The sequence below is a fragment of the Microplitis demolitor genome, chromosome 3, assembly GCF_026212275.2.
Source record: "Microplitis demolitor isolate Queensland-Clemson2020A chromosome 3, iyMicDemo2.1a, whole genome shotgun sequence".
NCBI classification, from domain to species: domain Eukaryota; kingdom Metazoa; phylum Arthropoda; class Insecta; order Hymenoptera; family Braconidae; genus Microplitis; species Microplitis demolitor.
Window position 1 is genome coordinate 3741309 of NC_068547.1, and position 115331 is coordinate 3856639.

Genomic DNA, 115331 nt, shown 5'->3' on the forward strand with positions numbered 1-115331 from the left:
TAAGAACGACACCGGAAAAAGATGATGGTAAGCGATGGAAACTGAGGACTTTCTTCCTGTCGACCCTATAATTTTATTACCGACTTTATTCGTTGAATTTACTTGCTGTTGAATAACGATTCAATGAAGACGATGCTGAGGAGGTAACGAGAGTACTGTATAAATTAACGGCAGTATAAGAAAAGAAAATAATAAAATAAAATTAAAGAGGGTAAGTTCTTGTTGGTAATGTGAAAATCACATTTTACTTGAATAGTAGTTGAATAACCGAGTAACTCGTGCTCGAGTAACTGCTTGCATTACAATGAGTTAATGAACATTCATATCTCGTAACTGCGTGGAATAATTATATATATTTTATTTTGTAAACAGATTTTTTTTTAATTTGTTCAATAATTTGATGAATTATTATTTTTCTTTTTTTCGATAATTTTAATTATTATTTATAATTTTTATTTTCAGCTTAATTATCTATTTATTAAAATATTTTTTATGTTTGAAGATTAGTTTATATTATTTAATAAACGTTGAAATAAAAAATTATTTTTTTTTTGCTCTTCTTTAAAAAAGTGTTCATACATTTTGTTATTTTTAACAAATAAATAGTTATTGTTAATGAGTGTGAATGTAGCAGACAGCAGACAAATTTAAAATCATTAATAAATAGAGTAAATAATTAATAAAATTAAATTTTTAAAAAATGCGCATTTAAAATAATTTTGATATTATTAAGCGCATTTTTCTTAAATTTTAGTTCATTCATTATTAACTCTGTTTATATTTATAATTTTAAATTTGTCTGATGTCTGCGACATTTACACTCATTTATAGTTGAATAATTTTTATAAATATTCATGACCAAAGATCTGGAGGTTATATTTTCAAAAAACTTAAGTTCGAGATATTATTTAAATCCAATGAAATAAATAATAATTAAGATTGATATAATCCTGAAGTTATGAGTGTGACTATAGCTGACAATTGAAATTTTTTAAAATTTTTGAATAATAAAATATAAGTAGAATAAAAATTAAAAGATACGTATTTAGAAAATTTTAAAACCAATTTTTGGATTTTTTAAATTTTATTATTCAAATCACTTAATTTATTTATTTAAAATTTATAAATTTCGCCTCATATATATTTGTTACATTCACACTAACCTGAAGTTAGTAGATAATTAACAATTTTCAGTTTTTTTCTTAACAAATTACCTACTAAAAATATGTACATGTAAAACATTAAAAAAACTATAAGTGAATTTTTTTGAATTATTGTTCTTTTTATAATTTATCGATCCTACGAAATTCAAAAAATTATGATATTGAACTTAGCTTACGTCTAATAATTTGTCAATTTTTTTAAAAATGATGAATTATAAAAATAAAAAATATTTTTAAAAATTGCATCTATAGTTTTTTTGTAGAAAATTCAAAAAACTATAAGTGTAATTTTTTTAAATATTTATTTTTTTATAATTTATTGTTTAAAAAGAATCTAAAAATGATTAAACGTCAGCTAACTTCAGTATTATTAATTTTAAAATCAAAAAATTACTAGATATCGACTAACTTCAGTATCATAAGAATGATGTGTACTAATCGAATCAATATTAATCGAATCGAATTAATATCGATAGAACCGACATTTTTTAAAAATAATTATATATATTTCTTAATTAAACGAAACAAAAGTAAGTTAATCATTTAAAAAAATATATTTTTGTCAGTAATCAATAATCGATAGTTTATCCGCGAGTCGCCATGACAGTTTTTGTTGCGACTTTATAAAGTTAACATATAATTTAACCTATCACACATTATTCAATAGTTTTTAATAATTAAATAATCATGATAACATGATCTTATTACTTAATTGTGATTTAAAAATTTCGGAAATCATTTTGAATTGTAAATCAATCGTAATATTATTTTGATTATTAAGAAAGTAAAGTTTTATATGCCATTAAAATTTTCTTCCGAGAAAAATAACGGATGTCGTCTAGACTTATAGGAATTATTAAAATAAAATGAAGTAAATTAATTATGATGCTTTTATATAACTCGTTTGTATAATCAATTATTGAATTTTTTTTCTGAGTTTGACAAGTATCAGGATAATAGAGATCTTCATAAATAATGAAGACAAGATTGAAGTATAATTACATTAAGTTGTCAAGACGGAATAATCTACTTTTGAATTTATTTATTTTTGGTAAAATCAAGCTGTCACATTAATTCTGTAAAAACACGATATCTTGTTCTCTAATAACTTTCAATATTAAATTACTGCTACTTAATAATTACTAACAATCCTTTATCTTTGCCTGTAAAATAATTATGAGTGCAAATGTAGCAGTCATGAGACAATTTATAGCTTTTAAATAAATAAATTAATCAATTAATTGAGATAATAAAATTTTAAAAAATTCGCGAACTGATTTTTCATTTATCTAAGTGCGCATTTTTTTATTTTTACTCTGCTTACATTTTATCCATTTTTTATAAAATTTTTAAAATTGCCAATTGTCAGCTACATTTACCTACATTTACTCTCATAAATAATTATATTATATATTTATTTATTCAATGCTATTCAAAAATATATACAGAAATTTTTGAAAGTCTTGTAATTGTATTTTTTTTTAATTATTTTTTACACAGAAAAAAAGAATTTTTTGGTACAACAAATTTTTACTCCGCCCAAGAAAACTTTTACTTGCCCTCAGAATTTTTTTGTATTATGAATTGAAAGAGAAGGGTTCCCATTAAGTCCATTTAATCACACCTGCGCTTTGATTTAATCCCGCTGATTATTTTCTGGAAAAAATGGAGATCAAAATTAAGTGAGTAAAAAATTTATATTATGGTACGATTTGATAAATAATATTAAAATAAATTTTATCAACAATTTACTAGATGATATATATTTTTTACAGTAAATAAAAATCTTGATATGTATGCATGCATTCATTTATTAATTTTTTTGTTTTTGATAAAAAAAAACCGTCTGAATAAAAAAATTTTAAATAAGTAAATACTATTTTATCAAAAGGTATGCATTCACTTTGTACACAATTTTACGGTTGCAAAACGTTAGGAAACATTTGTCAGGCGAAAAAGCCCGACTGTGAGTAATATTTCTTTTCTTGATCTTTGAGAGGCTTAAGCCTCTCGCTCTTTCTTTATATCTAAATACATACATTCACACATATACAACATAAATATATATCTAGAGCTTTTTAGAGAATGTATAACTCAAGTATTCACATATATACACCTAAAGATTTTTATGAAATGAAAAAAATATACACTAGAGTATCACCTTTTTACATTAATATATTATTTAAAGAACCATTACAGTAATATTTGTATTTAAAAAATACTTATAATAATGATAAATGTTAAATATCTATCTTTGCATAACGTGAGATATGAAATGTTTAAAATAACCATATGATTAAGTGGTTGAAGTGTTATACGAGAATTTTATTCATAAAATGCATCATTGAATATTATAAAATGGTAATAACAATAGCGCTTAGCACACGTGACATAAATTTATATCTGAGGATCTATCATTGGTATTTAATCTAGGTGCGACATCAGGAAATATAACAATACAAATGCTTATTATTTTGTAGGACCGGTAAGTAGAGGATAGGAGAAGAGGAATGCAGTTGAACTGCTGCCGCAGAAACGCCAAGATGAAGAAGCAATTATTATAATGGAGGCTCTTTTGGTGCGAGAGACTCTGCTGCAAGGGGAATTGGGAGATACGACGACTGAGACAAGTGAGGTAATCCATGAATAATTTTCTCATGCCCTTGGTATGCTTCGTTATATCTTATACCTGTTAATATTATGCTAAATTTAGTAATCCTTAAATGCTATTTCCACTACACTAAAATACATTGTCATAATCTATATATATATACATACGATTGTGAAAATTTGATTTTGAATATTTAAAAGTTCTCGTTCTATAATATTTAAAAAAGTTCATTGTGATAACTATAATTTATTTAAATCTAATTAATGTTTTAATTATTCGGTTTTCAGGTGACCGTCATTGCTTAAGAAAACGTCATAACTCAAGCTTTAATTCTCTGGTGGTAAGTTTTTAAATTTTTTTGTCCGTATTTTTTTTACTACAATTATGTATATAGATAAAATGTAAAAAAGATCCAAAGAGTAATGACAATGTCAGGGTGTTGGTGGTTTTAATGTAGAAATATTAGTGTAAAAGGTTGAAGGTAAGAAAAGAGTAGGAAAATATGAGGGTGAATGAGCTGGTGGTTTGTTGGTTGGTTGGGAAATGTAAAGAAGGAGGGTTGAAAAGAATTGAAGAGACGAGCAGTAGGTATGTATCGTATGATAACGCTGTGCGTCAACCGGCTGACGATGCACTTAGCAATATTAGTAAAACTACCACTGCCACTCATTGAAGGTACACACTCAGTATGCTCGGGTCACGGTTTTCACATTTTTATTCTATTTATTTACTATTTTTTTAACATCCTGGAATTTGTAGATCTGGTAATCGCTTTATTGACAGGTTGGATTTATTTTACAATTATTTGCTATTACTTTATAACATATTTTCATTTCATCCGTTGATATACATTGAAGAAAATGCTTTTTTATTTATTTTTACAAATTTTATCCTCGATTTGAGTTTTATTCCTACATGTAAACTTTGATGTATTTATTTGATCTTTGATAGAATTTATTCGCTATTCAGTTATCGAATATTTACCATATAGATGTATTTGAATCTAGTTCACTTGTATTTTTCCTCAGATATAGATATTTATATTGTGTTTTATTAATAATATTGTAAGTGCTTTTAAAAATAAGAATTTATGCATAGATATACGATGAAGAGGTTTTTTATTGTATTCAGAATTCCCGAAATGTTCATATGCATGAGTTTTATTATTTAAAATGTTGTAGGGAATTCAACTAAAGTATATTTAAAACATTTGATGTATGTCATTGATTTTTTAAAACTTTATATCGTAAAATTTATTACTCAAATACTTGAGATTGCTATTTTTATAAAACGTTATTTATTACAATAGACATCCGGATATTGTAATTTTTTTAAAATATGTTGGCACATTTTTTTTATTTACTTTTTTTTTACATTTATTGTACGATAATTGAGCGTTGATCGAGATACATTTATTTGTGTCACTTATATTGTTGAAGAGCATGTTACTGAAATTGATTCAGAACAAGCTGTCACTTGGTTAAATAATTTATTATTTATTTTTAACCCTCACCGGTCACACTTCCGGTGCGATTTATAACGGTCGTAAGGGATACAAGTGTCATAATCGGATGTAAAGATCAATATTATTACAAGGAAGTTTATTGAAATATTATTGAAACAGTTCCATATAAGCTAGTATTTATTTTCATCATAAATTTCTATTTTTAGTTATAAAAAAAAATAGTTATGAAAAAAACGAAATAAATGATTTTTGCATAAAAATAGTCATGACTTTGGTAGTTTGTAATTTCTTTGAATAAATCTTGTGGCAAAGTATTGAAAAATTATTGGACTTAGACGTAAAAATTATGAAAAAAGTTGAATCTTCAAAAAGTATATTTATTTTAGTAAATTGAGTGATAAATTTTCAACCGAATTTTTCAAAGTTATCAATAAAAAAAGTGTGATTGGTTTTTTAAAAATATCTCTGTAAATATTGAGTTACCCTACAAATGGTTAAAGACCTTTTTTGTAGCGCTTTAAATTCTCTATGAAAAAGATATCTTGTAATTTTCTGAAAAACTGAATATTTATCGAGATATTTTGAGTTTAAATTTCGAAGAACTACTCTCTTAAAATAGATCAGTGAAAAGTACTCTAATCAGTGAATATTCACTGATTTGCAGGAGTTTTCACTGATTTATTTCAAGGCAGTAACTATAAAAATTTTGAGTTTGAATTGTCTAGGGTCTTTTGAATCACTTGATTGTTAAAAAGTAACGGCAAATGGTTTTCGATTCAATTTGATTCGCTGATAAAGATTATAAACTTTAAATGGAGCGGTTTTAACGTCTTCTGAAACCTTAACTATCTCCAAGAACAGTCGTTTTTAAATTTTTATTTACTGTATTAGTGCAACCAAGATAGTTCTATTCATTTCTCTGAGTGCGAGAGAGGATGGGTGATATCTTACTTTCAGGCTTAATGTCTTAAAGTCATTGTATTAAAAAATCTTTCCCAATTAAATGCGAACTAAAAATTATGGCCTAAGTATAAAAAATTAAGCTTTGTCTACAAAAAAGATTAATTAATTTTTAAATATTTAACTGATAGTAATATGAAAACAAATTGAAATAAAAGTATTTAATTGGGAAAATTAAAGTAGGAGTTACAATAAAACGTAGTATGAAATTTAAGTAGAATGCCGCCTTTTTCGTGTAGTCGTAGAAATTCTGATATTCGTTTAAATTCTCTAGTATGTGCTTTCTTTCAGTGACAACTGCCTCGTCTGTTCTCTGACCACGTTCACTGTTGAAAGTTTTTTTTTACATTTAATTTTCTCTCTTGTTTTATTATCTTTTAATTAAATAAGTTTAAAGTTGTGAAATTACAATTCAGTACTGAATCGATCGTTAAACATTAAAGAAAAAAAAATAGTCATAATAATAATAATAATGATAAAATATAAAAGAATATAATAACAAAATGGATATTGAAAAATATGTACCGGGGTAGGAAAGATATTGGAATAAATGGAATAGAGTGTATCGAGCGTATTGGGTGATAGGAGGTGTCAGATTATAGGAATCGGTTTTCACAGTAGTTGTGGTTATTTTTTATTTTATTTTTTTTTTTATTTCCTGGGCCTTTTTTCATTCGTATTGTACATACTTCTTCGGAAACATTGATAGCCGTAGGGAAGATTGTGTGGCAAAGATTGAATTGCTCCTTTGGGATGTTAAGAGTGACTTCTTCGTATATAAGATTGCGGATGCGATGAAGGATGAATGCTTAAGATTTTTTTAAATTTTTACATCAGTTATAGGGAAGCCTGGGGCACAAAGCCCCCCTTAAAAAATTAGGTAAATTTTTTTTTTTTCTATTTTCCGTCAAGTTATGACCTTTATAATGTTTTTGTTATATTTTAAGTCAATACATAATATGAGGGGCAAAATGGACCACTCGAAAAAAAAATTGTAAAGAAAAAATTATTTTTTTTTATTTTACGTCAAATTAATTTTTTCGTGGCAATTTTTTTTTTTCAACTGGTCCATTTTACCCCACGATCACATATTGGCCTAAAATATGATAAAAACATGACAGAGCTCATAACTTAACGGGAAATAAAAAAAAAAATTTTTTTAATAATTTTTTGGAGAGGAGGCCTTCGTGCCCCAGAATAAGAAAATTTTTTTTTTTCGATTTTTTGCAAAATTTCAACTGATTCTTCCGATATCGACGGAAAATAAATGAATTTTATGGTTAAAAGCCACAAAAAGAAAAAACCGGCTTAAGGGGGCCTTCGTGCCTCAGGCTCCCCTATGTGCTAGGATGATTTCAGATGCCTTTTCTATAGCTTCCATAGAAAATACAGACTCAACACAGACTCAATACAGACTCGATGCTCGAAATTGGGAAAAAAAATTATTTTCTTTCATTTTTATGTGCTAGGATGAATTTAGATGTCTTTTCTATAGCTTCCGTAGAAAATACAGACTCAACACAGACTCAATACAGACTCGATGCTCGATATTGGGAAAAAAAATTATTTTCTTTCATTTTTATGTGCTAGGATGAATTTAGATGTCTTTTCTATAGCTTCCATAGAAAATACAGACTCAACACAGACTCAATACAGACTCGATGCTCGATATTGGGAAGAAAAATTATTTTCTTTCATTTTTATGTGCTAGGATGAATTTAAATGCCTTTTCTAAAAAAAAAAATTGTTTGGTTAAATTTTTCTTGTTGATTTTCAACACAGAAATCTGTTAATTCAACAGAAACCGTTTGTGTTATTTTATTTCAACATAATTTTTATGTTAAATGATTAGAAATTATGGAATGTAAGACATTTCTTGTGTTATTTGAAAATTAACACAAAATTCGTGTTGTTTAGCTAAACATTCCCGCGTGTTTCTTCATTACTATAATCAAACAAAGCATTGTAGCAGTATTTCCTGCAAGGAAACTTGGATTGTAATTGATTTACAATTAAATGTAATCATAGATAACTCTCATAATTTTAATGTCATCCTCAATGATTTTTTTATTCTCATTTTACGGGCGGATAATTCATAGCTCGGTTTTTTGAAAAAATCACAGAAAATCAAACAAATTGTTTGCTAAATTGACATAAGTTGTACTAAGGGTAGATCAGTATATTTGAGTTGATTATATTTAATAGTTAATTTTAACAAGAAAAGTTTGTTAAATTTACACAAATTTTCTGTCAAAATTTAACACAAAATTTCTAATTATGTAGGAAGCTATTGTGACTATTTTCAAATGGACGTCTGTCTGCTTGTGTGTGAACTTTTTTTTTGACGATATCTTTAGAACGAATTAACTGATTTGAATGTACTTGGCGGAATCGAAAGAGCTTATCAAAGATTAGAACTTAGTACTGATTAGATTTTGAAGTCGATCAGTCAAGTAGATCACAAGTTATACTAAAAATAGAAATTAAAAAATATTTTTTTTGGTTTTTATTCCATAACTCATCATTCGTTCGACTGATTTGTTTCTAAGTTTGGTCAAATCTAAGTCTCAACAAGCTCTTTCCATTGCCGCAATGTACATGCAAATCAGTCGGTTTATTCCAAAGATATCGCCAGAAAAAAATTCCCCGTTTTTTTTTAACGATATGTATATTTTTTGGTCCGACCGATTTTGAGCTCAAAAGTTTACTAATAATAACGTTTTTGAGCTCTCTGAGCTCACTAACGAAAACTATTTTTAAATAAGATCAAAGGGTGGGGCACGACGGCCTTCTTAAGCCGGTAATTATTTTTCATAACTTCTAATCTTCAGGTAAACTTTATTTGGTTCTATCTTGAGCAAATCTATCAAGATTTTACCAGAACTCGAAAAAAAAATTTTTTTTTTCTGGGGCACGACGCCCCCCCCCCCCCAAATCTTAAAAAAAAAATAATTTTTTTGTTTTTTGAAAAAAAAACAAAAAAGTTTATGCATAAATATACTATTTCCGTACTTTTGTAATTTCATAGACTTGGAATTTATTTAAAAAAAATGTTATTCGCTGATATAACCGGTTTTTCTCTCTCTACCCTGATACTGTTATTGTTTAAAAGAATTATTGTTAATTTTATTTAATATTATTGTTAAATTATTTTAAATAAATAATAACTGTTTTAATTTCAAAAACTGTGCTTTCAATTTTTTATTTCATTTTTCGTTAAATTTTTGGCTTTTATGGAATAATTTTCATAAATCAAGTTTTTTAGGTGGTCCATTGTGCCCCAGATATTGCAGATTAGCTTAAAACATCAGCGGTATCATAATTTGGCCGAAAATAAAAAAAAATTTTTGACCAAATTTTTAAGGAGGGCCGTCGTGCCCCAGGGGAGCCGTCGTGCCCCACCCTCCCCTACATTATAAATCCATTCAATCATTTAATTTTAATATAAAAAATGAACGCATTCATAAGTAGTAAGTAAGAATGAGGTTAATTTCATTTAAAAGTATACTTGAGTAAATTTAGAGATAAACTGTTTCAATCATACTGAAAAATAAATGAAGTCGAAATGGACTAAAATAGAAATAGTTAATAAAACATATTTTTGAATCCTGTGCTGTAAAGAATTTGCGGAGCGAATGGAAGCTGGATGATTTTTTATTGATTCACTCTCCTTCGGAGAATTCACTCCGTATCAAGATTTATTTCTGTATTTTCATATTGTCTATATAAAATTCATACTCTTACCTTTTTATCTTAAAGTGTAAAGTGAAATAATGAATTTCAATCTGGTAATAGTTGTCATTCTTTCTTACATAAAGTAACAGGTATTAATTCATTATATGATCGGGAATTCGAAATTGATAAAATCTTCGTTGGTTGTTTTATTTTTTATTAAAATTTTTTATCTTTAGTCAGGGTTCCCGGGTTAAAAAATTTACAAGAAAAATGATGTATATATATATATATATAAACTTTCTTACATAATTTTTTTTATACAAAATAAAAAAAAATCGGTTGTCAAAAATGTCGATTTATAAATGACGTAGAGTATGAAGAAAATTGTAGTAAGTGGCAAGTGACTATGACGAGTGACAGAAACAGAAAAAAGAAGAGGGTGTATAGTAGGGGTCAACATAAGAAAATATGAAAAAAAGATTTCGCTCCTTGTGGGACAGCTGAGAGTGTATATAACTTGGGGATAACGGATCGCAGTGTCGTGTGAAATCGATTGACACTGCGGAGGCAGTTTGAGAAACTGTAAGGACATAAAGAAGATTGGACGAGCCGGGATATCTACTTCCGTCCGTAGTACGGGTGAGGATACGACCAAAGAGCTTGCGTGTAAACTCCATACGGCCACGCTTTACTTTATAACCAGTAAGTTGGTAAAGTTTGATGTATCTCCTGGCGAACTCTCTATTGTATGTATACACTCGTCTATATATTCTTGTTACTTTCTATATTCCCGTCTGAATAATAACATCACCTACAATTTTTTTTTCTACCTCAGTCGTCATCCGACCGACTCCACTCACTCACCCTACTTCCTCACTACCACCATTACAAAGCCTCCCTCATCCGTAACGTAACAACTACCCTACCGCCAATTGTAAATTTTATTTTATGTCTTTTTTTTATTCTATTATACCATATACGTGTTCATTTTTACGGATATTTTTTTTTTAGTTACTAAAGCTTTGGTTGCTTTTAACATTGAAACAATATTTTTTTTTTTTAAAAACCTCTCAGCGTGGAAAACAATTTTTGGTATTTTATTTAGTTTTTTTAAAAAATATTTATTTTATTTGGATTAACAAAAATTTTTTTTAACGAAAATATGTAGACTATTAATTTTGTTACTGAAAACACTTGCATTAGAACGTATATATATATATACATATATATACATATATATATATATATATATACATTTATATATATATAGACTGTCTATATATATATACAGCAACCAAATTTCAAAACTCACAAAGAGATGATTATTTTTGTATTTTTGCATTATTAAGTCTTTCGCCGACAATTCCATATAAATGTATATATATACCCGTACCTATATATATTTATATATGTTCTAAATATGGGTATATATCGGTGCATGCATATGTTACAATTATTTTACTCTATCGGTATATATATATATATATATATATATATATATATATATATATATATATATATATATATATATATATATATATATATATATATATATATATATATATATTTTATATAAATGATTTTTTTTTTATTAAAAAATTTTTTATTTTTAAAATCTATAGTATCCGTATTTATTAATGTACACACTGTAAAAAATTTTTGGCGGGAACGCGGATTCAATTCGGAATGAATGTGGAGCGACTAAATATTTACTTAATCCCCTTGGAGTGAAATTCACTCCTAGAGAGTTTATTTTAATGCAGAAATTCCAAATTAGAGTGAATACGGATTTAAATAAAATTTCTTCCACTACAAATTCACTCCTGATTTTTTACAGCATAGTCTTCTAATGATGGTATAATTTTTTATCAAACCAGGCTATAAAAACAGTGCTAAATTTTTAATAAACTGAAAGATTGATCAACGAGTACGAGAAAAAATTAATCAGATAAAAATACATAAAATTTATCTACCTGTGAATTGAGGAGGGGTACAGAGAAATTGTATAGTAAGATTAGAACGTAATTGAGATAAATTTCTATGAGGTAAATTTGTTTGAATTGTCTGGATACCATTAATCGAAACAAATATATAGGATGTATCTCTTGTAGAAGATGTATAATATATATAACCCAATGATATTGCTCTCACAGCAGTACTTTTTTTTTCAGTGTATGAACAAATCTATATCTATTGTATATCTTCTCCTATCCTATGTATCCTATGTATCCATTTTCGTCTTTTGTAATCAATACTAAATTGTATTGATTTATTTTTATTTTAATAACTCAATTCTTTTTTGAAAATTTTTTTTTACAAAATAAATATAAAAAAATTACTGTAATTTTATTTTATTATAATACAATGTTTGTAGCGATGACTATTTAGATATGAATAATATTTACTGAGTAACATTGTACTCAAGCGATAGTCAGTGACGGATACGGTATCAACGGAAATAGCTGTGTGATATCCTGAACAGCCCATGCGTACGTAATACCATTTACAAATGGGGTGTATGTATATATATTCATATATATGAAGATATAATAGTAGGGTGACGGTAGTCGGTATTGGTATACAGACAATGTTATAAATTATGTAGGTAGTTCGTACGGATACACTTGTGAAACACTCACACTCTTCCTAAACCATTTCTCTTTGACCCTTTGCCCTGACAATACTCGAATAATCGCCCGGATATACTCCGTAAATCGTTGCACTTGTTCATAAGAAATATTATTTATGACTTCCGGTTTTCCTACAACACTATTCTATCTCCGTTTTACTTTCTATTCATACCAACCTTTTTTTTATTCATTCCTTTGTTAATTTATTTGTTTTCTTTTTTTTTATTGTTGTGTTAAATACTTAAATTTTATAGGGACTACCGGGGCAAAATGGCTCACCTGTAAGTGAATTATTTTTTTGTATTATTGAATACTAGGTATAATTTATTTTCATTTATTTAAAGGAATTTTAATTTTATTTTTCCATAATTTTTATTAAAAAACTTTTCATTTCCTGGGACGATGGCTCGGGCCGAAAACACAGAGGCAAAATATTTTTTACTGTGTAATTTTTATTTGTCGCTAGTAAATTTTATTTTGAATGCAGTAATTTTTATAATCAACAGAAATTTTTATTCTAAATAATATGTTGTAATTTTTACTTTGAGTTTTGTACAAGTTTTGATTTTTTTTAACGTTTCGAGATTATTTTTTAGATTATAATTTTTTTTCTAAATTTAGTAAAAATTACTTAATTTTTTCCTCTGTGATGAAAAGAGAGTCCGTAATTATTTCCGAACTTAATATAAATGTCAAAATTTTAAAGACCTAAGTTCACTATGTATTAGTAATTTTTTTTATAATTAATATATTTCGAAACTCCTTCAGAGTAAAATTCACTCTGAGAGAATTTAAAAAATAAAAAGTCATCCGCTCGCGTTCACTCTAAAAATTTTGTACACTGTATAATTTATTTTTATTGACTTTAATTATTTTTCATGTATGCTCGGTCTGGCCTATCAGTAACGAATTTAATTAAAAATAAATTTTTTAATGTTTAACTATATGTAATTTATTTAAGCAGGATTTAAACTTTTTGATCTTTTAGGTCAACTTGTTAGTAATTTTATCTCCTTTGCTGACAAATGTCGTTACTAATGCTTACTTTTACTACTTAAACTACCGTTTATTGAGAATGAAAAATGGAACAAGAATGAGAACGAAAAGAAGTTGTAGAAATAAAAATATAAAATTAAAAAGAGAAAAAGTAGGACTTTTTAACAGTAGCTCAGATGTTACTCGGTTTTCTCTATGGGCGTTTGGTTTGTCTGATGAGAACCGAGTAGATAGCTGAAAGGATAGGGGTGAAATGCGCCACAGACAACGATCTATGAACGCAAGCCCGCGGAATTTCATTAGCATTGAACGAACTCGGTGAGTTTGTGAGGTAGAAAATAGAGGCAGAGAAGTAAATGCTGAGATAGAGAGTAAGAGTAAAGTAGCTAGAGAAAATGATAGAATTTAAGAGAATGAGTGAAAAAGAGAGTTTTGTTTAAAGCCAACTGTCCAACTCTCTGTGCTTTTATTACCTGTTTCTTTACTCTCTTATCTACTCGAGGTGTTTCTATATATACATATATATATATATATATATCTGCACAGTGGTATTTTATAAATTACATTAGTCTAGTAAATTCAATAAAATAATTAAATTTAAAGTTTAAATGAGTTTTAATTTTAGTAAGAGATGAGTGGGCAAAATGGGACAGCTAAAATATAATTTTCGTGCATTTAACTACGCTGAATCTTCTTCTATGACTTCCATTTGAAGTAATTAAACTAGATTTTCAGTTGCCATGTTCCATATTTTTATCCAATTTCTAGGGTGTTCCGTTTTCCCCGCCTTTCCCCTATATATACAACTTATGTAATTTACATATAGAGGATAATTTATAACATTTGATATACTTAATTAATTAGATTAAGCATAAACGCTTTGGGTAAATAATATATCAAGTTATAGTTTGTGATGTATTGATGTATATTAATCAATTTATAATCAGGTTTTGAAGTTGTTTCAATAATCATAGTGTAGGTATGAGTTATATTGAGTTATTGGACTAATATTATTGCTTTGATAATGCTAATAAGCTTGATGATAGTGATACGATGAATGGATAGATGGGCAAAGGACTAATTGAAAGCCAGTTTATTAAATTACTATCCCTATGACATCTATATATTGTGGTATTAATATTCTTTGTTTGCTTCATGTATACATAACGATAAATTGATATGACCTGAGCTCATGTACATGTACAGCTGTACATGATAATTAAATTCAACTCAATCTTTGTTGAAATTTTATTATATTTCTCAAATAATTTTATTGATGAAAGACTTTTTTTTTCATTCTAAATTTTCTTTATTAATTTTTTACAATAAATAGTAAGCTGTACGCTACTATATAAATGACCTAACCTCATTATGTACTAGTAATTTTTTTATAATTAACATTTTCCAAAACTTTCCTTCGAAGTGAAATTCACTCTGATATGAAATAAATAAAAGATCATCCTCTTCGGAGTACATTTTACCCTGAAGGGGAGTGAATAAATAAGAGATCCACTCCGCAAATTTTTTACAGCTTAGGATCATGAGTATTTTAGTATAAAAATTTATGCAATTTAGAAAATTGGTATATATTGTTTATTCAATAAATAAATAAGTAGAAATTGGAAAATTTTTTAATAAAATTTTATTATTATTTTTTTAAACGGTAAAAATAGTTCTGAGTGATTTATATTTTTAGAATTGGTTTTTGATTTTATTTCAAAAAATTTTTCGAATTAGATGTTATTAACATACTATAATTTATAGAAAAAGCAAAACACTTTTAAGTTTAAATTTTCAATAAATATTTATTAAAATCAATAAGCAATAGTATATGCATAGTATTGCAATGAATTGAATGAAACCCTTATTGACTTGAGGGAATAAAATACTTTCTTATTATTTGTTTGACGCGTAAAGGAGTTTATTGGTTCCCTAGCGATTTCTCAAAGTTTACTCAAGCACAGGCTCGTTGGATCGCATCCTTCCCAACCTACCGCCAATCCACTTTTCATTCTTTCTTTAACTTTTCTTCTTATAGTCCATCTTCAATATCCTTACCCTTATCCCTCTACTACTACTACTGCTACTACTACTTCTACTATTACTATTACTGCTCCTACCTTTACTCCTTTTTCCTGCTCTTGCTATCCATTGGAATTCTCTTAGAAAACTTTCCGATATTCATATCTGCTTGCTAGTACATCAAAAATTCCAAGCTTGCTGCTACGCTCTTCTATCTCTTCCCTCTACTTTTCTCATCCCTTCTTCACTATTCGATTTTATAAAGAATTTCCAGCCACTTACAATATCAACGATCCTTTTTCCAACGTCCTCAATTTTTTATTTTCACTTACTAATTTTTATTTAACCGCTTTTTTTATTCTTTTAACGTAACCATCGATAAGTGAATACCACAAATATTTCAATTAAATTCCAACTTGGTAATTTTTCAGTATTTTTAATCCTTTCTCGTCCTTCAATCAATAATTTTATATTTTTAGTACCAATTTAAATACACAATTAAATACACTGGAAAAAAAAAATAACTTTTGCAAAAGCAATATTTTCTTGAATAATAAACTAGACAAAAATAAAAAAAGGTGTGGCGATGCATCTATCTCTATAAAAATACTTCAAATAAAAATAATCACATAGGTAATTTTTATAATAGAAAATAAAATTTTAATAAATATAATAAATTATAAATAATAGCTTGTATAAATGAGTAGATCAGACTTAATTAATTTACAGAAATGTTTTATACGCTGTAAAAAATTCGTGGAGTAAACGCGAATTAAATTCAGAGTGATTCCGAATTGGATGATTTTTCATTTATTTAGTCCTTTCAAAGTAAAATTTCCCGGGTTATAATATCTAGCCTCAACCTAGTTTCATCGAATTCAAGTAAGCCTCACAGAAAAAAAAGCGTTTTGAGCCTCAAATGATATTCAATAAGCCTCAATGAGCCTCAAATAATGTTCAGAGCCTCAGTGAGCCTCAAATGGTGATCAAAGAGGCTCATTTGAGGCTTTTTGAAAATTATTTGAGGCTCAAAATGCTTTTTTTACTCAGTGAGGCTGGATTATGGCTTACTTGGGTTCGATAAGGCTAGATTGAGGTTAAATATTATGACCCGGGTTACTTCGAAGTGTGTTTTATTTTAACATTAAAATTCCACAACGAAAATATTTTGTTGAAAAAAAAAAAACTCCTTATGTACTCTGTTCACGGAGTAATTTTTTTAAAAACTTCGGAACTCCGAATGACGAAGTGAGTTCGGATTTAAATAAAATCCCTATTCACTCAGAATTTGCTCCGGAGTTTTTCAGTGAAAGATGTAAACAAGTTGCAAATACTATATGTTAGTATGCAGTAAAAAAAAATAGTTGCCGAACTCAGGCGAAAAGAAATTTTTCAATCGTAAAGCACACTCTGATATTTCATGCTTCGCACCATGAGTCGTGCAATATGTTATTCTATTCTTATCTGAAAATGACGTGAATGAACTTAGTGCTTCAGTATCGGCTTTAAATAACTCATGATAAGACGTGAGATCGGAACTCGACGACGTTCGTGAGGGTAATTGAGATGTGACGTTGAATGATTTATAATTATATAATTTATTTAACCTGATCTGTGGATGCAGAACAGCCAGTCTGCTGCCACACATTTGAGGTAAATTTTAATGTTTCATTGCAAGAATATACTCGAATTTCGTATTATTCATTATTTAAATTTAAAACCCTCAATCAAAATGTAAAATTAAGAGGGTTCAACACTTACATCGCAGTAGAGGTCAATCGACTCTTCAATGATATCCCCACCTGGTTAAAAATATAGTTCATTGGATAAATTAAATACTATCATAATTTAGCCAGTATGTAACGAAATTTCGTGAACCAAATTTAGTTTTTTTTGATTATGGAAGTGATTTGGAAATGAATCATTGAATTCTTAAACTAGAAATAAATTAAAATTTTAAATAGAATATTTTCTTGTTAGAAGAAAATTCGATATATTTCTAAACGCTATTTGTTCTTTCAGTGTTCGAGCATTTATTTAATAAATTTACTTTTTTTATTTTGAATAGATTTCTCTTCACTCATGAGTGAAACAAATTAAAATGTCTAGACGTTATTAATTGATAGGTTTAAGTAAATTGTCAATATATCATTGATTCAAAAACAGAATTGCCACTTAACCATCGAGTTGAATTTGTTTTTCTTTCTATCAATACACTGTTCCTATTATTCGCTATGGATGTTTCGTATATTGACGTTTTAGTTTAATTCAAAGCTCATGTAACTCTCCATCTTGATTATTTCTATTAATTTCTTCCCAACAATATTGAATTTATTAAGCATACTCGTGAGCAAAACGAAAAATGTCATTATCTCTGGTAGAAATGATTCTGGGGACCTGACCAGGCTTTATATAACTTGCCCGCTTTTAAATAAGGGCCCGAGAAATCGCCTCGATTATTAGCCCGACTAGAATTTAATGCGTTTTGAGATGGCTCCGGTAAAAGAGCTCGGTCGAGCAAACAGTTAATCACCCGATCGGGTGTGTGTTCAGTTACATGATCGGGAAAGAATTTAAAAATCTGTTTAGGTTTTTTGAAAATAACCCAATCAATTACCCGACTAGAATATAAGATGCCGCGACCGGTTACCCTCGGACAAAATAACCCCGACAAAATAACTTGAAAAAATTATAAATATTCTGTCTTGTACTTGAAGGTTAATGTTGTTGAGGTTATCTAAGAAGAAAATTATTTTGGTCTGGGTTATTTTGTAACGAGGTTATTTTGTCTGAGGGGAATTTGTTACGGAACCGAATATAATGCTTTTTGAAAAGGCCCCGATAATATTATATCTTAGAAAGTTTTTGACGGATGATTTAAAATGATTTTGAATTTCTTAAATTTTTAAAATCGGTTGAGTATTTGGGAAAAGTTGTCAATTTAACTTTTCAAATTATTTTATTTCTGAGGGTTTTTAAGCTTGAAGTTCATTAAAAATGTCAATAAAAAATCATTTTTAATTCAATTTTATCTTGAAACTTTAAAATAAAGAAATAATGAGCTTTTTTGTTATGTATAGGTAAATATAAAAATATAAAACACGAAATACAAAGTTATAAAGTATAAAATATATCAAACTTACTTGTAAATGCTTGTCGTTATTAAAAGCTTGTAGGGTGATTTATCAATAGCGAATAACTCGCGGTGTAAACGTCACGTTCCTGAGGACGTGGAGAATAGTTCATTGAGATGAATAGTTGTTGTGGGTATGGCAACCTGTAGAGTACCCAAAACAATAGACCTCGTCGATTGTGCACATTTGATTGGGTGTCACTTTGTTATTATTAAGCCTCAGGATGCAGGCTTTTATATATTAAGTATTATAGTGATTAATTTTACAGGGAATATAACAAATAATTAAGATATATAAATAAAAGTAAATAGTTTTTTGTTTAATTCAATTGATCTTTATTAATTATTGAGATACGGTTTATCGTCGCAGTGTCGAGTTTAAACAATTATCGAATGCCATTTTTTTTTCTTCGATACATGCTTGATTTTATGGACACTATTACTATAGAAGATACAGCGAGTTTTTAATTTATATATTTTTCAATCAATTATTCATCACAATTTACTTTAACGCATTTCACATACATTTATACACTTGATATTAACTTATTTATTAATTTAACAATTTATTGATACTGAAAAAAAAAATGAATTTTTTATTTATCCATTTTTTTGTAAACTTGTTTACGTTATAGTTTTGAAATTTTTATTTATAAAAATTACAATACGTTCAATTTTTTTTTCTTTTCATTTTTTTTCTTTTTTTAAATAAAAAAACCTGGAAAGTATACTTGATATATTTATTTTATAACGTCACTGTCAACAATTTTTTTTATTTTTTTGTTATATTGATCAATTGTTCTCTTGATAATTGAAAAACATTTTCCCAATTATTGTCATTATCCAAGTGATAGTTTGTTGAAACGCAAAAAAAAAACTGAACAATTTTTATTGTGTCAAATAATAATCATAAAAAATATTGTAGCTGTTGAAAGTTAAAATATTTCATATTATTTTTACTGATAACGACTCAATCAATCATATATATATGTATATATTTTTCAATGTGCTTAAATTTATGAATCAGTTTATTAAATTCGATCATACAAATTCATATACTTTCTACAAATATTATATATATATATATAAATAAGATTTAAAATAAATATTTCTGTACATTAAACAATTCTACATATAAATATATCGATAGAGAGACAAAATGATTCATAATGCGAAACGATTTAATTTAAAAGTTTTTTCATATTATATCACCTGCACTTAAACTACAAGTTTGAATGCCTGTTTAACTCGTTGAAACAAGCCAATTTCAGTCCAATGTTATTTAGCGGGTTAAAAATAATTGGTTTCTCCCCTAGGGTAAAAAATCTTAAGTTTTTTTCCGCTAAATTAGTTTCTGACTTTATTTCAACTCAGTCGGGATCGCATTTGTTTATTGCAAACCTCAGATTAATCTTATGTTACTCAGACAGGTAATTATGAGAGCAAACTTTAACTTCATCTAAAGTCGTCTTAATTTATTCCTTAATGGTCGGCGACTTAACGTAAAGAAGCACGATTTTTCTCATGTGCTCTGTTAATCATATATAAATGTCAAAAAATCTGTCATTTTCGGATTTAAAACTGGTCACAACACTTTTCTTAAGAAAGTGACATTTAAATGCAGATAACTATAGAGTATTGCCAAATTTTGAAAACTTGGTGAAAGATAATTTATTGGAAATAAAATGGTCTACAAAAAAAGTCCTACGACATTTTGTGATGAAACTGATATTTTTGTCGGAAATGTTAAATAATAATGAAATTTACCATGAATTTAAATTTGATGTTGAATAACTTTTGAAAAAGTAAAATTATCGAAAAATGAGACCTTTTTTATAGAGCTTTTAATTTCCATCGGGAATGTGTTTTGATCTTTCCGGTACAGTAATTAACTGACGAGTTATAAAATTTCATATTCAAAAAAATTTTCCCATGTTATTAAAATGGAAAATAGAAAATTGCAATCAGAGAGTACTTTATATTAAGGGTTCAAATTTTAACAGGCGTCTTCTTTCATTCTACTGAAACTTTTCAGTGCATTCTTGACAAAAAAAAATATTACTTTTTTTGAATCGTTCTAATACATATATTCTCAATTTTTTCCGATTTGGTTTCAAAGCAATGAATGAAAGTAACAAAAACAGGACACCCCAGTCAGAAATTTTTTCTCTTCATTTGAAAGAAAATTATCAATTTTTAAAACTTGACCTTAAAATTTAAAAGAAATTCTCGATTTTATCACCCATTTTGCCTAACTATCGTCAATATTTTTTATTAATCATCTAAAACAATTAAAAATTTCATAAATTGATATTAAATAAATTATTTATCATTTTTACATTTCATCATCCATTCGATACAAGCTTATTAAATATTTATCGACGTGCATCTGTACAAACTGGACTTAAGTTAATATTTATCTGCAGTTTATTCAGTAGTATTTAATTTGTTGCCCTGTTAGCAGAAGCTAGCGTTCATTTTATTTGGATGGACCATAGTCAATATTTAACTTAGTAACAAATTTCATTACATTGTAACTATGATACATTTATGAATGATTTAATTTTATTTTGCTGCATGTACGCATAATTGCATGCATTTATCGATTTGTTTTAAATAAATAAATGGATAGAATTGACATATTGAAATTAACTATAACCAAAACAAACAATTTATATCCGTTAGCGAGTTTTAAATAACTTTAGATAATTTAAATACAGTTATTTCATTAAAATAACTTGCCACAGGCAATCTTCGTTATAGCTCAAGAAAAATATAACAGAGTTTATATACTTATTCTCGTTATAACTTTATCATAACTTTGTTTCAATCATCAATTCATTAACTGCTATATTTTCGAGTTTCGTTATCGTACCATATAATATTTTATTTTCATTTATATTTTTAAACTTGTAAAATAACTTTGATAATTTATTAACTTTTATATATATTTTGGCACGAAAAAACTTCTTATTAGAACGTATATAAAGTTTTTAATGGTTCAAATGGTGTTTCAAGTTTATTTATTATTTCGTTAAATCGATCATTATTATTACTACATATATATACAGAAAATAGGATACAACGGAATACCTAAAACAATATTTTTTTTACCCTCAATTTTTTATAAAATTTAGTTTTACTCAAACTTTCAGAATGATACTAAGTACTCGGGGTACAATGGGGCACTTTAAACATAAAGTAAAATTAAATTTTTTATTTGCAATTATTGTGAGCCTTAGAGTGATACAAAGTACTCACGGTAAAATGGGCTGACTAGAAAATTTTAAAAAATAAAAAAAAAATATTACTAAATCATTATAAATTCAATAAATATAACTAAAATCAAAGTATCTGCACTGTAAAAAATTTTGAAGTTAAAATGGGGCCCGAAAACTTCACCGGGCTGTGTAGTGTGAAATAACGGTGCAAAAAATCCTCTGTGTAAATTATCCATGGGTGTGATTTTAACATGGTGTAATCTACTTTTTTTACACCATTCCGTATTCTTCTTCATAATTTTAGAGTCATAGGGCAAGTATACGTTGTGGGTAAGTGTGCGCAACCCCATTCATTTCGGACTGAAATGCATGGGTTTGCGCACACTTACCTATTACGCACAGTTACCCCACATGACTCTACTTAATGACCAACTAAATAGTATTTTGAACATTTCAATATGCTTATAATTATTTTTTTTTTATACAAAATTATATATTTATATACCTGAAAATCGAAACGTTTTTTGCGGAACGAAAATAAAATAAAATGGAAAATAAAAAATCTACTGGATATAGATTTTTGAAATTTTTTGAATAGGCGCTAGTCTGTTAACCGAAAATTGCAGCCACCCTTAATTACCCCTCAAGTCAGCCTTAAGCAGTAGAATTTCATAAATTTTTTCATTTTCGTTGCGTGAAAAACGTTCCGATCTTCATGTACATCATAAATTACACATTTACACGCTTGATGATGTAAAAATTTTTAATTAACACCGTCTAAATTTAACCCGATATTTGGTGTAATTTTTACACCGAGTAATTTACACTACACCGAGTTCAAAAATATTTTACAGTGTAAAATAATTAAAACCAGTAAAAAAAATTACAAAGAAATTTTTTTTGTGTAGTTCCATATCTCAGAAGAAAATATTTTATTACAATTATTGTAAAATAATATATGAAAGATATGAAAGCAAAGAGCCATTATAATTGAGTATTCATTAAGGTATTCCATTGATTATCATTGCCTTTACATTATTAAAAAATGATTTAATGTCACAAACTCGATACGGATATAACGTTCAGATAAACCTCAAATATTCATTGATAATATTAAATCTAATAAATATTTACACAAATGATATTGTTTTCCAGTGCTTATATCGAACGTTAATATTTATATGTATGTCAACTGTTTATATTTTTTATTTTAAAAAGCCGTTTACTTTTATTAGCAAGTGTCCGTCGATTTTTATTTGTCTTATATAAGTATTATATTATATATATTTTGTTACCAAGCATTGAGATGAATAGACAATACTTTAATGGCTATTTATTTACACTTTACTTGATATCATATATTTTCTATTTTATTAAATACACATATATTTATATATCAAGTGGCACGTATTTGCGTGTATTAATTCAAATTATATTATATTAAATTGTATAAAGTTCTTTGATCTTCTTCAATTTATCTATGTATATGTTGATATATATAGTATTTTATTAATAATTATTTACAATCGTAATCAAGCTTGAGAAGAAAAAAAATTTGACATATATATATATATATATATATATATATATATATTTATATATATATAAACGAAACATTAAAAATGAAATTTTATTAATCACATTATTTTATGTCAAAACACGTCATATTATATTTTATTATTTGGCACTGTCGTTTTTTAATTAAATTAATTAATTGAGTATCAAATTATTAATTTTGCCAATAATGCTTTCACATAATGAAGCAAATACTGCCGGGAGCTTAATAACGTTAAGTTCTGTTTAATTTACACACACTCCATTGCAATTATTTAATGTTGAACACTTGTATAAAACACGTGAGCGTTTTACATGATAAATATATATATACATCTATATATATTTATAACTATAAATAGAATCTTAATTTAAATTATTAATAGTGTTTTTAATTGTAATTTACGTAATTATGGTATGGATAATATTTAGTGTACAGTGAATTATTAAAATAATATACAATTTTGGAAAACTTTTGATAATAGTTGTGGCTGCTGAAGTACCTTCCGTGTCAAGGGGCGTTCGCCGCGTTGAACCACTTTCCCTAAGGGATCCTTGATAAATGCGGTTCAGCCTGTGTCCATGATGCTCGCGTGACTCACTCGAATCGTCTTCATTCGGCACCTCGTTGTTTTTCCTCGAGTGCTCGGTTAAGTCCATATCTTTTTAACAAATTTAATTAAACTAATTAAATATAAGAGCTGTTTACGCAAACCCAATTAAAAATACATTTAACAACACAACAATTAAATGTTAATTATACTGGAATTTAAAAATTTTGCTATCAGCAATCACCTAGAAATAAGGATTTAAAGTATTGGTATTTTTTTTAAATATTTCATGGAATATAATTTTTATATTGTTTTAATTTTTTTATCTGGAGAGAAATAATTTAGGTCAGTATTATTTCGTCTCCCTAGTTGTCAAGAAACTAATGAATTTTAAAGAATCTATTTTTCAAACTAAAAAATTTACTCTAGTCAGTGAGACAGTAACGAGTATTTTTAATCTCAAGTATTTAATTATTTAATTCAAATTTCTAAGTATTTTTACATGATCAATAATTTCTGACATAAAAAAATAATCATTGACGTCATTGATTTAAATAAATCTTTATTGATTCATTTTGTGTTTGATTTTCTCTAATACAGTAGGACCTCGTTATAAGACTAGCTCGGGTTGTAGGGGAAAAAATTCTTGGAACTGGGGTACCCCCACTATTGTGCTTAACAGCTTTTGCGCCCAAACCTCGCTATAAAACTATCGCCGTTTTGCGTTTTATTTATGTAGTCGGTTCAACTCTACTTTAATATACGGTGAATCTATTTCATGTATAATTAAAAATAAACAGAATTTCGTCGTTCTCTTCTGTTAATTAATTATGTGATACCACGAGATGTTAAGAATTTTTTATGAAAATAAATTATTTAATCTAAAATCTTTATGTATTTACATTTTATCTCGATTTTAGTCGAACTGGTCGTTAGTCTTATAGCGAGGTTTCGGCGCAAAAGTTTTATTGAGTTGTTGGTAGGGGAAGCGTTCCGAGCGAGTTTTAACAAATTGAGGGGAAGAATCTTATAACGCGTAGTCTTATAACGAGGTCCTACTGTATTCGATACCCTACACGCAGATAATTTTTGAGTAGAAATTACCCATAAAGTTTGATATTGTAGAGACATCTAGCCAGTAACTAAATTTTTACTTTGTTGTTAGTAGAATATGCACTTCATTTACACGTTATCGAGTAGTATATTTTACAATGTGCATGAGAGAAATTTAGATATTTACCACATGTCCCACAGCATTAAACTTTTTGGGTAATTTTTACTAAAAAATTTTCTGCATTTTATATATGAAAAATCGGGAGTGAATTTGGAGTAATTATGAATTTTATTTAAATCCGAATTTACTCCGATTTAGAATTTTAACATTGAAATGAACTCCCCTTCGGACTGAAATTTACTTCAAAGGGAAGTAAAATTCACTCCGGATTTAATCCGCCTTGACTTCGCAAATGTTTTACAGTGTAATGTTTCTTCTATTAAAATCTATTATGACGTTAGAATAATTAAATTATTCCTCTGCTTCAGTATTGATGAATTGACTAAACTTTTAGTAGTATTGATCAACCACTGAAATCTAGTTGAATGAACATCGAAATAATTTAGTTTCAAAGATAGTTGTCGGTTGTCACAACTACGCTGGTCATTGAAAGGAATCCTTCATTCTGAAGATGACGTCTTTCAAAGAATCTGTCCGTTTTGTTAGATGTATTTTAATGACAGCTTTTCAACCAATGACAGTTTGGTTATATCAGCGCTAATTTACCTGCCAATACAATTTCTAAACGAATAACAAAAGATTTAAAATTTCATTTGTTCAAAGATTCTGATTTGTTTTAGAATTAAATTGTCATTTATGAGTGCAACGAATAAAGTTCCATTCATTTCTTCGAGTGTTAAAAAGTGGACTTTTTTTGGATTACTGACGTAAGACGTATAATTTATTTGCGTAGATAAATTTAGTAGGTAAATTGAGCTTAAAATTTGTGAGAGCATTAAAAAATAAAGATGTTGAAATGAAATGAACTGTTAACTTGTATGTATAGCTATCTAAATTTAATCTGATTACGTTTAGTGAGTTTGAATGCGTTGTATGCATGATTGAGCATTTGAATGGCTATTAAACCTTTTGAATAAATAATTTTTTTGTTCATACGAATTTCGCTAGTATTGATTTGTAATAATATTCAGGTCATTAATTTCGAATATTCTAAACTAAAATATCGTTTTCATGGATCTAATATTATACATTGACAAGACAAATAACTTGGTTTGGCTTAGCTACAGTATCAGAATAAATAGGAAGATTGGAATTATCGATTCTATTAAATGTTATTTGGACAAGAAATTACATTATATTTTATTATTTTCTTTCTTACAATTTATAAAATATGATACTGAAGTTAGTTGTCCGTACGGAAAAAGTATATATCCGTATATATTCGGGAAAATCTGTATATAGTTCGCATATATGAGACATATATTCAATTTTGCCCGTATATTTCCCGAATATATACTTTTTTCGTACGGGTGACGTCCAATAATTTTTGGGTTTTTTTAGAAAAGATAAATTATAAAAATAGATATTTTGAAAAATCGCGCCAATAATTTTTAAAATTTTCTACATATGCATATTTTTAGTTTTGTTTTTCTATCATTAATTTTTGAAAAAAAAAAAAATCTGAAAATTGTTAATTGCCTTCAAACTTTATCAGTGTCATTATAAAATTGTATATTTGAATTTTTTACTGAAAAAATAATAACTTTTTGGAAAAATGAAAAATTTTTTTTGAATTGTCAAATTGTCAATTATAATTGTAATTGTTTGACTTTTTGCTATGAAGATATAAAATACAAATTATTATTGATTTTTGTCGACTTTCAAAAATCAACTTTGAAACAATTAACATTTTGAGATACGGTAAAAGACCTAGTACTCGATAAGGGAACTAATACCTGATTAATCCATGTATTTGCATATCTACATTTAGAAATATAAGTATTCAAATACATGGAGTGATCGGGTACTAGTTCCCTATTCAGGTACTGGGTCTCTTAATTAGGACGTTACTGTTCGCCATTTGAAAGGTTTATCAAAATTTAAATTTGATAAAAATTTCGAAATTTTGGCACAATTATAATGAATTTCATTATTAGTATTGTGATTGTCCACAGAAAAAGAGGCTTTCTTCGTGCGAAAAATTTTTCAAGAAAATTTTTACTTGCACTCAGAAATTTTTTGGATTTTTAATTGAAAATAAAAATTTTTCGGGCAAGAAATCTTTTTTTTCTGTGTAGTTTTGATACTTTCCTGATCGCAAAAAGTAGTCGATGAAATTAAAATTATTAATTTCGTAGAAAATTACTCTTTGTATCATCTTCGAAAAAAGTAAAATTTTTTAATCTAAAATTTTCAACTCCGAAAAATCGTTATTTTGGATAAAGTAATTTTTCTTTTGGTCAATAAAATCTTTGTAATAAAAAGTTCATATTCGAATTCAAATTAAAAATTAAAATTTAAAAAGTTTTTTTTTTAAATTCTGATTTTAAATCGCCATTATTATTTTCTCATATTAAAAAATAATTATATCGGTCAAAAATATTATAAACTTTAATGTTAAACGATTGTTGTCATTAATGTAAATAACCGAATGATTAATATTTCCAAATGGTTATATTATCCTCTGTGATCATAAATACAAATTCTTAGTTACCAATGATTCAAATAAAATATTAACCAACTGTTAATCGATTTTATAATGCTCATAAATAATAATAAAACATAAATTGATAAATGAATTGAAAGTGAAATAATAATAAATGTATAAAGTTTATTTAGCTGTATTGAATTCTTATAATAAAATTATTAGTAGAAACTTAAATAATAAATCAAAGAAAATAAATATGAAATTTTCCGTGAACATATATTGACATCTAAAAGTTTCGTTTATTTTCATTTAATCAAATAATTTTATTTTATTTTCTTTATTACGTCAAAGTGTGAGTTTCATTTATTACATTCAATTTATCTTTTAATCCCGCAAAATTGGGCGATATTGAAGGGTGACAAGAGAGAATGCTCGGCAAAGAGTAAAAGAGATAAATAAATATAACAGAAAGAGTAGAAAAAGTTGAATATCGCAGTTTAGCAGTGATAACACTTGGTGGACTTTTATCGATCATGTCTGGCAACACATGGCTTACCCAATTTCAGTTTCTGTTTCAGCTTTCATCTGCCCAACTGATAAACGATAACTAATACGTTCAAGGATATTGTTTCTATTGGCAACTTTGTCCTAACACCTTTTGCACGTGACTAGCTTATTTTATATAGTTTTTTTTTTTTTTTCTAATTTTTTATTATTTTCCGTTATACATTTTAGATTGTTTCTTAGTTTAATCTGGATTTTTATCTACTGAACTCTTACATTAAACATTTTATTTCTTGTTACGTTTTTTTTATTTTTATCAAGACACTTTTTTCTTATTTAATCTTATTCGTGTTTCACGACGAGCTTAACACCTTCGACTTCACGGTTCAATAGTTAATCTCACTGGCTTATCTGATCGCGTGACTTTACGAGATGCAAACGCATTCTAAGATAAACGAGATATGCACGAGACAACGAGCTTTCTCTTGTGTTTACTCCGGAAAATTGCTAAGCTAATCTATTCTATTAAAAATAGAATAACATTATTAAAATCTTATTTTTTTTTATTTTAATAGAATTTTTTAAAATTAACAAACTTTATTTAGCCAATTAATAATTTTTGCAAATCAATGATTTTTTTGATGGGGTTTTATTTTAATTTTTTTTTTTTTTCATTTAATTTAGCATAAACTGAAATTTTCAGTTGATAATTTCAAGCTTGAAAATTTTTAAATTGAGACGATTTTCGCTTTGAATCTGATGGATCGAATTTTTTAAATTTAAAGTTTACTAATTTTGAACTTTATGTGAACAAAAAAAAAAAGAATTAAAAAATTGAAAATTAAAATATCTACTGGATCTAGGATTTTGAAATCTTCGCATTTCTTGTATGACATCCGAAAATTTTAGACCACTCCCAACTACCTCTTGAATAGTCAAATTCCATAAATTTTTTTCATTTTCGTTGCGTGAAAAACGTTTCGATCTTCGAGTGTATGTTAGCTTAGTTAAGTGCAAGTAAAAAAAATTATAGCAGTCAAAATCAAGTTAATGACGTCAAAAGCAAGTCAAATAAGTCAAAATCAAGTTATTTTTTCGACTCGGGTCAAAAGATTTCAAAAAAGTTAAAATTGTTAACTGAAAATTAAAAATTGTTTTAAGTTTTGAAGTTTTTCATGAGAAACATTTTGGAAATCATTTTTCTTCTTTACAAGAAAATTTTCGTTTTACAAAAAAAGTTTTGATGAAGTATAATTTTTCTGAAGTTTACTTACCGTAGAGCCGTATATTACTTTCAGCTTCTCCAATTGAATTTTTTGAAATACATTTGTAGCCACCTAAATCACTTTTCTGTAAATTACGTATAATTAACCGCATTTGCACACTGTAATCAGACATCCTTTCTTCGGACATTGTGTACTTGTGATTAGTTATTATCATTTCACCGGTTTCGCGAGTCCAATAGTTGATAGCCTTTGGAGAAGCTTCCACTTGACAAATTAGCGTGACGTTCGTTCCTGCAGGTGCACCCACTAACTGGTTTGGAACCTGAATCATCGGATGAACTAGAATTCAAACAGGAATATAAAAAAATATATAAGGATGCATATATTTCACTTTGTATTCTAACTAAGGTTTATGTTCAAAGAGAAGTTCTCTTAAATGAACATAAGCTACTTTTTGTTATAAATTATAAGATATAAATAAGCTTCTTATATCTTTTTGATTAAACTCGAAGTTTTCAGTGAATACACTGAAAGAAACAAATTATTAACAATTTTTCGTTTCCAGTCAATAGTATTAAATTCTCAAACGACAAATTGAATAACCTGGTTCGTTACTGTCGAACATAGAATTTAGTTGTTTTTTTTTTTTTTGGTATGAATAGTATAAAAAGTATTGTTTCTGTGGTTGGTAATTCAAATATCTTTGAAGATAATAGAAATATATAACAATGTATAATCATATTGTATAAATCACTTTGTCTAAATTTTAGTTTCCAAGGCAAATAGGAGAGAGTAAAACACAGCGAAATACCTAAGACTTCTCACAAAATTTGTTAGACATTCTGATGTATCCTGTTGACACTCAAATGGAGAAACTATTCATGCTTAAAGTTCTATGGAGTCATAGTAAATTCGGACCATGTTGGCTACCTGACGGAACTTTAAATAAACACTAGCAAAAAGTACTATGACAATAGGAAAATTTATTATGGCCATAGTAATTTTTGAACATGTTTCAATTTCTGCAGGTGGTGAACATGGTCCGGCTTTACTATGACACCATAGCATTTCGAACGAAGATAATTTCTCCGTGTACTTGGACTATTTGAAACCGGTACACGATTAAACATTGTTGGATAATCATTCCCGAGCTGTTTGGTAATTATTCGATACTAAGGTTATAAAATTTTCTGTAGATGGCGGTGTAATCACTGTGGAAAAAGTAATAGCATTAATCTAGCAAATTGAAACAACCCCAACAGTATGGAATTCATTTCCATGTTGTACACTCATTATCGTTAATGCCTTCCTCAAACCCGGCCCTGTGATTTCTAATTAGCCAGGCAGAAGACCAGGCATTAATGGAAACAAGTGTATAGTACTAATTACCAGAATCTTGAGTTTTTGAAATAACACAGTAATGATTACCAGAAAAAATGAAAAAAAATACAATGCTTATAGTACTCTTTACAAGAGTAATATTTACTGTACTTTCTTCTTCATATAATTCTACACGGAAAAAAAACACATTGGAATATTCACTATGTTAACATAGAAGTTATTACTATGTTGTAAATGAAAACTTCCCATGCCTCTATAGTAGTAGTTACTGTGTTAACCTAGAAAAAGTAACTGTTTTTTTCCGTGTACTTTACATATGTTTATAATAAAACAATTCAACAAACAATGTGCAAATTATTGGAAATAGTTTCCATAGAGAAACAGAACTTGTGAATGTAAATTTAGTTAACAAATAAAAATGTACTTCCGTAACCAATTAAAACTTTCTCATAGCTTTAGTTGTTTAGAAGCTAAACCAAAACGCGGCTATAAATCAATCGTTTGCTGTTGCTTGTGCGGATCGTCGATATAACCATCCCTCACGCAAAACATCCATGAAATGCAAACGATTCGCGGGTGCACATTGCGAATGTGGGCATTAAACCAAGCTCCCATTGTGAAGAGGATTTAACGACCAATTAATTGAGTGTGTATGGCTATTGATACTAGTTTCGATAGTTTAGATTTTAAATGGCTTGAATTTGAATTTATATATTATTTATACAATACAACACATTATATTTGTTTATTCATTTATTTTGTTAGTAATATCTAATATGTAAACAAACTAAATGAATAGATAATTGGTAGACAATTAAATGACGGGAATCCGGCCAAAGTTTTGGCTACTGCGAATTTGATCCGATCGTACTATAGAATAAGTATCTAATAGATAAACATTGTATAGTAGTGTTTCAGTATATATAAGGATCGGTAAGTTGTCTACTTGTGTGTGCACAGTTTGCGGTTTCATTGTTGGAAGCAACACAAGTAGATTTTGGTTAAGTTACATGTTGTTTCACTTTCTCTACGTTGTACTATTCTACTGCTGGCTGAACTACATAGAGATAGAGTTTTATACTTATAGAGAACGCTGAGTTAAGTGTATAGTGTACTATGTACAGAGGAGAAACCGTAGAAATGAAGGATGTGGCAAACAGAAACGCTCAGGAGAATATCGTTTTGAGATATACAGGGATACTTAGATATATAATGTTAAAGTAATAAGATAACGGGAGTTGGGAGACTCAACTCTACATTATTACCTACTTAAGAAGGCTTTAAAGGCCATATAAATTTATTTGTTCGTGATGCTGCGTTTATTAATATAAATTTTTATTAATAAGAAAAGCCCTGACTAAATGAAAAAGATAAAAAATGAGAGACTATATGGATTATGAATTTAAATTATGGTTTATGCATAGAAAGTTATTTAAAGTTATGGACACTGTGTTTTATAGAAATTATTATCGTAATGTTTTGGAACAAGGTAATAAAAATTATCGTTAAGGGAATCGTTACTCTATGTTATATTACAGTAGTTATTTCTGTGAAATATTTTAATACTTCCTAAAATATGGGTTTTATATTTTATTCCCATCTAAAAAGTGAAAATCATATATTATGGGAATGGATCACATGATCCCAAATAGTAATTCTTCGGCTGTAAAGGGACATCTTTCCCCATATTCACATAGATGTATGAACATACATTTTGCAACGAAAAAAAAAAAAAAAATAATTATTTGGTGAAGTTTTTTTGATATTTAGAATTTATTAGGAATTAAGGAGTAGAACAGAGTATTTGCACTAAAATAGGGTATCTGGAAAATAGGGATGGGCGATATTTAAAAAAAAATATCAATAACGTAATATCGATAGTTTTAGTTTTTTATCATCGAGTATCGATATATTTTGTCCGAAAAATATCGATAAAAAAACATCGATACTTTAGAAAAAAAACATCGATAGTTGAAATATCGATAGATATCGCCCATTCCTACTGGAAAATTTAAACAAAGAAAGTATGTTTTTTATGGAACAAAAATTTTATTTCATATTTTTTTTCGAAGAGATCGTGGCGCCCCAAAAAAAAATGTTCATACATCATTAAAAATTCATTTAATGTAAATAATATTGAAGTATGTACGGTAATTAAAATCAACAAACTGAATTTAAAAAAAAATTTTTTTTAAATAAATTATAACGTGACCCAAAAATAAACTTTAATTTTTTTAAAAATAATATCGAAACTGTGCAAAAAAAATCAAATCAATGTGCACCCGGTATTGACAAATCACAGACAATTTTTAGTCGTTTGGGTGGGCCGCCTTGCCCTATTGTCTCTTATAAAATAAACTTAATTTAATATTCGATTTAGAAATGAAATAATCAATCTTTTCAAAGATATTAAGATATTTTTTAAATAAAGTAAAAACGCATTGTAAATATAGTTTTCGCTTTCTTATTTTCTTTTTAATTTGGTTTCAAAGCTAGTGATGTGTTTAAAAAAATGTTTTTAGTTTGTGACTTTTGGAGTTGGAATAAAAGTATCTGTAGTATTGGGAATGCAGCAGTATACTCTGAGTAATAAAAAAGTAAGTTAAGTATGTTGGATGGAAGAGGAATGAATTGAAAGGTTTTTGGAGTTAAAAAGTTTTCAAGTATTTTTTTTTTATTTATTATTTTTTTTTTTTCAAAAGATTTTATGGATATAGTTTTTAAATGATGTAATTTATATATTGATTTTTGTATTAGTTGTCTGATGATGGAAATTTAGGCGTTTTGCCAAAATAATTCAAGTTAAAAACTGGCCTGATTTTCAAAGTTTCCGATTTATTATTTTTTTTATTCTCCTAATTTTCATCAAATACTTTATTAACAAATTATCTACATCCTTCAAAAATTCCTTTACCAAAATGAATAATATTTTTAATGAAAATCTAATGAATATTTAACCATAAATAACAAAAAAAAAAACAAATTAAATGAAACTAAACGTTTTCTTGATATATTTACCAAGGAAAAAGGAAAAAGAAAATTAATAACGGCTGTGTCAGCAGATCAGGGATATAAGTCTAGCGTGATCACGCGGTTATTCAATGAGGGTGAATTATCAGGATGGGTGAAGGCAAGTCGGACGTCGAGGTAGGGTTGGCGTGAGAGTACATCCAATTTCCGTGGAAGAATTACCTCAGGCGATATTGCTAGCCAGAGAGACACGAGACGTGAGCCTTGGCTTGCCTTGGGTATAACTTTAAGTAACCTGCCACATTTCCACCAGAACGCTTTTTCTAAAGTCATATACATAGTATATTTCACAAAGACTCATTCCCATTATGTATACATAGTTTTAAAATGTAATTTAATTATCTTTCTTCTTTAGTTATTTTTTCGTTTTGCTTAGTTCATTTCAATGCTAGTTTCTTTCTAAAACTTTTTTTCTCAGGGAAAATGCTCTAGCAACCCTTATAAACCAACTAACTACTCTGTATACCCACCAACCGAGTATACCAACTTTGTACTACAGCTATTCTCACTCTCATAAAACCCGTATTTTATATATTTTTTTTATTTTTATCAAAACTTTTTGTTTTAAACCTCAGTTGGCTGACTGGCTGGCCAATTTAAGCCGGGTATATTTGAGCACCAACGTCGAAATTATGCTAAGAGTAAGAGACTAACTATCTCAATGGTGTTTTTCTCTAGTTAACAAGTTAGTTGGGACACTGTTACACAAATTTTCTTGATACTGATGATCTTTTGATGATACTGTTACAATGTCAATTGTTATTGTTATTGTAGTTGTTGTTGAGGGATTTAAGTTCTATATAAATATTTGAAAATGTACTCAAAGGTGTTGAAGTCAAATACTACTGAGAGATTTTTGTTTACTTACAGTTGACATGCAACATCATCTGTTTACTGACCGATGGCGGCACTCCGTTACTTGCTATACACATGTAAGTCCCCATTTCACTTCTCGTTACCTTCGTTAGAATCAATATCTCACCTTGGACAGAAGTTTCTGTAAGTAAAATCATTTTTTTTTTTAAATTATTTAAATGTTTTATTGAGATTATTTTCAAATTAAAATTTGAAATTTTATTTATTAAATTGTTTCACTTTTATAACTAATTATTAATAACATTTAAATCCTTAATATTTTAATAAAATTTTAATGGAGTACATAACTTTCATTAAATGCAATTAATAATTAAAGATAATATTGAACAGTTGAAATAATTTTACTCCACAAACTAGAAATAGTTTAGACGTGTTAAATTAACAATTTATAACTTGCATTTTTAAATATGATAATAAGTCATAATTTATTTAATCAATTAATGCTTTTAGTACTAATTAAATTTTCATGCTTGGTACAAATAATTTTTAAATATCATAAAATATAACATATTACTGAATAAATTTTAATAAATCATGGATTTAATTTTCTCTGGTAATGTGTGCATAAAATTTAATAATTAAAGATATGGTAATTATTCATAATCACGGCTCCAATTATTTCTTAATATTTAAAAAAAAAATTGAAATGTGCATTTTTCTCTCCGTGTATGGCCAAAAATAGTAAATTGTGAAATATTCGAAATTTGGGAACTATCCAAAAAATCATGAAAAATTGGAAAATCAACATTTATATATATATATATATATATATATATATATATATATATATTGTTTTAATTGTTTATTTTTGAAGGAGTTTTACGAAAAAAAAATGAATGATAACCTAAAAAAATTTTTTTTACAAAATTTTCAAGAAAAACATAAAAAATATGTATTTTTACAATTTATAAGTTGAATTTACTCATGCAAAATTAGATTTTCATGAATTTATGAATTCATATCCTTAAATGCGCCAAAAAGTAGAATATTATAGAATTAAGAAAAAAAAATTTTTAAATATGCATTTTTGGATTTTTAATAGCCGAAAATAGGTGGAGCCGTGATTGTAAACAATTACCGTGAAATCTTTCTTAAGATAAAATTTTGAAAATTTATTGTTTGATAATTTTAATTTTTTTAAAGTTTTGTCTACTCCCAAAAAATAAATTAGTGAAATTCATTGCGAATTAGTGAATATGCACTTGGAATCAGCTATAAGTATACTTTTGATCAAATTAGTGGTATACTTATAGTTGTAGAAATAGCGACTATCCACTGATTTGCAATTAATTTCATTAATTTATTTTTAGAGAGTATGTAGATTTAAATAGATTAAAATTATTTCTTCGAGATATGTAAAATTACTTTAAAATAATGAATCTTAATTATTCATAAATGATAATTTCAGTTATATTATTATATTATATTATATCATTAAATTATAAATTTTCGGGCTTATTATGAAATATTGAAAATTATCTCAAATTATTATTCTCTAATTAAATTTTGAGTATAAAATATTTAAGGTTATAATTACGTCTCGTCTTAGTTCCGCCATTAATATCTCGGACGATAATATCACCGCGATCTTCTCGTCGCCATATTATTTCAGGCTTAGGGTAACCTCGAGCTTTACACGTCAGTTTAGCAGAACTGCCTTCAGGGACCATCATGTCACCGGACGTTTCTTCAGATATTATATCTGGTGGTATGACCACTTCCAAGAAAGCGCTCTGTCAATCACAATTTTGTTTAAATTAATCTTACCGTCTTAGAAATCTAATTAAATCTTTGAATTCGATACCTAAAGGAGAGCCGGGAAATATGAGAACTATGAAGAAACCATGGAATTATTCTATCGGGGAATTAAGTAAGTCTCAAATACTATGGGTATTTTATAGGGGTGTGCGAATCGGGTTCGAATCGAATCGAATAATTCAAAAGCTTTCTAATAATTCTAAACTTTTCTAAAATTTGAAACTTCGTATTATTCGTAACTTTTCGAATTATCCGAAAGTTTTTGAATTATTTGTCACTTTTGAAATTACTCGATTCAAATCGAAAAAATTCTGATCAGCTTATACTTTTGACAGAAATTTGAATTTACAAATAATTTTAAAAATTTCGAATAATTCAAAAAATTTAAATTATTCAAAAGTTCGAATTATTCGCACACCTATTAGTAGTTTATTGTTCGCTTACATTTAAATTAAAGACAAATTTTAAATTGTCATTAAAAAAAATTTCAAAGTTAGTGTTAAAAAAAAAAAAATATATCTCCTCATAGAATGCAGGATTTAGATTTCCATAGATCCAAATTAATTTTTCTTACGTTGCATAAAAGTAATGTTAAGATTTAACCCATTTTGTTAGAAAAAAAAACTGTTTTCATAAAAAATTTAAGATATCCTCTTTTAGCCGGCTCTCACCTCATAGATTAACATGAATAATAAAATAATATAAACAAAGTACCTGGCTTTTCATAGGATCAGTATTAACTTGGCACATGTAAAGTCCACGATCCTCTTGCTTAGCATTTTTTATATGCAGAGTCCACGTATTATAGTCATTGTGGGTGACAGATAGACGGGCATTATTTGTGATAACGTGCTCGTGGATTGCCAGTACTGCTTTTGAGTCCGCTTTTATCCAAGCTACCTGTCCTCAATAAAATAATCTGTATTGTCAGTCGTTTAATGTATTTTAAATTTTATTAATGTGTATATATTTTCATGTGTGCGTATATGGATCTAATATAAAGTACTACATAAAATTCAAGGGATGAAAAGGAAGCAATTTCAATTTTTTTTTTAAAAAGACCATTCAACTTTATAGTTGATTCCTTTCTATTTAATATTATCTGTAACAGTGTATCGTATATTTATATATTATGTATGTTCAGAGATCCGTTTTTACCCGTCGATTTGACGAAAATTCATTCAAGCACTAAACATTCTTCTAAAAGACGGACTTACTAACATCCAGCCCTCTTTATCCTCTTGAGGGTATTTGTACATCGATGCCGTTTGTCGTTTGTACAAAGGCATAAAAAAAAAAAAAATAAAATAAAATAAAAATCACGTCTCCAAAAAGTCTAACAGAATAAGTAGCATATAGCTGCATGCTATCATTTTACCTTTATCTATACCTATTTTCTTTTTTTTTACATTTTTTAAGTATTAAGTATCATATTCTTTTCCTTTGATCCCCATTCCAAATGAAAAGATTTCGAATTTTGTCTCATACCCTCCCCAATTTTTTTTTCGCCGCAAAAAAGCCCAATAATCTCTTTGACACGCACACTTGTAACGTTCGCTCGTTTTCGTCATTTTTTGTTTCATTTCTAACTTTTTTTATGCCTTTTTTCGAGGGATACTAAAAAAGCCGGTTAACCGTATCGTTCTGTAGTGATGATGGAGGAAAGAATAAAAAATTTTGTATCGTGATGGACTAAGAATTTTTTTTTCGTCTTATCGTGTGTGGCTGCCTCACGGGAATTTGAAACTCACCTAAGGTACAAAACCCTATGTCCTATATTACACAAGACTTTGAAAAGCTCCTCAGATATATGTATATGTATAATGTATAATATATATATGTCATAGTTATACGCACACAGTTGGTTATTTAAATAACCACCCCTATTTCTCTCTTTCTTTTTCTCTACATTCTATACTGCCGTGAGCGCTTTCATATGCAAAATAACTCGGTGCTCTATTGTGTGGTTCATTGTAGAACCAGACGCCTTCGTCCAGTCTACCACCTCGTTTATTTCCCTTAACAACATACAGGCCTTCATTTTTTTTCTTACTTCATTTTATTTATTTATTCTCTTTTTTCAAGGGCTACTCTATTACGCTTCCATTTTAAAACATTTTTTTCGTAATATTTATGCTAAGATATTACTGGTCTTTAGTGGATTTTTTTTTTTTTATTTATTTTTATTCTACAAAACTATGGCCAGAGTATGCATATACATGAATAAATTTATTAATTAAAACTTTTATAACTAGTTGTTGTATGGCTGAACGATAAACTCATTAGTGCTATCTAAATGAATGTGCCAAAACATTTTTAATTTATCTATATACATAATACTTTCGGTGATGTACAGTTTACTAGTATAATAAATTTTATTTGAGTATAACGCTCACAATTTACGAACATTTCAGCAAAAATAACTTTATCAGAGATAAAACTTGTTATCTATTTTATTTTATTCTATTTTGCTAATGAACGAAACGTGTAACAAGAAAACGCACTTTTGTTATGGCTGAATTACTTTTTGTATTAACAGGTTGTTCATTGTGTTATTCGGGTTGTACACAAATTTTTATTGTTTTTAATTATTTGTTATTTTATCTTTTAAAAAAAAAAAAAATATAATTTCAAACAATGAGAGCTTGCATTAATTTTGTTAGTGATCCATTAGACTCATTGTTTGAAAATTGTTAATTATTTAATGGTGCTCTTAAAACTTAATAACAGATACATGCTCATGCAGCCTTTGGTTTAATAATTGTTGTATTTATATTATATTGTAATCAACTTCATGCACTGTGACATGCCCTGAGGCTGTTATGTACAATATTAATTGCTCTATATCATTCTATTATACCAATATATATTTAAATAATAAATAAATGTTTGATTATAATTATAATAGAAAGAGATATCGTTTGCGGTTTATAATCAGAAAAGTAAATTTTGTCAAATAGAAGTACCTATTTAGGATAATTTATTATTGATAAATTAGAACGAACGATTTTACTAAATATGGACATTAATTAATTATTTTCCGTTTTCCATTATGGTATATATATATATATATATATATATATATATATATATATATATATATATATATATATATATATATATATATATGTATTTATAATATGATAAGTATATAAAGTTTTATTGAGAGTGAAAATTAAATATTAAATATAGGGGAGAGAGGGGCAAAACGGGTGGAAGGTGGAGAATGAGGTACCCTCAAAATTTTATAAAAAAAAATTGTTTTTTTAATATTCCAAAGTCACTTTTGTAAATTTAATTGAGTATTATTTTAAATTTTTTTTGTTGAAATTTTTTTAAAAATCGACTGTCAGTCGAAAAACATTAATGACTTGTTTTATGATAACAATAATTATGTCAGATTTAGGTTTTCTTCATGTAAATTACTTATTATAGAAAAATTGAAGTCAAACAAGTTTATTGGATTTCCAGAATTTTTTTTTCACCTTTTTTAGGGGGTAGTCCACTTTGGGCATTCTCAGACAGTGCCCCCTTACTTAAAAAAAATTATTCAATGACTTTGAACTGTCAACAGTATTAAAATTTCATTGATTAATTTCAAAAAAGTTAAATCATTAATTCAAAAAAGGATAACGCAGTTACAATTTCACTGAGATGTAGAGTTTTAAAAAAATTACTGACAGTCGTTATCTACTAGGAGTTGAACAAAATTTCTTAAATAAATTCTAGCCTAAAAAATTTGAAAATTCGAATTTTAAAATTAACATGAAAATTTTACTGAAATTTTTTTTACAAATTTTATTTCCGAATTGATATCAATCGTAAATAATTTTTTTTAAAAATCTGTCTCGGCGACAATTGTCCGTTTTTCAATTTATGCTTTTTTTTTTTTAATTTTTTTTTTAATTCATTTTTAAAATTTAAATACTGTCATTACAATTTTAAATCATTGAATATTTTTAAAAAATGGCGGGCACTGTATGAGAGTCACCTTAAACTAATCAAACATATTATATTTTTCTCACAATTAAATATTTATTTGGCCATATCCAAATATACGATATCTTGGGCTCAGATAAATATTTTTTTCAGTGCGAAAACTTACACGTACCCCGTTTTGCCCCTTCTTCCCCTATATTAGATATTTAATAAACATAAAAATTTCTAAAATAAAAATATTCCAACTGGTATGATTTTTATGAATAAATAATAAATAGTCATATATATATATATATATATATATATATATATATATATATATAATTTAAAAAGTTTAACATGTTAGACAGTTGCGTGACGCTTTTCTCAGCGGAATACTTAAAAAGGTTTCATCGATGTCGTCACGGCAGAGAAAACGTGTCTGCGACACATCGCGCTGAAAACTTTTTACTAACTGCAGCCGGCTTGTACGATGAAACTTTAAACCGTCTATACAAAACTCGCTATATCAAGATTGTCGCATCACGTACTACTAGACCAGCAGAGCCATCAGCTTTGTATCATATATGTATATACCTACACATACATATATATTATTTATATAAATATAAATATATAATATATCTCGAATACAGTATCGTAAGCGAACACGTGGATTACATTAATCCCGAATAGTGCAAAGCATGTTTAATTTATTTATTTTTACTTCATAATTGCGTCCAACAGAACATGACTAAACTCTATACAATATTAAGTTTTGGTATCAAGATCATAAATATATATGTATATAAATATCTATTACATCTGATAACAAAATTTATGCACGCAATATTGAGTACACAATTTATTTATGGTTTTAAATAATTTATATTTAAATAATCAGCATCAGGCATCACAGGCATGTGCATATTACGCGTATGCTCCATTTAATTGCTGTGAATAACAAATTTACGTGCGTCGTGCTTTATTCAAATTGTGATATATGATTTATGTATACTATATTATATTGGAATTATTCCATGTTTATTATTTATCATTTATTACTATGATTTATCCTTATATTATTATTATTATTATTGTTATATTAATAATTATTTATTGATTGAGGTGTGCATCGATGCAATGCTGGTGTAGAATGCAGGCACACTTATATATTTATATATATTACATGGTGCAGTCAGTAGACAATAAGGTCGTTTGCAGGTGCATCGCAGGCACGGACTTTAGTCTCTTTTTTGTCATCTCACGTAAATGTTGGTAAGATTATAGTTACCCGGGTGGTCTTGGCGCCACTGTGATCTCCACTGGTGTAGGAAGAAGGACTCACCCTGTATCCGCCTAGGTTGTTCACTACACAAGTGAATGTTGCGTCTCGACCCTGCGGGATCGTTACATTTTCCAGAGGATACAGGAAGTCTGGTTCAAGGCCCCTCACTACTGTAACATATAGATAATGCTCTGTTGTTTTATCATTGACCTCCATCAGCTAATAATCAACTGATTAATCATAACATAATATTTTCTTTGTAAGGAAAATTTATTAATACCCTTATGTTTATATATGTGGGTAGAGGTTTCAATGTATATACGTGTACACATATTCAAATAAGGGATCGCTGAGAGAAATACGGTGGTATTTCACCAAAGCAACATCACACTCCATGTTTTATGAGCGTATTTACATGAATTCTAAATTTTATAGGCTACTTAATGCGACATCACGTCCTCGTGTTCTGTTGTCTAACCGTCACCGATCTTATTATGAATCAACCGGCTTAGTTATACATATATATATATATATATATATATTTACATTTTGTGTAAATGTGTAACTAGAAGCTGTGAATGCTATGAATAAGATCCAGATATAAAAAATTTTTATTGCATACACTTCAGAATTTTTTTGTTTAATTTTTTATGGTCATGTGTAAAAATACCTGTAAAAAATAAATCATTTTTAATGTCTGCAAAAAATAACTTATATTCTAGAGACTAGAACTTTTGTTTAAATCACCGAATAAAAATGAAATTACTTTAGTTGTTAGGATGTCAACATTTTTTAACAGTTACATGTTAAAAAATAAGAAAAATAATTTGCTGACTTTTTTTTTTCATATTTTTTAACTACAAATTTTTGGAAAAAAATTGCCGCTTAAATTTGTGTACTATACTTGAAGGATAACCTTTTTCGGTTTAGAAAAAAAAATTATTGAGCTTTGTAGGATTTTTTTTTTTTACTGAGCTAGGATAATTATAGCCCGAGTTGTGCTCTTTGTTTAATCATACAATAAAATAACGCACATGCAAAGAAAATTATGGAAACGGTTCTCGAAATTTTGTGAAATTTTTTCCTATACTATCATAGGAATTACGACCATAAATTATGGGAAACATTCCTATAATTATAGGAATGTTTCCCATAATTATGGGAATAGTTCCTATGATATTATAGGAATAGTTTTCATACCATTATAGAAATGGTTCTCATATTGGTATGGGAACTGTTTCCATAAGGCATAGCAAAACTTCCCATAATTTTCTTTCCATGCAGAGAAACTATAAAAAAAAATTCAACTTTTAATAATGAGCCTTCAGTTAAAGTAATTAAAATAAAACTAAAAAAAAAAAATTCATAAATTTATTTTTATTAAATTCTCATTTTTTTTCCGCTGACGTTACAAAACTGCAATAATTTATGGGGACAAAAAATTTTTTGTATTTTTGGACTGATTTCCATTGGTCTTCGGATGACACGCAACGAGTCTCTGGGGACTGGTTGCGATATAACGCCCGTAGCTCTCGCGTTAGCTATCTATCGACCGTAGCGAGTCAGCGAGATAAAAAAAAATAAAAAAAATAGCTCGCCATCACCGTGTGTTCGTGTTACTTCGGTAAATGTCCTTAGAGACTAATAGTCCTCGGTCAAAGGTCGCTTGTCTTGGTATATAGCGCATCGTATTAGCGGGCGAATGCGACGGATGTTCATTAAAATTACCCGTACGTCCGTTTCCTTTTCCTGGGTCGGTTCATTTTGTCAAGTGTGTGTGCAATATAGTTGGATATACATGTATCACTACCACCAAAACCTCATATCATTGGGGTTAGCTGTAGAGAGTGAAGAGAGCGAAAATAGCTGATAGAAGGAAGGAAGGAGAGTGGCTAGTCCACCGGGGAATCAGACCCGACAGACAGAATTTCCACGGAAAACAAACTCCCACTGAGCCCTGCGGTAACTGTTGGTACAACGTTCTTCTCTCTTCCTCTCTCCCCCGACCTACCTTTTTCTCTCTTTATATATATATATGTATATTTATATGTAGGTACTGGATTGGGACAATGAAATAGAGCCAAGAGCTTTTCGTAACTATGTTCAATTGTTCTCTCTGTTATTCGTAAATAAACATAGACAGGATGATAAAAAATAAAACTCGTGGAAGAAAAAAATAAAAAGCTGAAAAAAAGATGAGGGTCGTCTTGAAGATCAAGTGCGTTCACATCAGGAAATTTTATTACCCAAAGCAATATTGAAGTTAATGTTGACATTTGTCCAGGATGTGTATTAGGAAAATCGTTTACGACCTTAACTTTTTTATTTTTTTATTTTATGGCTTCCGTAGTTTATTTTATTTTGTTGAATAAATCCCTGAAGAATCACTTGAGTTTTCTTTTCTCATCTCAATTACATTTATGTTTATATGTTACAAAAGTTTACCTCAAATATTTCATTCCACTTGTCTCTCTATTTTCTCAAGCAGTTGTTGTGGTAAGAATAGTGGTGGAACTTTTGGTGATGCTAGTGCCACAGGGTAAGGTATATAGCTGTACAAGGAAGTAATAACGGTGATTGTTTCGAGAAGTCGTCTAAGATGTACTCTGTACTGTCTTGAATAATGCTTGAGAGAGCACAAAGCTGTCGGTTGCTATTTTTAACATTTATTGGTCTACATGCTTGTCAGTTTATAGTTTATTCAAGCTTCTTCAGGATGAACATTTTTTTTTTTAATTTTCCCGACCACCGAAACTTAATTTAATTACAAATTTTTTTTCTTTTTTACTCGGGATGAGTTAATAACAAAATTTTATAAAGTCTTAATTTTTTCTTTTGAAAGTTTTGTTATGTACTCGGTGTTATATTGAGATTTTACGATTGATGGATACTATATCTATATGATAAAAATATACAAAGTTTTATAAATTTTTTGGAGATAAAAATTTTCAAAGAGATGACTATTTGATATTTTTGAAGGATTTCGCTACATCGTTCTTTAATGACATACTTTTTTTTTTTTTAAATGGTTTTTGATAAATTGAATGCACTGATTTTACGAGTATTAAAGTATAAATAGTATCAAAAGCATATGCTGTAAAATATCGAAGAATGTCTTGGTTACATATTTAACAGTATTCTAAAAATACAAGCGATGATGATTCAGTTAAATGCAATATAGTATACATATGCATAATATATAACAATCTAACTCAAATATATTTCACCTCAACTGCTTTACTATAAATGTGTTGGTCTCATTCCCATAGGATGCTATTGCCATATACCATTTTCTCGTTAATTTGACGGGAAACATCGACTCCCAACCGTATCTTGGTGAAAAGCGACTCGGTATATATATATATATATATACTATGTTGAAGTTGTGATAGAGAAATGGTATAGCTGAGAGTAGAGACGATTTGACATTTACTTGGATTTTAACGGCTGCTCTTGTCGTCTTGGGAATTTCGTCAAACACTTTCAACTAATTCCCAACCAATAAAAATATATATTAAAAAAAAAAAAGAAAAAAAAAGTTGAATGTAGTATAGAAACATATCAGGATTTGATAAAATTGGATTACCAATTATTTTTTATTGAAAAATAAATTTATAGTAAAGTTGAGAGAGTAAACTTTAAAAATTAAGCTGTAAATAAGAAAAAAATGAATTTATATAAAATTATGAGTACGGTATCAAGCTTTGGCGAAGACTTTGTTAGAATAGTGGGTCCAGGACTGTGGCAATATAAAAAGTAACGTGAAACAGTCGTGCATTATTCACAGCATGAATTATTGATGAGTTGAGTGTAAAATATGAACGACGTCGAGTCGTTATCAACGACTAGCAGCTTGCCATGGGCATGCAAGCTCCATTTCGGTTATACGTTGCCGTACACCGAACAAATGGGATGGGATAGACGACACCGCGCATATTGTATTACTTTTCTGTCTATACTATCCCCCGTTTCTTACACAAGACATTTATCGCTTTCCTGTGAACGTCTTATCGCAGGACTCTATAGTTTTTACTCCTTTTTTTTATCATTTTTTATATTTTTGTGCTTGATATATGACACATCCTATTCCATCGATCAATTTTTGGCTTCAAGATTGTTTAGGTTGTCATTTTACATTGGTTATGATTTTATCATTACGCCGGGAAAGCGTAAGAAAAACCATTGATTTAAAAAACAAACTGCTTTAGTTATTATATTTTCTTTGAGCAGTTTGATGGTTGGAAAGTTTTTTCAATTTAGTGAAATTTTTAGTAAAATCAATTGATAAATTTTGTCAACCGGCACCAGTCAAATACTTCAAGGACATGTAGGTATTAGTAAAGTACGAAGTTCCTGAAAGTGTGAGACCGCTGTGTCAATTGATTGAAAAAAAAAAAAAAAAAAAATTTTTTTTTTTAATAGGATTGGCTGCACGATTCGTCTGAAATTTTAAAATTTTTCAAGATTATAATAACTCTTTACAATAAAATAAAAAACTTTCATTAAACTATCGGCTCCTTTATAAAAAAAAAATCAACTTTTCTTAAGTTCAAGTTTTTTTTATTGCGGTAGAAATAAAAAATCACGTTAAATAATAAAATTTGAAAAAAAGTATTTTTTTTATTTTATGAATTCTGTAGTTATACTTATTTCTGTCATCAAGAGCTTTTCGATGTCGAATCACATTAAAATTTCACACAAATCGATGCAGCGAATCTTGATAAATAAATTATTTTACGTTTTTCAGTTTTTATTTATTTTCTTTCCAAACCAGTTGAGATAGAACATGGAGAAAAAAAATAGATACTTTTTTTATGTTCGTATAGGTATTTTTCCTATTTTTACATATGGATTATTTCCATGCTAAATAGAGATTTTTATTATGGCAACATAAGACTTTTTTTTATGTAAATATACGAAAAATACTCATTTTTTTTTCTCCTTGTATTTTTAAATTTTTCAAAATTTTGTGTTTCGTATTTCACTACTACCAATTAGGGTGGATGCTTTTAAATTCGATTTATCTACAAAGTTGGTCACCCGGAGGTTTTTTTTTGTAACTTTTCCGAATGAAAATTGAAAATTTTCCAAAAACGGGAAGACATTGGTTTCAGTCCGGTTTTCAAAAATTAAGTTTCCATCAGATGTCGAAGTTTTGCGGTCCTAGGAAGCTATTCTGACCATTTTCAGATCGATGTCCGGCCGTGTGTGTATGTATGTGCGGGTATAAATTTTTTTCGTCCTACAATATCTTTAACATAGATCAACCGATTTGAACGTACTTTGCGGCAATTGAAACGGCTCATCATGACTTGAGCTTATTACATTTTGGAGTTGATCGGTCGAGTAGTTTACAAGCTACAAAATGAAAATAAAAAAATTTTTGTAAGTTTTTATTGCATGACTCATAAATCGCTTGACCGATTTGTTTCTAAGTTTGATCAAATCAAAAATTACTTTTTTTCAGCAAAATGTATATATTTTTGGTCCAGCCGTTTTTTGAGTTAGAAGAGCTCAAAAATTTATCAATAATAACATTTTCAAACTGTCTAAGCTCGAAAAAAAATGAATTATTGAAATTCACTGTGATATAGTGAATATGTTCTAGAAACCAGCTATAAGCATACCAGTGGTTAAATTAGTAATATATGTATAGCTGGATGAATAATGACCATCCACTAATTTTCTGTGAATTTCACTAATTCATTTTTAAGGAGTAAATAAATGAAATTTTTAAAAATGATAGAACGATCATAGACAGCGGGTTAACATTTGTAGTAAATTAATTTGTGTGACAAGTCCAGCTGTATCGGTGTATAAACATCAGAAGCAGAAGTTTCAGCTAATACAACTGTTTGCAACTAGTATCTATATTATATTCCTACGTATACCTACAGTAAATACAATATATACATCCACGATCTCTCGACAAATGCCACGAGCTGCGAGTGACACTTCCACCCAAATTCAACCCAACAGCTGTCGGAATGTCCTCACAATCTATTTGATATCGCGGATGGCTGTTACTGATCAGCCAATCTTTCGTTTGGCGTTCATTTGATGGATTGTAAATTCAGAAAAATTCAAAATATTGAATGGCCATATTAATATTCGACATTTAATATTTTTTACAAAAAGATATCGACATTTTTATGTACATCAGTATATTTTTATTTTATTTATTTACTATTATTAAATCGTTATATCGCTTAAAAATAAATGAAAAAAAAGTATTATTTACCTATTGGTACACCTAAAACAGTCAGCAGGCTGACGAAGGTGCGATGGCAAAGCATTGTGAAGCACGGGTAACCAAAACGACTGACGCATCCGGCATCAGAGCGAAACTAGATGAAGAACGACGTCGATGAAATTTTATTCCACGATTTCTCTTGCCCTCCAGGCTACTCGTACTACTCGTCTTTCACCTCTTCTTTTATCTTCGAGCATCCCTGTAATTCATAACGTTCAAAATATTGTATTATGTTTACTAACTTGACATTTAACTATTTATTTCATTTCATATCTTCATATATTTAAATGTGGCATTAATATATATGTACTAGAATAGCTGAAAAAAAATTTGAATTTTTTTTTCCACTCTCACCCTTTGAAAAATTAGTGTATGATAAAAAAAATTCTCACCACGTTTGAGCTTAGACTTTAACAAGAAGTCACTCGGGAATTTTTAAATTTTTAAAACGTAAAAAAAATGGAGTGTTTTTTTTGCTGCCACGGCGGATGTTACTTCATAGAAAATAGATGATCTTCTGATAATTTTACCTTAAAATTTGAATTTTAAGAGAACGTGAAAAAATTTTGAAATTTTTTAAATTTTTGACTCACCTCAAAAATTCATATTTTAAGAAAAGCTATTTCAGATTTTGTATTGTATGAAACATCTTGTATATAGTTATTAAGGGTGTGCGAGTGATTCGAACTTATGAATTATTCGAATCATTCGAAACTTTCCGGATTATTAGTAAATTCTCTAATTATTCGAAAATTTACGGATTATTCCAAAATTTTCTTTTGAATGATTTAAAATTTTAATAGTTTTTCCAATAATTCAAATTTTTGTCAGCTGTAAATAGAGCTCAGACACGTATCTACGACAAAATTATTTTTGATTACTTTAAAAATTAAGCTTTCCATTGTACTCTCGATTCTAAATGAAAAATTTGAAAAGTTACAAATAATTCGAAAACTTTTGGATGATTCTAAAATTGACAAATAATACGAAAAGTTTCAAATTATTCGATTCAAAATTCGAATCAAATAATTGTATTTGATTTGAACCCAATTCGCACACTCCTAATAGTTATATTTGCTGTAACCAAAAAACAAAAATTCCAAAAATGGAACACGATTTCATTTATAATTAAAAATTGTTTTAAATTCTTCAGCAATCTCTTAAACTTAAATTTTTTAACTCAAATTTGGTAAAAAATTGTGTTTCTACCATACACTTATTTTTCGAAAAATAAGAGCGAAAAAAAAATCAAAATTTTTTTCGAGCCATCTTATATATTTATAAATATGTCATTTTGAAAAGAATTAACATCTTTTTTTTTCAAATATGAATGTACGCACTTTCATAATATAAATATATCCCACTTAGATTTAATTGAATGTCTGAATTAATTTTTCATTTAAAAATTATTCTACGCATTGAGTTGCGATAGTATTTATACTATCGTAATGTAAAGGATTTTGTAGATAAAGTGAACGGTGGCTAATACGCGTGCAAGCGACACTGAGGATATCGAGACTAAAAATAATCAACCGATAACGTTTATCCTTTTTTGCATTCTACTACCACGTAATCTTTCCTTTATATAAATAAAATATCTGGATGTATGGTTATTTGATGTTTGTTTCAATCGTCTATTTCAATTGATATACTATTTTTTTTTTTAAATAAATATTTTGATGAAAAATTTATCCTAGTAGAAAATATTTGAACAACAATATTTATCTTTGCATTCAAAGGCAGCTGATATTAGTTATAACAACATATATAACAAATATTTTTGTTACCTTTTTATATATTTATTCAAAATGAATTTTTAGCAATGATTAATCATAAAAGGATACTTATCAAATTGTAATTGGATACTTTTAATTATTTAATGACCTAGATTCGTCTTCGAGAATTAACGGAGCACATTACGTCAATCAAAGATACGATTTATTAAGATTTCATTCTCTCTAATTATATATGATGAATTTGAATTATATATGATAAAAACATCGGTTTACAATAACCAATAATCAATAATTATTGAATAACATCTACATTGACTTTACTGATTCTAATTTTCTTCATTAAAAATTATTTTTAAAATGTAATTTAATCATGAGCAACTCGTTAAAATTTAAACATAAATTGATTTACTGTAGAATACTCATAAATTGACTTAAATTTATTATTAGTAACCTAAATAATTATTACAAATAACATTATAAAATGATAATTCTCAATTATTTATAATAATTCTATAATACTTATTATTGAAAATCTATTCAGTATTTTTTTTCGATCTAATTTTATTTAGAACATTATCTGCAAAGAAAATTCAATGGCATATATATTAGACTGATTCAAAAAAGTCATTTTTTTTTCGTGAAACCTCCTATTAAATAGTTGCAGGGAGGTGAAATAAGATGCCTGTTAAAAGATGAGCTCTTAATATTAATATTTAGAGGTCGCTCATCTCAGTTTTCTATTTTCCATTTAATAACATGTCGATACTGCCATTCTAACATATCGTACCCCACAAAATTTGACATTTTCAGCTTATGGAAAAATTTTAGAGGTAAAATTGTTTATTTAGTATTTTTAAATAAATATTCTAATGTCGTATCCCACGCGCAGACTTTCGCGCATTCTAATATGTCGTATCCTACATTCGTATAGGTTTAGTCACGCTTAACATTTTTAATTTTAAGTTAATTTTAAGGAAGCAATTAACGACATGAGTAAGAAGATAATGATGCATAATTTTTGACTCTTCTAACAGTATATAATTCAAAAAAATTTACTCACTACAAATGCCTGTATTTTATGAAAACATGAAAATAAATTTGTAGGTTATACCAATGTAAGCATAATACAAATAATTTTTTTTGCCAACCGTAAAACGTTTTTATCGTCTCCTGAAAAATTTCCTAAATGTGGGATACGACATAATAGAATGGCAGTATAGATGTCAAACTTTTTTTTTCAAATCTAGAATTGTATACTGCGGTAATGGCTCATTATACAGATAATCTCAGGACATAATTTCGTATGGAATAAAGCACTCTATAAAAAAAGTCTCATCATTTTTGATAAATTCATCTGTTCAAAAGTTATTGAAGCTTGAAGTCAAATTTATAGTAAATTTTCAGATCTTTTTACTTTTCCGACGAAACTATTAGACTTATCACAAAATGTCGTAGAATTTAATTTATAGACAATTCTATTCTTTACAAATTATCTCTCATGAAGTTTTTTAAAACTCCGCATTGTTTTCTAGTTATTTCCATTTTAATGTCAAGCATTAAAAAAAAATAGTGTTCTGATCTCTGTTTATTTATGAATAACATTCAGTAATTATCGTATAAAAATATTATGTTTATACATATTAATTTTATAAGTTTGTATACCTGTATGTATATATAAGTGAGCATTTATAGTTATATATACATACATAGGATAGTATAATGGAATAATCGTCAATGGTCGCAAGCTCGTGTTGTTTCTCGATAGCACACACGTCATTTCTATTGTTATGGTACGTAACGAACGATTACCGTCAAGCCTGATTAATAACCAGACCATTTAAACGTCACCCTTTGAAATGCAACAACTTTGTATTATTCCTGTACTTGTCACCTGTCCGTGTGAAAATGGTTTTTTCTTTTTTTTTCTTTTCACATTAAACAACAAAAAAAAAAAAAAAAAAAAAACTATTAACGATTAATAGATAACGGTTAATGGTTTGAGTAAAAAAAATTGTTCGAAACATTTTTATAAACAAATACATGATATTATCTTGTAGTAAATTATTGTTGAATATATCAACATGTGAAAATTAATTGATTTTAGTAATTTGAAGATTTTCAAAAAAATTTTTAATTTTTTTAAATTCAATAGTAATAATATATGATTATTATTCGTCAACTACTCTAAATATTACAGGGCAAATGTTAAATATAGAATTGATAAAAATAGCTCATTGAAATACATATTTGAAGTGTATGACATTTAGTGATGATTTTTGGAAGCTGATATATTAAAATTTTAAATTACGAATAATTGAAATCACTTTAATTTCTTTACTTAATGCAAATTAATGTTTTTGAATATAAAAAATTGTAATTATAATTATTTTAACTCCTTTGTTATTATGACCATTATTGTTGTTATTCTTATGATTACTAGCTAACCTTATGTCGTTCAAAATAATATTTATTTTGTATTTATTAAAATTTTTTATACTTAATTTTTTGAGCACAATCTGATTCATTTTTCCCACCTTTCAAATCTAGTATTGCACATATATTTCGCGATCTTTAAAAATTTTAATTATTTGTTTATAAAAACCTGCCGTATTCTCTCTGTGCTTTTTGAGGATTATTTGATGCGGTCGACAGATGTCGTTGATGTCGCGCACCCAGCCAATGAGCGCCCATTATAACCCGCCTATCTAAGACTAGTTGACATTAAAGTTAAAAAGAGTTATTGACAAACAAGATTTGAATTTCTACACGGAGATAAATGTCAAGTAAACATGCCTATGCAGCACAGTAATAATAACATTACTCTATAGTTTGTGTATAAGAGCGGCAGGACACAAACTATAGAGTTTTACATCAAAAATTGAAGCACTTATTTATATAAATTTTTGTTTTGTTTTGTATACTTTTTTATAATATTTCATTGTTTGTAAATGAGTGCTTGAAAATCATTTTAATTAAAGGATAATTAGTTGAGTTTCTTAATTTTGTTAATTTTCGAATCAACATAATATATATTATTTTAAAAAATTAATTAAAACCAGTGGTCTGATAAAATTTGTCATTAAATATATGGGAAATTATTTTTTTTTGTCACTAAAAGTCCAATAATTGGATGATTAAAATTCTCTAGGTATTACCAATTAATTAAATTCAAGTGAATTTAACGTCAGCACAATGTAATTACGTAGTAAATTCAATAAAAACAGGATTAAAAAAAAACTAAAAAAAAATCTCGTGGTATACGATTCTAATTTCTAACATAGTCGTCTTTGGTTGTCGTCGTCGCGGTAGTTAAAGGATAAATTTAAAGCACAAAGTTTATTGAATAATCCAACTAAAAAAATTGATTGTCCCGTGGTCTTCCTATGGTTTAAGCTGTAAGACACAAGTCTGCCGGAGACAAAATCAATTATAGCAGCTCTAGAGAGACCCCGGTGAAATGTCAAAGACCGTCTTTCAGAGTCTCAAACTAAAACGAACAGGGCGTGGAGACGAATCTGGATTTTATAGAGGACAAAAAACAACAAAAAATATATAATAGAAAAGAGAGAACATAAAAAGATTAAGAAAAAAAAAATTTCCAGAGTCAAGTTGACTGAACGACAGCAGAAAGACCTGTCGATATCGCGACGGGACTCTTGCATTTTTTTTTTACCACCCACTCCATTAACATCTCATTATGAACACCTCACTGCTCTTACCATCTTCCAAGCATCACCGTTTCGTCTTTCGTTTGCCGGAAACACCCTACTACTTTTTTTTTTAACTTTCTCCTTAACTTTTTTCAACACCCTCTGTATCCTTACAGCTCTCATTTCTCATTCCGTGTACCGCAAAAATATCCCAAGTCCAAACTTCCATTAAAATATCTGCCAAGCAGAACAGCTTGCTTGTACTCTGCAATGTCATCTCTTTTATTATTCTTTTTTTTTTCATTTTTCTTGTTCTCAGATCTTAACATTTTATTTACTTCCTCAAATCCTGTTTACTTAAACACGACTTAACTATTTTCTGATAGTATAATTTAATTCAATATATTTTCACGAATGTACTCTGCCCAAAAACAAATTTAAGAAAATAAATAAATAAACAATTTAATGGAAAACAATTCACAGACGTTAACTAAAAAATCCATTAACCTTGCGACTATGATCCTAAAGTGTCAAAAAACCCATTGAACAATACAACTGATAAATCGAAATCAAAACGGTTTTTTTTTATCTCGGATTCGGTAGACACCCGAAGAATGAAAAATATAGAGAACTAAAGAAGTATCTGTACAATAAAGTTAAGTCTAAAAAATATAAAAAGAACGTTTACAATACACACGACATTCCATCCAACGGCAATTGGATTGTGTTGAGAAATAAAACAGAAACAATTTCCTTACGTCATATACAAGATATATATTTCCGGATTCACAAGAAAAGTACCATTTTTATCATCTTATATATCTATATACATATATACCGATTTTATGAAGATATAAACCATGGATTGTAGAAAAGTTTTCGTTTTTCAAGAAGATGAGTTATTTCTACCATTAATAATTCACAAGCAAATATATTTATAACTGTGGATAACATAATAAAAAATTTACAATAAATATGACAAAGACAGTAATGGAAAATATCAATGATATCAAAAACATTGAAAGTTTAAGAGTTATTTTCAACATATACGTGACTACTCTGACTCTTCGGAGTAACGAAATAAAAAAATAAATAACAAAATGAAATAAAAGTATAAAAAAGAAATAATAGAGAGAATGCGGAGTCGAGAAGCAAAGGGAAAGGAGTGAAGTGTATAAGAAGCCCTATTATTTTCTGCAGTGTCACGAAGGTGTAATGGAAATAACTATGGCGTACCGAGTGGAATAACAGTTTCGTGAGGAAATTGCAAAATCGCGGATGAGCTGGATTGTATAACTTTCAGTTTGTATTTGTATTTGTATGTATATGGATATACATATTAAGAAACACATTTCATATTCAACACACATATAAAAGATATGTCGAGCTCGTTGTCTCTTCGTGTATATCCATATAGTCAGCTGGGTCGGCAGGAATGAGCTGGAGGTTTGTTGAGTTTATGTACATATATACTGCTAGATGAGGGTAAGTTAGCTATCTATGTATCATACATACTATCTTATAGATATAATCCACATAAACGAATTAGTCAGGTGATGTACAACGGGTGTCGTGTACAGAGGACAATGACAGGACAATGTCTAATGTCTGGTGTCTAGTTTCTAATATCTTGTGACTTGCTCTTGGAAGCTTTACTTTAACATTCTCCTACTACAATAATTTTGTTTTATGTGTATATCTATTGCCGACACGACAAGCGCCTGTTGACACATCAACGCCACAAATTAATGTGCGATATTGTTCCATATAATTTATGTGTTGACGTCGTCGATTGATTTATGCACTTGGATTTAATTAAGCTATGATACAGTACTAATTACTTTAAATGTTTATAGCTAGTATTGTTATTTTCAGGTACTTAAGGAAATACTGTTTTCGAGGACTCAAATACGCTACGCAGTTAGAAATTTTGTGTTAAATTTTGACACAAAATTTATGTTAAATAATTGAACACATAAAATCTGTTATTTTGATAGAAAATTTGTGTAAATTTAACAGACTTCGTGTTAAAATTAAATAATAAATATAAGAACATAACCTAACTAACTCAAGTATACTGATCTAACCTTAGTACAACTTATGTCAATTTAGCAAACAATTTGTTCGATTTTCAGTGATTTTTATAAAAAACGCAGCTATGAATTATCCTCCCGTAAAATAAGAAGAAAAAAATCATTGAACCTGATCATAAAAATATTCAAGTTATCTATGGTTATATTTAATTGTAAATCAATTATAACCCAAGTTTCATTGCAGACAATACTGTTGCAATGCTTTGTTTGATTATAGTAATGAAGAAACGTACGGGAGTGTTTATTATTTAGGCCCTATTATTTTCTAGATGTTATGTTTTTGACTCAGATGGCCTTTTTATCCCTACAATGTAAAAGACATGAAAAATATGTGAAGCAAAACTATTCGTAACGTGATTAGCTGAGAGCTCAAAACAGTATGAAAATATACACGATTGTCATATCAATATACATATTCAAATAAGTGATGAAAGTGAAACATACATTTACGCTAGTCATTATTATTAAATTTCACTGGTGTATTTTTTTTTTTTTTTTTTTTTTCATTGGAAGCGATCAGAACATTTGTATTCTATTATAAGACAATTTGATAATTATTTTAATCATTTGCATAAAGCAACTTAGTGTATGCAGTAGAAAGGAACTAAGAAAAAAGTAATAGTGTTTTAACCCGAGAATTTATCACAGTTATAGTGATAATAATAATAATAATAATAATAATAATAATAATAATAATAATAATAATAATAATAATAATAATAATATAAAAAATAAGATGCTTGAAGGATACAAAATATTATTTTATTTTAATTAATTAAGATGATGTTATTTTACTTTTTTGCATCGGAAAAATGTTATGTTTGTGTTCATTGTATTATAACTGTATTAAACTTTTTCTGTACTGAAAGTCCTTTACTTGATTATTTTTTTACACGGCTGTTAATTAACGTTTAAATAAAAGTAGAGTGCTAATGAAAAGACGGAATATTATTTTTCCATGGTTTTATAATTTTATGTGTTGCTAATGGAACACTTCTAAGATCGATCAGACGTCCGATATTAATTTTCAGAAAAAAATTATATAATTCAAGGCATGGAAGTAAAATTAATTTTTCTAAAGCGCAAAATAATCACAACTTTTTATTGAAAAAAAATGATATATTCGGTATCATATGAAAACTTATAAAATGGATTTTCATAATGCACCCCCCCCCCCTCGGATATTCAAAATGAAAGGCTCGAAAAATCTGGCAAAATGTCAAGGTAACGGTTGTTTTCTATATTTATAACAAAAATTATTCAGAGTAGAGCATTGGTTTTTTCTTAAAAACAATTATTAGAAAAAAGTTTAATTAGACAAAAAAAGATAAAACATTAAATTAATGATGATAAAGTAAATATTAACAGAAAAAATTTAGGTTACATCGGAAAACTAGTTGAAGTTAATTTATAAATAGTTTAGGAAGAATTACAACGATTTAGTTTTAATTGAATCAATTAACATTCCATGAGTTTTTTCTGGTTCGAGTTTACTTATAATTTATTTAAACCTTAAAAAATTGATCAAATTTTTTGATAGCCATGTGGTTGTCACCGTAATTCACTGTTTTAATGTAAAACAAGCTTATATTCAAATACATATAGAAAAATTGTTAAAAAAATTTTTCTAAGGTAAAAATAAATATTAGTACATTACACTAATTTAGTTCTGTCAGTCGAATGTCAATTAGTTACATAGAATTTTAATTTTTTACTTGCTATTAAATATTTTGCTTATCTTTGTAAAAATGAAAAATTTTAGTTCTGAAAAAAAAAATAAAAAAATAAAAAATGAATATTGAACTAAAACTAATCATTAGTTAAGAAAAAAAAGAAAGAAAGAAAGAAAAGTATTTTTCCCTAGGGGTGAATGTGCACTGTTCTCAACTGGATTTCTCAAGCTCGTTAAAAAGTACCACCCAACCTACCGAAGTTACAAACTTACTGCTATCGAAGGTTACGCAATTATTCTAGTATAGTCTACAAAATGTTCAAGTAAATAAATGAGTAAAATAACTTTTTAAACTTTTCAAAATTTAATGTTCAAGCAACATCAACCATTAACTATTCTTTTTTACTTATTATGTAATATATATTTTATTATTAAGATAATTAACGGTTAGTATGCATGTTTATTTGTATAACATGAATAACAATATATACTTGTCTTATTAACCATAAAAGTCGAAACGTGATGAACATTGTTGTTTGTTATAATACTTGACGCGTATTTTAAACTTTGATAGTTAAGTAAAAAGTACAGCACAATGCTGCGATAATAAATTATTAATAAAGTTGTTCTATTGATTGTTGAATATAATAATAATAATAATAATGATACCGTTGGGTAAGGCTACTTAATAATAAATCATTAAAATTTATATCCAGCTACAAGAAGAGAAATGTCAAGTAAATATGCCCATGCAGCATAGTAAAGGTTTCATTACTCTATAATTTGTGTCACGTCGCTCTTCTGTGACTGCTTACACAAACTATAGAGTAATGTAACCATTACTATGCAGCATAGGCATATTTACTTGACATTTCTCTCCGTGTAGCTGGTTGCCTATTTTTTTTTTTTTTTTTATATTATCTTTGATATCTCAAGAATATTATTATTTAAAAATTGCAGTTTAGAAACTGTTAAATTTATTGTGATCAACTTGCATCATCTAATTTTAATACATAGAGAGATAATAATAGAATATATTGATAATTTGCACTTATGAGTAAATATTTTATTGTTACAGCTGTATACGTGGAGAGAATTTTATGGTTAAGATTACAATATTTTATGGAAATGGTTCTCAAATGTGTGATAACCGGTTTTTCAAAATATCTATTATAGAAATGGCACCCATACAAATTATGGTAATCATTCTCATTTATGTAGTTTTCATTCTATGCAACTATGGACACTCTATGGACACTTCAATAGAGTTTAATGTACTGATCAACATTTTCCATGAGACTAATACAGCGCAATTTTATTTGGACTTTGATGTTTACATAAATTCGTTCAAAGGTATTAATTGATTTAATTGTTGTTAATTAATTTTATTAGAATTTTGATGTATCTAAGAATTTATATATTTATATCTGTATATGTGACATGTGTTTTATAATCTTTAATGTTAATACTCCAAGCGGACGCAGTTTAACCAGCTTTTACACCGATATTACTCCGCGTTTACACCGGTTTAACACGTATTTTAACACCGCTGAATTACGCCTCCTACACCGGGTGGAGTTAAAATAAGTTTATTTTTATCACCACTCTTTTTACACTGAATACAACATGAAAATAGTTCTTATGTCATTGTGGTAATTGTTCCTAATTTATTATTTAAATATCATTCCTTTTTTTATCACGAAAAACTTGAATATTTTAAAATTTAAAAATTTAATACCTTTCTTACGATTACAGGAATATTTCTAATAATTTATAGAAACTGTTTATTTTATGGTAAAATATTTTATTAATATGAAATAAAATTTTTGAAAATAATTATATTTTCAAAAATATTTTTTATTAAGTTTCAATATCAATTGATAATGCAAATTAAATAAATAAATAAAATTAGTGTAAAGTATATGATGATATAGCTTGTCAATTCAGTCTACATATTTTTGATTCTTCACACGTGTAAGGTAGTTGCTACAAATTTATCCCAATGCCCGCTGGTTGTCGACGTGACTTTTCGCAATATAAACTTTTGGTATATCATATATGTGCCTGAAGAAAATTTTTTCCTGCTGAAAAGGTGAAACTACAGAATTTCATTTTCATTCACGTCAATTGATTCAGGAATTGAAGATGATGAAGGATAAAATTTATTCTTGCAAACGAGATGTTTTTTTTTGTCGAGTTATAGCAAGTAAAGGTATCATATAAAATTTTAATCATTACCTACATGTATATATGTAGTGTATTGATATAGGTATGGGTCTGTGTGCATATATGTATATACATATATTTATTTGGAGTTTTGGGTACAAAAGAAGAGCCGCAGGGTTGTAGAATCGATTTCCGTAACGTAAATTCTTGACATCAACATACAGTGTGACATACACGGCCTCACTGAGAAATCGGAAAACTGTCAGCTTGGAAAATTGACGTATTTTGTGGTACAGTTGTATTATATAGTTATACATATGTGTATATATAGTGTGAGAGTCTTCATAACACTTCGAAGGCTTTGAGACTTTGCAATTTGCTGTTGCCGCGTTTATTTTCAGGCACATCTATAATGTAAAAAAAAAAAAATAAACAAATTTTTCGATAGTTAAAGGACAAAGTAATTTACGATCGACTTGAAATTAATTTTGAAAAAGTGTTTAGAAAAATTCAAGCAGGTAAATTAAAAATTTATGAAGAATTTTATTAAAAATAATTTTAACCATGTTTTTTTTTAGCTTGAAAAGTTATAAACTTACAAAAATACCCGGATATGAGACGATAAAAATCACAGTTCTTTAAATTTTAAATAAGTCTGTTAAGAATAGAAATTGGAAAATTTAAAATTCATCGCAAATTTGATATTCCTTCGTTACTTTTTGAATTTTACCATCATCTTTTTTTTTTCTCTAAATTGATAAATTGTTAAAATTTTTTTATTTTAAATCCACGATAAAATACGTGGATATTTAAAAAAAAAAAAAAATTTATTAGTAATGAAAAAAATTTTTGAATTTATGAAGTAAAATAAATAAATATTAAATTGTAAAAGAAATTTTTTGGCAAATTGATAAAAAAAAAAATAATACACATTTCAAACGGAAAAATTTCTGATACAACATATGTCAACTAATAATACATATACATGCAAATACTTGTTAAAAATGTCGATACATCAAAGTGACGATAGTGATATTGGAAATTGTAGAAAATTATTCGACGTAAGAAGCTATTGGCATTTAACCTTAGATCGATTTATGTGTCGAATAAAAATATTTTTTTTTTTCATTTGAAATCAAAGAATAAAAAAGTAAAATTGTCGCTGAGAAAAAATACGACTGAAAATCGAACATGGAAAAAAAATAAAAAAATTTAAAAAAGAGTATTGAGTGATGGTGTATGTCAAGTGAGTTTTGCAGCATGTGCGAAGAGAGATGATGTTAGAAAATAGGGGGCGGTTTGAAGGCGGACCACGTAGAGCGTGTGAATCGGGCCGAGAGTTGGACGCAGCAGTGGTCAGCAGAATCAGAATGCTCGGAAACCCATATAACGGGCACTCAACCGAGTTTAAAGTGCTTCTAGTTCACCTGGAGTCCAACGCCAGTCTACTATCGCCGTTCCAGGTACATGCACATACTATCCAAAGTGCACGCTCTTACATTCTATGCCATATTTCTGCTATACTTCACTCTTTACTCACCTGCTTTCTTTCTTCAACCCTTACATTTTTTATTCTCTTTCTATTTCGTAACATCCGAACTTACGAGTTCTTCAAAGTTACTTCAAACGATTTTACCCTTACTCACCTTGCTCTAATGACAACTCTAATTTTTTTTTATTACGTGACTTAAAAAAATTTCATCATTCACAGGTTACCTTTCATAAAAATCTATTAATAATTAAAATTTTTAATCGATTGTGTACACATAAAAAAAGATGCGAAGCTGTGTTAGTTCAAGAAAAAATTTTCTTCGTTCAACAAAATTGTATTTTACGGTTTACGGGTAAAAATTCTCTGTCGCATAGATATTCATTGTATAGCTCCAGGAGATCAGGCCGTAATTATAAAAATCCAGAAGACTTGTTTTCAACCAAAGTCCAGGGAAGTCTTATTTTGTAAGAAAACAAAGATCCAGGGGATCAAGTAGGTTGCCATAATTATAAAAGTCCAGGGGATATTTTAATCTCAGTCCAGGGGGCACATGGTTGTAAGAAGAATAAAGTCTAGGGGATAGTAGTTTCTCAGGTAATAAAGTCTAGGGAACACATAATAATTAAGAGGTTAATATTTGTGTGAATTAACTAAATTTGAATTGATGATTATATATAAAATTCTGTTTAAAAATTAAAATCCTCATCATTTCGACTCTTATAAATTTTAAACAACCCTGTTTTCGCATAGTTTAAGGACGTTCCCACCGAGCAGTCGTGCTCAATTTTAAAGACGATTCTCCCTATGTTAAGTTCTATTAATATAATGAAAACTAGAGGTACAGCGCACTTTTTCAGCTCAACGTGAAATTCCAGATTTCAAACTTCCCGCCCAGTGTAACGTTGAAGTCACTATCTCTCACGATTCAAGCGACGACAGAAAACTCGAAAACTGTTAAGAGTAGCTAACTTCTATCTTTTTTTACAACAAAATAAATACCGTTTGTTTTTCTTATTTTTACAGAAACATATTCGTTATATCTTCAAATCATGATTTTCAGTTTTTTTTAAAACGATCGTAAGAAAATTTCAATTTATATTCATGAAAACGTGTGCTACCACACTGATCAGGATAGGGTTCACATGCTAATTATGCAAATTTAAACAGTTGAAAAATACTCTGTTATAAATTTGTTCTAAGAAATTGTTTTTCGGACATATATAAATACAACTATAGAAATTTATATTAGTTGAAAATGTTTAAATAAAAATAATATTAAGTTTGAATATACTCTATATATAGGCAGTTTTAATTAGAATAATTGGAATCAGTTTATTTTATACACTGTGGAAAATTCCCATTAAATTTTACTATGGGTGCATTGTAACCCCGGACCATAAGAAAACTGGTACAAAATTTACAAGTGTACCATAGTAAACGTATGCGCATAGGTCCCAATTGTGTCGTCTGCGCATACCATTTACTATGGGACAATTGTAAATTTTGTACCAGTTTTCTTATGGTCCAGGGTTACAATGCACCCATAGTAAAATTTGTAGGAAATTTTTAAATTATTATCATCATTTTCATATCATTCTAATTTTTAATTAAGTTATTTAAAAAATACTCGTCAATTACTATAATTGCCGTTATTTAAAAATTATAAAATAGTATGTTAGGTATTTAATCCAAATATCAATGCTAAGTTAAAATTCACAAAATTCGTATTTGAAAGTCCAGAAACTTTATAAAGAGAGTTTGGGTTAGGAAAATGTATTGGTTTTAAAGCAGAGAGTTAAAAGCGAGAGGAAACTCGTCAAACGGAAGACACTCTAGATAATTAGGAACGTGACGTAGCTCAAGTACAAGTAATTTAAGTCATGATAAAATGAATTTTTACTTTATTACCTTAAAACATACAATATCTATAATTAGTATTATTATTTTTCACTCTGCATGTTTTTAATCTTGCAAAAATTTTCCCTAATTTCAAACACTAATATCTTAAATTTATCAATTATCTCATAAAGGGGTAAAAGGACTTTCTATAAATTTAATTAAATATTTTTCACACCCAAAGAATTATAAATATAAAAATATTTTCATATTAATATAATTTTTTTATTTTTTCTTACAAAAGAAAAAAAATTTATCAAAGCAATTTTGAAATATGAAAACGTACTTTTGTCTCTTTGTATTAAACGCAATTGAATGCAATTAATTCTCAGTTGGTTTGACGCAAAAGAATGTAATATAGGGGATCCTTTGTTGAATGTCGGCAGACGGGTACTTTCCATTCTCTAGCCTATATTTTTTTCTCCAACTTTTATATTTCTTTTTTAAAATTTTTTTTGTTTCGTTTTATCCGTATACACATACGGGAAATAACATATAAGCATATAACCCAGTGCTGTGGAATCCCACCGAGCAGAGTAGAGTCAGAATCTGTATGCAGTTACTGCGGTGCAGTTTCAAATACTAGTGTGTATATTCAGAGGTTCATGTTTTCAATGTATACATTCATATAAACACATTGAATATATATATACATATATATATTGGAACGGATGTAGAGAGTATAGGCCGTTGGTAAATCGAAAGATGAGCTTCGAGTGCAATAACTGTGTTGCTATATCACAGGTTCTACTTTGATGTTGATACATTTACTAACTGCTATCTATATCCTATTTTCTGTATACATTATACATATACACAAACAAATCAATAGATGCAAAGCATAAAACAGATAAATTCAAGATTATACGTTAAATCCACGGACATTAATTAGAATAATAGTATTAAATTTTAAGCCGCCTTTACTTTTTTTTTATCACGACTCGGGCGTCATAAGATTTTGTTTAAAAATAAATAATACCAATAATAAATGAAAAAAAATGATTGAGCTTGAAATGGAAATTTATCATTGAATTTTTTATTCATCTCATTTATTAGATAACTTCATTTATTTTTAGATATTTCTTGTGCAATGCTTTATTGCCTTTATATATTAATATCTGTATAGCTTTGTAAATATGAAAATATATATGTATATATTAGAGAAAGAGAGAGAGAGAGAGAGAGGGGGAGAGAAAGAGATAGATTAATAAATATAAGACTGAAAAAAGTATATAGGGATGAATTTTCAAGAAGAACTTATGATCTTTCGTAAAACTTTATGAATTCTCGGTCGTCATGTTTACTGAGATTGAGATTATACCGTCGGCTTGGATATTCTTCGCAAAACCTCAAGAGCCTTGGATGATGGGTTTAAAAGTCTGACTTATGCTCGATATTTTCACTTTGGTATCAAGTTTTCTTCAAATAATTGAGTTTAAACTTTATTGTTTAATATTAATATATATTGATATGTCTATATGTGTATATCAACATATATATGACTAATTTAATACGTTTAATGAAGCGAATAATACTTTACTAATATTTAATTGACTTTGCTTGGATTAGTTCATGGAATCCGTTCATTATATTCAATTTCGTTGATTATAATCCTGTTATTAATATTATACGGATAAAATCAATTGTATTCATTGACTTTAAATAAATTAGGTTACGTATTTATTCAGTGGTTCAATACAATAATTATGTTTTCAAATCTATATTTTTATTTTTATTCAATATTCAAGTTTTCTATTTCAAATTTTTAAATATTAATTTGTGTTTTTTTTTTTTCAGCTTGGATTATTTAACATTGAAGTTGACACCACGGTTATAAGGTAATTTAATATCATCAAGCTATTACGAGATTATTACAATATGCAAAAAAGAATGAAACAAGCTGACTGGTCATTGTGGCCAATTGAAAATTTTCGGTAATAAATAGTTATTTATATTTTTTTTTCAAATATTTGTTCGGATTACAGTAGGACCTCGTCATAAGACTAGCTCGGGGCTGTAGGGGAAAAATTCTTGGAACTGGGGTACACCCACTATTGTGCTTAACAGCTTTTGCGCCCAAACTTCGCTATAAGACTATCGCCGTTTTGCGTTTTATTTATGTATTCGGTTCAACTCTACTTTAATATACGGTGAATCTATTTCATGTATAATTATAAATAAACAGAATTTTGTCATTCTTTTCTGTTAATTAATTATGTGATACCACGAGATTTTGAGTATTCTTTATGAAAATAAATTATTTAATCTAAAATCTTTATGTATTTACATTTTATCTCGATTTTAGTCGGACTGGTCGTGAGTCTTATAGCGAGGTTTCGGCGCAAAACTTTTATTGAGTTGTTGGTAAGGGAAGCGTTCCGAGCGAGTTTTAACAAATTAAGGGGAAGAGTCTTATAACGCATAGTCTTATAACGAGGTCCTACTGTATTTTATCGAGACCTAAAAGAGCTGGTTAAAAAAATGTGGCCCAAGGTTATTAAACGGAATATTTTTTCAGGTAAATTTCTCTTCCAAAAATTTTTGAAAAAACTCTTCTATTTATCACTTGAATTTATACGCAAATTACAATACTTTTTAAACTTAGTTGACACAAATAAAACACAAATTTTTTTTTATTAAAGTATTCTATTTAGTTAAAAAAATGAAGAAGAAACTTATTTCGTTTGCAACAAAAATTTGTTCCTTTACTTTTTAATATAATCGAAAAGCATAAAATTTTTTTCGAATGTTTCCGTTTTCCCTGTCTCTCCCCTGTAATCTGATGAAACTATTCAAAAATTGTTTTTATAATAATGATTAATTTTTCAATAGAACATTAATTTAAATGTAATCTATTTAATGTTAATTATTCAATGTAAAATTATCCATCGTGAAAAGATAACGAGAGCTAATGACGAGTTAGAAGATTTCAGAGTAAAAATGTACAAAAAAAAAACTTATAAACCCTTAAGACGTTATGAATAATTTTAAAGCTTCAACATGGTATTAACGTCGTCCAATGTAGTGGATTACGTTTGTTCGTCGTTTTATTATTTACCCACTAAATTTATAAGGAATAGCTTTAAATTATTAGATGAAGGTACTTTCAAAGTTGACATCAATATTAGATTTGAACTTCTGTTAATAGTTGATAATTTTTAGTTATAATTATCTAAAATTTGTACAACAATCGTGTTTTTAAATGAAAATCTTGTTATTCCATCTTTGATACTAATCAAGAATTAATTAATTTATACTGTAGTTTATTTTCAAAAAATACGATACTTTATTTAACAATTAAATTTATGACACTGTAAAAAATGGTTATGTCATTCCAAGCGATAAGCGGTATTATAAGCTTTTCAGTATTAAATTCAACCCAACTCACGGTGGTAAAATGATACCGCAAATGGGATTTGAATTAGCGTTGATAATTAACTAAGCTAAAGAACATTTTAATTGTATTTTCATTAAAAAAATAGTAAATCATCAATTTTAAATTATTCCCATCATCTTAGTGTAAGTTACTTTGCGGTGGTAGTAATGAAGCGTGAATAAGTAACACCAGGTGTGTGAAATAAATTTAATCTAACTCCGCAGTCAAGTGAAAACTGTCTTCATACTACCCAAACTTTTTCTACAATGAAAAGAATTAGTAGTTAATAAAAATATATGAGCGCAAATGAAGAAAAAAAAAAACAATTGAATAGTAATTTACAAGACAAAAGTTAGATAGAAATGCTTTTACGAAGAGAGAGGTTAAAGTGATGAGAGGGACAGAGAGAGGAGAACAAGAGGTGGTAACTTGTTGCATTCACGGTGACATACACCGGCCTTCTACAATGTTTCCGTGTCTAGGTCTTCATGGCTTATCAAATTTAAACTGATCGGATATTGTGATTTATATAGGAAATTTTTCAAACTCAATATATTATTTAATTTGGTGATGAGCTGGGTAAAATGGGTCACCCAAAAATTTGGAAAAAAAAATAATACAAAATAACTTTATTATAAAATAAGCTGATCAATAATAACCAGAAAAATTATAAATATTATGCCTTGTACTTGAGAGTTAATGTCGTTCAGATTATTTAATAACAAAGTTATTTTTGTAACGAGGTTATTTTGCTGGGGTTGTTTTGTCCGAGGACAATTTGTTACGGAATTTGTTACTATAGCATTTAAAAGGAGAATAATTTCTCCGTGTAGAAACTTAAACTTTGTCTTATTTTTCCAAAATATAAATGAAAAGTAAATCATCTCCATTCGGCCAGTAATTTTCTGCATTTATATTTTTTTATTTAAAAAAGAAATTAATCACATGAATATCAATTAAAATTAAAAACTAGTGAAAGTTAATGAAAGTTCTTGATTAAAGCTAATCAATTTACATGATGGGATTCAATTAGTTAGAAAATTTGAATTTCATCCGAGAGGATGATTAAACATCGGCAAGCATGTAACGAGACTGAGTATGAGGAAATTCAACACCTAGTGATTAGTGCCACGGAGCAAGAGTTTGGAATGAAGCTCAGTCGAGATAACACGACAAGCGATCACTGCTATTTGAGTTTTATCTTTGCACGCAACTAATCCACAACTTTTGAGTACACATGAATAATTTATTTAACTTGAGTTTTAAAAATAGTTTAAAGTTATCGTAATTTAAATTCAAGTTAATTAATTATTATAATTAATTCAAATAAAATAACGTTTTTTTTTATTTTTTCAAGCTGAAAATAAAGTATAAAACTAGAAACTAGAGACCGTAAGATAGGGTTACCCAACCAGTTGCGAATGAGGTTGTTTCGGTAGCAGAGGTATCTAAATCTTAGCTAATAGTTCCGTCTTAGCGTGCCATGTCGCGTAATTTAGCTTCATGGCCTCGTCTACGTAGTTTCACATCTCTCAGCGAAGCTTCGTACTACACTATCACGTAACAGAACAGCATCCTCTATTCCCCCAAGCAAAAGATTACCGTAGTGTAAAGTAGTAGCACAGTAAGGGTAGTAAGAGTGTACAGTTCAGTATCCTACTTCAACTTTACTGAATTCCTCATGTTTTCCTTTCGCAAGTTCACTATATATCTGTCTTATATGTTGAAGTAAGCAAAGTGTTGCCAAGTCCCAAGTCTCAGCGGCAATCTACACTGTATTAACACTTTCATCTAACCTTAATGAATCTCTCACTATAGTTTTCCTTCTCCCATATACATACTACATTTATATCACATATGCACACGATTATAGCTTCCTATCATCTCTTGTCACGCTTTCGTGCCTTGCTTTTCTCATACTATTTACTGTTCAACTCTTAACATTATATTAAATTCATTCCACACTTGATTAATGCTCAGTTATTTTCTACAAAAAAAAAAAAAAAAAAAATTATTGAGAAGGGTCTGGTCTTTTTCCTCTATCATTCTCAAATTTAAAAACGGCATCATCATTGTGATCTATTCATGTGTTGTACATTAGGGTGACCGTTATTTTGGTCTTTTTGGAATTCAATTTAGTCCACCCTAAAAATATGTTTTTATTATGGAGAGAAATTCCTGACAAGTTTGAGCCATATCCAATAGAGTCAATTCATTTCCCAAAATTATTGAAAATTTAAATGTAAAATTCATTACGTTTTTCAATTTCTTTTTGATCAAATTTGTTTGTTAGTTAAAATTGATACAAAAATATGCTGCTGCGTAAAATTGATGTTTTCATACATTCTATTAAACGTAAAAAAAAAAAAATTCCAAACAAGTTCAAGTATTATGTAATTAAGCTACTGAATAAAAACGTAAAAATGATGATTTTATAGAAAATATTTTGAATTTTTTGGTATTTATTGATTCAAATCAGTTAATATTTAACAAAAAAATTGAGAATAATCCGTCTTACGTTTAAACTTTCAATCGTTTTAGTAGATGGGTCAACCTTTTTGAATTTGGTTCAAATTTGGTAGAATGTTTTTTCCACAATATGAACGTATTGTTTCGGTGGAACGAATTTTTTTTGTTGCCATTCCACTGCAAAATATCATTCCATACATCGAAGATAAAATTCCCTTCTAAACAGGATAACCGTACATGCGTTGAATAAAAATTTTTTTTATCAAATGTTGATACATTATATATTTATTAAGCATTACGTAAAAACGTGCCTCCGTTTAGTGTATTATATTTTCAAAGAGCTCAAAAACACATGCAATAGCGTATTTGAGTTCTTTGAAATACGAAAATGTAAAAACAATAGAAAATTTTAAGTCTGATCGGCCAAGATGACTATTTTTCGATTGTTTCTTCTCTGTTCAGAAATCTTATAGAATCCAATAGATTTTTATGATTTCCCAAAAAGATTTTATAAGAATGAATGAGATCTATGAAAAATGCTATAGCTAAGTATAAGCTTTATACATACAGCTATAAAAATCTATCGGATTTTTCAGCAGGGTTAACAAGAGATTTTGAATAGAGAAAACAGTAAATGTAGATTTTAAGTATTTAAAAGTACAATTAAAAGGTTAATAAAAATTTTTTTTCTATTAAGTTTCACAAATATTTTAATAATCTCTCTTATTATGCTCGTTAACGTGTTAATAGGTACTTTGAAACTTATCGTTTTATCTGTGAGTGAGAATCAAGTCACAGCCATAAAGTTAGGGAAACAAAAAAAAATAATTACTTTACATTATAAGTATGACGAAAAAAAAATCATTTTTATTCATTTAGTAAAATTTTAACGAATTTACTTAAAATTACATTATGAGATATATATTGAAGGGAAAGATGAAACAATACGATTTCAAGCGAGGTTGAAGTCGACTTGAAGGCATCACTTAAAGTTTGAAATTGTATTATATATAAACAAATGCGACTACACGAGTCCGTTAAAATGAAGTCCGAAACTAATTTAGTGGGTGGAAACTAGAAGTTTTCTGCTCTAATGATTTTCAAACTGGTGTATAGCATTTATCTGAAATTGGCTTGTTTCAAGTAGCTAACCAGGTATTGAAACAACACGTTACAATGTACTTGATATAAAAAATATTTTATTATAAAAAAATTTTAAGAAATTCCATTTTATAAGTTTTTGTTTAATTATTTATTAATTGAAATATCGGATCTTGTTTCAGATGCTTTCACTAATTATTTATTTTTTCAACAAAAAATAACATACAATTACCCGTATTCAGTTTCTCATTCTTTGTTAATTAAATTCATTTAAAAAAAAATAGTTTGTTTTAAAAAAAAAAAATTTTTCATTGTTCGTTTATCATTTATTAAATTTCCATTCTTTTCAATCTCATGTTAGCAAACAAATTTAATTATAAAATAATAAAATTCCTTGTAATTTAAATTTAAAGTACACAAAAATGGTCTTCCAATTAAAATGAGTTATTATTCACGAGTACCTCGCTTTCAGTTGTGTTATTGAAATTTAAAAAAATATATTTTTCCTTATATTTGCTGAAAAAAAAAAAAAAAGAAAATTAATAACTTTTTTGCCGGCTACATACTTTTACTGAAAAAAATAATAAATAAATATAACAATTTTTTTATGATTCGATCATTAATTGTTTTGCGTAATTGAAAAGTGTTATTAGTTTTATTTTCGAAATTTTTTATAAAACTTGAAATATTATTGTTCAATATACCACTGATAAAAAAATTCAGTTGAGTCAAATAATATTTATATGAGCCAATAAAAAAGTCATATATTTGGACATGGATTAATAAATATTTATTTATGTCATGCGAATGATATTTTTAAATAAAATATATAAATAAATAAATTTTTTTAGTTAAGCGACTTTAATTGATTGAATTTAACTTTTGAATATTCAATATTATTTATTACAAATACTTGAAAAACAAAGAAGAATTTTGTATTGAAATTTTACTTTGGGTCCTCATGTTATTTAAATACTTCAAATATATGAATAGTAACTATTAAGATTGAATTAGGGTTGAAACATCTCCGTGTAAAAAAAAATCTTTGAAAAAGATCGAAAAGTGTTGACTATTCTAAACTTTGAAACATGACCCAACAACGGAATTTTTTCAAACTTTTTTTAAACTTTTGAAAACACAAGGAAAAAAACAATGGTTGACTTAACACTATAAATAAACGTTGTTTTACGCTTTTGCAACTATTTTTCATCTCCCTATTCAAAGCGCTCGATTCTATACTTTTTCTACTGTACAAGAAGTTTTTTTGTTTTTACAAAAATTTGAAAATCATTTTAAAACAGTTTGTCATTCTGTCACGTTTTAAGGTTAGCGCTTTTTCAACCTTTTTCAAACTAATTTTTTTTTACACGGACCTATTTTACAGATTGTACTATATGTGGATACTTTACACGGAAAGGAAATTCCACTAAAATTTACGATATTAACATCGTAATCGTAGACTATACTTTCATTAACATCAATTTCCAAATGTCTTATTTTAAAGTTTACTATGTACGTTATATTTTTTACTATTCAACATTATAATTTCAACAAAAACTTTTTGGATCAAAAATGGCAATGTTAACATCGTAAAGAGAAAAAAGTAAAAATTACAATGCAAAAATTTTCAAAAGCTCATGACTGTCCTTTGTTTAAAGTAATATTTCCTAAATAAAATTGACAATGCTACATCGTAAAAATTATGATTTTGAAGGTATAGTCCACCACTATACTGCCGTGCTAAGCACAGAGGTGGTAACTTGTATAAGAATACCATAGTAAGTTACCGTTTCTGTGCTTAGCACGGCAGTACAGTAATCAATGGAATTTTTTTCCATATATTCTTCATTTCTATAAAGCAAAAGTCATAACTACACTGTAAAAAATTAACGGAGTGAACGCGAATTAAATCCAGATTGAATGTGGAGCGGATGACTGTTAGGACAGGATATCACTCAACGTATTTAAAAGTTATATATACATACATCGTTTCTAGAATATATGTAGATCTTTAAAAAGTCAGTTCTGGTCTATACTACCGAATGAAGGGATGTTTTATTTTTCATAGTAACTGCAAAATCTACCTCATATTTGAACATAAAACTGATACTATAACCATTAAATTAAAAAGACCGATAAATCTATTGAAAGAATTAATAATTTACATCAAAGTTTATTTATGATCTTTTTTTAAAGTTTTAAATATAAATTCCTAACTTCGTCGTAAAAATTATTTTATACTGGAAAAATTCATAATTCATGATATAAAAGATTGAACAAAGAAGAAAAAAAGTTCGTTGTCTCTAAAAACAGCACGGAAACTGCTAATTACATAGAGGTTGCATGAATAGCCGAGGTGTGCTATTTTTGATTTTCAGTTTTTTTTTGTCTTATGTCTAAAGACTCATTTACATATAAAATATTATTAGCGTAATAAGTATAATTAAATCTTCAAATCCGATAGAAACATTCGTGAAACTTTTACATATTCTGTAAAAATCCCCTAATCAAAATTCTTAAAGTGGCCAGAAGAGTTACTTAAAGTATATTGTACCGATAGTTCTGCTCTATTTGGTTCACATTTTATTTCTTTACACATTACTTGTATCAACTACTATACACGAAGAGAAATTTGTAGCAACTGTTACTAGTACGTTTATGAAATATCATCCTATACTATTATGGTGATAATTACTTGCAATTTTGAGATATAGCCCCATGCTTTCTGGGAAAAGTTTCCATAATTATAGAAGAATTTCCATCATTATGGTAATAGTTCCCATATCGTATGGTAATAAAATTATTGTAATGATTACCATACTTAGGAATAGTTCCCATAAAGGAATAGGAACAAATCCTATAACCACATTGTAAGGGTTCCTATGTTCATATGAGGATAAGCCCCCTATGCTTCGAACAATTACTCTGACCAATTACTGTAGTTACTATGTCATTATAGTAATTGTTCCTTTAATAGTATGGTAGCCATTCCCAAACTTTTATGGTATTCATTGTCAAGATACTATGGTAACCATAACCATCTATTGTGGTGATCATTCCCATAATGCATCGGAATTATTGTCATAAGAGTATGGTAATGGTTACCATATATAATAGAATGGTAACCATACATTACGATAATAATTACCATAGCATTATGGGAATGATTACTATCAATATTTTTTAGAAGGTGATTCTGTGCAATTTACAGATACTAATAGTCAGAAAAAATATTTGAGTAACCTAGATAAAAATATTGTACATTTACTGGATATGGAATTGATTTTTAGATCAAAGAAAAATTTTAAATTACTGTTTTTTCACATAAATTGATGATTTTCTAAAATGGAGTTAGATAATTTGCTAATTTGAACATCGTATAATATTTTGGTAGCCATTATCATGTAAAACAGTAATCATTCCTATACATTATGGGAATCATTACCATAATATATGGTAACGATTGCCATAATATTATTGTAATGGTTAACATAATATTTTGGGAATTACAGTAGTACCTCGTTATAAGACTAGCTCGGGACTATAAGGGAAAAAATTCTTGGAACTAGGGTACCCCCACTATTGTGTTTAATAGCTTTTGCACTCAAACCTCGTTATAAGACTATCGCCGTTTTGCGTTTTATTTATGTATTCGGTTAAAATCTACTTTAATGTACAGTGAATCTATTTCATGTATAATTATGAATAAATAGAATTTCGTCGTTCTTTTCTGTTAATTAATTATGTGATACCAGGAGATTTTGAGTATTCTTTATGAAAATGAATTATTTAATCTAAAATCTTTATGTATTTACATTTTATCTCGATTTTAGTCGGACTGGTTGTAAGTCTTATAGCGAGGTTTCGGCGCAAAACTTTTATTGAGTTGTTGGTAGGGGAAGCGTTCCGAGCGAGTTTTAATAAATTGAGGGAAAGAGTCTTATAACACGTAGTCTTATAACGAGATCCTACTATACCATGCATGATGGGAACCATTCCCATAATACATTGTAATTATTCCCATAAATTTCTCTGCGTGTGTCTAGTTGTAACAAATAGATATATTTATCGTAAATAAATAATCTATTTAGTTGTGACAAATATTTTCTAGTCTCAGTGTAGGAAGCTGGTAACCGGATACTTTACGTTACGACAATAATTTATGGTATTAAATAATAAGTTTTAGATGCGCTAATTTAATTTGAATATTTAATAAACTATTTGAATAATTGATGATGATATAAGAGTGTAATTATAATTGAACAAAGTCGAATGGAAAATAGTTTAAGTAGTGGATTATTAAAACATATAAGAATTCATGGAGAATAGGGACAAGAAGAGACAGATAGCAGAGTAGGCTGGATGGCTGGTTGGTTGGTAGGAAACGAGAAAAGCATGAGAGCATAGCACAAGTGTAGTGAACTTGGAAAAGCTCATTCGCGCGTTCTACAGAGCTCATCTCACACCGTACGGTTTCTGGGGACAAATTATTTCCCCATTTTATAGCTAGCTAAAATATAAATCAAGTTCTAAATTAAATTCCTCTCACCCGGCGACTAACTGGGCGCGTGCGCGCTAACCGAAATTTTCCAACCACCTATAACGACCCTTTTATATTGTACTCATGTATGCATAAAAAAGTATAATAAAGTGAATAATACTTGAGTTTCATTTTGAATATTTTAGAAAATTATTATTTCATAAATTTTATGGGCATAAAATTTTAATATTAATTTTTATTTTAATAACTAAATATTTAAATAAAAATTATAATTCACTGCAAAATTTTTATGATCACCGCAATACTTTTTTTTTTAAATAAATAAATTTTATTTATTATTTCTGCAGAGTAGTTATAAGTTATGATTAATGAAAGGTTACGTGGTTATAATTATTGTTATTATTTTTTTTTTCTTATCTTTTCTATTCAGAGAGCTCGAGCTTTGATGAATTTATTTTCACCGACTTGACCTCATACTTTTGTGCTGAATCAAAAGCCTGAAAGAATTTTCACACAACCATTTATATTTATTTTTAACCACACGGAGAGAAAATTATGGTAACCGTTCCTAAAAGAAGAATCTTATAACTATGGTAAAAGTTTCTGTTATATAGTAATTGAATTATGGTAATGATTATCATAATAATTTGGTAACGACTTCTATGAAGTATGGTAATGGTTACTATAATGCTATGGTCATCATTAACATATCATTATAGTAACATTTACCATACACTACACTAACCATTACCATGATACTGCACGTAAAAAAATGGAGTTTAATTTACCCCGCTAAATTAGTAATAATTAAACTACACTTTGTGGTCATCGTATCGACAAATGTGGAAGCATAAATGACACCGAAAGATTAATTGCTACTGTAGTAGTTCTGTTTACTATTCGGAGGTAAAAATTTGTAGACTCAGTAACTACTCACTGTAGTTTGGAAAACTCATTCAGTGGGTTTTGTAACCACACAATTTTATAAGAATTTGTTGACATTACTATTTTTGGAGTATACGATATCACGTAATTTGAAAAATCGACTCCAAAAAAAAAAAAAAAAAAAATTTCGCCATACCTGCATCGTAAGTTTAAATTCCTGCCCTGTTTAGAAGAAAGCCGATTTTTTTTGTGAAAAAACAAATAATAAAAATTAGCGCATGCGCAATTTGTTCACAAACAGGGCCGAAAATTAAACTTTCAGGTGCAGGTGTAGTGAAAAATCGTATACACATCATGGAGTCTTACTTTCTTCTCTAGGTGTGTAATATACTATTTTTTAATTTTTATTTTTTTTTATAAAGTGAAAACTACTGAACCGATCGACTTCAAATTCAAATCAATTCTAAGTCTTGATAAGTTCTTTTGACTATCGTCAACTTCGTTCAAATCGGTTTATTTATTCCAAAGATATCGTCGGACAAAAAAAGTTTGCACACATATGAGATCTGATAAAAACCCGATTTTCGAAAATAAGACTAAAACCAATAACTGTCCGTTTTTTTTTAATTTTTAATTTTCATGGCGGGAAGTTTAAAAAGTTGATAGACAAGTAGCTAAGAATTATAAAATTAAAAATAAATATTTTATCATAAGATAAAACTTTCAACTGTTGACTTAGTAATTCAATATAAAAAATTAATTTTTCAAGCGAGAAATTGATTTCGTCGTAGGAAGAAGAGGGTAAAAGTCAAGTTTTCTATAGCAATATAAAGAGAAGTAAAATGCTAAGGAAAATTGGGTGAGAAACGTTAAAGAGTTCTATTCGTAAGGCGGAGAACATTAAAATAAATACATTAAAAAGCAAAAGAGAAAGATAAAGCCGGTTAAAAATAAAAAAATGCAGGAAGGAAGGAAGTAAGAAGAGAAATTCACAAGCTCTGGCAAAGTGCCGTCGTAGCAAATTCACGGATACTTTTTAACAGTATACAGAGATATTATATAACACACAGCAGCAACAGTAGAAGTAGTAGTAGCATGAACATTGCCTTTTTCTCTCACTTCTGCACAATGTGTATATCCTAACGGTGTAGAAGACTATGGGGTGATGAGATGGAGTAGAATAGTGAATGTTAGGGTGAACTACCGGTCTTCGTTCCATTGGAGACCTTCCCCTCGTCCCGCCGGATAATTAAACGAAATTCATTTACATAGCTCGAGTAACACAACCTAGATAGTGTTAGTGCCGTCCTTCTACCCTTGAGTTTCATACTATTCCTTCCACTTTTATATATATATATATGTATATAGATATATATTTCTTTATCCTTACACTGTCAGTGAACGAACTGATGCACGAATGAACTAACGAACGGATGAACGAATAAGCAAAATTACGAGAGTTAAGTTTTATATCACTAGAAATTTTATTTACTTTCGCCTTATTCTGTGACATTTGATCTTTAAATATATATATGTATATATACTTTTGATCCAATCCCGACTGTATCCATTTAATTTAAAACATTGACATTTTAATTACAAAGGCAAATAAACTCTTTTATTTTTTATCGGATAAATCGTTAAATCCGTCGTTATTTATTTTCAAACAATTTTCACTTACATTTTATCCTACACAATACTGTGAATCCCGATAGAGTGTATTAGCACGAGTATATTATTATTATTTATTTTATTTTTTTTTTTTTTCTATGTTTTACTATCGTCACTGGGGAATGGGAAAAAAGCTACAACTTGGCTTAGGTTGGTTCAGACATGAGAGTTGAATTATCAAAGGCATGCAGTACTTCATAGCAACCGCAAACTCATTGCTCAAATGGATTTTTCAACAGTAAATAGAAAATAGTAAAAACGAGATGGTACAGCGCACGTTGCCCGATTTTCTGTTGGGGCATAACAGTGCTGATTTATTTTTTATGTTTTTTAGAGTTGCACTATGGCCTTTATTTAGTATTTTTATTATATTTTTTTATATTTCATTTAGTAAAGTTAAAATCATTTTGGCTTAGTGAATAATTGAAACCTTGGAATTAATAATTATTAATGATTTATTTTTATTTACATTATTTTACCCTAAGTATTTTTTTCTTTAAAAAGGTAAATGTGGATGTTATTGTAAATGCGTAAACAGGAAACTAGGATACGATGGCTCACCACTGAAATTTAATAAAAAAAAAGAAAAAAATATTTGTCAAAAATCCTTTTGTAATTTTATAGTATGAAAAACATTTCAAATTTTCAAAACACATTCGGTTTTGATTTGCTTTTGACTAAGTTGTCTTACTTAGCGATTCACGCCAACTAAGAAGATAAAGTCACGTTGTCTTGGATCTGACCTAGACGACTTGAATTTCTAAATATAAAATCGGTCTGTCAGTTGACCCTGCGGGCCGGTTCCGAAACTTCCCGAAATCGGTTCATCCGTTCAAAAGTTACAGGATATTTACATACATATATACACTCGGACATCATCTTGAATTTAGTCAGAATAGCTTCCTAGAACCTCAAAACGTCGACATCTGTTGGAATTTCGATTTTCGCAAATCGGGGTAAAAACAATAACTTCCCGAAATTTTAAAAAATCATCGATTTTTTTAGCGGGAAGTTAAAAAATTGTAGCGGTCTAAATAAAGTTAATTAAATCAAAAGCAAGTCGGGTAAGCTATCGTCTCTCAAAGAGAAAATTTTTTTTTGATAAAAATTATTGTAACAACTTTAAATTTATATCGATCATTAAAAGGTAGACATTAATACATAGAAATTTTTCTTTTTTATTAATTTCAGCACCCACGTGCTTTTTAGTGTCTCGCTTGCGCCACATTTTATAGTTTGAATAGTATGACGTCAGCAAAATTTGAGTACTGTCGGATTAATTTAATAATACGTCTTATTATTGTCTCAATAGATTTTATTAAAACCATATTAAATTTATAATTAAAAAAATATCTCAATTTTATTTTTTTTTTATATCGAATTCGCAACCGCAAGTGTTCGGTACATAATACTGCGGTTATTCAATCAAAGTGTTAGTATAATTGTTTAACTCAATAGAAAGAAAAAAAAATCGATAAAAAACAAAAGCAGAGTTTAAAATTTAAGCACTCAGTCAGATTAAATTTGACACAAAACAGAAATCAGGATAAATACGTTGGTGATGAAAACTGTTTTAATGAGCCGCGGTCGTTTCATTTTGTTAATTAAAGATATATCTAGATAACAATGAATGCATTACAAATATTTCTAACATTTAATTCAACAAAATTTTTATAGACAATTATGTAGTCTTATAAAAATAAATTTTTACACACCTGCACCGAAAGTTTAAATTCCTGCCCTGCTTAGAGAGAACCTCGTTTTTTTCTTTTACGAAAAACACATAAAAATTAGCGCATACGCAGTTTTTCCCGCAAACAGAGGCAAAAATTTAAACTTTCAGATGCACATATTCAGTAGGTAATTATACACATGACTTAGAATGTCCTACTTTCCTCCCTTGGTGTGTAATCTATTATAAATCAATTTCTCATGTCAATTGTCATCAAATTTAAAAAATTTTTTGATGGTCAATTGACGTCAATAGTCAAATTATTTTTAACTTCACATTACTAATCCTTTTATGACAGTCGTCAATTCTAACCGAATAAATTCCCACATTTATCCTAGTCAGCGTCTCTTAATTTATTTCAATATTTCATTTGAAAAAAAAAAAAAAAAAAAAAAAAAAAAAATTGGACCAGCTTCGAGCCATCCTTATAATCTTTTATTCATATATTATAAAATCTAGGATTTATAATTTATCGGAATAAAAAGTTTAAAAAATGACTGAATAAAGAAGAGCAATTAGATAGACATGTAAAGCTTTTTATATAAAAATCTATCATCAGTATGATAGTAGAGAGACAACTCATTGGCAGCAGCGATAAACGAATTCATCATCCATGAAATTGCGCCGATTGAATTGGTCATTACTGATTTGCGATGGCGTGAATCTGAAAGGAGAATAGATACACATACCAGGGCATTAGCACAGTAACCCACATACACACAGGCATTAATACACAATCCACATTATATAGAAATAGTCACATACAATGTCTGTGCTATACGTAAAGCCATGTGTGATCCCGAGGCTACATGACGGAGGTTATCGGATAGTTTTGTGGTGTCAGTCTGATTGATCCATCCGATTAACGTTTTGAATACAACAATCACTAAAATAGCTCCCAGCAATATTTTATAAAATGTAAAATTAATAACACGTCAATTAAAATTTTAAAAAATTTACTTTTTTATCTGGAAATAAATTTAACGTTTAAATTTTTCATGTCAATCTACCAAAAAAAATATTCCATTTCATGCTCTTTTTATACTTATTTATTCTATCATTATCTACGATCCTTCTCTATTATTTTATTATCAATCTAACTGCATATCCAGATAAAATAAATATATAAAAAGATTAAAATGCATAGCGATGGTGACACGTGGGAGAGTGGAAAAAATTACGTAAATTAGTGTCAATTGCGAACGAGCCGTTAAGGTCTGAGGGATGACATGGGCGGATTGTGGAACGAGAATGGTAACTAAACACCCTATATGTATCTTTATATATATATATATATATATATATATATATATATATATATATATATATATATGGTTTATATGTATGTATGTTTGGCAGAGATAGTGTAAAAGAGAAGAGTTGGGAGCACTGTATGTGATTGATGAGCCAGTGATAGCGACGGGTCTGCACTCGACACCTCGCTACTGCCACCTAGCAATGCATATTCATCGGACGGTATAAATAATGCCTGTTTAATACATAAATAAATATAACGTTGGCCCAGCTAACACAGCAACGACCTTAATTTTAGCTGACCGGGGTTTGTCTAATACGATACATTATATCTTGTATGTTTTTCTGAGATAAATGTACTACTATTTTAAATATTTAATTTATTCATAAGCGATATTTTTAATAAGATTAGAACTTCATTACGAATAGGCCACTTTGTTTAATTATTTATGTACCGAGTCACCAAAATAAGTACACAGCATGACAAAAAAATTTTAATATTTAGGTTCGTGAATTTAAAACAGCAGGAAAAAGATGTTTAAATTAAGAAACATCAATAACTCATTTTTAAAATATATACGTTTCAATAAAAAGAAAATCTGTTAATCGGTTGATCCTGCAGGCCAGCTCCAAAACTTCTTGCTGTTTTCGAGCTCAAATAGTTTCCTAGGACCTCAACTCATTGACATTCGATGGAAACTCAGTTTTCAAAAATTGGACCGAAATTAATAATTTCCCTTTTCATGAAAATTTTAAATTTTCATAGCAGAAAATTTAAAATCTAATATGAATTTTTCTAACTTCCCGCTATGAAAATTGAAAATTTTAGTAAAAAGGGAAGTTATTAATTTCAGTTCAATTTTCGAAAATTGAGTTTTCGTCAGATCTTGACATTTTAAGGTACTCGGAGAGAAATGTCAAGTAAATATGCCTATGCAGCACAGTAATAATTACATTACTCTATAGTTTGTGTAGAAGAGCAACAGGACACAAACTATAGAGCAATGTAAATATTACTGTGCTGCAGAGGTATATTCACTTGACATTTTTCTCCGTGTACAGCGAAGCTCTTCTAACTATTTCCAAATGAAAGTTCGCATATGTGTGTGTAGGGGGGGGGTGTATGTATACTTTATTTGAACGAATACCAATTTGATGGCAATTGAAAAGGTTCGCCAAGACTTAGAACTCATTAGATTTTGAAGTCGATCGGTCCAGTAGTTAAATCGTTATGCGAAAAATGAAAATTGAAAAAAAAAATTTTTAGTTTTATTTTGCATAACCCATAAATTACTCGACCGATTCGTTTCTAAGCTCGATCAAAAGTAAGTCTTAACAAGCTTTATCGATTTTCGCAAAATTTTACTAGTCATGACGTTCTTGAGCTCTCTGAGCTCGATAACAGCAGGTTTTGGGGTTGGTCCCCAGGTCTAACCGTTTTTTAAATTTAGAAAAATGTTTTTTGGTACTTTTCAAAGGAACTTTATAAATTGTAAACCATTGTGTACTTTGTACAAGTATTCTCTGAAGGTAATTAAATATTTTTTTTCTGATGACACCATGATAAATAACTAATTTTTACAAATGTTAGTAACTTTTTTTTTTCACTAAAACAATGCAGTCCGCAATTTACATATTTATATTTAAGTAATTAAAATTTTTCAACTTGTAATTAATATTAGATTATAAAATTTAATTACTCGTAGCTCTCAAACTATTAACTCTAGTAAATTTTCTATTGATAACAAAGTTTTGGGAAATTTAATTATCTTTTAAATGAACACTTGATAAGGATTATAAATAGTATAAAAGCTAAAAACAGTAAAACAGCCGTCTTTGAGTAACAATGACTTTGTTTAACATTTTAAGCTTGATTAAATAACAAAACTATTTTTTTTAAATTTAATTATAAAATTAAAATTATCAAAATAATTAAAGCTATTAAATAATCTAATTTATCAATGGATTTTTTAAATGAAATTATTATATTTAACAAAAAAATCTAAAAGACGATTGATCTTTTAGTCTAACCCGCAAACCCGACTTTCAAATTCAAAGAACTTGAACTTATTATAAGAATGTATTCATAATCTTTGAGCCCAATATTAACCTTTAAGACTGAATTAGCTTTTCAAGCATTAACGATACTGTTTTCTTTCATATATCAAATATTATCGATCACAATCAGTGTATTTTTATCATAAGATATCACAAGTTAAATCTGAGTTCTTAAATCGCTCGTTCTCGAGTTATTTGAAAAAAAAAAAAAAAAAACACAAAAAGAAAAAATGTGTAATTTTTTTTATTCCATTTACTGTAATCGATTAATCAATCATTGATTTGAAACCTTGATAAGATCTTGACATGGATAAATTCTTTCGATTACTACCAATTTTTTTTTTAAATTCATTGATTCATTTAAAAGATATCGTACGATAAAATTTTTTCAAAAATTTTCAATGATTTTTTTGTACTTAAAAAAGTGAATATCTATCGAAAAATCAGACATTAGAATTCTGCAAATCAGACCAAAACTAATAGCTTCCCTTTAGCATAAAAAACTTTGATTTCCATACCGATAAGTCAAAATAGTGAATTTATGTCATAAAATTATATGGTATTAAATTGTTTTCGTAAGATTTTCTGAAGAGATTATTTTTATCGAATTTATTTAATTGAAATTATTCAAACAGTTAGAAATAAAATTAGCTTAAACGATACTCTCTTGTATGATTGTAATCAATTTATAGTATAGCGTGAGACGTGAACCCTCATGTAAGTACCGCATGTATAAACGATGCACTGATCAATTAACCCTGTTTGCGTGCCAAGTAGCCAACGATCATGCTCCCAATGCTCGTGTTTATGTCCACAGTTATATACCTTTTGCAATATAATACTAATCCATCCACCTAGTTATATATATGTATATATATTTATACGTTTATGTTCAATACTGGAAACATTAGCGTGTGTACATTTAGCTTGTCTTATATATAACGTGTGCTATACATGTACACATTTATAGGTTGTACGCGTAACTCTCTGCGTCAAAGACCGACACGAATTGCCGTCTATGCCATAATACAGTATAAAGTAAAGGAATGGTATAGTACATAGAAGAAGATGGGAATATCGTGCCGGTTAAACTGGCATGCCGAGGCTAGAATTACGACACAATCGCGTGCTAAACGATTCCGCTTTAGTTTTAATACTGGCAAACTGAAACACCACAAATCACCCCTTATACTCTTCTCGTATTACTCATTTTGTCTCGTTTTTTATCCCTCGTATATAGAGTTTATTATTCGTTTACGGTTGTAAAATTTAATCCATTCGACGTGGTCTCATATTAAAAGTCTAGTTGCACTGCTTTATATTTTAGTTTCATTTTTACTCCGATTCTAGTTTGTTGTTATTATTATTTTGGTTTTATTTTTTTTAATTATTTCATGCATAAACTATTTACAGCAGTGAAAATTGTAGTGTAGCGTTTTTATACAGCATAAAATTTCAAAAAAATTTTTTCTACGAATCAACTCTATACAGAAAAAAAAAAAATAACTTTTTTGACACAAGAAATTTTCTCACCCCAAATAATTTTTATTTCGATTCACAGTGAAAAAAATTTCTTGCGGTAAGTGGACAGAAAAAAATAATTTCTTGATGCAAAATAATTTTAATTGCCCTGAGAAATTTTTTGCATTACGAATTCAAAATGAAAATTTTTCGCGCCAAAAAAAATTTTATTTTCATTTTATAATGGAAAATTTTTCTTGTCTCGAGAAATACTTTTTTTCTGTGTGAAATTTTTTTACGCCAACAAATTAATTTTTTTTTCGGTAGATGTTAATTACAACACCGTAACAACTCTGTACAATAAATTAATATAATAGCATTCCATTTCTACATAATAATATTTTTCATACGGAAAATCTCTACAAAAGGTCTTACACGAACAGCGACACATGCTGCATCATCACTTATTTTTAATTATTTCTTGATAGTACCACAGTTAACATTAATTAAATAATAAATTTATACAAAATGTTAAAACAAGACCACCAATTGTAAAATAATTACGCCCGGATATGTCCGATTTTATTTTAATATGATTGGTCACTTTATTATTATTTAAATAATTTAGTTTCATTTCATTAAATTTTTATTTTACATAATTAATCTACTTTGTTAAAAAAATAAAAGATAAATAATTAGTAAGAGATATTCTCGCGTAGAAATTTTTTGTATGAGAGATATTATGTTGAGATAGAACCCTGTTAAATTAATCTATTGTAGAAACGCGAGGATGTAGAGTTGAGTTGTATAGAGAAATATTTTGTGAGATTTCGTGATGTGAGGAAATTCTCTGTAGAGATGCATCCCACCCAAAATTATAATTAAGCTATTATTTAATATCGAAGTTAACAATAATTAAATGACTTTAATTTAAAATTTTATCTCTACATTAAATTTATTACCTATATAATTTTTATATTTATTTTTTTGTATTTCTTAATTGAATTTTTTAAATAGATAATAGAAATAAATTTATTTTATTAAATTTTTTATATTAATAGTGATTTATGTTATTCGAAATTCCATGAATCTTTTAGAGTATTGAATTATAAAGCACGTAGTCGTCGGTGTAGAGGAAAAGAGTGCATTTATACATACATATGTATATATATGTATATAGTAAGCCACACAAGAAAAGTGAGAGACATAGGCATGTACAAAACGAAACAACTGAGCACGTAACTAGAATGTGAAGCAAAAATAAAAAAAAAAAAAAAATCAACTCTATATAAGAGGGAATGAGACTTGAAAACGATTCGCATTCGTTCTAAAAAAAAATGTCGTCAGTGTTTTTTGTACATTTTTTGCTTTTATCCACTGAAAAATAAGTCACTTTAAATTTTATTATGAAAATAAAAATAATAAAAAATTCGTGCTTTCAAAAAAAGTTTTTTTACAAATTCGTTTATTTTAAATTATTTCAAAGGGTTTATGATATTTTATTTACACGTATATATATTTTTTTCAAGACAAGAACTATTCATAGTTTTTAGTAAAAAGGTGTTGGTTATCAGAATAATTTAAAAAAAAACAAAACTGACCTGAGGTAAAGTGATTTTTTCTTTTTTTCAATCAACACATCCAAACAAAACCTTTGTTTACAATAGTAATTCATTTTACCTTAAAGTCAGCTATTTCCAATTCTCAATAAAATAAATCAGATTACAAACACTTGGAAAAAAAAAAAAAAATTATTTAAAGTTTTTAATTAGTCACACTGTTTTAGCTGATCAACGCCTCATTTTTTTATGCAAACTGTGATCAAATATTTTTGAATAGAAACTTATTTTTTTTTTTTTTTTTTTGTGTTAATAATGATCTTATTTTACTCCGGATGCCTACAAAATGTATAGAATCTCATTTCAATTGGGTTCTCATATACACAGAAAAGAAGGATTTCTTGGCGCAAGAAAAATTTTTCACCATCGAATGTAAAGTGTGATCCCCGCGGATCTTTTGCAAATTTTATGGTCTAATATGGCCTAGTACTTTTGGAGTAATGATTTTTTGAATAATGACGATTTTTTTTTTACAACTTTTTTGGAGCACAAACATTGTTTATAAAAATATACATAGTATATTTTTTTTGAAAAATTTGCAATAGAACTTTCCACAAGACCATAAAAATCGATTTTTCACTTTAATTTAATTTTTAAGGGTTTTCCATTTCTTACATTAAACAATTAATACTTTCATTGAAAATTAACCCAAAAGTTGAAAAAAAAAAAAAAAAAAAAATTGCCAAAATCATTATTACGAAAGTACTCAATATGAAGAGCTCAAATTTGTAGAAAGTAATTATTTTGATGCAAAGAATAATTCCGTAAAATTTGGAAAAAATCCTTGGTCACACTTAAAAATAAATTTTATTTGTTGGAATGACCCGTATATGTAAGTAAAACGAAATAAGTAGTAAATAGCACTTATGGTCAGTCACTCTTTGACTCAACTACACGCGTGCTTCAACACGTCTGGCATTTCTCTTTGAAGTTTTCCACACAATAGTCACATTCCTAAATTGTGCTTAACAAAGAACAAATGTCCGTGACAACAAAGTCAAAAGGATAGTAATTAAAAAAATTAAATAATAATTAAAACAAAAAAAAATAAAATAACAATTGTTGAATAAAAACTAAAATACATGAAATCCTAATTAATGTCACCGTCAAGCAATCAGCTTGAAACGAGTCGTTCATTAGAACGTGAATCAAAATGCTGACTCGTACATTTACAGAATTAATCCAAAAGGTACTAGGTAAGCAAACGTACTCAAAGAGATTGAGTAAAAAAAAATGTATTTTTTTAAGTTATAATAATAATATAATAACAATGAAAAATACCTTGACAATAGAATTATGAATAATCCTCTGTTAATGAATACCTAAAAGTTATTTCAAAAACAAAACAAAAAAAATGAATTTATCACTGACTAAAAATAAATTTATTGATCACTAAAATAAAAATTTATAGTTGCGAATAAATGGGTACAAATAAAATTTAAAATAAAACAAGTCACTAAACTGTGGGTGAAATAAATCGCGATACGCGTGTCACGTGGGAATTATAAAATACACACAACGAGAGCGTAATTTAACACGTGATATCCTGCCGATGTTTCGACGAAAACTGCATTCAGTGTTGTTCCCCACCAGTTGTTACGGAGGCAGGACGACATGGTTTTAAAGCAAGGATACGACGCGCGACGATGCTCCGCCTACGGAGACCGAAACCCATCCCTGGGTCTTGAATCTTGGATTCTTTGATACATCTATATTTGTTACTTTATATGTTCGACGAAATATATACAATAAGTAACTTGACTTGAGGATCGGCATGCATAATTTTGATCTTGTTCTTGTAATTTAAATCTTGTTTCATTTTCGTATCGTGATTTTCGAAGTAATTTTTTTGAATTTCCCGCTAAAAAAATTGAAAATTTTCAAAAAAACAGAATAGTTATTGGTATTGGTTCGACTTTCGAAAATCGAGTTTTCAACAGATGATGTTTTGCCGTCCTAGGAAGCTAATCTGACTAATTTCGAGAAAATATCCTAGATGTGTGGACGTATGTATGCATGTATGCAAATATTCTATAACTTTTGAACGGATTAACCGATTTAGATCATTGAGGTGGCATTCGAAGTGGCTTATTAATCTCTACAATCTGTAAAGAATTAAGCTTAATTAGTACACTATGTTCTGTATTATTATTACTACACTGTGTTCTGTGTTATTATTAGTACACTATTTTTGAATAAATGTTCTTTTCAAATTAACTCTTACTTACTTCAGGAATCATTCCAAAATCTAATCAGTTCTAAAACCCTAGAAGCTGCGTCGAATGCCACCTCAACCATTAAAATTGAATCATTTGTTCAATATCATTATCAAAAAAATTTTAGAACAGGTCGAAATACTACCTCATACGAAAAATCGGTCTATTCGAAAATGTCAGCGATGAAATATTTAAAAAAAAAAACGATTAGTCCTCGTTTTTTTTTTTAGTAAAATGCATATTTATTTCGACCCACCCGTTTTTGAGATCGAAGAGCTCAAAAGTTTATCTATAATGATGTTTTCGAACTTTGAGCTCAAAATTAGCGGAAAATTTGGAGTTTCGCCTACAGGGTCAACCGTTTTTCAGATTTTTTTTTTTTTGATGCTACAAAATTTATAAATTAAAATCTTAATATTTTTCCAAATAAAAGAATTTAAAAATTGTTTAGTCAGCAAAAAATTTGATTTCTTACTCAATAGGTGACAACGTATGCGTGTGTGTGGGGGGAGGGGATAACATTTTTTTCAATCTCTAAATAATTATTTAGTGTCATCATGACCCAGTCAGAAATGAAAAAAAAATCAAAATATGGAACAAAATGGGCCTGCCTAAAAAGTTTAAAATCTCATGGTAAAAATAATCCTCACATCAAAATCCTGAATCTATAATTTGACATTCTTATCGATGTAATATATTTTTAATAATTAATTGTAAAAATTTTAATCAAAATTTTTACCACTGGTTTCGAATTGGAAAATTTTTTATTAGTAATTTTAGGTGGCTTAAACTGCTCTACCCCATTTGTGTTGACCTTATTCACAATTTGAAAAAATTTTTGAGGCTTTTTTTCCCTTCATAATTTTAATTTATCAAAAATTCCATACGTATTAAATGTCATTAATTAACAAATGAAATAATTCACTTTTTTCATAAAAATAAAAAATTTGTGAAACTCAACAATTGATTAAATTTTTAATTAACTCTACCACTAATTATGAAAGCAAATATAAAAAGAAAGTATAATAAAATTAAATCATTTGACGAAAAAAAAAGAGTCTGAGTCTGAGTTCTTTGAGACTCGAACAATATAATCCACGAGGGAAAATTAATTCTTTCATATTAATATTAAAGCTATTTCTTTCTTTATTCTTTTTCAAACCCGGGTAATTAAATTTTATTTGTTTAAATTATAACGATAAATTTAAAAAGATCAAAGTAATTTTTTTAGCGCTTAACACCTGTTGCCACTCATTTTAATGCCTGTGTATGATATGTCACACATTAATTAAATAATTTCGTTTGTAGAATAAACGAACGGAATATTGTAGCGAAAAAAAAATATATGTAAATAAATAAAAGAATTTATATTAAAATATGTAGCAATAAATTGTGGTATAAAAATACTTTGGCGGATAATTTAACAGACACATTATAAAAGGATTAAAAGAATAAAAAAGTAAATATAATAATATAAAAGTAAAATGATAAAAGGTTGAGTGAAAAGTCTATAGAGTCAGTAGTGTCTCTGTAGTCCTGAGAGAAGATCACGAAGACTCCTTCTTCTTGCAAGTCTTCGTTCTCCATCGCGACATCGGGGTCGAGTGTTTTTATTCCATTACCCGTGCCACAGCATCAGCCTCTTAACCACTTACTTAACCCAGAACCTTCGCTCTTGTCTATACCCAGTACGATCCTCTTTACGCTCGATGGCGTTCGACAACTCAAATATTATCGGCGATCTCTAGTGTCTTCTAGTCTTTTCATATACACTTGTACATACTTTACATATGTATACACTTATACTAACTAGATAGTTTTCAAATCCAACTTGTCAACTTGACACGGATAATAAACCTAAGATAGATCATATTGACACTTTATCGACTAGACGAAAAAAAAAAAAAAAAAATTACATCGACTTAAATTTATTAATAATCGTATTATTAAAATTTATATTCATGTATAGTAATAAATATTGACATTTATGGATGTCTAAAATTTAATGAACAATTTATTGTTTTAGTAGTTTATACTTGAAACGTGAAATAGTAATGGAAGAATTCTTCAAGAAGGTTTCCCGGGAAAAGAAAAGTTCATGTTTGGCCATATATGTTTATACATATAAGGTCATATATGATCATATGTGAAAATCGGGGTAACCGACCTAATGAACTTTGACAATTTAACTTTACCAAATTGAGCTTGACAGTTTGAACTTCGGCAATTTGAACTTTTGTAAATTTGAACATTTGAAAATTTGAATATTTTAAATGTCCACGCACACAAAACCCCTGAAAAAAAGGCACCATACTATTTCAAATGTATAGGTTTACATAATTTATATTTCCACGCACACAAAATCTGAGAATAAAGGTAAGTTCAAATTGCTAAAGTTCAAATTTACTGAAGTTCAAATTGCCAAAGTTCAAAGTGTAAAAATTCAAATTTTCGAAGTTCTTTAGATAAGGAACTGAAAATCGGTCATGTCTGATCGTATATGATTAAATATAATCATATACAATATAAAGTAAAAACACCAATTATTGACACCCATAACGCGCATGCGTCATTAATCTGTAGAACTAAATCTAAGAAATAAAGTCTCCAAATAATTTCTAATTTATTAATTATTATTAAATCAATTGGACTAATTTTAATCACAAAACTATTCAAAATATTTTTTAATCAAACGAAAATTAAAATCGATTAATCACTTTGTTTATAACAATTCATTAGTAAATATATGACAGCGTGGATTCGCCGGAATTGTCGTTAAGGTTTGTAACAGACTTATGTTTAAAAAAAAAGATGTTACGACACTCCCCTCCCCATAAGGGTGAACTTATTTTATGGATGGTCCCGTATTGGGTTTTAATTGTTCCTTATTAAATTTTCTGTGTGCTAGTCGTTAATCGACTTACTTTAGGTGCAATTGGAAAAATATTTTGCGCAAGTAAAATAGTCAAAAACAATAGTGATAGTAAAACACTGAGCGTTTCCACGCTTGAGGTGAGCAGAAAAAAAATGTGTATTTATTGACTTTGAATTATTTGAAATTTACATATAGTAATAATTAATTAAATGTATTATATTGTAATCAAATATTTGAAATTACTTAAACTTTGTATTAATTGCACCGTTTTCTATAATTGACATATTATAAAATCAATAAAATCCACAGATAGGTGATATATATACCGTGGTAAATACGATTATGAGTTCGATCAGCTGTAGAAGCAACAGCAAAAGATATACAGAGATAATGTATATGTGACCAAATTGTATATACTTTTGATGCATAAGCGCCAGTCGACCATCATGTTTATGTTAATGTAATTTTGTGCTGCGACGCGAGAGAGGACTGAAATAACGACTATCCAAGAGATAAATCGTTTTTGCATACACGTGTGTGTTGGTAACAAAACTGTGCATGAAAATTCGGTGGGAATGGGCCAGGGTGGGAATGGACGCTAGAACGGGCAACAATTTTGGCGGAAACACTTGTGCCACAATTGAATCGTTCTATATCCAAGTTGAACGAACCATACACCTATAAACGTCCTCACTTTTTTTCTCTCTCTTTTTCCACTCAACTTCAATCTATTCAATTTATTTTTTCTTTTAGTATACTGTATACTATTTTTATTTTTCCATTTTAACATGCATGTACATTCCTTTAGTTCCCATGTTCTTCCAGTTATTTTCTGTATCGAAAGATAACAAGATACAGTGGCCCAGAAAAAGGGATTGTTTTTGCATTAAAGAAACTGAAGATGTTCTGATCTGATATTTAAATTGTATTAAATAATTTATATATATTTATACATTAAGAATATCAAGACATCTCTTTGACATATCACTGAATATATATTAATATAATGAGCAAAGTGGTGAATAATTTTTAATTAATGAATTTAGAATAATATATTTTATGTCAGATTTCATTTTATGATTCACAATAATAATATAATTTTTCAATTTTATAAATATTTATGTCAAATTTAAAATAAATTTAATCGATAATGGATCAACCAATTAGTATTAACTTTGAAATCAGTGAATTTTTTTCGGAAAGAGAATTGCATTTCATATTTATGATATAAATTAACATAAAATGAGAGGTGTGAGGATCAATATCATGACATGAGTGTATTATATCCCTATAAATATCCTCAAATTAAAAAATTTTGAATATTTATTTATTATTATGCAATTAGTCAAAAAGCTTTTTGAAGTAAGGTTTAAAAATAAGTAGTTAATAAATTTATCGGTAAAATGAACCATGTAAATGTGTGTTGAGATTATGCAATCGTAATACAAATGTACCATCAATATCATTTATTTATAAACCCGTTTGCTGCTGGTGATTAAAGATTCAATTTTGAATAATTCAAATTATCGAAATATTCCAAGAAGATACGGTACTATGCAATTATCTTTATGATATTAATATCAGGTCAAATATTATTTAAAGTATTTGGTGAGTTTCAAAATAAATTTCAGATAAATGTTGCTAAAGTTGAACTGAAGCTTTTTCACCTACATTTTCTTCTACGTCACGATTCATATATTTATAGGGAAAGAACGAGGCGGGAGAAACAAAACAGACTACCTAAAAACATTTTTTTTCCAAAATTATTTTTAACCGTCATTTACGACTGTTATTCTTATTTTTGTACAATTTTGAGTATACCAAAATTTTTTCCAGGAACTTTCAGTGCTCTGTTAGAATGAATCGATGAAAATTACTCTAACCAGTGAATGTTCAATGCACCAATTGTCATATAAGTATGTCACTAATTCAATCAGTGATCTACTTAGGGCTAATTCGCTGTTGATATTCACTGATTTGCAGTACTTTTCACTGATTCATTTTAAGAAAATGGACTCAATGTATTGTTGGCCACGAAAAATACATCGGTGTCTTTCTACACAGAAAAAAATAGATAGAAATGGTTACTCTACTACACAAGAATGATCATAAAGTGGGTCGTTTTTACATACGACTGAGTACGATTCGACATAGTAATCATTACTATGTTATACATTATGTCAAAAATACGACTGGTTGTCGTGTTTACAGTCACCGTTCGCTTACCAGATAATACAGGTCGGCTGCCCAATTTCAAAACACAGTAACTGACAAAAAAAAAGTTTTTAAAAAATGCATTGAATCAAGTTCACGAGACTCAATTGGAACTAAAAATACCAAAAAATCGATTTTGAAAAATTTGTCAGTTATTGTGTTTTGAAATTGGGCAGCCGAGGTTTCTTTCAGCAGTAGATGTGTTCTATTGTCGTTCAACAAAGTAACCATTCCTGTGCTGGGCAAGAACTTATGCTATCTATCACATGTTTAATCACTGTTAACAAAATTAGTTCCCGCTAAACAGTAGTCAGATATCTCGATGAAGCCACACCGTAATCACCGTCCCCTTTAAATGAGAGGAATGACAATATTCATTGTATTCAAACGCATAAAAATCCATTATTTCTTTAGCGGTTTTGTTTGTCCGCCTTTCCTTCATCTATATATATATATATATATATATATATATATATATATATATATATATATATATGTCACAGTATACACATTTTTCTTGATAATAAAAGCTCCCATTAATAACAAGGTGTATTAAGCGTGCCTTTTTTAAGTTACCTGGAGATTTAGAATTAAAGGACAACGAAATTTCAATATATAAACTAATATAACATGAAATTTTACTACGTTTTAAATTAGTGCTGGTGTGATAGTATTTTTTATTTTTCATGTCTAGATTTTATCTCTGCTTACTGAAGTTTGTACAGGAGAATTACGTTAAGCATACACATATATATGTCTCTCTGTGGGTGTGTATGTATACGTGTAAATGCACATGTGATACAACACTAAAGTTAGCAAGTAAACGTCTATGTGAACCAATATCGGCTTGCAAGTGAAGGATGCCGTACACGCTGTGCGTTTAACTATGGGAAAAGTCTACGAGAAAAAAGGCTTTTATCTTCAGTTTCTTGGACGCGAAAAGCCATACTATACTCGTCTACTTTCAACAACTGGCACGTTTATCCGATAATGATTGTACTCTGTGTGTGTGTGTATGTGTGTATGCTGCGAAATTTTTATTTTTTTGAAACAAACTTTTAATGCCGAATAGTAGAATACATAAATTTCCATTTGCCTGTCATTAAATAAAACCTTTAAAAACAAAAAAAAATTTATTTCGTGTACTTATTAGTTTTTAAAGATATGGTGAAAAGTATTTGAGTGATGATTAATTATTTGAGTTAGGATAAAAAGTAAGATAATGGTTGTGATAAAAAAAAAAAGTATAAAATAAAATTGAAACTAGAAAAGTTGCAAGATGTCGGATATTCCTCAAGCGTAAAAGTTTGTCGAAGGAAACGTTGGGTGAACGATAGAAATTACACGCTCGAAAGAGTTCTTATAGTCGCCTAGGGTGGTACTATGCGATTCATCTGTCGTTCTAACTTGGAGTTTGTACACTTAAATAACGTTGAGACGGCTTTTGTCGATTTACGAACACAGCAAATGGGTTGAGTAATCAAAGCCACTCGAAGCATTAAGATTCTGAGTTATACAATATATATCTATATATATATATATATATTAGGGTGCGTCATTTCGGAGCAACATTTTTTTTAAGTGCATGTGGAAAAAATCATAGTTCAACACAAAAAAAAAAAATTTTCGCGCAAGAATGCTATGCGCTCAGATATGTTTCCATAAAGTTTCAAGTGTTCCATACCAAACATAACATTATTCAAGTCTATGTAAAATTTCTGACCAACTAATTTTTCTTAATATATGCAAAAGTTTAATTTCACTTTTACTCTTTCTTCGAAATTTGATGTTTGAATTCCCTAGATACAAACAGATCTGAGATGTGATATAACGAACAGGTTTATAACAAGTTGATGTATGTCCGATCAAGTGTCCAATGAAAGGGATCTCGAATTAATTCCTTGTGGGAATTATTTATAAATAGTACGAGGCAGTTTGACACGAGAAAGACGTCTGACTATTTTGGGAGGTCAACACTCCCCTGAGGCTGAAACCAATCACGTTTGGTAACTCTCTAGGGTCGGATTGTTACCGAGAGTCTTGACGTCACTATGGAACATTCATTCACTTTACTCTCGTCTACACTTTTAAGAAACGGCGTATTCACCGGTGTTGAGTTACGAGAATGGTCCAAGTTCAGGTTACCATCATCTTCTTGAAGTATTAAAGCTGCCCCAGGCTATACGATGCATTCAAACGAATCTCGTTCAAATTTTACACCCGTACGATATCTATCGTATTCTGAAATCACGCGTTGCGCTTAAATTTACCTTGAGTCATCTTTACATATGAGTATATATGTACACAGAAATCATATTTACTTCTAGATATGAGTAGATTTATGTTTGAGAAATATATAACTAGGGTGTGTACGAATAAGTCCGCAAATTTGAAAAGTTTAAAATATTTCACTGGCAAAGCTTTATCCCAAGTATATTTATAATATATATGTATATACTTGTATTCTTTTTAAAGGGGATGAAATATATGAAAGAAAAGAAAACGATACCCGTGGGAGTAGAAAACAACGTGATCCCTATAAAAGTAAAGTGTCGCAGTCTTACTTTATTACAACAACTTTTTGAGGGATGTCAATAGCAAAAAATCTAGCCGCCAACAAATAACATTATTATTTTTAGTCTAGGATATAAAAGTTGAGAGAATGATTCGAAAACTAATATAAAAAAGGTCGCACATCACAGAATTTCATTAATTTATGATTTAGTGGAAGCTGTGTCCAATCTCGTTACATTTTATCAAAAAATATTTTTTTCTTTCATTTATTTAATTGGTTTTATAAAAAGGCTAATTATGGGTAGAACTAGTGAGCAAAATCCTCACAAAAACGTATGGAAGAGAGACCGGGTCACAAAGGGACACTTAAGCGGGTAATCAATTTTTGCTAATTAAAAAAAAATACGGGGTGTGTCGGACACCGCAAAAAAATTATTAGAAAGTTTTTGTTTTATAATTTTTTTTTGTCAGTTTTAATTACTATATATATTTCTTTTTTACATATTTATATGTGATGAATCTATAATAATGTTTCAATATTTTTAATAAAAAAAATTATTTCTCTGGCGCGAGATAAATAATTTTTTTTATTTTAAAATATTTTTCAGGAGTCCCGTTCTACCCTACTTTTTATCGTACGTTAAAAAATTCATGACAATCGCAAAATAATTGAAACGACATCGGGTCTTTAAGGAAGATAGCCACTGTAATGGAAAAATTTTTTTTTTTTCGTTTTAATTTAAAGCTTATACTTGGGGAAATATTTGTATAAAATTTTAAGTCAAAAGTCAGAAAATTGATTGAGTTACAGTTATTTTCGTGAGTACCGGTAACCTATTTATACTGCGTTGACCGCGACACTAACGAATAGACAGGGTGAATAGAAAAATTAAAAAAGTCAAGTACACCACTGGAATAAAGATGAAGAAGAATAGCCATCAAATGATCCAGGACTTGATAGTTTTATGTAAGCATAAATATTTTAGAAGATATATATAATTTAATAGTAAGAAAAGTGGACAAAAACTTTAGACGCGTTTTTCTCAAATTGACTTTTTTCATACTCGTTGCATCGATTCGAGCAATTATCAACCGATTTTCAAATTTTTTTTCTTTTATTCGTCTGTGCAATAGACAAGGTTAAGCGTAGATTTTTTTTTATTTTGATTTTTACTATTTTTGAAGGCTGCTTGAATACAAAAAAAAGAGCGAAAAAAAAAAATTTTTCTATCAGTCGCCATTTTGTAAAAAATCAAAATTTAAAAAATTGACCATTACAATGATAACTACATTCATGCAGATTATATTGAATTTTTTTTTTTTTTCAGATAAGCCATTTTCAAGAAATCGATGCAACTGTGAAGGAGGAGTCTTTTTTAAGGCTCTTCAACAACGCTGATAACTTTGTTATGATTTAATATTTTTCAATAAAAATTTATGAAAACTATATTGGATATATGCTTAATAAAATAAAAAAACGCGATCCCGATATTTCTTAATTGTTCCGGTGAAAAAAATTCCCGAAAATCACTTATTTTTTCAGCCGTCACAGTGGCCATCTCTATAATTTTTAAATTTAATTGTTTTCTACTTTTATAAAACTTTGAAAAATTTTGTGATTCGTGCCATGTCTCTGCATACAAAAAAAACATGCGCATAGATTTTTTGCACAAGGCCTTTTAGCCGAGTCTGCAATATTAGACTAAATGGAGAGTATGGGCAACAGATGTGCACCGATAGGTTTACGATTGGACTCGGACTATATGAACTAATAATGGAAATCATTAAATAACCTCACCACCAGCAGTACCCGACAATTAATTATCCACTTGTTAATTTTATTATTAAAAAAAAATGTTTCATGTTAAAATTACGTATTATATATTAAATACTTAAAAGTATGCACCAGCATACTAGGAATTTATTTTTCACTTGGCAATTCGTTAGAGTTATTAAAGAATAAGAGAATTAGCGTCGCTTCATTAGAATGGGCGCGCGAATTATTGGCATTTAAAATGCTGAAGAATTAAAAATCACAGGAACATATAATTTCAGAAAAAAATATATAAGACGAAAGCCGCTAAAAAAGACTAGATTTAAATTTATGAAAGTGTAAAATCTGTTATTTATTTTTTCTTTTTAGATATAATGAATATATATATATATATATATATATATATATATATATATATATATTGAGAAACGTGGTAGAATGATGAGGTATCTGGTAGAACGTCGAAAGCTGATCCCATTGAATTCTTGTAATCCATCCCGAAAGGGATACCGACAGTTTTCCCATACTACAAACAACCGTCCAACTTAGTTTCAATCCACTATCACGTAGAACGTCACGTAACGGCGTTACATGGGATCCAAATCGAGAGAAGTAGTGTGCTTGTATGTATAGTATCCAAGCATCAGTCTACAATACCGTCTTCGCTTGTCTAAAGCCAGATTTTCGTAGGAATTCCAAACTCGATTCACCAGCCCAATATAAATACGACTCTTGCTATCTCTCTTTCTCTAGCGAGTTTCAATTCCTTTTCTCTATTCCATTTATTTATTTATTTATTTTTTTTTTGTCTTCTAGGATACACAAGTTGGTATCTTGGAATTCACGAAATTCAAATATCCGTTCATGAGGATACGTTTCTAGTAGAACAAAAAAAAATTTTAGTCAAGACACTTTAATATACATTGAAAAATAAACATACTTGAGTATTTGATTTATTTTTTTTTCGAATTTCAAGAGTTTTTAATAATGTCTTAGCAGAAATATTTAAAATATAAATCACTAAAAAAGGCTTCTGTTTTTATTTAAGTGTGATAAATTATGTAATGAAATTTTCGTGGAGTGGATTCGAATTGAAACAAAATCTGTATTCACTCCCGATTTTTTGCTGTGCATAGTTGATAGACGGTTTCCTTCGAAAGACGGGCAGTAATTTGTTCTGCTCAAGTATCAGTACTCTAGTGAGAATTGTTCGCCACCTAGCGTTAACCTAATGAGCTACTACCGGGTTCTTAAGATGCAGACGCGTTAGTCAAAGTAAAGACGCAGAGAGAAGAATCAAGAAGTGTAAATTCTGTAAATATACTTTCGTAACCTCAGTAAGAAAATAATAAAATACATAAAAGAAGTAAATTCTCAAAAAGGAAAGTAAGAATAGTGAGAAAAATTCTTGGGTAAAAACGTTGGAAGCAACAATGTTGGTTGCAGGACTGTCAAGAGGTCGGTTGTTGTCGTTGAAAGGGTGTTGGAAAACCGGTTGCAATCTTGGTATAGGTTTTCCTAGCGTTTCTTGTGCTGGGTTTCGTTGTAATGATGAATAGAAACGAGAGCAAGAGAATCTGAGAATAAGAGTATATAACAAACGAGAAACCCAGCAAAGGTAGATGGTATACTAAAGGAAATTCGTCGCGTGAGAAAGGAAAATAGAGTAAGTGAAGGAGTAATGTCGTAAATGAGAGAATGAGAATGAGAATGAGAAAGAGAGAATGTGGTGGGAAGAGAGACCAGAGTGAGCATCGACTCGCATTCCAAGCAGGCCCCCGTGAACTGGGGTTCATTATTTTCTCGTTATAAGTTTCTACAACTCCAGCTTGTTGTCGTAACGCTGTTAACGCGACGCGCCGCGAATTGTTAACTGACGACGATTCTATATATACCTACATAAATATACATATATATATATTGTTGTATACGGCCATTTCAATTGGGGTTTTATATAAAATATCCTATACTTTATTGAATACCAACCTCTAACTAATTTTCATCTCAAGTAGATAATATATATTTAATACTTATTTTTTTTATAGAAAATTTTCGGAAAACTTTAAACGTAATTTAAGTTTATAACAAGCTTGATATATATATGTATATGTATATAAAATGTGTTGTACAAAATGAAGTAGGAAAAGGTGAACAAACCTCGGTGAGTGTTGTTTGTATTGTGGCTTGGGTGTGTGAAAATAACCCACAACTTGGCTCATGAATTAATTTCGCAATGGAATCGCTTATACTACATTAACTTTTAATTTGGTAAACGCCTTAGACTAAATATATAACTACGTCGTGTATTCATATTAACTCCTACTGTTCGTTTGCGTTTTTAAGTAATGGATAGCCCCGGGAGTAACGGTTGTCTCTGACGGCAGGCTTATTGCACTATAATTTCCTTTTTTTTATTCTTTGACCTTATTTATTTATTTATTTTATTCTTATTTTGTTTTCCCAATTCTTTTCCTCTTTTCTTATTTTTTGAATCTGAGTTGCCTTAAGCTGTAAACCTTTCTCCAGTATTTTTCTCAACAGTTTTATAGTCGATTGTGAATGCTTGTATAAAATATATACGTCTGTTTATTTTCAATGACTTAAGAAAACAATACATATTTATGTCATATTTATTTATTTATTCTTTAAACATGAATTATTTTTTATTTGAATAATTTCGTTAAATTTTTCATCAATCTGTCAATATGATTACAAGTTATTACGATTAGTAATAAAGTGGAAATGTCATATCGAAATATAAACGGAAACAGGAACCATCTTGGTAATAGAATCACTTGTTGGATTTCCTGTAATCGTGATTTACATTCTTGGCTCGGGTGTTTTCCGGTAAAGCGTTGCAAGCATCCTGCTGAGACTTGTGCTACTTGATGTAACTCAGACTGTAGAATCAAGATAATATCTAAAATCTCGATACTCAATACTTTAGCATCCTCTCCTTCAGCTCTGTCTCTTCTATGCTCTATATTTCTCAATAGTACTATATACATCTATTACATATATAGTTATGTATATAATTTGGAAATTCGCGATAATCTTATGCTTTCCCGTAGCCCCTCAGGGTTCATGCAGCTTTCATTTCCACTCAGCCAGTGAGAGATCAACCCAATTCTATTCTATATTTCTATTCCGAACTCCCACCTGATCGCCTTCACAACCAGATATTCTTGCTCTCATCTTCTCTCACACTTAACTTAACTCGTTTTCGCTTCCTTTCTTATCGTCCCAATTTTACCCATCCACATCGTTTTCTCTTGAAATCAGAGAAACCAATTAGCAAACGTTTAAAACCCTCACACTTTAATTCTATTTTCTTTTTTCCGTCTCTCTCTTTCTCTCTTCCTTCCTTCCTCTTTATTTTTCATGTATAACTTCTTTTATTTCTTTAGAAAACTTTACCATAGAAATTTTCATTTCAATTTTTATTTTTTTTTTTATTTAATTGCATAAAAGAAATTTTATAATTTATATTTCTAATGGAGAAAATAAATAGTTTGTTTGGTTGCAGAAAACAAAATAATATAAAATCAATTAAATATTTTTTTTTATTTATTATTAAACACTGTCGGGATTATTTTCAATTCACCACCATATAAATTATATTCAGGAACGTCTTTCCTTGACAGTTTGCAGACGTGGAAGAATATAAATATAAGGAAGATGGAAAAACCACAAATTTAATAGCTCAAGATCACTTTATAAAATGTATATATTTATATATATATATATATATATATATATATATATATATATATATATATATATATATATATATATATATATATATATATATTAGGGTGCTTCGATTAAAACGACTATTTTTTGTTTTCTAGTCCATCGACGGAATAATGTTCTAAACATGTAAAAAAAAAAAATTCTCACCAAAGATGAGCTCTTAATTTTAATTTGAAGTATTCCCTAAATAAATTTGAAATTTTCCCATTTAATTAACATGTAAATTTTGATTTTTTTTTTTTTTTTTCAATCATCTATAGCTCCGTGGCATTGCAAGATTTTAAATCGCTATCAGGTGAAAATAACAGAAAAATCCTTCCTCCTTAAAAGCGCTTCTAGCTAATTTACGTTTTGTAACCGGCCTCACTGGTAAAAAATCTTAAAACGAATTGTTTGTCAAATTTCATGGATTTTTCTCCCCTCCGGGCGAAAAGCGTCAACTTTTTTCCCGCTATGTGAAACGAAGTTGACGCTTTCCGCTTCCGTCGAGGAGAAAAATAGTATTGACACCTTGGGCAGTAAATAAGAAAGCCTCAGATCACATGTTTGTTGAGATCAACAATTACATGAGATCTGAGACATTTCTTACTTTCCTGCCCGAGGTGTAAAATATACTATTTTTTTTCCTATAATATATATTCTTGATAATTAGTTACTACATTTTTTTATTGCGGCGTTACAACAATCAATTAAAATAAAGTATGCAAAATATTTTAATCTTTGATATGTAAATTTTTTCATATGAATAATTATACCAGTTATCGAATATTGATAAAATTCTCCGTTATTACAATTAAATAAAAGCATCAGAAATATCTGTGACTAAAAATTACGGAGTAAAAAAAAATTACTGCTATATCAACTCATGGAATGTTTGGTTAAGAAATAAAATTGAGATTTAGATTCAAAGCTACTAACATTTATAATATATCTAAGAGAAATTTTAATAAAAGCCTTTTTAATTTTTAGCTTATGGTAGGGGAGACCGGGGCATAGCGGCCCACTTAAGCGAGTTATTATTTCTAGCTACTATTGATCATCTAAAAAATTTTCTTGTGCCTTATCTTGAGGGAATATATGATAATTTGGTCAAAACCCACAAAAAAAAAATTTTTTTTTTCTGGGGCACAACGGCCCACTTCTGGAGAATAATTAAAAAAAAAAAATATTACCAAAAATTTTTTTCTTTTTTAATATTATTCATTTATTCTAATTTAAAAAAAAAACATTTTGAAATGATAGTTATTATTTTTTAACTTCCCCCACCCCTTTTCACTTTCTTTGTTTAGAAAAAAATTAAATTACAAAGATTTTCTATTTGAAACTCAGAAAAAATTTTAATTCCGTACGATGTAAATTTAAAAGTACCGCCAAACGATTGGTTGATGACATCAACGGTCGGTAAAGTTTTTGAAACAGTCGCTAAGTGGCGTTGTAAATGTTGAAAATAAATATGGAGTTGTACATCATATGACTATATTTGTGTTGGAGGTTCACTACAGTTCGGCGGTAAATTTTACAATTTTAATTTTACTTCTCATATTTTCTAAAATAAAAAATGGTGCGCAATTATAAATCAAAAAATACTCAAATGTCATGGAATGAATTGGCTATGGCAAAAGCTATCGAAGCAGTTAACCAAGGAGAGATGGGATATCTTGCTGCTTCAAAAGCGTTTGGAGTACCAAAAACCACTCTGAGACGCCGATCCAATTTTTATAAATTAAACAATGATATAGAGTTTGTATCATCGAAAGGTATTGAGAATCTAAAACAATTATTTTATTAATACACAGTAAAAAATTTTGCATCAATGCGTCAAAAAATTTTTATGCTAAATATTTAACATAAAAATTTTTAACACAAAATTCTTTGATGAGAATTAATTTAGCACATATTTTATAATTTTAAGAATTTTTTTAACAAATAAATTGTCAAAAAAAAAAAAAAATGAGAAAAGAAAATTGACATTTAGAAAATAAAAAAAATAAAAAATCCAATTTTTTAGGAATAATTTTTTGGAGTAAATTAATTTATTAAAAAAAATTAAAAAATTGTCAAGCGACTGCTAACTTTAATGGATTAATTTTTTGACGCAATAATAACGTAAAATTTTTTACTGTGTAATTTAATCGAAGAAAATAATTATAAACTAAAATTTTTATTGTAGGGCTACCCAGAAAGTTTACTCCAGTTTTTAGTCCTGTGCAAGAATCCGAACTTGTCAGTTATTTAAAAGATTTAGAAAGTCGATTATTTGGATTATCAAGCTTCGAGGTGAGAATCCTCGCTTATCAGCTCGCTGAAAAAAATCAAATTAAACATCCATTTGTAAATGGAGTAGCTGGAGAAGATTGGCTGCAAGGATTTTTGAAACGTAACCCCACCTTATCGTTACGCAAACCTGAAAGCACATCAGCAGCACGGGCAGCTGGTTTCAATCGGATTGTCATTCAAAATTTTTTTAACTTACTAAAACAGATTATGGAAAAATACAATCTACTTCCTCATCGTATTTTTAACGTAGATGAAACTGGCTGTAGTAGTGTCCCAAAAACTCACGGGAAAATCATTGCTGAGAAAGGAAAAAAACAAGTTGGAATTTTAACGTCAGCTGAGCGAGGTAAAAATGTGACAGTGGAGCTTTGTGTTTCAGCTTCAGGACAATTTTTACCACCATTGTTCATTTTTCCTCGTAAGCGTATGAAACCCAACTTGTTGAATAATACAATCCCAGGAAGTTGGGGGCTTTGTCATTCCAGTGGCTGGATGCAACATGATCTCTTCTTGCAGTGGTTCCAATGGTTTGTTGACCAGGTTAAGCCAACTTCTGAAGATCCAGTGCTGCTGATTTTGGATGGGCATACGACACACACTAACAATTTAGATGTGATTGACTACGCTCGTGATCATCACGTTGTAATTCTTTGCTTGCCACCTCATTGCACTCACCGTTTACAACCATTGGATGTCAGTGTAATGAAACCAATATCTTCTTATTATGAGCAAGAAGTAAAAAAATGGTTATCAGAGCACCCAGGAAGAGTCGTCACGCCTGAAGTTCTGCCAATGCTGTTCAGTAATGCATTAAATAAAGCAGCAAAGCCTGAAACTATAATAAATGGTTTCCGAAAAACTGGAATTTACCCAATGAATCCAGATATTTTTGACTCAAAAGATTTTGCTCCTGCCGACACTACCAATAGCAACAAACCACCTGAAGAACAATCACTAGAAAATCTGACCCAAAGTCTGAGTGATTTGTGCAAGACAGATTTTATTGAAGGACCTGAACCCGAGCAACAACCTGAACAGCAGCAACTTGAGCAACAAGAGCTTAGACAGCAAGAGCCAGAAAAACCTGAACTGCAACAACAACTTGAAGAGCCAGTAATTATTCCAATTGCCTCCACCTCCACTGGTAAACCATCGTTGAGGCCCCCATCTAGGTACTTTAGACCACAAATTATTGACGAAAGCTCCGATGAAGAGATGGAAAAATCTCTTACTGAAAATATCACTCAAACTGCTGCATCATCCAAAGCAACGATGAGACAAAACACATCGAAGTTTTATGTAACACCTTACGACATCAAGCCATTGCCATCAAGAGACTCCCCGCCAAAAAAACGACGTCGAGGTGTGACGAGGATTTTAACCAGTAAACAATACCGTGATGAGTTGGAAGAAAAAAAAAATAATCAAAAAATAAAAAATAAAATAGCAGAAAAAGTCACTAATAAAAACAAAGCTCCAAAAATTAAAAAAAAAAAAAGTTCTCAAAAAGAAGACAGTGATTGCCATTGCCTGTATTGTAATGGACTCTATTCTGAATCAAAGGAATCATGGATTCAGTGCAATAACTGCAAAATGTGGTCTCACGATTCCTGTGCAAGTATTGAGGAAGATTTTTCAGATGAATATACCTGTGATTACTGTGAAAATAATTAATTGTATTTTTTTATTTAATTGTTTAAATATTTTTAGAAAGCTAAGTGTTTAAAGATTTATCAATTATAAAAATTGTTCTTTGTTATAATTACTCTTAAAATAATTAATTGTATTTTTTTTATTTAATTGTTTAAATATTTTTAGGAAGCCAAGTATTTAAAGATTTATTAATTATAAAAATTGTTATTTGTTATAATTATTCTTAAAATAATTTAAAATTTGTTGATTAATACAAAATATTCTTATTTTTTAAGTTGCTGTATAATTTTTAATCCCAAAAGTTTTTGTTATATTTTAGATTAGAAATTACTTGATTGTGGTTTGACAAATTTTAATTTTTTTGAAAAAAATTCTTATCAAATCATTTTTATCATAAAATTAAAAAAAAAAAAAATTTTATCAATATATTTTTGAAAAAAAAATTTTTATCAACAATGTTTTATGGAAAAAGTTTTTTGATGGTCCATTTTGCCCCGGATTTCGCTACTTAACTAAAAAAAATTAAATTTATTTTTTGACAAAATTTTTGGAGTGGGCCGCTGTGCCCCGGGTGGGCCGTCGTGCCCCGGCCTCCCCTAAATGAAATTTAACTCTCAAGTTCATAAGTGGGTCAAGTATATTAGAAGACACTCGCTTATCCCGCCACGTAATTTCAAAAACTCAAAGTTAGTCTGAACGTTACCGCGGCTCTTAATTAATTTAAAAATAATTCATTTTTATAATTTAAAGAATAATAAATTATTTAATTAAAAAACATTACCAGATTATTTAGAATAATTTGTTAAGATAAGGAGAGTGTAATTGGTAGGAAGTCCTTGTACTCTGAATCCTATACAAATCCTAGAGAAATTCTAGAGACTTCCTCTACTTTTCGGAAAAAAATAATTTAGATGTAACAGAATTGAATGAAATCATAGATATATTTTTTTCAAATTTTTCACAAGCTCCCAAATTCTTTTTCAAAATTGAAATTTTAAATTCCAAAAATTTGATATTTTGCCATTTTTAGATTTTATCTACATAGATCTAAATAAAATACTTATTTTATACTTCTGTAGATCTAAACTATTTTTTTTAAAGTTTTAAGTTGTAATTTAAACAATTAAAAAAAAAAAAAACAACTTTTTTAAGGAACAAAAAAAAATCTAATTAAAAAAATTACATAAAACTTATACGAAGATAAAAAAAAATTCTACAAAGTAATTGTTAAGTGTAATTACCCGTCGTCAAAACATTACTCAAGTGTCTTCTTCATTTTACTTTGTATAAGCGTTACTATCCCATTAAACATGCATCACTTGAGATCTTTTGTTTTTCATCTCGTCATCTTCACACTGTACATATATAACGTCACTTCTTGATGTTAATACATGACATGATATATTACATTAATAGAAATAATTCAAGTTTCATAACCCCTTCAAAATAATAATAACAATATTATATCAAATTATATAATCCATGAATGGAATCATTGGTAGTTTACATAAGTAATACGGTAGCAAAGTTAGTCGCTGCAAGTCCCGTAAGTTAATTTTCTCTCGAGTAATTCCGCTCAAAATGAGACCGCAAACGTACGTAAATTTACTCGTCATACCTAACGAACAGGATTAAGGTGTACTAAAATCAAGAGGGAAATAAAAAAAAATGAAAAAAAAAAGAGGTAAGCAGGAAGAAGGATAAGCAAAGTAAAGTAAAGTAAAGAATGGTCACGAAGAATAGTAAACGTATGCAACAACCAAGATGATCCGGTTCAGTTAGCACAGCAACGTCAGCAACCAAGACTTAGTTGGGATACTCTCTGTAGCCATAGCAGTAGTCAGCGTGTATACTTGAGCTACTGAACCCAACGAAGCTTACTCCCACTCCTCTATCTTTTGCCCGTTGGCACGCCGTAATAATACGTAATATCTTTACTGTTTTAGGCAGCCGCTCGCATTATTCGGATGCCAAGCGTGCCACGGAAGTTTAATTTCAAATCGTATTATATTCGCGGGCGTAGTAGCAATACGTTGCTTAGAAGAAAGAGAAACAAGTTTTTGTTTAAACTGTCAAGAGAAAATGAGATGTATGATGATAGTGAAAGACAATATTTATAAATATATCAAGTGTTCGGATACAAAAAAAGAAGAATTTCGAGGCGTAAGAAATATTTGCGTTAGAAATTTAAAATAAAAATTTTATGAAGAATTGAAAAAATTTCTCGTCTCTAGAAAAATTTATGGTTTCGATTTATAATTAATGTTTCATTCAAATGAACAAAGAAGCTTCAAAGTCGTAACGATAACCACGATAAGAGTTACTTATAACGGGATTGCTTATAACGAGCTTTGTCTGAACTTTACTAGTGTAAAAAAGTGGAGACTAATTTTTTTTTTCTTGCTGAATAAAAAGAGTTAGAGGAAAAAATAAACTAGCGAAAGTGAAAGTTGAGATAGCCGAGCAAGTGGTATGTACATGATGACTCGACAAGTCAGACAATGCCGCACTGTTCTCTTGTTTAACTACTTACTATATTGCGACTCCAATTGAGATGAAGTAGGTTGTTATTTTTGTTTGAACTTTTTTTTTTGTCGGGGTTTTAATTGACTCTTTTGTTCCGTTAATTTTATTTAATTTAGGTCAAATTTTATTATGAATGAGTTTATAATTATGCATTTATTATTAAATGATATTAATTTAACTATTTAATAATTGCTTGAATATTTAATTGAGCAGTAATTATGAATTTCATTAATAATTTATATATTTTTTCGAATTATGAGTTTCAATGTCTGTTTAGTCAGTCAAAAGAAGTCAATTTCAGACCCACACAATTTAGCGGGTTAAATCTGATCAGTTTATGCCTTGGGGATGAAACTGTCTTATTTCTGCTCGCTGCATTAGTTCCTGACTTAATTTTAGCCATGTCAGACTCGTTCGTTCATTCTAAACTTCAGAACTAAGTCATTCTCGGCAACTAAGTTTAGAGTTGAATTTGTATATGCGCTATCAGTCTTGAATTGTCTAGTCTCTAAACACTAAATTCTGTTTCAATGCAGATAATTATAAAGACTACAATATGAGACGCGAAATAAACCACTGCAGTATTTTACACACGCTGAAAAAAAAAATGATAATACACGGAGAAAAAATTATAGTAACTGTTCCTAGTACGTTTATGAAATATCCCATACCGTTATGGTAACGATTACTTGGGATTATGGGATATAGACCCATACTTTCTTGGAAAGTTTCCATAAGTATGGGAACAATTCCTATCATTATGGTAACAGTTCCCATATCGCATGTGAAAGAATCATGGTAATGATTACTATACTCATAGGAATAGTTCCCATAAGCAAATAGGAACCAATCCTATAACCACATTGTAACGGTTCCTATAATATTATGGTAACCATTCCCATAATATTATGGTAACTATTCCTATAATATTATGGTAACGATTACCATAATATTATAGTAACCATTACCATAATTCCATAGGAACTATTCCGATACCATATGGGAATTATACCCATAATTATAGGAATGATTACCATAATATATATGGGTGCCGCTCCTATAATCAACATTTCAAAAAAACCGGTTACCATGCAGTATGGGAACCATTCCCATAATATATTGTAACTATTACCATAATTTTCTCTCCGTGTACTTGCCATCTTAACGAAGTAACTATTCCTATCCTTACATTTTAATGATTCTCATTCTTTTATGTTAACTATTACTATCGAAGATGGTAAGTATTCGTATCTAGATAGTAACCATTTCTATCCGCGATGACAACCATTTACGCGGATTAAAGGCAAAAAGCGCACAATCAGTGGTTTATTATTTTTATCCCTTGTCAGTTAATATACTATTAATCCCCTTGAAGTTTTTCCAAGGGGTTTTATTTATATTATTCGTAAAAAAAATTCCGCGGAATAAAATATGAGGAATAAAAATTATTAATACGTGAATTAATAATATAATTATAATTTTTCAGAAAAAAAAAGTTCTTTATATACCTCGTACATGGGGTAATTTTTTTAAAAACTTCGAAACTCCTAGTGACGAAGTTAATTGGGATTGAAAGTTAATTTTCAATTTTTTCCTGATATATATCGTTTGTGTATATCCTCCGAATTCTAATCAAGATTTGAAAAAAGAATATAAAAAAATATGTATATATATTTTTAAACACTTGCAGATGCTTATTTTACATCAAAATCTTTAAATAAACGATAGCGTGTTAGCAAAAAATCACGAGTAAAAATCCTAAAAGATTTATCTGGCAGTAAGAATTTACTGGGTCTAGTGTCAAGTGACCAAGGATTCATGGAATCTTTGCAGGATATAAAAGACTTCTTGTTCGTGTTCTGGTTCTGTACTATCTCCAGAATAGATGAACGAGAAGTAAAATAAAGATAATATTAAAAAAAGTTAAAAAAAAAAAAACTAAATAAAAGGCACGTGCGATTTTATGCACGGATATGTTTTAAAAGTACCGGAAGTTAAAGTTAAGAGTAGTTTTCTAGCTATTACAATTTTCACGAACGTCTATACAAAAAGTACTTGATTTTATATAGTCCCTTGTCACGCACATAACATTATTTTTATTACTTTCTTATTTCACATCCACTTTGTATTTTTGCTCTTTTTGACGTCTCATTTAATTATTTTAGGTAATGAGTAAATTTAAAATAAATTAGTATAAACAAACAAGGTAGAGTAAAAAAAATTTAGATAAAGGTAGAAAACAAAATATATATTACAGAGACAGTAGTCACGAGTACACGTTGTTGATTATATTCGATTAGCAAGATAGACAGAACGTAGAGAAGGAAAACGTGACTTGGTTTCCTTAGTTTCTTTTACTTGTGTACACGTACGCCTCATTTTTATTTGCAAATGTCTCTTCACTACTATATATGAGACTAATTTCGTTTGACATTCATTCGATCTTATATATTTTATCATTCCCCATACCTGTAGTTTATTCAATAACATGTAGTTTATAAAATATACACGAAAAAAAAAATGAACTATATAAATTGCAAACGACAAGTAATATAATGATAAAGTGATCAGTGAATACTACGATTTTAAATAGAAATTCTTTCATTTATAATTTAAATGTAAATGATTATAGAATAAATATGAAAATTTATCGTCTGCACAGGAATAATTAATATTTGAACTTTAAAAATCGTCACTTGAACATTAAAAATTTATGAATACGTCTACACTATTTAAAATTTTATTAGATTTTCAAGAATATAATTGTGGAAATATAATAAAATTTATTAATTTTAAATTAATATCGATTTGTTCACAGAGTTAAAAAATTTAAAGCTTCATTTTTAATGAAAATACAATGAGACCATTTTTAAAATAATATTTGTTCTCTGTGAATAATCAAATTATTGAATTGGATTTAACCTTAAAAAATTTTAAAAATACAGTGCTAACTTTTTTTTAAAAACCTTAATTAGTTTTTGATGATTGTGATGGTTTACAAACTATAAAATTCATGAAAAAAAAAAAAAAAAAAAAATTCAATTCAAATTATGATTTTTCAAATGACTATCAGCTTTAAAATGAATATTATTTAAAATTAATTGACTTATGGACAATAATAAAACAATTATTGATATGAAATAAAATAAAATACATTGAGATTTAAATTTTAATGACATTTATGACTTGAAAATTTAAATTAATGACACTAAAATTTTAAGTTCCAATGCAGGTAATCATAAAAAATCTAGTGTGTAACTCAGAATGAAACACGATTTCAGACTGTGGGTGATGTCAGCCAATTTCACCCCGGTCTGAAATCGTTTTGTTTCATCCCTCGTCACATAATATGATTTATATACTTTACAATAATACATATATTTTATGTTTTATATTTATGAATGATTCGAACTTGTTAATAACTTGAAGTAATTTCCATTAAATGCCAAAAAAAATCCAAACAGTGTTCAATTAATTAAAAGTGATTAATTTGAATAAAAGCGATGAATAAATTCGAAAAAAAAAAAAAAAAAAAATACATTGTATTCATATAAAAAGTATCATCTAGCTCTATCGTGCACCGTATTAAGCGGTCATTTAAATTTTCAGCTGGACCTCATGCTCAAACATGAGTTGCTAACGACATACTACTTCATTCCTGATTCGCTCGTTTCGCCCTGAATCTGGAATTAAGAGCTTTAACGCAGCACAGTAGTGGACGAAAGAGGATATATTCTGTTAATGCATATATTTTGTATGTATATGCCAGTTAGTATAACTCGTAAATATGTATATTTGTAAACATAACATATCACATTAACATTTATGTAATAATTATTACAATATACCATTGCTACTTAAATCTTTAACAACTAACTTTGCACACGACTTTAAGTGAATTTGTTGATTAACAATATTATTTACGAAGCTACACACTGAAAAAAAAATACTAACTATTACCATTTTGCAATAGGGAATGATTACCATATTGTATGTGATAATCATTATCATAATTTTATGTCAACTATTCGTTTCTTTTATAGTACTATTTACTATTGCCGACAATAATAGTTACCATTTAGATAGTAATATTTCTTATTTCGGAAAAATTTCTAAATTTTGCCTTCTGAGATAGTACTGATTATCATCCCGAATAAGAATGCTTACCATATCTGATAATAAAAGTCAACATAAAAGAATGAAAATTTGTCAAATGTTCCTTTGTTAAAAAGGGAGGTACAGTAAAATCTCTATAATGTTAACATTCCTGTCTAAGATCATTCCGTAATGTGAACAAATTGTCGTCCTCACTCCACCAATACTCATGTCTTATGTGCGCAGGTCTGCGCAGTCAAGATGCGCGATGTACGAAAACAAGTAATTTTTAGGTTAGGGAAGATTTGAATTGTCCGCCACTAAGGCTTTTTTTGATTGATTGCGCGAAAAACGAAGTGGGAGTTAGGATTGTTAACATTAGGGAGAGAATCTTGTTAAGTTTAGAAAAAGTGTAACATTAGGGAAAGTTACATTAGGGAGATTCTACTGTATTGCAACTACTTTTTCAGTGTGTTTTAGTAATTATAAATTTTAAAAAGATATTTTTTTTTTTAATTTTACTTTTAGGCAACATGATTTTGATTTTTGCAGTTCTTAACAATTTACAATTGAATGATATTTTGTAAAAATTTATAGTGAAGGTAAAGTTGTTCAATACTCTTATTCTAGATATTATTTTTATAAACGTTTTGCGGTAACGACTCTCACTACGAACTGGCTGACCATAATGAATAAGAGCATAATTAAAACTTTTTTAAAAACAAAACTTTTTATAAAAATAACAAACACTGAAAGTTAAAAAAATGTTTTGCAGATAAAAAAAAGTGTTGAATTTTCATAAAATACAAAATAAAAGAAGAAGTACAATAATAAAAAAATCCTTCGATTGAATTTTGGTTTTTTAAGCATGAAAAATTATCAATACTTTAGATTGACTGGTTTAATTTCAATCCGGAGTGAATTTAGGATCCTAATTCACTTCCTCTCTAAGATTTTTAAATTAAAAAAAGAGAAGAAAAATATTCCACGTATGAAGTAAATAAATATTTAGTCAGCAGAGTAATTCCGAAGTAAAAGAGGATTTCATTTTAATCTACATCCACTTTAATTACGAAATTTTAATGTTGGATAAATTTGTATTCAATATAAAAATTTTATTATTTGAAATCATGAACAAATTATTTATAAAAAATATTAATAATTATTTACTCCGCATATTGCACGTTTCTACGATCAAAAAGTAAACTTTGATTCGAAAATATTGAATAAATAAAAAAAATCATCTATAATTTTACTTTGTGATATTTTTTTTTAATCAGTCACCGAATAAATATTTCGATAAAAAATTTAATTAAATAAATATATCTATAAAATAAATTCAATTTTATTTATTCTCCGGCAAAATACTAGTGCTTATCCGCTAAATAGTTTAACAGTAAATTGAGTACAAAAATATCTGGAGTAGTTATAAAATAGTTTGTTAAATTATTAAATAATTATCTTCAAACTATAGAGCTTCAAAGTACCCAGATAAAAGATACAACAAATTACAGAGTGTTATATCTTGTCTGTGCCCAATCATCCAGTTAAAACTTGATTACCCTAGTAATCAATGAATAATCCATCCGAATTAACTCCGCTAGCAGGTAAACTAAAACTCAGCAAGTACTTGCAAACAATCGATCCATTTGTCGCGGCTATATTCTACATTTAAGTTTTCATCTCACTGTTATCTCCGGTCAAATAAATAATAAATTCAAAACACTGATAAAAATTCAAGTGTCTTTTATATTCATCCAAACTATTCATCTAAAAAATATATAACATCAAAAGAATTTTAAATGAGCCTATTCCTGACGTGAAAAAAATAAATAAAATATAAATTTTAAAATAAAAAGCTTTTGGATAACAGGCTTTTTTTGCATACTGCATTCCGGTTCTCGTTCTATACTTCTGTAAAGTTCATTTTTCTCTCTTTCTATTCTATAGATATATATATACATGCAAATATATGTATAGTATTTTCTTACACCCCCGTTAAAGTACATATTCACATCCACTTAAAGTCCTCTTGAACTTTAAGTCTCACACACGAAGCCTCTTGTGTTCTATTGAGTCGGTCCAACTGATCTTTTTTTTAACGCTACTCACTTACTTACTTTCTTTCTTTCTTTTGTATTTTTTTTAACTCTATGGGTCTCGGTATCCACTTATGGCTTACCGAATACAAGTTGCGTGGTACTTTTGACTGGCAATACTAAGTACCGCGTCTGAAAAGTTAATAAAGGTACAAAATGTACGATCGCTAACAAAAAATAGTGGCGTGTTTCTTTACGATAACAGTGCTTGCTTCGTACTTTTCTTTTATTGTTGTTTTATTTTTAGTTATCAGTACTTATTTTATTTATATCACAAATAGTCGAATCGTTATCACTAATTGACATAATTTTTAAATAATTATTTTTATTCAATTGACAAAATATAGGGGAGAGGGGCAAAACGGGGTACAGTAAGACCTCGTTATAAGACTACGCCTTATAAGACTTCCCCTCAATTTGTTAAAACTCGCTCGGAACGCTTCCCCTACCAACAACTCAATAAAAGTTTTGCGCCGAAACCTCGCTATAAGACGACCAGTCCGACTAAAATCGAGATTAAATGTAAATGTAATAATTGAGCTCTATTTTTAATTTTTTTTTTTAATTTTCAAAAATCGAGTGTTAGTCAAAAAATGTTAATGAATTTTGTTTTATGATAAAAACTATTTAAAATTTTTTGTTCTTTCTTTGTATCCACTAATTATGTAAAATGTAATTTTTTTTATGTAAATTACTTACAAGAAAATTTAATTTCTTTAATATTCAGAAATTTTTTTTCACCTTTTTTAAGGGGTGCCCCATTTTGCCCGCAAAAAATTAAAAATTTTTTTTTTAACGGCAGCTAAAAATGTTTTCGATTTACTTTGAATATCATTTTATAAAATAAAAGATTTAACGTACTTGAGTCTCTGAAAACAGTATTTATTAAATGTCCCGTTTTGAAATTTAGCCCCCCCCCTCCCTTCCCTATATTTAACTATTTTATCAACAATAAATGCTTAACTAATATTTTTTTTTTTATCATTATTATCAAAGAGTCTTGACAAAGTGCCGTCACTTAATCTAAATGCACCCTTTTAGACTCCATTTATCTCTAAAAAGCTTCATTATGAATTAATATTTCTCATTAAAATTAAAACAAAATCTTCTTAAATTTTTTTTTGTTAAATTGAATGTAAAAAAAAAAACTAGTGACTTAAGAGTTAAATAATATTATATGTCAAACAATTAAAAATATAACAGTAAAGAAAAAAAAGTAACATAATAAATTATGTTGGCACTAAAATTTCGCAAGTATTATTTTTATGCTACATATTATTTTTTTTGCTATTTGACATCCGGCATAAAAATAAAAATAATAATTACGGATAACTATAACTCTATTGTTTAACGCGAAAACCGGTAATAATGAAATATATGTATGTATGTAAGTATATATTTATATGTTTGTAAATAGTACTGTGATAAAAGTTTACTATTTTACTTTTGGAATGCCCACATTATCGCCTAAAAACAGTTAATATGGTAAGCAATAACTGCAGCTGCAGGATTATGGAGATATATTGCGACGGGACAGTTTATAACTCCGTTGTTGAATGTAAACCTATCTCAAATGTCTCTGAATGACCGTGTATTTTCACAACTAATTATACATTTCACCATCAATTATTTTCTTTTTTTTATTCTACAACTTTTAAACTCATTTTTTATTTTTAGTAGTCATAAATTTATCTCATTTATCATTTTATTATCCTGATAATTATTTATAAAAAGTTTAAAATAAAAATTGATTTTACGTTCTTTTAATTAACTAATTAGACTAATTAATTATTTACCTTTTATATAAATAATTAAAATTTAAAAAAAGCTGGGCTTAGACGGAAAAATCAATAGTGAACGTACATTGTGTTCAGAATAAAATTTGCTTTCGGGATCAAGGGGTTAAAATTGATTACTAAGTATTATCAATGGTGGTCTCTTTGTGTACACTATGGAGTTTTAATTGTATGATAGTTTTAAAGTAGTATCCAAAACTAATTTAATCGAAGAGCTCGCGCTATCGGTTTCCGTTACACTTTTCTTGTAAATTAAAATAGCTATAGACTTCTGTTTGTGTTAGCAAAGTTGTGAGAGATTCCTTACTGACATCGCTGGTTTAATTGAATTTTCAGTTTTATTTTAAATCTTTTTAACTGAGCTTGAAAAATTTTTTATTTCATAAAAATACTATAAATTTAAGATTTTTTAATCTGGAATTTTTTTTTTGATGAAAATTCATGAATATTTGTACTCGTAAGTTATTTTATATATCGATTTATTTTGCCCGGATAAAAAATCATTTATATTGTAAAAAAACTGGAGGGAATCCGGAGTAAGTTGGGATTTTTTTTCATGGACGATTTAGGAGTGACGCGGATTTTATTTTAATCCGCATTCATCCCGGTCCGGAGTTTTAATATTTATACTTAAATAAATTTATAATTAATAGAAACAGCTGATAATTAACAACATAATTATTTAAATAAATAATTCATTCAGATATTAATAATTAAAATTAAAATAATATGTTTTTAATTTATAAAATATTTTAGTAACTCACTAAATTATAATTTCATAAATATAATACATAGTAAAAATATTAAATTATTGAATAGCTGTGACATAGTTTTTGTGGGAATATTTTATATTTCGGTAAAATATGAAAC

At 28.4% G+C, this 115331-nt stretch overlaps 2 protein-coding genes across 2 annotated transcripts; one reads left to right on the forward strand and one right to left on the reverse strand.

Moving 5' to 3' along the window:
• Positions 1–20929: 20929 nt before the first annotated feature.
• LOC103576625 (lachesin) lies at positions 20930–86024 on the reverse strand. The gene is made up of 9 exons (XM_008556929.1): positions 85951–86024; positions 47826–48036; positions 41591–41754; positions 37093–37278; positions 36158–36353; positions 34613–34741; positions 29422–29712; positions 23934–24092; positions 20930–20937 (listed from the first exon to the last, which is right to left on the reverse strand). The coding sequence occupies exons 2-9, from the start codon at positions 47878–47880 to the stop codon at positions 20930–20932; spliced, it is 1188 nt and encodes a 395-aa protein (XP_008555151.1). The 5' UTR covers positions 47881–48036; positions 85951–86024.
• Positions 86025–101283: 15259 nt separating this feature from the next.
• On the forward strand, positions 101284–103966 carry LOC128667486 (uncharacterized). Its single transcript, XM_053737777.1, has 2 exons — positions 101284–101772; positions 102186–103966. The coding sequence occupies exons 1-2, from the start codon at positions 101574–101576 to the stop codon at positions 103964–103966; spliced, it is 1980 nt and encodes a 659-aa protein (XP_053593752.1). The 5' UTR covers positions 101284–101573.
• Positions 103967–115331: the final 11365 nt, after the last annotated feature.

What these genes read in the sequence shown, in the direction of transcription:
- LOC128667486 (XM_053737777.1), top strand. Translation starts at nt 101,574, where the DNA reads ATGGTGCGCAATTATAAATCAAAAAATACTCAAATGTCATGGAATGAA. An exon ending in AGAGTTTGTATCATCGAAAG is followed by an intron (nt 101,773 to 102,185) that starts GTATTGAGAATC and finishes TTTTTATTGTAG; the next exon opens with GGCTACCCAGAAAGTTTACT.
- LOC103576625 (XM_008556929.1), bottom strand. Translation starts at nt 47,880, where the DNA reads ATGCTTTGCCATCGCACCTTCGTCAGCCTGCTGACTGTTTTAGGTGTA. An exon ending in GTGGCGCCAAGACCACCCGG is followed by an intron (nt 37,279 to 41,590) that starts GTAACTATAATC and finishes TATTGAGGACAG; the next exon opens with GTAGCTTGGATAAAAGCGGA. An exon ending in TGGCGGAACTAAGACGAGAC is followed by an intron (nt 34,742 to 36,157) that starts GTAATTATAACC and finishes TTTTACTTACAG; the next exon opens with AAACTTCTGTCCAAGGTGAG.